At 45.3% G+C, this 141199-nt stretch overlaps 6 protein-coding genes across 13 annotated transcripts; 4 read left to right on the top strand and 2 right to left on the bottom strand.

The window, feature by feature from the left end:
- The first annotated feature begins 6236 nt into the window (after positions 1–6236).
- SMU1 (SMU1 DNA replication regulator and spliceosomal factor) lies at positions 6237–20428 on the top strand. The gene is made up of 12 exons (XM_083420183.1): positions 6237–6388; positions 7587–7797; positions 8981–9133; positions 11427–11537; positions 12248–12376; positions 14044–14163; positions 14885–15001; positions 16320–16447; positions 16527–16653; positions 17417–17584; positions 17957–18109; positions 19367–20428. Exons 1-12 carry the CDS (start codon positions 6363–6365, stop codon positions 19463–19465), a joined length of 1542 nt encoding a protein of 513 aa, XP_083276309.1. The 5' UTR covers positions 6237–6362; the 3' UTR covers positions 19466–20428.
- A 1232-nt stretch (positions 20429–21660) lies between these two features.
- On the bottom strand, positions 21661–30540 carry DNAJA1 (DnaJ heat shock protein family (Hsp40) member A1). Its single transcript, XM_083420407.1, has 9 exons — positions 30264–30540; positions 28912–29057; positions 28020–28197; positions 27126–27230; positions 26768–26995; positions 26004–26118; positions 24408–24523; positions 23551–23651; positions 21661–23296 (listed from the first exon to the last, which is right to left on the bottom strand). Exons 2-9 carry the CDS (start codon positions 29041–29043, stop codon positions 23078–23080), a joined length of 1194 nt encoding a protein of 397 aa, XP_083276533.1. The 5' UTR covers positions 29044–29057; positions 30264–30540; the 3' UTR covers positions 21661–23077.
- A 1390-nt stretch (positions 30541–31930) lies between these two features.
- On the top strand, positions 31931–47341 carry APTX (aprataxin). 5 transcript variants are annotated; one of them, XM_083420508.1, is made up of 8 exons: positions 31931–32030; positions 34885–35018; positions 37031–37077; positions 40104–40424; positions 41629–41688; positions 41794–42020; positions 44916–45019; positions 47043–47341. In XM_083420508.1, the coding sequence occupies exons 1-8, from the start codon at positions 32017–32019 to the stop codon at positions 47195–47197; spliced, it is 1062 nt and encodes a 353-aa protein (XP_083276634.1). In that variant the 5' UTR covers positions 31931–32016; the 3' UTR covers positions 47198–47341. The 5 variants fall into 5 exon arrangements, with proteins under 5 accessions (XP_083276634.1, XP_083276637.1, XP_083276636.1 ...); XM_083420510.1 differs by lacking the exon at positions 31931–32030 and adding an exon at positions 32045–32103; XM_083420509.1 differs by lacking the exon at positions 31931–32030 and adding an exon at positions 32045–32860.
- A 2759-nt stretch (positions 47342–50100) lies between these two features.
- ACTL7A (actin like 7A) lies at positions 50101–52232 on the top strand. Its single transcript, XM_083420453.1, has one exon. It carries the CDS (start codon positions 50516–50518, stop codon positions 51740–51742), a length of 1227 nt encoding a protein of 408 aa, XP_083276579.1. The 5' UTR covers positions 50101–50515; the 3' UTR covers positions 51743–52232.
- Positions 52233–53548: 1316 nt separating this feature from the next.
- Positions 53549–102858, bottom strand: ELP1 (elongator acetyltransferase complex subunit 1). The gene is made up of 38 exons (XM_083419491.1): positions 102752–102858; positions 101229–101464; positions 99904–100056; positions 98038–98119; positions 96543–96623; positions 95392–95477; positions 94587–94686; positions 93427–93517; positions 92356–92479; positions 91808–91901; positions 88791–89024; positions 86797–86967; positions 86530–86623; positions 84111–84281; positions 82541–82647; positions 80589–80692; positions 79802–79855; positions 79431–79536; positions 78251–78366; positions 77070–77143; positions 76900–76978; positions 75709–75788; positions 74254–74391; positions 73443–73528; positions 72911–73059; positions 71250–71373; positions 69549–69646; positions 67691–67892; positions 64902–64963; positions 63330–63392; positions 63144–63204; positions 61620–61733; positions 60378–60489; positions 58514–58641; positions 57003–57157; positions 55483–55561; positions 54233–54714; positions 53549–53842 (listed from the first exon to the last, which is right to left on the bottom strand). Exons 2-37 carry the CDS (start codon positions 101376–101378, stop codon positions 54647–54649), a joined length of 3990 nt encoding a protein of 1329 aa, XP_083275617.1. The 5' UTR covers positions 101379–101464; positions 102752–102858; the 3' UTR covers positions 53549–53842; positions 54233–54646.
- Positions 102859–103169: 311 nt separating this feature from the next.
- Positions 103170–133205, top strand: TBC1D2 (TBC1 domain family member 2). Of its 4 annotated transcripts, XM_083419643.1 has the most exons (14): positions 103170–104252; positions 109572–110010; positions 112621–112759; positions 114736–114877; positions 116367–116503; positions 118604–118776; positions 120794–121180; positions 122241–122351; positions 122829–123013; positions 123761–124237; positions 126119–126239; positions 127105–127290; positions 127501–127622; positions 129702–133205. In XM_083419643.1, the coding sequence occupies exons 2-14, from the start codon at positions 109600–109602 to the stop codon at positions 129901–129903; spliced, it is 2793 nt and encodes a 930-aa protein (XP_083275769.1). In that variant the 5' UTR covers positions 103170–104252; positions 109572–109599; the 3' UTR covers positions 129904–133205. The 4 variants fall into 4 exon arrangements, with proteins under 4 accessions (XP_083275769.1, XP_083275768.1, XP_083275770.1 ...); XM_083419642.1 differs by lacking the exon at positions 103170–104252 and having other exon boundaries at positions 109372–110010; positions 114739–114877; positions 129702–130274; XM_083419644.1 differs by lacking the exon at positions 103170–104252 and having other exon boundaries at positions 109373–110010.
- The last annotated feature ends 7994 nt before the right edge of the window (positions 133206–141199 follow it).

The following is a 141199-nucleotide window of genomic DNA, read 5'->3' as shown; positions in this document are numbered from 1 at the left end:
TCAGGCAATGGTCTCTCCCAGACATACCTGGAGATGCCATGGAGCATAGAGCATGTGAAACCGATGCTCTGTTGCTCAGTTCCAATATTGGAATAACTCATGAGCAAATTTGTCAGTAGCAGACAGTCTAATAAGATGGAAAACTGTTTATCTCACCTTTTTCTAGCTGGCAGTTAGGCTGACGGAATATTTTCCACAAGGCCTGCAAATCCAAACACACTGCTTGGATGCCACTCTAGTTGAAATAAATGGGACATTTCCAAGAAAATGGATTTGACATTGGATTGCAAATGGTTCCCAAAGGGACCTGTGAAATTCCTCCAGTCACAATTCACACACTGCATGCATTCTATAACAAAAAGAGCTATGTGGTGCAGCCAATCAGATTTCAATGTGCAGTGACACAACATGAGAAGGCAACTGAGAGTAAAGACAATTGAAAGAAATGAGAGGGGGGGGGAATGCAAGGAATGCCAAAAAAACAGTTGATGGAGATGATTTTCGGCAGTGCTGAAAAAATTGTGGGAAACGGCTCAGCTCTAATTCTAATACAAAATTAGGAAATGATTCTGGTTACTGTGCTTGATTCATTAAGTGCTACTAAATATACATTAGGGTTGCGATCCTATACACACTTTCCTATAATTAAAGCACACTGAATTCAGTGGAACCTCCTTTTGAGTTGACGTGCATCAGATTGCACGGCCAAAGAGCCCTTTTGCCAGCGCCCTCATGATCCGCCATCTCTGTAGACTCTCCTAAGTAGTACACAGTTTGTCTTGAAGAGGGAAAAGATGCCATTCACGCTTTCATATGGGCCAACACAGGCTTTGGGCCAACAGCTGTAAGACAAGTTTGCCAAGAACATCTGTAACCTCTTAGAATGAACATACTGGCAAATGCTTTCTCTTGATTAAATAGCCAAAGGGGTGCGGGAATTCCATGGCAATGAGGTTTGTTAATTTGAATCCTTTTCTAGTTATTGTTTTAGTGTGTTATTTTTCCCAACACAAATATGGTAATCTTTATTCACTTTAAAATTCAAAGACATTTCTCATAAGCAAGCATTAAAATGTATTCACTGGAGGTAGTGGGTTTTGGAAAACATTATATAATTATTTGCTGGAAGTGATTACACAAAATGTTGTTAAAAGCTGTCCTCTTGGAATGAGCTTTTTGAGCTGTATTACTATTATTTATATTGTTATTATTGTTGTTGTTAGTTGTAGTAGTATGATGGTGCAACATGAAGCTTTTCAGCTTCTTCTTATGCCGAACAAACGCATATCCAAGATGTCCCAAGTTTTGAAGGTCTATACACAATCACTGTCCTGTGCTTTCTGAACAGATCTTAGGAGTCAGCATGTTGAAAAACATAAGCCATTCAAGCAAATTCACTTCATACCTGGGAAGATCTCCCTGTGTACGGTATCTCTGAAAACAAAACAAGTCTAAAGACAGAAAACGTACAAAAGGGCAGGATACTAATGCAGTGTTTCAGTTCTTGTTAAACATTTCTGGTTCCTACAAGGCTGATTCCTTGCATAAAGCTGTGTAGCCTAACTCCAATATAGCAATAATTGTAATAATAATAATACATATACATATAGCTTTCTGATAAGAAGTAGGAAGTCTTGAGGCAGAACAAGATCAGCAGACCAGTATTTTCAAATCTGAGTGGTGCTGAAACGTTATGAACAGTGGTGTATGCTGCATTAGCCTGCATGGTTGAGGGTAAAACTACTTCTTTTCTGAAAAAAGTCCCTTTATTATAAGGAATTAAAATATTACAAAATAGCGGGCAAGCTTTTGAGTCCACAAGAACGGCTAATTAAGCTGGCTGCAAAGCAAAGCAGCTGGCTGGTGAGTAAGGTATAGAAGCCATCATATCTGCATTGATCAAAAGTTCATTTTGGTTGTCTAGTCTTGTAAGCGACATAACTATGGGTGTGTGGCTATGGGCGTTGTCACGAAGAGCACCTGCACTTCAGAACTGACAACTTCACCACTGGCTATAAAGGAAGCGAAACCATTTGAAGCAGAAAAGTGAGGGGCCGAAGAGCGTACTGAACCATTCTTGTTCTGATCACTTCCTCAACCCATCCAAAACCTCATCTCAGCAGTTTTTCTCCTGCCCAGTCTCCAAGACCAATCAGAAAAAAACATAGTTAGTAAACATAATTGCTGTGGTTACAGGGGAAGGGAGGTGTGTGGTTGTTTGCAGAAAAAAGCACCAGGCAGATCGATGGAATTATTTGGCGTTCTTACCCAGAAGCCATTTTTCTCCACTTGAAATCACTAGCCCTGGGCTTTATAGCTGTTATGTACAGAAGTTCTCACCCTGGGCCAACAGGGGGATACTGTAGATAGTTCAGGTCCACATATGCAAATAAGGGATCGAAAGTGACGTTCAGTGATTGGATGGTTACAGAAAGTTGTTACAGTTACATTGTACTGGAGCTCTATATAAGCAGGCGGGCTGAACACTTCAGTCAGTTCTGTTCTGGCCTGTGAATAAACAAAAGCTGTTTGAAGAATCGCTGTGTTGTCTGATATGTTCACCCACAACTTAACAATAGCAGTTCAGCAGCAACTTGTGTTGGAAGGACATGTGTATGCTGCCATCCCATCAAATTTCCCCTTTTTTATTTAATGACTCTCAGAGAACGGCTGCTGCTCCTTCAAGCCCTGTACTAGGGAACTCTATGGTTCCTTCTATTCTTATTAAGGTTCCAGAGTGAACACAAAGGTTCAAATAATAGGAAATCAGTGAAGCCAAACAGGACTGGCACCAGACTTCAACGTGCTCTTAGCACAGTGCATCTTATTTGATACCATTTTAATCTAAATATTCACATCATTTTACTAAAATGGCACCATGCTTGAGATTTTTGTCCATAATACATTTGCTTTATTGCAGTTGTTTTTATCAAATGCCTGACATTGGTGGGTTGCGTGAGGGGAAATATACCAAAGCTCATTCCAGGTAACATTTGGTTGCTGATGGTGAGGAAGGACCTGACAAATGAGGGACCTAAGAATCAGCTATTCATGTATCTGGAACAGCTGTTGCTAACCCAAGTGAGAACTCTAAAGGGCCTTTATCAGCAGTGATTGATTTGCCTGCTATGCCCTCTCCTGGAAAACAGAAACCTTACACCCATTAGACATGCATCAGTAAACTTCCAGATTATATAGTGGTGTTATGTACTGAGTTGAATACGATCCAAATTGCAGCAGTCTGATTGGTCCTAGAACAATAGGATTCAGAATGCAGCAGTCTGATTGGTCCTAGAACAATAGGATCCAGAATGCAGCAGTCTGATTGGTCCGCAGGAGCCACCCAATCCAACTCCAGGTGGAAGTGAATTCGCAACCTGATTGGCCTACAGGAGAATCCCGGAATTAGCCAATCACGTGGGGCCCATTGTGTAAATAATGTATATAAAGCAGACATTCCGGGAGAAATTCCATTCCTCACTACTATGAGCATGAAATCTAAGAGCATGAAATCCACACTCGACTCTGAGTATATTTCAAGTGGGGATGTGTATGTGAAGTTGCTCACTTCAAGAAAGTTCGGAAACTTTAGCTGGTCCAGAATGTAGCTGCCCAGTTAACTGTTGCCAGGCATATGGATTATGTTTTACACCAGTATTGAGAAATGTGCCTTGGCTGCCCACTCGCATACATGAATAAATTTCTACAGAGTTTGGGTAGTTCTGTTCCTATAATTCCCAAAAAGAAAGCTTCTGGGTTTTGTTTTGTTTTTACAAACGTTATTTAAAACATATTTTTTCAATTCAATTCTCAGAAGGCTTTCTGTACGTTCTGAAATCTGGTGGTTCCTCCTGCAGTTCCGTATGATTACGCCTGATTTGAGGGTCCATTAGATGACAGCCTTAAGAACCAAATTGCAAACATCCCATACATTGCTTAAAGTGCAATTTGGGTTGCCACCTCAGCCTGACAAATTCGTTTGCTGCATCAACTGGGCAGAAAAAGTAGGACAGAAAGCAGCACCCACATTTATGTCAAATTTGAGGTTGTCTTTTAGAATGTTGTTTCTTTAGGGAAATCACTCAGAAAGCTAATTTGCTGACAAATTATGGTAGGGTTTCTGAATAGGCAGGGATTTGCTTACAAGACCACACGGATTAGAATCTAATTTAGATTTGATGGGCGAGAAAGCAAAGCGCAGAGATGTTCTGTGACGTCACGAAGGGATGGTCCAATCGGGTGCAGCTGAAGTGGCTGTTGCCTAGAGAACTCGTGGCAACAGCAACTTTCGTCTCGTGACGTACAAGAACGCGGCGACTGCGGGAGAGCGTCGCATATAGGAACCGTCACGTGACCGCAAAAAAAGAGGCGCGTCGCATTGTTTGCGTCGATTCTAATCCGTAACGTAGAGATAGGAAAATGGAAGAGTCACAATTTTCAGAGGGAGAGAGGAGATGTAGTGGGTTTAACAAAAATAACGGTCTTGTGGCACCTGAAAGACTGGCCACGTTATTACAGCCTACGCTTTCCTGAATCAGAGTTCACTTAGAATAACAGAATCATAGAATTGTAGAGCTTGGAAGGGACCCCATCAGTAGCATGTAGTTACACATGGGTGAAAAAATAATAATAATGTTGGAGTCAAATGGCCATGGGATTCAAAAAGTACAGTCTGTAATATTTCAGTTATTAGACCTGGCTTGTTGTTGTTTAGTCATTCAGTCGTGTCCGACTCTTCGTGACCCCATGGACCAGAGCACGCCAGGCACGCCTGTCTTCCACTGCCACCCGCAGTTTGGTCAGATTCATGTTTGTAGCTTCGAGAACACTATCCAACCATCCCGTCCTCTGTCGTCCCCTTCTCCTTGTGCCCTCCATCTTTCCCAACATCAGGGTCTTTTCCAGTGAGTCTTCTCTTCTCATGAGGTGGCCAAAGTATTGGAGCCTCAGCTTCACGATCTGTCCTTCCAGTGAGCACTCAGGGCTGATTTCCTTCAGAATGGATGCGTTTGATCTTCTTGCAGTCCATGGGACTCTCAAGAGTCTCCTCCAGCACCATAATTCAAAAGCGTCAATTCTTCGGCGATCAGCCTTCTTTATGGTCCAGCTCTCACTTCCATACATCACTACTGGGAAAACCATAGCTTTTACTATACGGACCTTAGACCTGGCTTAAATGATTGCAAAACGAGCACAGGAATCCTTTAGAGAAGGCTGGTGAAAGCCAGCCAGATGGGCGGGGTATAAACAGTAAAACATTATAACATATTATTATTACTCTTCTACATTCCGACCCCCTCCACAGCTGTGCGTGTATATATTTCCTTGCAATATAGGATTTCACTTCATCTGATGAAACGGACTCTCTGGGGAAAGCTTTCTTCTTGTTTTCTTTAAGACACCACAAGGCTTACTTGTTTCCACAGCAGCAGCAGCAGCAGTTTGCGACAACATAATATCATAAGTAGGGAAGCAAGTAGATAAATAGGTACTGCTCCGGCGGGAAGGTAAACGGCATTTCCGTGTGCTCCTCTGGTTCGCCAGAAGCGGCTTAGTCATGCTGGCCACATGGCTGTACACCGGCTCCCTCGGCCAATAAAGCAAGATGAGCGCCACAACCCCAGAGTCGGCCACGACTGGACCTAATGGTCAGGGGTCCCTTTACCTTTAATATCATAAGTACTGATTAAGTTAACGTCTGTGATGAGAAAGGATGGAAACCGTTGCCTTTAATCTGAATCCAAGAATAACCGAGCAGTTCCATGTTGAAATTTCCCTTTATAGTCTGGAGAGGGGTTGCTATACATAAAATCTCGAAAGCAATTTCCATTGATTGAATTCAACGTGTATTTCTTATTTCCACTCTGGAGGTGTGTGGGGGTAGGTAGTGTGATGCCCCACATTGGTGTGGCAGGAGAGGATAGCAGGGAAGATTCAAGGGTAATCAAACAAATATCTAAAACATTTCACTGTAGAATAGTATCAGAAACATATTTTTTTTAATTGCAGAATTGGGATAGGCATCTTTTCAAAACGAGAGCAAGGGCATCGAGTGGTACTGGGAACAATCCTAGTTGCGTTTTCCAATGTATTTCTTACCGATGTGGGAGGGGGGGAATCGGCAAATTTTCATTCTGAAAGTGTCGCTCAGAGGGGGGGTGGGGAAAGTGTAAAGGAACCCGGAATTCCATAAACCTCGGCAGTCTACAGCCATAAGTCTATGAGGGTCGCGATAGGTCGCCTGAGGGGGAATGACCCCGGAAGCGGATGTGCGCAGCGGAAGTGGCTGGGCGGAAGTGGCGGCTTGTTGCTGTGCGCCTGGGTTTGGAGTTCTCCGGGTGGCGACGGGCCGTTAGTTCATCATGTCGATCGAAATCGAGTCGTCGGAGTGAGTTCCCTGACTGGGCTCGGGGAGCGGGCGGCGTTGCTGCGTTGCTTTCGTGCCTCGGCGCCAGGCTCCTTCCGCGCCCGCGCCTTTGTCCTCTTCCGGCAGACCCATTTCTTGCTCGTGCCCGTCGGGGCCAGCTTAAAACACCCCCGGGTTACCGAGGGACCTTTTTCATAGCTTGGTTGCAGTTGCTGGTACTCGGTGCGGGTGCATTTGCTCTGAGGCCACACACGCAGTCCTGCAGGGGGTTGGACTAGATGACCCTCGTGGTCTCTTAGGGCCGCGGGTGCCGCTGTGGTCAAAACCCAGTGCCGCATATACGTATAAGCTAAATAATAAAATACAGTGGTACCTCGGGTTAAGTACTTAATTCGTTCCGGAGGTCCATTCTTAACCTGAAACTGTTCTGAACCTGAAGACCACTTTAGCTAATGGGACCTCCTGCTGCTGCTGTGCCGCCGCCGTGCAATTTCTGTTCTTATCCTGAGGTAAAGTTCTTAACCTGAAGCACTATTTCTGGGTTAGCGGAGTCTGTAACCTGAAGTGAATGTAACCTGAAGCGTATGTAACCTGAGGTACCACTGTAATAATAATAATAGTAATAACAATAATAATAAATTTTATTTATATCCCGGGCAGCGGCGAGCTCAGGGCGGCTAACACCAATAAAATTACAGTAAAAACATACAGTGGTACCTCAGATTACAGACGCTTCAGGTTACAGACTCCGCTAATCCAGAAATAGTACCTCTGGTTAAGAACTTTGCTTCAGGCTGAGAACAGAAGTCGTGCCCCGGCGGCACGGCAGCAGCGGGAGGCCCCATTAGCTAAAGTGGTGCTTCAGGTTCAGAACAGTTTCAGGTTAAGAATGGACCTCCAGAACGAATTAAATACTTAACCCAAGGTACCACTGTATTTTGCTAGGTGTTATGTACCATCTGTAAAACATCTTTAGAAATTTTTCCTTTATGGCATTGCAAGCTGTAAATCACCAATTCTCATTCCATAATTTCCCCAATGATGATAATTGTGGGGTCTTCTAAGTCCTGAGTGCACCTCTTAGCTTTGAACCAGGATCTGATAAGTTTGAGGAAATGGACTGCTTATACATTGGCTGCTGTATTTCCCCCCTCATTGCTCTGTATATGTCCTGCATACACATACAAAATTAATTGCTGCTCCTGTTTATTTTGCTCAGTGTTATCCGACTGATTATGCAGTACCTGAAGGAGAACAGTCTGCATCGTGCCTTGGCCACTCTACAGGAAGAGACCACAGTGTCACTGAACACAGTGGACAGCATTGAGAGTTTTGTTGCAGATATTAACAGTGGCCATTGGGACACAGTACTGCAAGCAATACAGTCATTAAAACTACCAGACAAAACACTTATTGATCTGTATGAGCAGGTAAGCACGCTTTCTACAGTAATATTAGTTCATGTCTGATAGCACCTTTATCATTCACCAGAAAATAAATGGATTGTCTCTTTCTCCGTAGCTTTGCATTTATAGTTTTATCTCTGTGAAGATGTAATGGGTTCCAACTAAGACTAAAATATTAGGTTTGAGAACAGTTGAACCAACTTTTTTCTGATGTTTGCTGTTTTAATTTTTTTACACTAATATATTTTGCAAGGAAATACATTGCAAGTTCATTAAAAAGTTAAGCATTTAAAATACATGCATTGAAAAATAACAGTGGCATGTTACATTCTCAGTTTTTAAAAGGCTGTCAGAATAAATAATTATTCACCTGTCTTCTAGACGTATGGTGGCTCATAAGGGTACTATTTCTCAGCCTGCTCCTACTAAATACCAACCAAACCGTAGATGGAGATTATATCTATAATTGTTTCCCATCATCATGTGCTGACGAGAATATTATAGCCTCAAATTCTGTTGTTTCCACATCAGTGTCGTTGGTGTTTGTGGTGAAGGGAAGGCATCTGTTTGTACTCGTACCTGTAATTCAAAAAACTAGCCTCATATCATAAATGGAGTCATAGAATCATAGAGTTGGAAGAGACCACAAGGGCCATCGAGTCCAACCCCCTGCCAAGCAGGAAACACCATCAGAGCACTCCTGACATATGGTTGTCAAGCCTCTGCTTAAAGACCTCCAAAGAAGGAGACTCCACCACACTCCTTGGCAGCAAATTCCACTGTCGAACAGCTCTTACTGTCAGGAAGTCCTTCCTAATGTTTAGATGGAATCTTCTTTCTTGTAGTTTGGATCCATTGCTCCATGTCCACTTCTCTGGAGCAGCAGAAAACAACCTTTCTCCCTCCTCTATGTAAAGTGAGACTGGGTAGATGCTGGAAGCATATTAATCTGGTGCTTGATGCATTCAGGTGGGGTTCAGGTGTGACTCTCCTAGTATCAGTTGACTAATCCTTGTCATAATAAAGGCCAACGGAGCAAGATACGGATTTTGGTTATCTGAACCACTTTTCCATTTCTGAAACCTGCATACTTAAGCTGCCTGAAACTTTGATCTTCTGTTTGTGCACCTTGCTCTTCTACTGAATATGCATACCACGTTAAACATAAATGCTGCTTACTAATGCTGTTTTTCTTCTGATCTTTCAGGTAGTTTTGGAATTGATAGAGCTTCGTGAATTGGGTGCTGCCAGATCTCTCCTGAGACAAACTGACCCAATGATCATGCTAAAGCAAACTCAGCCAGAGCGTTACATCCACCTTGAAAACCTTTTGGCCAGGTCCTATTTTGATCCTCGTGAGGTATGCCTATTGTCAGGGAACTGCAGGCAGCAAGGGAGGAAAGAATCAGAGGGTCTCCACTGGTTAGCAGTGAGTCCTCAGAGGACAGAGAAGGGAGCAGTGAGTCTGGAGAGGAAGGGGTGCTTCAGAGAGAGGGGGATCCACGTCACAGGGAAAGACGGAAGGGGCTGGGCCGTTGGCTCTGCTGGTCTCGAGGGAGAGGGAAAAGAGAGTAGTTAGAGCAACGCCTCGTGAGAGACGGGTCACTTTGTTTATTCTGCATGTAATCTTGTCAGAAAGCAATAAATAAAGGAATTTATGGCGTCTGGCCTCGAGAGTGTTTCTGCTAAGTGCAGCAACAGAGGGAGGAGGCACGCTCACACCTATACTAATCAAAAATCTATTTTTATATACAGTGGTACCGTGGTTCTCAAACTTAATCCGTTCCCGAAGTCCGTTCCAAAACCAAGGTGCGCTTTCCCATAGAAAGTAATGCAAAATGGATTAATCCGTTCCAGACTTTTAAAAACGACTCCTAAAACAGCAGTTTAACATGAATTTTACTATCTAACGAGACCATTGATCCATAAAATGAAAGCAATAAACAATGTACTGCCATTCACAAAATCAATCAATCAATCAGTAGCTGAACTGGATTCCACACAGTCACAAAAAAAGAGCCGCAAAAATGCAAAATAGCAAAAACAGACCTCAGCGTAACACTCAAAATGGAAGTGTGGCACTCAAAACGGAGCACATTCGGCTTCCAAAAAAAGTTCGTGAACTGGAACACTTACTTCCGGGTTTGCAGTGTTTGGGTTCCAAGTTGTTTGAGTACCAAGGCGTTTGAGAACCAAGGTGCCACTGCATGTGTTACATAGCGTTTCAATTGATAATGTAAGTTACCTTGATGGATAATGGGCTCTCCCGGCTCTCCCTCACTGAAAGTCTTTGGACTGGACTGGACAGCCATCTGCTGCGAATGCTGTAGCTCTTGGTTGCCTACAGTGAGTAGGGCATTAGACTAGTTCGCCTCCAAGGTTGCTTTTTTGAGTAAGTGGCATGAGAGTGTTGGGTTGGTATCATCAGGCCTCATTTGGGGGGTTCTCTACCTCTCTTTTCAATGGGAACCAGTGAAGGCGGTGAAGGTCCTGTGTGAGTGTCTGGAGGTGGTTGGAGGATGGATGGCGGCTAACAGATTGAGGTTGAATCCTGACAAGACAGAAGTACTGTTTCTGGGGGACGGGGCAGGCGGTTGTGGGGGACTCCCTAGTCCTGAATGGGATAACTGTGCCCTTGAAGGACCAAGTGCACAGCCTGGGAGTCATTTTGGACTCACAGCTGTCCATGGAGGCACAGGTCAATTCTGTGTCCAGGGCAGCTGTCTACCAACTCCACCTGGTACGCAGGCTGAGACCCTATCTGCCCACAGACTGTCTTGCCAGAGTGGTGCATGCTCTGGTTATCTCTGGCTTGGACTATTGAAATACGTGGGACTGCCTTTGAAGGTGACCCGGAAACTGCAACTAATCCAGAATGCGGCAGCTAGACTGGTGACTGGGAGTGGCCCCCGAGACCACATAACACTGGTCTTGAAAAACCTACATTGGCTCCCAGTACGTTTCCAAGCACAATTCAAAGTGTTGGTGCTGACCTTTAAAGCCCTAAACGGCCTCGGTCCTGTGTACCTGAAGGAGCGTCTCCACCCCCATTGTTCTGCCCGGACACTGAGGTCCAGCGCCGAGCGCCTTCCTGCAATTCCCTCACTGCGAGAGGCCAAGTTACAGGGAACCAGGCAGAGGGCCATCTCAGTAGTGGCGCCCACCCTGTGAAACGCCCTCCCATCAGATGTCAAAGAAATAAACAACTATCGGACTTTTAGAAGGCAGCCCTGTTTAGGGAAGCTTTTAATACTGGATGAATCATTGTATTTTAATATTCTGCTGGAAGCCACCCAGAGTGGCTAGGGAAACCCAGCCAGATGGGTGGGGTATAAATAATAATAAATTATTATTATTATTATTATTATTATTATTATTAGGTTGTGGACTTGTGGAGACCTTCTTCCCTTGTGTTTGCTGTGCTCCAAATGATGCCTTCCACTCTTTGCCTTTCTGGTCTAAGTTTATGGGAGATGGAAACAGTACAAATCTCTGCTTTGCCTTAATGAGCAAAACAGATTGATAGCTATTGGATAAGTAGTTTTACTTCATTCAAACTGGGAAGGGTCTTGCCTTTTTTTAGAACAGTTGCTCCTGCCAAGTTCCTTCAAGCCCTGAAAACTAAACTGAGGTATTCCGTTGTTCTGTGTTAGGCATACCCAGATGGGAGCAGCAAAGAGAAGCGGAGAGCTGCTATTGCCCAAGCCTTGGCCGGTGAAGTCAGTGTTGTGCCTCCATCTCGTCTTATGGCGTTGCTGGGACAGGTATTCTCCCCCCCCCCCCCCCCGAGACTTACATTGTATGAAACTGAAAATAGAGATCCTTATTCATGAACTGCTGAAAGGTCCAGTATACCTGAAGGAGCATCTCCACTCCCATCGTTCTGCTCAGACACTGAGAGGGCCTTCTGGCGGTTCCCTCGCTGCGAGAAGTCAAGTTACAGGGCACCAGGCAGAGGGCCTTCTCGGCCTTCTCAGTAGTGGCACCCGCCCTGTGGAACACCCTTCCTTCAGATGTCAAGGAAAGAAACAACTATCTGACTTTTAGAAGACATCTGAAGGCAGCCCTGTTTAGGGAAGCTTTTATTGTTTAATAGGTGATTCTATTTTAATATTCTGTTGGAAGCCGCCCAGAGTGGCTGGGGAAACCCATCCAGATGGGCGGGGTATAAATAAATTATTATTATTATTATTATTATTATTATTATTCAGTTAAATACAATTTGTTTTAGTAAAACCACAGTCTTCCAGTTCACATTTCAAAAGATTCTTTTCCTGGGATGGATTTAATAAATTAGTCTCAAGAACAAATCTATGTTCACAGACCCTTCTGCAGTGCAGGTGGATGATCATATTCAAGTTTTTACCACTAAAGAAAGGTCACAGCTGATGTTTGAGATGCAACTTCCCAATGTAAGGAATGTCATTTAAAAAGTTACCAAGATCTGTGCTGCTTTAATCCTCTGATTTCTCAGGCACTGAAATGGCAGCAGCACCAGGGTCTCCTTCCGCCTGGTATGACAATTGATTTGTTCCGAGGCAAAGCAGCTGTCAAAGATGTTGAAGAGGAAAAGTTCCCCACACAACTGAGTCGGCATATTAAGGTGAGTCCCTAATTACCACTTGCGAGGAATGGGCCAGATTATTCTGGAATTGTTGGCGTCCATCTATCTCGAGAGACAATGATTAGATTAAGTTAAATTAAAGATGCATTTTTTGACTCACTTGCATACCAGACATGTACACAAGAATGCTAAGGGGGTTTGTTATGTTTCTTGCTCAAAATGGCATCCAGTGGTGATTCCTTCCATCCACCTGTAGAGGGAGAATATAAAATAGGATTTTTATGATGAAAGTAACTTTCTTTGGCTAGGTTGAAAGCCATGAACCAAAGCATATACATAGTAGTTGGGTTCAATCCAGATTTGCCCCTCTGCTAGCGCCGAATTTGCCCCTCTGCTACCGCCTGAGATCCAGCAGAGGCTTCCTGCTAGAGAAAGGGGGTCAGATGAGCTCCCCCAATTCTCTCGCAAGCACCACCTCTTACATGTTCCTACTCTCAGAGCAGCTTCTCAGGGCACTGCAGGGAGAAGAAGGAATTGGTGAAAATCACCTCTCTGCTCCATTTCTCCGGCGGGCGCTGTACGCTGTGCAATACAAATATGTATCTGTAATGGTTCTAGGGGTTGCTCGTGCGTAAATCGGCGCCACACCTGGGTGGGTTGCCTGAGTGAACCCTTTCTGTCTGGACAGCCACTCGCCCGTGGCTGTCTCAATCGCTGGCAGAATCCGTCAGTGGGCGTTTCTTGAACTTCTTCCAGCATAACAGTTCTTTGACGCCTAGTCTCTGCCTACTCTCCCTGCGCGGAAGCCTTCTGCGCAGGGAGGGTGTCGGCATCGGAGGACCCGTGCTCTCCCCCCTGGTCCCCAGCGAGGAGTCTTGGAGCCACCTTGCCGATTCCCCCATCTGCCCCCCTCCTCCACTGGTGCTACGCTGATTTCCTTCCCCAGAAGATGTGCTGCTTCTCTCCCTCCCGGGACGCTCTCCAGAATCCCTCTGGAGTCCTCCCTCTCCTTCTGGCTCCGATGGCAGTTCCCTGACAGTATCCAACCTATTTTAGTTCAATTTCTGGAAGTTATTCTGGAAGTCAATTTCTGGAAGCTTTATTGGCCGAGGGAACTGGTGTACAGCTTCCGGGTCATGTGGCCAGCATGACTAAGCCGCTTCTGGTGAACCAGAGCAGCGCACGGAAACACCGTTTACCTTCCCGCCGGAGCGGTACCTATTTATCTGCTTGCACTTTGACGTGCTTTCAAACTGCTAGGTTGGCAGGAGCAGGGACAGAGCAGTGGGAGTTCACTCCGTCGCGGGGATTCGAACCGCCGACCTTCTGATCGGCAAGTCCTAGGCTCTGTGGTTTAACCCACAGTGCTACCCGTGTCCCTAACACCAGTTAGGCTTTCATAAATACTTCATATTAAATTGGTACAAAATCTGTATGCTGCAAGCATTGTGGATACTTTTCCTCGTTCAGAAAGAAATGCACATTTTTAAAAAATATCCACAGAGTTTGAGCACTTAATGTGATGTGAGGGCTGTTTTATCATTATTTAGTCAAGGATAGTATCCTATTCCAGTGTCAGATGGTTATTTATGTGAGGGCTGTTTTATCATTATTTAGTCAAGGATAGTATCCTATTCCAGTGTCAGAGGGTTATTTATATGAAATTGGCATTGCGTGAAATCCTTCTTTTTGTTCCCTTAAAACAGTTTGGCCAGAAGTCTCATGTGGAGTGTGCTCGATTTTCCCCAGATGGTCAGTATCTGGTCACTGGCTCTGTTGATGGGTTCATTGAAGTATGGAACTTCACCACTGGCAAAATAAGGAAGGTAAAACACTCCATGGCCTTTCAAGTGGGTTGTTCAGTACATAGTTTGTGTTTTGACAGTAAAGCCCTTAGCTTGCACTCATTTAACTTGTGCGCATTCAGATTTAGACAATAAAATAAAACAAGGGAGGGGGGAACGAAGGGGGCAACATTATGGGGGAAATTACTTTGGCAATCCCACCCACCATTGAACCCAGTGGGCTTTGACTATCTACGATTTTGGCATTAGGAGTGAGCCCCAGAACATAACACCCACGTAAGTTGTGGGCTTACTGTACTAAATTCAGGTAAATAAGCAACGTTTATGATTTGTGTAGTTTCCCCAGTGGAACTGGAGTGTAAATGGGAACTCTGAATGCAGGTCATGTGGCCAGCATGACTGAACCGTTGTATGTCACAACGGGACATTCCAACAGAAGCCGTTTACCTTCCCGCCACAGCAGTACCTATTTATCTACTTGCACTGGTGTGCTTTCGAACTGCTAGGTTGGCAGGAGCTGGGACAGAGCAACGGGAGCTCACCCCATCGCAGGGATTTGAACTGCCGACCTTCTGATCAGCAAGCCCAAGAGGCTCAGTGGTTTGGGCCACAGTGCCATTAGGCAGTACTGTTTAGACATGAATAAGTCAGCTCCTTTGGTATGACTGTTGTGCGCATTGCTGTTCCCGGTGGCTCTTGTTTCTCCTTCAGTGACTGATCCTTTGTTCATTACTTCATCTAGGATCTGAAGTACCAAGCTCAGGATAACTTTATGATGATGGATGATGCGGTTCTATGCATGTGTTTCAGTAGGGATACAGAAATGCTGGCAACTGGAGCGCAGGATGGGAAGATCAAGGTATGCACTTTGGGGAATGAGAGGACAGAAAACCGATCCAGAGAGGTGATCTTAAGCTGTGTTTCCTAAACTTCTGAGAGCTGAGGCCTACTTATTTCTGAATGAAAACAAGATTCACTGTTATACCCAGAAAGGGTAAGATTGGTCTAGCGCAGGGATCAGCAAACTACGGCCCATGGGCTGAATCAGGCCCAATTGCCTTCAGGATCTGGCCCACGGACTGTCCGTGGATCAGTGTGGGGTTTCTGTTCGTTCGGGCTGCGCCATTCCACCCCACTCTCCTCACACACACTGCGGCGGCGCCACCTCCCTCCCTCCTCCTGGCTTCTCCCCGGCCTGCCTAGAGGAGGAAGGGGGCTGGCTGAGCGCCATTTTAAGCAGCCCCTCTCTGGAGCCAGCCCTTTCATGCCGCTCATCTTCCCGCCATTGCTCCCGCTCTGGTGCTCCTGTGGGCCAGAGAGCAGAGCAGACGAGCTCACTGCCTACCCACGAGAAGCAGCAGTGGTGGCGGTGGCGGCAGCCCCTGGGAAGGTAACAGCAGTGGCTGGGGGTGGGGAGAAGGACTACTTCCCCCCCTCGCCTCTTTTTCCAGCTCCACACACACACACACACCCCGGTGCTCCTTCTCTGGCCTGCTACAAGGTCTGAGGGACAGTGGACCGGCCCACAGCTAAACAAAATTGCCTTCTCCTGGTCTAGTGTCTCTGCAGTCTCTTTCCTGATTGGAAGGCTTGTAGGTAGGGAGCTGTGGCTCATGAAGGTACATTGCAGACAGCTCCCTTGGGGGAGGGTGTCATTCTGCTGCTTCTCTCCATCAAGAATCATCAAACAATTCTGTCACAACTGACGGAAAGACATAGCAGAATTACTTACCTTCTCACTCCACTGATGCTGATTTGAAAGGACGCAAGGCCTTGCATGAGTAACTCATGCAAAAATATCGGGCAGCTTCCTCTGTGGCCAAAAATTTGGGGTTCACAATAGTCTGTCTGTCTGATTGTGATTCTCTTGCAGACCACAGTTTCATTACGCAGTTACAGACCCAGTAAGAACAAATTAAAACATCCAAATCATGCAAGTTCTAACATACGATAAATTAAAATAGGTGGGATGTATATAAACTAGGGACAGAAACAATGATACAATGAAATTAAGAGAATTCCTTTACGAGTCTTGTTATAAGAAAAAGAGAAATCAGCAGGGTCTTCTCATGTTTTTATAACAGTCAATAACAAGAAATTCCAACTAGCCTGAAGTTGGTGGCTTTCCAAGCTTTCCAAATTGCACACAATTTTCTATTTCCCTCTCCTCTACCCAGGTTTGGAAGATTCAGAGTGGGCAGTGTTTGAGGCGATTCGAAAGAGCACACAGCAAAGGTGTCACCTGCCTGAGTTTTTCAAAGGACAGCAGTCAGATTCTTAGTGCCTCTTTTGACCAGACAATCAGGTACCTTTCATTTTGCTAAGTTTTGCTATTCAGCCTTACTTGGTTGGGCGACATTAATATAGCTTTTGTTCTGCGGCAGGATTCATGGCTTGAAGTCTGGCAAGACTCTCAAAGAATTTCGTGGTCATTCGTCATTTGTTAACGAAGCCACATTTACACAGGATGGGCATTACATTATCAGCGCATCTTCGGATGGCACTGTGAAGGTAAGATCAGCCTAGTGGCCTTTGGTAGTCGTTTATTTTGCTTGGTTAGCTGAAGTGTTTGCTCATTTCACTTTTGTAAAGAGAATTCTCACCAGCTTGGATTGCGGAAGTAAAACATACATTTAATACTTTCTATATCACAAGTCTTCTCTGCCTGTTGCAGCTTCTTAAAATATTATGAACTAGCATTTCTCTGAAGGGATGCCATAGTTGAAGCCAAGCTGTTTTCTAGAAGCAGTGTATATACTTATTTGATTAATCAGCTGTTTAATAGGTTGTATTTTTTTGCTTGTTTTAAATACCAGACTGGACCTTCAGTACCAGACCTTAACCACCAATTACGGACCGGCTTTTTAAAATAAAAAAGTAGACCATCATCGTTATTTTAAACTAGTAAAACAAAAAAATCAGTGCAATTCTGAAAAGTTTAATCTGCCACCATGATTCATAATGGCATCCAACTGTATCAAAACACAAACGAAAACCTGCTCCTTGATTACAGGAGCCACCATGAAAATTTGGTTGTATTTTAAGAAGTGTCGACATGCATAGCAAACAAGCAACTTTCCAAAATATATAGTACATTTATGTGTCTATGTTTTGAAGGGATGTGGTCCTCACCATATCGTGAAGCATTACTATCACTCTGCAGAACTGGGATTCCATTTCTTGGCATGCTGCTAAGGTGTGACAGAACTCTGGAGCTGGGCTTATATATGTTTCATGACTGTACTGATCTTTTCTCCTTTGTTCTGTTTTCTAGGTTTGGAATATGAAGACTACGGAGTGCTGTAACACTTTCAAATCACTCGGCAGCACAGCTGGGACAGACATCACCGTCAACAGTGTGGTTTTGCTGCCTAAGAATCCGGAACACTTTGTTGTCTGCAACAGATCAAACACAGTCGTCATTATGAACATGCAGGGGCAGGTATGTTACAGAGGATAATAGGTTTGAAATGACTGGGAACACATCCTCTTGGATTTGGGAAGATTCTGTTTCTTTTGTCCAGATTCCTTCACTTCTCCCTTTCCAAATGTGACTAAATAGGATTCTGGACTCAATAAGTCTGATATTCTGGACTCCAAAAGTAATAATTGGAAGCCCTGTTCTCATTAGCATTCTCAGCAGTGCTCAAGCAGAGAATATGGGATGGATCCCTGAGGGTTATGCTGCTTCTGTTTTCCCTTAGGTCTAATTATGTGTTGTTTGATCTATGGGATCCTTCGGTATATTTCAAGCAATTCACTCACCCAACAAATGTGCATCTGATTTAAATATCAATATATATTGACTTTGTAGATTGTGAGAAGCTTCAGCTCTGGTAAGAGGGAAGGTGGTGACTTTGTCTGCTGTGCCCTTTCTCCGCGAGGCGAGTGGATCTACTGTGTGGGTGAAGACTTTGTGCTGTACTGTTTCAGCACAGTGACTGGCAAACTGGAGAGAACATTGACGGTGAGTAGCAGAGACTGCAAGGGACGCGGGTGGCGCTGTGGGTAAAACCTCAGCGCCTAGGACTTGCCGATCGCATGGTCGGCGGTTCGAATCCCCGCGGCGGGGTGCGCTCCCGTCGTTCGGTCCCAGTGCCTGCCAACCTAGCAGTTCGAAAGCACCCCCGGGTGCAAGTAGATAAATAGGGACCGCTTACCAGCGGGAAGGTAAACGACGTTCCGTGTGCTGCGCTGGTTCGCCAAATGCAGCTTGTCACGCTGGCCACATGACCCGGAAGTGTCTGCGGACAGCGCTGGCTCCCGGCCTCTAGAGTGAGATGAGCGCACAACCCTAGAGTCTGGCAAGACTGGCCCGTACGGGCAGGGGTACCTTTACCTTTACTTTTTTAGCAGAGACTGCAGCATGTGGAACATAAGATGCGATGGTGCGTGCGCAGGTCGCGTTTTGCTGCTTATGCGCATGACGTCATTTTGAGTGTCTGCGCATGCGCGAGCAGGGAAACCTGGAAGTAACGCGCTCCATTACTTCCGGGTTGCCGTGGAGCGCAACCTGAAAGCACTCAACCTGAAGCACATTCAACCCGAGGTATGACTGTATTTGTCACCTCTGTATTGTCCTCTTCGATGGCAAGGATGGGGAATCCCAGGCCTGGAGGTGAAATGTGGCCCTTGAGGCCTCTCTTACGCGGCCCCAGAACTCTCCCCACGCCACACATCCTTCCTAGTCATTCCACTCACCAGCCCCGTTTTGCATCCTCCTTGAGGGCTTTTTCCTGGCTGGGATGCATCCTTGAACTCTGATGGTGCCTGCTGCTTGCCCAGGTAGAAGACAGAGAGAGGGATGTGTATGTAAATGTGTGTAGAAACTAGCTTACTGCACAAAGGTAAAATTCCATTCATTGCTCCACCTCTCCCTGCCTCTGGCCCCAACCACCTCCGGCATGTGGTTCCCACAAGATTGTACAGAAGGGATTGAGAAGCTCTTGCACTGGAAGTTTCCCCATGCCTGCCTTCTCTATGGCATCTTTGTTAGGCGGCTTATCCCCTATTTTCTTCTGCAAAGCTGTATAGACATGAATTACCTGGCAAATGACTTCCGATAAGCCTGCTTTAGAAGAACATTATCAGGCATATATATATTCCTCACTATGAACTGGGCAGGATGTACAAATTATTTCTGGGATGTTAATACTATGCCTTCACCCTTGCAGATTTCGAGTTAAATTCTACGAAAGATTAATTAACTTTCTTTTACACCCAGGTTCACGAAAAGGATGTTATTGGTATCGCTCACCATCCCCACCAGAACTTGATTGCTACCTATAGTGAAGATGGGCTGCTGAAACTCTGGAAACCATAAACTGATTTTTTAATTGCCTCCAGTGCATGGAGATCTTGAATGCAATGACACAGTGTGTTGCGGGGTGGTTTTGAGTTCCTAGGAGGTCCAAAAGTTATCTCAGCTGAATATTAATTTCATATTAAGATGTCCCAAAAAAATTGCAGTTTCTTTATTGCAAATAAATGCAATAAATCCAGTTAGTAGAATATTTGCTAGTTGCTTGCCCCGGTGTAGCACTTTGCTGCAAAGAAAAAAAAAACCTTTAAGATGTATTTCCTTTTTGCTGCTTATTAGGGACATTAACCATAATTCAGTTTGTTTTAATTGAATGAATGTTAAATGTAAATATTGTTCTGGCTAAGGCAAAGTGAAGAAAAGCAAACATTTGGTGTTTCTGTGAAATTGATTTCATCCAAGTTCTGTCCCAACTTCCTGTCTTTTACTTACAACATGGAAATAAGGTGTATTCTACTTAAAAGAGACAGATTTCTTGCCAAAGCTAAGCTTTTAAAAATTCCATCCGTTTTAATGGACATGTTAAGAAGATAATACGGTCCATTAACAGGCATGGGGCTTCAAAGCAATTAACTTTGGCTGGGTAGTGGATAAATCTTCTGAACTTCTCAAAATGAATACCCAGTAAAGTTCTTGTGGATTTTTCTGCTCTGGATAATAAATTTGACTTTATTCTCCTTTTAAAATGTAGCTTTGTCTGGATTAGCTTAGAAAATATAGTTTTATAGATTTCGTTTTGCAATGTCCCAAAATATGTGTGAGCTTTAGTCCATCTTGCTTATTGTCCTAGTAAATAAGCCTCATCTAGCTAGTGTCTGGTCTTGATCTGAAGCCTGATGATCAAACTTGTTCAGTGGTCATTTTCTGATTTCTAGACTTGTGTAGCTTTTATTTGTAGCCATTTGTTTGGTGGTACTTTATTTTTTAAGTGTGCCTATTCTACAATAAAGTATTACTACAAAAGCATCTGCCTTGCGTAGGGGTCTAGCTTTCCTTTTTGAACTTGAGATTCTACTGTAAAGGTTGTTTTCCAGCCCTGGGAATGGTCACTGTTTGTCAACACAGCTGCTGGCAGTTGCTTTTTTTGAGTTGGGTCTCTTTGTATTTCACTACAGTGCAAGCAGCCACTTAGCATTCAAAATGTGATTAGGATCCTCACCTGATAACCTCCAGTTATCTGTTGCATGAACTAATTATGCTTGCATATGTTGAGGCTGTTTAACACTGTTGCCGTATGTGTAGTTTTAACCAAGGGTTGTTCTTTATAAAGCAAATCATTGAGCATGTATCTGGTGCAATGGGACAGTGTGCCTGGCTGTTAGGTTGGTAATGTTAGGCCTTAAGATGTCTTCTGAATGTCAGGTAGTTGTTTATCGCTTTGACATCTGCTGGAAGGGCGTTCCACAGGGCGGGCGCCACTACCAAGAAGGCCCTCTGCCTGGTTCCCTGTAGCTTCGCTTCTCGCAATGAGGGAACTGCCAGAAGGCCCTCAGTGCTGGACCTCAGCATCCGGGCAGAACGATGGGGGTAGAGACGCTCCTTCAGGTATACTGGAGCAAGGCCGTTTAGGGCTTTAAAGGTCAGCACCAACACTTTGAATTGTGCTCGGAAACGTACTGGGAGCCAATGGGAGATATGCCTTTGATGTTAAATGTTTTACCAGTTAACTGTCTGGGCTTGCTGAGGATGTTCAGGTGGCTAAGAGTGACAAGCAGGAGCTATTCAGCGTTTTAATTGGGAACTGCCTGGGGCAGCAAGGTGCTGTGGATGAATCGTGACAGCATCAGGCTATATGATTCAGCTGATAAGCTGCTTAGAACAAGTAAAACAAAAATAGTTGGTTGAGGTGGGAGGCAGGCTAGTCAGTCCAAGACCAGTTCTACAATAGGCTTTACAAGTTACCATGCTGTCATTAGAAGAGCTGTCCCAATTACATTAATGCTTTAAAAATTACTTTGTCACTTCATTTGAAATAGCCTAACTTGTTTAAAGAACTAATGCATTTCATAATGACCCCTATAATGCTAAAGTAGATGAATTGTAACATTAAACAACATAATTGAGCATTCCCTACACATGGCCAGGGCCAAGAAATGGCTGTTTTAATAGGTACAAATTGCCACAAAGGCACAATTTTCCACTGCGTTAATATGTTTTGATTGGCGATTTAGGTAATAAAAAAGGAAGAGATGAAACTGTTAGAAGTAAGGACAGTATTTATTCCCCCTATAGGTTGAAACTCATGTTTGAAGTACAATATGCAAGCATTTTTTAGAAGTAACATACTCAATTAAACTAACTCATCCTTATCACAGGGACCATGATAATTTGCTATACAGCTTAATCAAACCCCAGGCTAGAGACTAGAAAGAAGTCATAGATCAAAACCTCAAATATAAGATCATGGATGTGAAAAACTAGACTGCTATTGTTAGCTCACTTGCTCTGTATGTACAGCATGATGCGCTATGTGCTGGGCTCATTCTTATAATAGGGATGTTTGCAATGGAATTCTTAAAAAAAAAAAATCAAGTGTCAGCTTAGGTACAGCTGAGTCTCAAGAGGCACTTGAATCTATTAAGCCCCTGGCTTAGTTATCAAGGCCCAGCTATGAACTGGAATATCAAGCCATTTTAGTAAGCTATATCCCATTTAGTTATAAAACCAGTTAACATGTTGAAATGGCTAATTGTAGAGGTAGCCCTTATAAGAAACTTCACACAAAACTATCGGAATTCTTTTGACACTAGTTCAGTGTCAGAGTTAGGGATTTTCTAGAAGTACTCATGCAGTCTAAGAACTTGAATATTGTTAATAGGCTCACTTAAAGATAAATATTAATAAGTTCAAATGGTCCACCTTTCCTATTTAAAGTTGTAGATACTATATATTTTTCTGCCTTTAGTCCAAGAATAATCATGCTGCTTTCAGTTGCATGGTTGCCATTGTTCAAGGTGCCAAGTATTTCCTGTTCACAGCAAGCCTGAACATTCTGATCTTCATCATACATAAGCACTAGGCAGGCTGAATTTTCAACACCTTTCACCCATTAGCCGTGTTAAGATCCTGTATAAAATTAACAGAGCATGTTTGCACAGCGTTCTAGCTAAAGCTGGGGGTGGAGCGGGGGCTTTTACTTTCCAGCACAGGACAGTGTCTTGTGAAGTCTCAACCAGCCACAATACATCCAAAACACACCAACTTATTCTAGGAGCAGATGAATACAAAACTTTAATTTCACATTTTAAACATGAATCATAAATACATGTGCATTACTTTAAAGGGAATATAATTTATAATACTAAACAGAAATCACTGAATACTAAGCCAGTGCGTTTGCACACAAGACACTTACAATGCACAAAATAAAAAAAGCCAGAGCAAAGTGGCTTCTAGTTTCCTTAAGAGGTCATACGGAAATATGAACATCATTCCAACTTGATTGAAGTGTAGCATTTTACTGATTTAAATTTGTTAACTTGATTTAAAAACAACTATGTTTTAAATATTACAGGGATGATGGCAAGTTTGAGAGAAAGTTTAGCAACTTTAGTCCTTCACTCATCCACAACTGACATACAGGGTAAGCAGCACAAGGGGAATCGTGAGGCCATTTTAAGAGGTCTGGCACTGAACACCACCTCTGGGATGATGCTCATCATCTTCATAGGCTTCCCCATTGTAATGTTGTCTTCTTTCCTGAGATGGGTCAAAGTCCACCAACTCTACCTGATCCGCATCTTCAGTTTCTTCCACTTCTTGCCTTGGAGGTAGCAGCTTTTCTAATAGACACAGCTTATCTGAGGAAAGGAAGCCACCCTCTGGAAAGATCACCTGAAATTAGGGCACACTATTAGCGCACCGCATGCATATTACATCTCTAGATAGGTGTGTGTATACAATACGGTTTGGCAGGCAGATATTCGCAAGCAGAAGGCACATTTGCGTAGCTATGTAAATTAATGTCAACTTTTTCTTTTAAAGCACAGTATATTAAACCTCACATGGCAGTATTTTCTAGCATGGGTAGAAGCTGCTTTACTGAATAAATTTCATTTAATCAGTGGCTTTTGACAACTGCATCTTACCTTGAACTCAATGATCAGACGGCCTTTTTCATATGGCCTGCGATAGATGGGCATTCCTTCATTCAGTACACACTTAATATCTCCATGTTTAACAATATGACCTAAGAATCAAAAGGATAAAGGGTTATCCTCCTCAATAAACCTGTTTTTATTGGCATTCTACTACTCTCTGTGCAGAGTAGTAAGACTATTCCCTGTGAAAAATGCTTAAAATTTAATAGATCTAGCAAGGCAAGAGAGAATGAAGATGCCCAAACAACCATGCAGAAGTAGTTATGTCATGCAGAAAAGTGTAGTGAAACTTCACTTTGCACAGATATCACCAAGTATTGGAAGTGGAAACCGGCGAACAGAAGAGATCTTTGCTTACAAATCAAACCAGGATTAATGTTCAGTATTGTATTAAGAGTACTTCCAACATCTATTTGCAAACTTTATTTCCATTTTATCATGTCAAAGAACAGCTGCAAGTGATGGTGACATTTCTCCAAGGCAATAGGAGTCTATCACTGAAATACTATTTGTACACCGCTACACTTTTCTAAGACATTAAGAGCCCTGCAGCATCAAGCCAAAGAACCACCAGAATCCTGATCTCACAGGGCCAACCAGATGGCAGGTGAAAGCTCGCACACAAGACTTGAGTGCAACACCACCCTCCTCACTTGTGGATCTCGGCAGCTGGTATTTCATACTAGGTTTGACATACAGTATTTGTTGTGTCACAAGTCTGTATTCCATAGATCTAAGCGCATTTTATTTTCATGTGATTATTAGCTCAAAATATTACTTGGAAGTTTTACCACCCAAAGTAAGCAATAGGAAAATATACCAAAATACCTGTTCTTAATACTTACCAGGATGAGAAGTAATGATTATGGTTCGATTATCCAGCATTGTAATTGGCTTCTGAAAACCACACAGTGCCTCAACTAGTTGGATATCCATGCTCATGACCAAGTCTTCACCTCGTCTGTAGAGACAAAGAACTATCTGCCACAGGATGCCTTCCAAGTGGTGCTGGGACTACAATTCCTATCAGCCCCCAGCTAGCATAGTCAACAGTGAGGTGTGAGGGGAGCTGTAGTTCAGCAACATCTGGAGGGCACAACACTGGCCGCTCCTGAGTTAAGTTCAAATCCTTAACACAGTTCTGAGAACTTCACTCAGACAGTCTTTACACATTTTGTTGTAGAAGCAACTCTTACTCCTGCAGGACTGGAAGTACCCCATAGTTTATTCTGATCCTAGGGCCTTTGAAGACCCCCAGTTTTAGGGGAGGAGGGGCGGGAAATGCTATTGCAGCTGTCTGTTCTATTTCTTTTTTAAAATGTTTTTTATTAAAGATTTCTTAAGTATACAAAAACAGTGTGGTGCCTTGTTCTTCAAGTTATGATTTCTACAATTCAGTTGCATTTGTTATGAGACATTAATGATACATACAATGTTAGGTTAGGAAGGAAAGGGGGGGGAGTAGTGGGTGGGGTGGTCATGTTTCTATGTCTGTTCTATTTCTAAGTGGTTATAGTTTAATACATTACGTTCACATCCATAGTATCCATTATAGCAAATAATTGCTATAATGGATACTATGGATGTGAACGTAATGTATTAAACTGAAAAGCAACTACATCCAGTCACCCCTGATTTTCAGAGCTTCACCACATCTCCCAAGCCTGCTTTAAAGCAAGTCAGTATCGCCCAGTACAGATGACTATTTTACCAACTAGCAAGGTTTTCTACCAGTTTTCTTATTCGCACCTGTGGTGACAAAAGCATGGCAAAACTGCACCCACCCACCACCATGGATACTAATGCACACTGAAGACTGAGGGTTTATCAAGCAATGCGGCTTCCCTACACTAACCACTTACTATCTCTGTCTTCTATATTAGCAGTCAGTGGGGAAGGTACTCCCAAGCTACAGAATCTTGTGGCTAGATTTGTATCAAGGAACAGCTTGTTTTCAGATTTTTTTCATCAGGCACATCACAGGTAAATCCACAGCTACAAAGGAACCACTGGGAATCAGCTTATGTTCCCAGCGGTTCCTTTGCAGATGTGTCGTGCGTTTGGCACCAAATTTAAACACGAGCCATGGCGGCAAAAGAACAATCAGGAGCACAGTAAACTGTACCTATCACTGTGGTTCATTGAAGGCCTGGTCACTTTTAGATCTGGTACTCCAGCCAAAAGTGATTCCCCACCGCCTCATTTACATCGGTTACTCCTGAAGACCTATAGTAGCTGCCCCATCTCTAAGAGTAATGATTGGATTTTTAACTTTGATCCTTTATGGCTATCCTCACTGAATTATTAAAACCTTATTCTCCAACTATAGCTTCCTCTGATCCAATAAACAAACCCTGAGACTGGCAACATACACATATAAAAACCAGCCCTTACATATTAACATAGTTAAAATTGCTATAGCCGTACGATCACAAATTTACCTTGTAAACAGAGTATGGTCTTTTTGATCCAGGACAATGATAATATCTCCTGGCTCCAGTCCTGGTTCTTGGTCGCCTTCACCATGAAAAGTTATCTTCTGACCATCTTTCATTCCTATTGCAAAAGCACCATGTTAAGATGGAAAAATAGCACAAAAATATCATGGCATTATAGACATTAACAGGTATTACTATTCCTCACAGGCTTTTTGGTTAGGCTTTTTGCATTATGGACTATATTCTACCTGAAGCTCTGCCTGGTTTTTATGCCTTTTAAATTTATTATTTACACACTCAAAGTATTCACTGGAGGTTGGAATCACAATATGACTAATGCTGTACAGCTTTAGTACAAAAGCTTTGGGAAACATATTTAAACTTTTATTAAGGTAGAATAAAAAATGTTTTAATATGTTTCCCAAAGCTTTTGTACTAAAGCTGTACAGAAACACTTATCTTGTCTGTAGGTTGGCTTATTTCACTGCCTTACTTGCAGGTCTGGGGCTTCCAACAGGGCTGCTAAAAGGAACAACTGCATTGTTTTCCATAGAACTATGTTTCTTGACTGTGGAGATTCTCATGCAATTCTTCAACTTATCCAGATCATATCAGGTGTTTGGCTAAATTACCTGCAGGCTACTTGTATTACCAAGTAGGCTGCAATAGCAGCAGCAATTCTTCTGTAACTTTTGTGAGCATTCTCCATACTTGCACCCTCAAAAATAATTGGGTTTAAAACTAGAGACCCAAAATGAGACACATACCTTTATCAATATGAACTTCCAGGATTTTCTTCTCTCTAACAATCTTCCTTCCAGTGCAGCTTTTACACCTGTCCTTGGGACTAATGCGCTCCCCGTGGCCCTGACATTCCATACAGACAGACTGGATCTGCTGAACCATTCCAGGCCCTATCTGATGAATTCTAATTTGCATGCCTGTTCCTCGGCAATTAAGGCAGCATTCCACAGCACCTTTCTTGCCGCCTCGGCCTAGAAAACAGCATCAAAGAAAATAAGCACAAGATCACTACATGCTTATTTCCCTCCCTTTACAACTGCACTGTCTCCAATATGACTTTTCACCTCCCCCATCCCAAAGAACAAAAGTTTATCAGTGTACCTTCACATTTGTCACAAATGACATTCTTCTGTAGAGCCAGTTTTCGCGTTGCTCCATTGTACAAGTCTTCTAGAGTAACTGACAACTGATGGACAACATTTTTACCTGTAAGGAAAGGCACTTTGTTGAGGACCAATATGATTGGCATCTGATTGTATTTCAGTTCAGGTTATGTTTTCCAATATCCATCAAATTCTTGCTTACCAATACATTTTAACTTTTCAAATTCATTTTCTCCAACCTGGGAAGCCATTCTACGGTAAGTTTCAACTATGATCACTGCTAATTGACATTAAGCAAGATCCCTGATCCCACTGTAAGGGAGGGAGTTCTGTGCTGCCTGAGCTAACCAGGGAAAGGTGGATTTCTTGAGAAATGGACAGAACAATCCAAATGGGCTGGGGAGAAGAAACATGGCAGATCTAGCACATCAGGCACATTTACGAAATAGTAATATATTGAACTTAGTGGAACATTTCCAACTAAACATGAATAGCTCACATCAAGTCAGAAAACTCTTTTGGGATGCTATGTAAGTAAGGTGTTTATTGTGTGTTTTTAACAAAACAACAACACTCTTTGTAGCTCAACTTTTATCATTTATATACCTGAAGTTCCACATTAGTAACTTTCAAATATCAGAAACTAGAATTTGAAGCACCTTATAAGTACTACAAATGGACATTTTAATAAAATTTAAGTCCTTAAGATTGGAATTTATTTTAACTGGAGTCACCAAAGCAACTCATGATATTAATAAGGTGCAGCTAAGTGAGTGGGCCACCTTCACTTTCAAATGGAAATCTCATCTGTTCTCTTTGTCCATGCAATCTGCTTTTATTGGTTGAACTACAATCACTTGCATGAACTAGTTCAAAAAAAGTTGGACATTACCTCTCCTTTCTCTTTGCATTCTTCCACCACCTCCAAAGAACATATCAAATATATCCATGGGTGACCCAAAGCTGCTTCCAGTACCACCCTCTTTTATAGCTTGTTCACCACCTTTATCATACAAATCTCTTTTCTTAGGATCAGAAAGTACTTCATAGGCTTGGGAAATCTGTTTGAACTACAAGATTAAAAAGAAAAGAAAAGTTTAACCTCTTTACAGAATATTCACAGATTACCTGTACTATTGTAACATTTCTTTAGCACCACTATCTGAACGTAATGCTCCACAGAAATCCAGCTGGCTATTCAAGACTAAAGTCAGGCCTTTTAAATCATATTTGGAGTCGATGTGAAATTTCTAAAGGTTAAGATGGTCAGCCTTTCCATTTGTGAACCTTCAGAATTTGCAAGGACAGCAGTCATGCTTTTGCATTTAAGCTTTTCAAAGCTTCTTAAAAGCAAGAGACAAAGGTGTTTAGTCTTAAAAAGCCTTGAACCAATCAATGTTCTGATAACCATTTCGCACTATAGAGGGGTTGTTTTGCACAAGAGGCAAAGTAAGTTATAAAATATGAGAAGGTGCACATGTACCAATAGCTTCTCATTTAGCAATATTAGCTCTCTGCTCACCACCTCCAAATTCTAAAGTATGTCACATGCTCAAACTAATAGTATGAAGCAATAGACCTAGATAAGATAAACATGTATCAGTATCAGACTGTTATGCCCATTCTGGGAAGAGGATATGTATTACTGCCTGGATACCAGAATCCAACCCACTCTAAATTCACAGCCATTAGGTACAATACAGACAGGTAGCCAGCAGATAAAGCATGTTTCACAAAACTAATTGGCATAATGTCTGTGGTAGGGAAGGGGCTTGCACACTTGCCTTCTCGCCCTCATTAGGATTCTTATCAGGATGATATTTCAGTGCCAATTTCCTATAAGCTTTCTTCAGCTCCTCTTGGGAGGCATTGGGCTTTACCCCAAGGACATCATAATATGTGGTCTCCTTCACCATGGTTCAGCTGATACCTGCAACATGGAGGGAAGGTTAACACTGACAAATAAGAACATGACAAATACATCAAACAAACACAGTAAGCTAGAGGTATTTCCAGTCTCTCTCATAATTTCAGCATTCCTGTCTCCCAAATGCTTATGAAAGCAAACTCTTTTAGGACTATCAGGCCAATAGCTTTGACCTTAAAAGGGAATTCCCTCACCCCAAGTTAACCAAACTTCTCTGCAAAATAGCAATATGGTACCCCTTGTATACTTCACACTTCCACATGACAATGTGGGCTTCTCAACCCCTCCCCCACCAAACCCCTCAAAAGCACCTTTATTGGCGGGGAAGTGGAAGTTCCACCCCACAACCTTGGCCTCCCCGGCCCCCCACAACCACCTCACAAATTCACACCCAACCTGAGACCACTACAAAAAAATGCCCATCTTTATACAGTGGTACCTCTGGTTACGTACTTAATTCATTCTGGAGGTCTGTTCTTAACCTGAAACTGTTCTTAACCTGAAGCTCCACTTTAGGTAATGGGGCCTCCAGCTGCTGCCATACTGCCGAAGCAAGAGTTCTGTTCTCATCCTGAAGCAAAGTTCTTAACTCGAGGTACTATTTATGGGTTGGCAAAGTCTGTAACCTGAAGCGTCTGTAACCCGAGGTACCACTGCATTTATTAAATCTGTACCCTTCCCTCTGTCTGACGACCACTCTGACGAGACTCTTCCTGCTTCCCCCCTCCCCCAACCCTTCCCCCCCTACAGACGGAAAGCGGGGCGAGCACCAACTCCATGTTTAGGAAGAGAAATCACCCCACAGCTGATCACACACCCCCACACCTCTTTTGTGCTTCGAGGGGCTCTCCTCCTGAGAAGTCCTACCTGGAAAACGGTCACGACCGGCTTCTAGGCAACCCCCCCCCCCCACACACCAACGGCCCAACCAGCCCCCCGTCCTCCCCACACCGCCTCACATTCCCTCCTTAGGGAAAGTTCAGTCACATTTCCGCCCCCCCCCCACGCCATGCCGGCGTCAGCTGACCAGGCGCGCGCCAGATCCCCTCCCCCTCCCCCCCTTTCCTCACACAAGCGGGGAGGGGAGGGGGGTTGGGAGCAGCCGCGCAACTGCCCGCCCGTTCTGTGTGGAAAAGCGGACGTCGGTGGGGTAATTTTTTTGGGGTGGGGAGAAGAGGCTGAAGCGGCCCCTTTCTGGCCCTCACTCACCATACGCTCGCGCCGCCGGCCGAGAATTAAAAAAAAAAAAAAAGATACCACACGAGGTCTAGCGCTTGAGGGAGCCGAGCAAGCAGCCTGCCGCTTCCTCTCACACAGAAGGCAAAAGGCAAGCCGCGACTTTTCTAGAAAGTTCCGAGCCGGTCTCAGCCTAGTCAGTATCCGGGGAGTTTTTTTTTTTTCCTTTCTCAAGAAAGCTCCGCCCATTCCCGGAAGCCCCGCCTCCGGCCTCCTATCACCAACGCTTCTCATTCGGTGGCTTTTCTGCCAAACGGCGACGCGGAAAGCCAGCTCCTCCCCCTCGCGGGCTATTACGTCACCGGAGGGAACTACAAATCCCGCCATGCACCGGAGGCGGCCCTTTATCAGGTCGTGCCCGGCGGTATAAAGGAAGACTACAAGTTCCAAAATGCAACGGGGCTCTCGCTGACAAAGAAACTCGGCGCTGGCAATGGCCGCTGTTCAGGGAACGGTTCCGTTAACTTGCAAGCGCTTGTCCAGGATATCTCATAGAACTGTAGAGTTGGAAGGGTCCCCCGAGGGTCATCTAGTCCCCCCCCCAATCCAATTTGAAACCATACTGGACCCTGCTTGGCTTTGCAAAACATGCTGGCGGTTTTATTGCTGCACAACTTGGTTGGCTTCTGCTACTAATCTTGTTCCTTCCTAGTATGTCGTGCCTGGAGAACATGAGGGTTTTATTTATTTAATAAAATTTATACACTACTTGATTGTAGTGTGTGTAAAAAGTAACTCACAAATGTAAATGGTAATACAGTACTGTACAGTAATTCTATGAGGGCAAACTAGGAGCTAACACAATGTGACAAACATCAGACACAACATAAACATTGTGGACCAGCAGAAGGTGGAGTTTTAAACGCCACTTTTACAGGAAGCTCACGGTATATCCGAAATAGTTACGTAGGAGGAAATTTCAGGAGTAACTTGTCAGGCAAGCTACACCTGCTCGAATACCGTCTCCCACACAAGGATGAAATGTCCCACTTTTACATCTTGCCACCCAACTTCCTAATAAATAGATTTTCCAGTGAAGGACTCTGTGACAAAGCAAAACGAAGTTCCAGCTGATTTCTGTAAACATTTATTACATTTAAATGCGCAGAGGTGTTTTGGAATAAAGAATGGTCTCTCTCTCTCTCTCTCTCTCTCTCTCTCTCTCTCTTTCCTGAGAAGTTACCAGTGTCTACTTGGACTGAACACAGAATTTCTGCCGCGATGTATTGCTTCATCTGCAATCACAATTGTAGGATCTCCTACAACAATTACAACACTAAATTATATCAACATATTTTGCTACTTATACTGCTAATACAGCATACGGAAGTTACGTTACATATAAAATAATAAAAAAGCTGGCTCTTTAAAATTAGCCTGGCAAACCTAAGCCTGCATTTTTTTATTAAGGCTTTGCATTCAACAAGTTAAGCAAAAACAAGGTGCAGAAGAATATTAGTGCAATGCAATCCGCACCATACCTAGGGTGGTCCCCAAACCCTAGGGAAATCCAGCCCCCCCCCCCAGCCCCCATACTGAAAGTTGCTCACGACCAGCTCCATCGAGCGAGCAACTTCCTCCTTGCACTTTGGAGGAGGCTGGGTCCGCCTCCCAGCCGGCGGGCGCAGCGCTGCTCACGCGGAATCGAAAGAGCGGGTTTGATTGGCTACTGGGCAGCAAAGGGAGCTGCTATTGGACAGCGGCGTCCGGGCGGAGGCGGGCGGCGATGGCAGCGTGGAGGTGAGCGGAAGCCCAGGCGCGGGCCGGGCTGGCGGCGGGCAGGAGGAGCCGGGGGCCGGGCGGTGTCGCTGGGGTGTGTTGTGGGAGGCGGGCGACGTACCGAAGGCCGGAAGGGAAGGGAGGGGAGTCTGGAAAAAGGACGAGCATCTCCAGATGGTCCCAATCTGTTGTCATTTTTCCTGCCTCACATTTTGCCCTGCTAGTATGGGGGTGGGGCGTGTCATTTTAGGGGCAGAAACTTAATTTTTGCATTTTTTTTCAGTGGGGGGGGTCTTAAAAATACATTTTCAGGTGTGAGGAATTAAAACCTGTTATTTCTGTGATCGGGCAACATTTCGCTTCCTAAGAGAGTACGCTTGGTGAAGCACATAAACTGCTTTGGGGAAACCCAAGAGTTTAAATGTGACCTTCTGAAGCTGTCAGGCAATGCTAAATAATAATAAAAATACATAATTTAAATGATATTAATATAACGGGCAAGTACTTGGTAATATGCTGCTTGCCAAGCAAAACTGAGTTGTATTAATTTAACCAATGCTTTTGAATTCCCGTGTCATGTTAAAACTTTATTTAGCACCCCTCATTTTGGGAATTGAAAGGTGGAAAATTCAGCACACCCTTTTGTGTGCACTCAGGCAGTGGCTCATTCTGCCCAGAGCCACCCACCCACAATTCCTGATCTGCAGTTGTTTATTTCATGCTGAAGTTCACTGCGCATTGAACTCCTTGGAATTTATTTCTTGGGGGATAGGAACAAAGCTGCAAAGCTTTTATTAGGCCAGCCAAAAAAGTAAGCAGGCCTTCTGAGTTCTTAAGAGCTCTAATATGGGGTAAGTGGTAAGCAGAAGAATAACCTGAAGGAAGGAAGTGGGATTTGAACATACCCACACTCCAAAACGCGGGTGGTGCTGTGGGTTAAACCAGAGAGCCTAGGGCTTGCTGATCAGAAGGCTAGTGGTTCGAATCCCCACGACGGGGTGAGCTCCCGTTCGGTCCCTGCTCCTGCCAACCTAGCAGTCCGAAAGCACATCAAAGTGCAAGTAGATAAATAGGTACCGCTCTGGCGGGAAGGTAAACGGTGTTTCCGTGCACTGCTCTGGTTCGCCAGAAGTGGCTTAGTCATGCTGGCCACATGACCCGGAAGCTGTACGCCAGCTCCCTCGGCCAATAAAGCGAGATGAGCGCTGCAACCCCAGAGTCGGCCACGACTGGACCTAATGGTCAGGGGTCCCTTTACTCTTTACTTTTTCCTTTACCTTACACTCCAAATATCACCCCAAATCATATGCCTATATCTCCAGGAAGCCTCTGTGTCCCCTATAAGTGGTTGTATGCCAATAATCTAGTTTAAAACAATTTTGTGTGCAATTCACTTTAAAGTGTGATGCCCTCCTCTTAACCTTCACATATTGAAAAGGAATGAGGTGCCTAGCTGTGCTCCCTCACCCTGACAATTACCATTTGACCACCCCAAATCATTTATTTTTAATCATACAAAGAAGCTGCTGCACACTGCTTCCCGTTCAAAATATCCACTTGTCCACAAGGCATTGTATTTACTTATTCAGGATTCATTTGCATTTCTGAACTGAGTAAGAAATTGGGAATTATAATGGAAAACCTAAGAATAATCTTTAATTTTGTTCTTGTCCCTTGCTCCCAATTTCTGACGGGCTTTGCAGGCTGAGCCCTGGCTAAAATGAAAGCAAATTAATAACTGTTTCACAATTGAATCTTGTTGAGGGGGAGAAACGATAGACAGTGCATTTGTAAACATGTTTACTTGGAAGTAGGACCCATTGAACCATGGTAGGCATGTTTAGGACTACAGTCACAATTTGTTTGTTTCTATTATCATAGCTGAATTTCTATGAACAGTTACTTCTGCTTAACTGTATTCATTTAGCATTTGCACGTGGCCCTGTGCCATGGTTAATAGTCGCAAGCGAAACTTAGAGCCTCATCAACCAAAAATCTTAAATATGCATGTCAGAGGCATGTTCTCAACCTTGTTCCTGAAGGAATTTCCTTCTGAAGCAATTATCCTGTGGGAGGCCAGAACTAATTTGTGGGTTGCTAGTTGGAAATTACAGGCATACTTCAAAGCTGAGGCTTAATAAATGTGTTAAAGTAGTAAATATTAAAAGTAATGAGATTGTTCTACAGGTTGTATTCAAGTGTATATGTATAAACAACACTGCTACAATGTGCTTGCTTGTCCTTTTAGGATATAAAACTCTGCCTTTTTGTTTATGCATACTTACTTGCAATTAAATCTTACCAGTTTTAATATGACATTTTTAGGTAAACAGTTGAGGTTTGATTGGCCTTGTGCATGTAATATTTGAAACTATTCTGTATCTTAATGCTATTTCTGCACTGTTGAAGTATTTGTGTTCTGTAAGTCTCGGTTTTCTTCTACCTGCAGAGAGATTGAATTCTAAATATTATTTCATTTTTGTTTTATTTTTGACATTTATATGCTGCTTAATGATTTGCATTTCTAAGCAGTGTGCATAAAAACAGTCCATAGAAAGTGGGGTGATAAAACAACAAGAATTCATAACAGAACAAAACACTACCTTAATATTCCCTCTGGGGCAAGAAAGTCTCAGTCATGTGCCTTAGTCAAATTCAGCAAGGAGGGTGCCTGTCTAATCTCAGTTAGACAGGGAGTTCCACAAGCTTGCACCCACTACGCTGAATGCAAGATTAAGACCTATCCAATGAGCACTGTAAAATAAAATATAGATTTTATGGAAAACGTGTGGCTCGCTTGTTCCCAAGCTGAATTTAAGATTCATTTAGTAAAACTGAGTATTTATTTTTTCCCTTCTTTCTTTTCTCCCTTGAGCACAATGCGTGTGTGCTGGCTTGTGAGCAAAGATAGAGCCTGTCAGCGAATTAAACTGCCACATTTAGAAATGGTGATGCTAGGGCGTGGGCCCGAAACGGAGATAACAGACAAGAAGTGTTCCCGAAGACAAGGTAAAGTGGAGATGAAGGTTGCAATCCTAAACATACTAGGGAGTAACTCCCGCTAAACTCAGTAGTCCTCACTCCTGAGTAAAAATGCTTAGGATTGATTTCTTTTGGTGAAGCGTCATAAGTCATTTGAAGCTAAATAGTTTGCAGGGGGTGCTGCTATAGGGCTAAAGGAGAGGCTAAAAGACTGAGAGCTTCCACTAAACTTCCTAGGGCTGTGGTCCTAACCCCCACGTGCAAAATGTTAAGACTTATTTCATAGTAGGCACAGTTAGGATTGTGCTGTTGGTAATACAGTCCTACCTTGGATCCTGATCCTGGAAGTGAGTGTTTGTGAACGTTCTTTGGAACCTGAACGTCCAACGGGGCTTCCGCGGCTTCCGATTGGCTGCAGGAACTTCCTGCAACCAATCAGAAGCCGCACTTTTGTTTCTGAATGTTTTGGAAGTCGAAAGGACTTCCGGAACGGATTCCTGCATTCCTACAACTGCATTAGGAAGGTGACACAGACCTCTGTTTGCCACATCAGAATGAGAAAACCAACATGGATCACCACAAGAAATACTTTGAACACTCTGAAGAACTAATGCTAAGTAACATTAAAACCTCCAAAATCCTCTACATTTCGCAGAACAAAATAGAAGCACGGGAAGTTGCTTTATATAAACAGACTAAGAGGCAGAGGTGCTGGACTTCCCCTTTCCACCAACGGCACCTGATTTGGCACACAGAGTTGGTGGAGAAGTCAATTCGTCACAACAAGCTTGTTTGTAGAGTCGCAGTGCCAGGCCAACTGATAAAAATATGGTTCCTGTACATGTCTTGCAGAAATAAAATATTAGCAGTGACTCCTGCAATGCAGGGGTTGGGCTAGATAACTCTTCCAACTGTGAAATTTTATGAATCAGACCATGAACCCATTTAGCTCAGTAATATCTACATAGACTAGCAGTGACTCCGGAATTTCACCGGTTTCTCCCAACCCTACGTGTAGACGTTGGGGATTGAACCTGGGAAATGAGGTGCCAGAACTCATATGTTGATAAAAGTGCCATGGGCAGAAAAACAAACAGACACAAAAAGAGAGAGATGCCAGTACTTTATACCAGTAAATAATGTCTTAAAAATGCACTGCTTATAATACACCTGTTCTCTATAAGTTTAGATTCCCACCTGCACGTTGCAAAAAGGTATTTCCTTTTTTGAACATCATATTCTGCAATTGTCTGCCTTGCATTGGATCTTCGCACAGGATGTATTAGCAAACCTGTGCTATAAAAAGCATGTAAGTCGGGAGAATGCTTGATCTGGTTGCCTTTGTTACAGAGCAACACAATCAGTTCACCAACATTTACTGTCTGGATTGATATGGGAAACAACACACTGACATTTTGCACCCATAACTTCTAGAGAGGGCGGGCTGGAGCTGAAATCTGAAGTGTGTGTACGCTGATAAAGTTTGGAAAAGGCATTTCCCCCCCTCCCTAAAAAAAGGCGTAGCAAGAATGGGTGTTTTGCTGCAACAGGCACTAGACTATAAGGGCCACCCCCAGTAAATAGGGAGAAGCGGAGAGATGGGTTGGATCCAGCGCCACATGCCCAGAGTTCCATGTGTTACAGTGGTGCTTCCACTTATCCCTGTGCGCCCATCAGAATCTCAAAGCAGGCAAATCTGCTCTGGAGGGTCCTTCAGTCCTCCGGAACAGATGTGAAACAGATGGAGTGAAAGACTGGGCATCAGTAAAGTGTGATCGCACTTCATGGAGTCATATACTCCTGAGCTTAATTTATTTTCCAGGCTAGTGGAGCAGGCCTTGATTTTCACGGCTCATGAATAAGTTGATGGACACCTGCCGCTTACTTTCTAAATTTAGGAAAATTAAATTAAGGTGTTTGCTCTTTGGGATCAACCTGTCCTCCGTCCCCGGTCCTTTCTGGTTAGTATACCCTTCAGCATAAAATGTTGGGGCATGGGGGGGAGGCCTAACGTCACTCTCTGTCACTTTTCTTTTCAGTACAGCTAAAAGCAGACTGCAACAAAGGGTATGTCCAGGTTAAACAGGTATGTCCTTTCCTTCGCACGCAGGAATGCTGAGAGCACTTTGTGAAGCTTAAGTGGAAGGGCAGAAATGCTTGTGTCCCACGGTTTATGCCAGTTTCATCTGCTTTGAAAGCATAACTTCGCTTTGCACCCAGAAATCCAAAAGAGCTTTGGGCGGCGCTTTCAGAGGTCAAGGGCTATCACTGTCCTCGCCAACCTATGTTTTTGGACTACAACTCCCATCATGCTGGCTGGGGCTGATGGGAATTGTAGTCCAAAACATCTGGAGGGGGCACCAGGTGGATGAAGGCTGGTCTAAACATTATATGTAATGAGCCCGTCACTGAGTTCTTAATTCCCCCTTTTCTGTCCGTTCCCTCTTTTGCCACAACCCATGTTGGTGCATGCCGCTCCGGCGGGAAGGTAAACGGCGTTTCCGTGTGCTGCTCTGGTTCGCCAGAAGTGGCTTAGTCATCCTGGCCACATGACCCGGAAGCTGTCTGCGGACAAACGCCGGCTCCCTCGGCCTATAGAGCGAGATGAGCGCGCAACCCTAGAGTCGGTCACGACTGGACCTAATGGTCAGGGGTCCCTTTACCCTTTACCTATGTTGGTGCATCCTTTGGAAAAAGAAATGGAAGTGAAATGAATAATGCAAAGCTTGCAAATATAGGCTCATTTCCTGGGTTTCCGTGGTACTGAAGATAGATGTGAGATATTTTCAGTTGCTACATATGGTCCTGCTGAGTGCGGAAAAGGCAGCGTATCTGCTGCTGATCAAAGACGTGGCGTTGTTTTCCCCTTTTCCCCCGTGGAAGGTTACTCTTTTGAATAAATGCAGCATTGCAGTGGCTGCAGCTGCGAGTGAATTAATTCAACCATCTTTTCCCAACAAAGTGTAGGAAAATAAGTGGGGGGGGGGGGACTTCCATTACTCATTGCCCTGTTTCGAAACAATTTTATGCCAGGTTTGGAGCAGATTGAACAACTTCACTCACATTCAACCCATGTCTTTTAAGTCCCACCTATTAGCTAAGTTATCTTTAGAAAACTCGGCTGTTTCCGCCTTCGGAAACTGACCTCTTTGTCAGCCTAGACTTCTCTGCCATTCTCACAACTCTGGCGGGTCATTGCCTAGGCAACCATAGTGGCAAGCAGCCATATGGTACTTGACCTGAAGGAAGGAGACCTGGGGAAAATGGAAGCTGCTTCTTTCTGGCTACAGGAAAAGGGTGGCCTGCGAGGGGCTGCTAGCAGAATTTTCCTTGTGTTTTGTTTGGGTCTGACTAAAGGTTGATGAGGCAATCTTTAGATGTTTCAGGGAGGGGCTTAGTTCTCTGACCAGGAGTTGACTTCAGTGAAGGAGGCAGAGTTTAAAAATAAAGCCAAAGATGTACCATTCTCCCCCCCCCCCCACCTCTCTTTTTTTTGGAAATAGTTTTGTTATTTTGTAAAAGTTCATATAAAGTGTACAGCCTGCAGACACAGAATGCATGAGGGAAATAACATGACTCAATCAAGAGCAGAGAAGGAGAAGAAAAGAAAAAGTACCCAGATTATTGGTCAGTTCCAACATAACCTTTCTACAATGGGAAATGAGTTGGGTGGCCCATCTCTGCGTTGTTATTAACATAAGAAATCAGTTGAAACCAAATCTCACCAATATGGTTTTTTTTTAGAAGCATTCCTAATCACCAGCAATGATGAGTACCGTATTTTTCGCTCTATAAGACGCACCAGACCACAAGACGCACCTAGTTTTTGGAGGAGGAAAACAAGAAAAAAAATATTCTGAATCTCAGAAGCCAGAGCAGCAAGAGGGATCGCTGCGCAGTGAAAGCAGCGATCCCTCTTGCTGTTCTGGCTTCTGGGATAGCTGCGCAGCCTGCATTCGCTCCATAAGACGCACACACATTTCCCCTTACTTTTTAGGAGGGGAAAAGTGAGTCTTATAGAGCAAAAAATACGGTAAGTCGTTCTGAAAGAGCGATATTCCGTACATTGCGAAACCAGGAACCTTGGGAAGGACATATCCCACCCCCACCCCCCTTTCATTCATTGTGAGCCTCTTTATTACCTTGGGCTGGCTTTGGATTTTATTGGCACTGAGATCCAGCAACACTGTCTCCAGTTGAGTGGAAATAACCCACATCACATGGAGCAAACATTTCACTATGTGCTAACGTTTCACTGACTTTATAGGTAACAAAAGTGATTTATTGCTTTGCCCAACCAGTTTCTAAGACCTACCCTGCTTGGCGGAAGTGTATTTCACTCTGCTTCCTTTTCATAAAGTGGCTTTCATCCAGAATTCATACCCGTCTGAGAGGAATAGCCAAAGTAAGCTGAATTTATCTGACCCCCCCCCCTTTGTTCCTTGTAAGAGGCGTACAGTACTATCCTATACAATCAACAGAGAACTAAGCCTCATTCCATGGGACTTACTCCCAGGTACATATGCATAGGACTGAAATCTTAGTCTAGACTGAAGTCGATAGAAGGAAGGTCGATGAAGGTCTATAGGCTGAGGAACCCCTCCTTCCCACTGCCGGCACCTATGCCCCGTCCCCTGCAAAAGCCTCTCCAGAGGGCTGCCCTGTGAACAATAGGGTGGGGCACAGGGGGCTGCTGCAGGGAGGGGAGGGGTCCCAAAATTGGGAAGAGCATGCTCCACTTCATATTGTTCAGGAGGAGCCCCATTTCTTTCCATAGAGGCTTTGGGGGGGTGGGGTTAGGCAGGTGAATGCATCAGGGAAGAGGGAACAGGCAAATTTATTTCCATGAACTGCTTTAAGTTAACATATCACAGGATCCAACACAATATTCCTTTCTAAAGTTTCATACTGTTGTAGCAAATGTGTTGGATCGCCTACGACAAAGTAGACTTGTTCATCCCACTTGTGGTCTACTGCTAAAATGGCCAGGTTGGCAGTCGTCCGGGTGTGTAAGAAATACTACGTGTCCTTCCATGGATGCCGTATTTAGGGGTGTGAAAGTTCTGGTTCAGTGGCAAAACACCAATTCGGGCATTTTCTTTTGCTCCATAGATAGGAGTCAACCCGACCAGCATTGACCTAGTGGATATTGGCAAGGACCAGGAAATTAAACTGAAGCCAGGACAAATTCTCCATATCGTCAACAATCTGTACCCGTACACCGTGCAGTTCGCGGAGGAAATGGGGGCTTGTGGTGGCAAGGAGACGGTGGAGCCTAAAGGGGGGAAACGACCACAGGATGAACTTGAGACGGGTGGCACAGAAAGCATGCCAGGCAAACACGCAAAAATGGAGCAAATGGCCCCTCAAGCCTGCGATTCCAGCTACAGCAGCAGTTCTGTTTCTTCAGGTGGAAGCTCTGTCAACAAAAAGGTGAGCCAGGAAATATTGGTGGTAACCCCTGTTGTAGCACAAGTGGGTGCGTGAAGCCGGTGAAGCTCTCCTTTCACTGCAGGACTCGAGCGGTAGGTGAGATAACATTAGGGCCTTATCTACATTACAGGCTTAAATTGGTGCAATGGTCATTTACTGCTCTGTCCTTGGAGTTGCACTTCAATGAAGTGGAATTAAAGGCTTCTCAGCATCCTCGCCCAAGCAGTCCCTAGAAATCTTTGAGGGGAGATATAACACTGTGACGGGTATAATGACCCTGTTGATGTGTCGGCAATGTAGATCTTAGTACACTCACGCCTCGGGTTACAGACGCTTCGGGTTGCGTGATTTCAGGTTGCACACCGCACCGAACCCGGAAGTACCGAAACGGGTTACTTCCGGGTTGCGGCGCATACACAGAAGCGCTAAGTCGTGCTTTGCACATGCGCAGAAGCGCTGAATCGCGACCCGCGCATGCGCAGACGCGGTGCTGTGGATTGCGGACGTGCATCCTGCACAGATCACGTTCGCAACCTGAGCATCCACTGTAGGGGCAAAGGCTGTGCAAGACCTTGATACTGGGGCTTGACTTTTGGGTTTGCAGGGCAGGTGTAGAACATTGAACAGTGCTGCCAGACCTCCCAGTTTGGGACCTCCCAGTTTGGTAATTGGTGTTCCCGACTAGATCAGGGATTGCCTGTCAGTCGCACATTCAAATAGGGCAAGGTGTGTGTGTGTGTGTGTGTGTGTGTGTGTGTGTGTACCTGTAGTCTTCCAAATGATATATATTGGACTGTAGCCTCCATCACCCATGACCACTGGCTATCCTGCCTGGGATTGATGGGAGCTGGAGTCCAGCAATGTGTGGAGGGCCATAGGTTCCACACCCAGGACCCTGACATCGTGAAACGGGGGCAGACAGAACGCACCGTCTGAGTTTCTGCTAATCTTCATCAAAGTACTGCTGCATTTTGGACTATTTGCCTACTACTGTTGCTCCCAGGAACGACCTGAGAGTTACAGATATGTTGGCATTCAGTGCTCTTTCAGAATGCAATCAGAACCACAAGTGTCTCCTACAGCTATTTTAGCTATGTGACTTGGCTCTTTTAGGCTGCAGTCTTAAGCATACTTAACTAGGAAGTGTGTCCCGTTGAACGTTTCCAGACTCATTTTATCAGAGTTCCTGTGTTTTGTCCTATAGCCATGTTTGGAGTACTGGGCTCAAGGTCTGAAGGTCTCCATGCAAAACCCAGATATGCAGGTAAGGATCTCATTCCTAACTTGGGTCACCGTGGTGCCTGAGGATATATGCTCCATGATAGCAAAATCAGTGCAAGACTGTAGGACTTCTGTGTCTCTCTGCTAGGTCTACAAGGATGAAAAGGCTGTAGTTATAAAGGACAAGTATCCGAAAGCTCGCTATCACTGGTTAGTGCTGCCGTGGCAATCCATCTCTACCTTGAGTAAAGTAAATCAGGAGCATCTCGAACTTCTGGAGCACATGCATGCCCTTGGAGAGAAGGTCATCCAGCAGTGCCCTGACAAAGACAGCTTGCACTTCAGACTGGGCTACCATGCCATTCCCAGCATGAGGTAATCCATAATTGTGTTCGGACTGGGTTGTGCCCTGTTGGTTCAGGGCGAAGGCCCATTGTCATGGACCGGCTGGATGCAGAGGAGTGGTGGGAGGAATCAGCCGGAGGGAAGAAGACTCGGAACCAGGGGATTGGTGGTGGGATGACAAGGAGTAGTCAGAGGGAGAAGAGGGAGCAGACTGAGAGGAGGAGGTGTCGGAAGCTGAAGAGGTAACAGGGTTTAGTGAGCAGGAAGAGGCTGTGCCAGAAAGCAGCCCAGAAGCAGAGGCTGGAGAGGGGTGAGGCTAAAAGACAGAGATAAGGCAGATAGCTGAAGAAGCCAGGGGGTCTCCCCCTCCTGCTGTGATCAGTTCCTCTCCTTCCTGGTCTCTCAGTACTAGGAGAGGTATGAAGAGAGTAGAGCAAAGAGAGACTTGGGGAAGGACCCAGGGGAGCAGGAGATTTAGGGAACTATGGTAAGGTTACCAGACTTTTTTCAATAAATCTGGGGACACTTTCAACTTCTTACTAGTTGAAGCAACACCCTAGTGGTCCTGGGCCCTAAGGAAGTTAGATTGGCTTCAACCAGAGCCAGGGCCTTTTCAACTCTGGCTCCGGCCTGGTGGAACGCTCTGTCTCATGAGACCAGGGCCCTGCAGGATCTGATTTCTTTCCGCAGGGCCTGTAAGACAGAGTTGTTCTGCCTGGCTTTTGGCTTGGAATTAACTTGATCCGCTCCCCCTCTTTCTTTTTCCTTTTCCTTCTGTGATGGAACTCCTACTAAGGGACTTCCCTGGCTTTTTTTCTGGCCCACGTAGGACCAGTCTGGATAGTTAGCCTTGGTGAAGACGTTTTCATCCCCCAAAAGGTTTTTGAGTTTCTGCTGAAATGAGGCTGCATTTTAATGTTGTATTTTAATCTTGTTTTTTAAGTTGTATTTCAATCAATAGTTTTATATTTGGTGTTAGCCTCCCTGAGCCCGGTCTTGGCTGGGGAGGGTGGGGTATAAATAAAAATTATTATTATTATTACTATTAATAGATGGATTTTGTCAGGGGACTGATTTGTAAATCTGGGGACTGTCCCCAGGGAACAGGGACATCTGGTAACCTTCAGGTATGGGAAAGTGGGGACCTTCAGTCCCCACAACCAGTGGCGTAGTGTGGGTTGTCAGCACCCAGGGCAAGGCAAGTAATTTGCGCCCCCTAACCCGTGGATTTGCGCCCCCTAACCCTAACCCCCAGATGTTGCACCCGGTGCGGCCGGCCCCCCCTGCACCCCCCCACGCTACGCCACTGCCCACAACTGCCTCATAGGGGCAAGATCTACTGGGACGAGTTGCTGGGCTCATTAGGCCTGGCTTACTGAGTTGGCCTTGTTTACCTTGAATAAAGAGTTAACTTCCCTGATGCCGTGTGAGTTATTGCTGGCCCTCCCCTGCTGCCCATCTGGTTCAGCATCCTGGTCTCACAGTGGCCAACTAGATGCCCTTGGGAAGCCTGAAAGCAGGACAGGAATGATAGAGCCTAGCAGCTTGTATTCACTGGAGGTAGTAAGGTAAAGGGACCCCTTACTGTTAGGCCCACTCGTGGCTGAGTCTGGGTTTGCGGCGCTCATCTTGCTTTATTGGCCGAGGGACCCGGCGTACAGCTTCCGGGTCATGTGGCCAGCATGACTAAGCCGCTTCTGGCGAACCAGAGCAGTGCACGGAAACGCCATTTACCTTCCCGCCAGAGTGGTACCTATTTATTTACTTGCACTTTGACGTGCTTTTGAACTGCTAGGTTGGCAGGAGCAGGGGCCGAGCAACAGGAGCTCACCCCGTCGCGGGGATTCGAACCGCCGACCTTCTGATCGGCAAGTCCACAGCACCACCCGCGTCCCATACTGGAGGTAGTACACAGCCACAAACACCAGGGCTGCCCAGGCACAGACCCTGGAGACAACTGGGGGTGGAATTCAGCGTAGTGGAGCCTGCAAGCGGTGAACAAGGTCCACTCTCACAAGATGACTTCTCCCTCTCCTCCCCTTGCGAGTCCCCCAGGGTTTCCCCCAACTCTCAAGAGCAGATTTAGAGGGTGCGAGGGGGGAGGTGAAGGAGGGGGGAATCCCATGGCAAGTGGACTTTGATCCTCTCACCCAGCAACTTGGTTAAATCCCATTCTGTAAATTTAATTCTGGCAACTGGCAGGTCCCCAACATGCTCTCCCAGGTGCCCACTGGAGAGAATGCCCGCCTGGGGACGCTTGCTCCCTCCTGCAGATTTGGTGCATAACAGAGGGGTTGTGTAGCACATGGCTGGTTTCTTACTTTGCCCCACACGTGTCCACAGTAAGGAAGCTGCAAACAATGAAAAATAATGGTTGGCTCCGGCGACACACCAGAGTTTGTCCACCCTTGAGAATGCTTGTGCAAAAGCTGTGTTTCTGCCACTGCTGCTATTTTGGATCCAGCACGTTCCACAAGTTTACAGGCCAGATTTAGCCCACTCACTGTTTCTCTTTTTCTGTTCTAAATTTGTGAAGTGGGAGTAGAAGGGACTTATTTCAGAAGGCCGCAGTGACAACACACAGCATAATTAAAGTATGCTTGCCGTAAGGCATTCTGCACATTACGGCAAGCTCTAAAAGTGCTTCATTGTAATCATTAGGTCTGTTGGTCAATTAAGGATTTGTTTATTTTTCAGTTGAGAAGTAATCTTGTTTTATAACCAGATTAACTTGCTTGTTAATTGACTAAATCAGTTTGTGGAGTACCAGAACCTCAGTTATAGGTGCTTTTTGAAATATGTAAGTATGAGATGCTGTAAACAAATTTCCTACCTTTTGTTAAAAGGAAAAGCCATCTTTAACAATTTGTTCATTACCTGTTACAGCAACATATAACACACATCCTTGTTGCGCTGTTTTCTCAGCCAGCTGCATCTTCATGTCATCAGCCAAGATTTTGATTCCCCGTGCTTCAAAACCAAGAAGCACTGGAACTCTTTTACAACAGAGTACTTCATAGACTCCAAAGGTAAAAAAAACAAACAACCCTGAGCCATCTCTTCTAAAATTACTCTTTATTTGTGAGTGTCTGTTTATTTGTCTGTCTTTGGACTTTGTTTTCTCCAAAAAACCTAGCCATGACCGCATCTTTCACATGCAGATTAAGCAGGTGGGAGGGTGTCTGATTTTAACATAAAAGCAGGCATGCAGGTGTCGTGAACTGAACCCTCCCCTCCAGGTACCGTATTTTTCGTTCTATAAGACGCACCTAGTTTTTGGAGAAGGAAAACAAGAAAAAAATATATTCTGAATCTCAGAAGGCAGAACAGCAAGAGGGATCGCTGCGCAGTGAAAGCAGCAATCCCTCTTGCTGTTCTGGCTTCTGGGATAGCTGCGCAGCCTGCATTCGCTCCATAAGACGCACACACATTTCCCCTTACTTTTTAGGAGGGGAAAAGTGAGTCTTACAGAGCAAAAAATACGGTACTGCTCTGCTCCGATACTACAACTGAACTGGCCTAGGACAAAAGGGAAGAGACCTCTCAAACACCTGCCTCTTAAGATAGCCACAACCTCCTCGTTTTATATGTGAATAGGCCAGGTGGGATTAAACAAATGTGGCTGCAGCTATCGTGTCAATTTAGCCTATATTGCAGGATTATTCTAAAACAAGTTTCCTGGATGATCCCTTCACATTTTCATATGCATGCAGCTGTAGTAATGACTCTAGGGTAAGCGTCGAGAACCTTTGACACTCCAGATGTTGCTGGACTACAACTCCCTTGACTGCTAGCTCAAGGTCATGCTTGCTAGGGCTGATGGGAGTTGTAGTTCAGCAATATCTGGAGGGCAAAAGTTCTCCACTCCTGTTCTAGGGGGGCATGTTGTTTAGTCAATTAGCCGTGTCCGACTCTTTGTGACCCCCTGGACCAGAGCACGCCAGGCACTCTCCTGTCCTCCACTGCCTCCCGCAGTTTGGTCAAACTCATGCTGGTAGCTTCGAGAACACTGCCCAACCATCTCGTCCTCTGTCGTCCCCTTCTCCTTGTGCCCTCCATCTGCTCCTTTTCCCTTATGGGGTATCCAAGCTTATAGAGTCCTTAAGTGGGTTCCCTATTGGTAGGAGAAAATAACAGAGGCCAACCAGAGAATACTGGGAAGCAAAGCAGCTAGTAAGCCTGATCTTTATTAAAACTGTTGCAGCACGGTTCTCACTCACCATATGCAGGAGGGAGGAGGAACCCAGAACAATGACATGCAAGCCCTTATCTAGACTTTTGAAATTGCCCACCCTGTAGTTCAAGACCACCCCCAAAACAACATACATACATCACTGAAGGAGGCGGTCTACAACAGAAATCCTGTCTGCCAGGATACCTGACAATGGCCAGTGATTGCTTACTTGGGCAGCCTGGCCATTCTTTCGTGATGGTAAATACTTTAATTCCTGAATCCAGGTCACAGGCTCACCCTATTAACACACAAAGATGCCCTACAGACAGGTAAGCAAAAGACAATGGAGAGGTTTCCCCATTTCCTACCTCCTTGCAGAGAAACATTTGAAATCAATTTGGGGGAGTCAAAATGGTTTCAGGATTGTTCTCCGGTACTATTTCAGACACGTGGTTTACATACTTATGTATGTGTTTGCCTTGTAAATTGATGAACATTTAATTTATACATTTGAGACCTTAAATTATTATAACAATCAAGCAGCTGTTTGCACCAGCGGAATGTCATAAGAGGGAATCAATTCCCAGTGGCGTAGCGTGGGTTCTCAGCACCCGGGGCAAGGCAAGTAATTTGCGCCCCCTAACCCATGGATTTTAGTAGGGGCAGAGAGCTGCGAGTGTGAGCGCGCCCCCCCCAGATGTTGCGCCCGGTGCGGCCGGGCCCCCCTGCACCCCCCCACGCTACGCCACTGTCAATTCCCTCCCATTCAGAGCTAAGTGTTGGCACATGTTTCCTAACTTTAACAAAACAGATGTGGCCGAACCTGTAATCTCAAATAAAACATTTCTGTCTCTCCTCTCCCCCACCCCAATTTCCAGATCTGATTGCGATGGTGAAGAAGAAAGGGAGAGTAACTGTAGACAAGGACGTTGCCAAACTCCTGAACCTGCCTCTAAAGTGTCACGTGTGCAAACGGCAGCAACCCAATATCCCCCAGTTAAAAGAGCACCTGAAGGAACATTGGCCAAAATAAGATGAAGAACTGCTCTTCTGATCCGCTTGCTACATTCTACTGATTGTTGGGTTAACCGAATCCCAAAGTTGACATGCTCATTTTAATTTAAAGTCCATACCAAGTTGCTTATTAAAATGCCCACTAAGGCGCAAGTATTTAGAATGGCCGAGCCTGCTTTAGTGTGAGAGATTGTGGAGCGGCCTGGGGGTGGCTTGTGATGTCTCTGGCAGCGCATGGTGTTCTTGGGTAGGTGGAACCAAAAGGAGTAGCCTCAAACCCTTTCTAAAGGGTATTTATCTTTTGGAGCGGGTGGGGTTGGATGGAAATCAAACTGGGTTTTATCTTGTGACCAAAATCTCTTCCCCTTCAGTAGGGCTGGGTGATAATCTGGTTTTCAACATTGTGATATATCACCATCTAAACGTCGCAATATATCAATAGATCACCATGTCTGAAAAAAAGGATGGAGCTATGTAGAGACACTGGCTGGCTTTCCCCTGCGTTGTGATTTTTGGCGGTGCCCGCTCTTGTGATTCACTGCTCACTGCATGAGGCAGAGAAGAGTTAACGAACTGCAGGAATCAAGAGAAACATTGGCTGGCTTCACGGTTTCCCCCACATTGTGATTTTTGCACAGCACACATAAACACATTATGATTCGCGATACATTGCCAGGTCAAAAATTATGAAAACGATATCACGATACGGATTTCAAACTGGTTTTCGACAGGGCTGCCTTAAGCACATGTGGCACCGGGGTGCAAAGATCTGCCCGGTGCCCCCCCCCCCCCGCCGGTTGCCCAGTCCCAGGCGCGAAGGAGGCTGGAGCCAACCGCCCGCCTCAGCTTCTCGCTGGCTCGGTCGCCTCTGAACTCACAGCGCAGAGCTGCCCGCAGCAGAAGAGCCTGCCGCAGCGCTCTAATGGACAGGTGGGCTCTTCCCCGGACTCAACCCTGACTCTGGACTCTCGGCCTGGTGCTCCTGAGAGCCCGGCGCCCGGGTGCCCTGCACCCCTAGCGCCTATCGGTAAGACGGCCCTGGTTTTGGATAATATATCTATATATCACCCAGACCTACCCTTCAGTACTTTGTAAGAAGATCTCAGAGATCAAATGACTGGCGGGGACACCTTTTAAACATCAAGAAGTCCCTTTTGAACCCTACCCTTCAGAAAGAGCCAGTGCCACCACCACACAGAGCTCCAAAGGCTCTTCCCAGATAGTCAATACAGGAGGATACCATACTTAATGGTATCAAAAGCTTTCAATGTGGGTGGGGAAACCCTACAGTCCTTTTGATGTTGGACTGCAACTCCTACCATCCTTGATCATTGGACATGCTGGCTGAGGCCCATGAGAGGTAGTCTATCAGGGTTCAGTAGCGCATGTATGCTATGTATGCCAGTTCCTGGGCACAGCTAATCAGGGCCAGAAAGCCAAAGGAGTTTCCATCTGAAAACATGGTGGCAAACCAGATGGGAAAGAGTACAGATAATCCGTTTCCTCCAGAACAACCTGGAGCTGGATCGCCACCACTCATTGAAGCAGCTTGCTCAAGTTAGTTCTGATTAGATCCCATTGAAAGCAATGGTCCTAACCACATCACAACTAACAACTTGGGCTGGGAGTCTGTAGAAGTGTAGAATTCTGAATAAACGCACGTAAGTTCAATCTGTTGGTTTAGTTTTCCAAAGAAGAGCCCAAAGGATAATTCCAAGTAACATAAACATTTTAAAATTACAAACTTGGACCAAATGAGTCCAACATAACTTACTCAAATACATTTAGGGTTGAAATTTGTGCTTTGATCATTCTGTTCGAAACAAGGTGTCTAAACAGTTTGAAAGGTGAAATTCCTCACCTGTTAACAACCACCCACATAGATATATTTTTTTACTAGGTTGTCAGTTCCAGCTACATTTTAGCTCAATGCTGGAAAGCTAGGTTGCTTTGCTTATAGCCCTGGCTATCCAAAAGATGTCTGTTTCCTAGTAAAAAATCAATTTTGTGAAGAATGGCAAACATGCTGTAGTCAAGGAGTGGGTATTAGGCCGGTGGTGATCCACTGGTACATCTTTTGAGAAATTTGCAGTAGATCACCAAGCGGTTGACTCCTAATTATCAAACAACTAAAAATAATTTCACCCAGCCTGCAAAATTAGGTGGCTAACAAAATGCTTGGTGGGGGGAGTAGATTTTTGTATGGAAGAACTTACAAACTCGCTTCTAGTACCCATCTCAGATTCCTGGACTCAGCATGTTCCCATTCCTGAATTATTAGTGTATTTCCATCTGGGACACACCTATGCCCTTGGCTCTGTTTGGTGGACCTCAGGATTCTAGTGTGACATGGGGGAACCAAGTAGATCCTGTAAGCCCGAACCCCTATTAAAGGCTATGTTGGTAACCCAAAAGGGCCTGATAAGGCCATCGGGTCTTTTTTCCAATATCCCTGTTATCCTAGAAGAGATCAAGATGCTTAAAGAGGGGGTCAACTGAGTATTCTGAGGTATACAGTTTCACATTGTATTCCTAAGGCTATTCCACAGATGTCAGCTGTAAGCCAGAACACTTAATAACTAATATACCAGACCTTTGCTCATTTTCATACTGAACCATCGACAAGGCATATCTACAACACGCCCAATAAATTACAAATCAAATAAGAGTACCAGCAATTGTTGATTTCTTTTGGCAAACCCCAAATCGACCTTAATTCTGCCAGGAGCTTGTCCTACACTTGAGTAGGACCCTGGTAGAGACACATGCCTGACTGGTATGTTCTCTCCCTTCTGGTTGTTCGGGAGCTTCAAAAGCTTCTGCCTAAACATCACAGCGACCGATGCTAACCGACATCGGCACACTTAGGGATCTGCAGAGTCTTCGCAGTTGCGTGACAGACCTCAGCAACTCAGCATTTTGGCTAATCTACTTTATTTACATATAAACACACACGGAGCACTGCAACATGGCTCCCTCTCTCTCTAGCATCAGACAGCAAAGAGAAAAAGAATAAAGGACAATAGTCCCACTTCACGGAACACGGTAACACAAACATCCTGTCTTCGTCACTTCCCACTCCATGGAGTCAAAACATAAACCATCATGTGATAGACAAAAATCCCATGACTGCAACCATGGAGCAGGAATTCTAACAAATTCCTCCAGTGCAGACGCATATTATGACCATTTCCTGCTTGCGTCTGCAAGGTGGATGATGTCATAATGCACAATGCCAGTGTCATCAGGGTTCTGAAACCCACTGTGGGCATCGCCGCTTGTTTGAAATGGAGCCCAGCACCTAGAGAATGAGCGTAAATGAGAAACGAGACAGAAAATGTCTAGCCGAGGAAGTGCAAGTTCTGGTTCCGTGCCGCTGAAGAGGGGGCCGCTTATGAAGCCTGGCTCAGCCAGGGCTAGAGATGAAGGGGAGGCAACTCCAAGGATGGTGGTGAAGGAGACCAGAGCTGTCGTCGTAGACATTGGTACTGGCTCCTGCAAGTGTGGCTTTGCTGGGGAACTCAAGCCAAGCCATGTGGTCTCCTCGACTGTGGGCAAGCATATCCAAGAGACGGCAAAAACGGGAGACAACAGGAAAGAGACTTTTGTCGGCAGAGAACTTCGAGATGCAGGAATGCGCCTGAAGCTTGTGAACCCTTTGAGACATGGGATCATAGTGGACTGGGATACTGTCCAAGACATGTGGGAATATCTTTTCCTGAAGGAGATGAAGATTCGGCCCGAGGAGCACGCGGTCCTAGTATCTGATCCGCCCCTGAGCCCTACCACCAACAGAGAAAAATACGCAGAAATGCTCTTTGAGAGCTTTTGCACACCTGCCATGCACATCGCTTACCAATCTAGATTGTCCATGTATTCCTATGGCAAGACGTCGGGTCTGGTCGTAGAGAGCGGTCACGGCGTTTCCTACGTGGTCCCCATTTATGAAGGCTACACCATGCCAAGCATCACTGAAAGGGTCGACTATGCTGGGTCCGATGTCACACAACACCTCATGAAGTTACTAAATGACTCCGTGAACATGTTCACAGAGAGAGACTGGCCCATTCTGGAAGATATCAAAGAGAACCATTGCTTCACTTCCGTGGACTTCCAACAGGAGACAACAGCACCTTCCAGGAAATATGAGATGGAATACGAACTTCCTGACGGGCAAACCATCATTATCGGCAAAGAGAGATTCCTGTGCTCCGAAATACTCTTCAAGCCGTCCTTGATCAACTCGCAGCAGCTGGGCCTGCCTCTCCTCACCATGACTTCCCTCAATAAGTGCGATGTCACGCTGAAAAAGAACCTGATGGGCAACATCTTGTTGTGTGGGGGCTGTACAATGCTTAAGGGCTTTGCTGACCGGTTCCAAAGAGAGCTGATTAAAATGTGCCCAAATGACAACCCCATTTCCTCAGCTGCTGCTGAGAGGAAAACGTCTGTGTGGACCGGAGGCTCCATCTTGGCCTCCCTGAAGGCTTTCCAACAGCTCTGGGTTTATAGGAAAGAATATGAAGAACGAGGTCCTTTTTACATCTACAGGAAATGTTTCTGAGCTCCCATCAGTGATTAAACTCTTACACATACACACACACACACACACACACACACACACCCCTCAAGCTAGATGCAGAGAGGCTAAAGAAGTCTCACACCCGCTTTTCTGTTAGTACCCATCGAAAAGTTACTTGATCTGTGAGCACTAATGGACTGCTTACTTTCCGTTCTCCCTGTATTAAAAGCCCATAGTAAACACTCTGCAGTTATAACAAAGTGGTTCTCCATTTCTTGACACAAAGCGGCACAGCAAATTTGCGCATAGGTAAGGCCTTCCTGCTGGATCCACGTTCTCAGGAAGCAAATGTAGCATCGGGCTGGATTTCTGTCTTATAGAAGAAACGGAAAACTGGAATTATTTTGCCTTGCGTTCCAAACGGTAATGGAGTTGAACATGAAAACACTGCCTGCTATGCCAACATCTTTCAAATATTTTTGCTTGGGAAAAGGGACGAGCTTTTTCACTTATAAAATGTGTTAAGTGTGAATTAGTCAAAAGTTGTGTTCCTTTCAGGGATGCCTTACTCCTTTTCTAGCTCGAGAATAGCAGTGCAGAGCGAAACAAACAAAAGTTGCTATATCAATATAGCATTTACACAACGCACACAATCAGGCATAATCCAGCACTGCAATCCTATACACACACTTAGGTAAAGGTACCCCTGACCGTAAGGTCCAGTCGCAGACAACTCTGGGGTTGCGACGCTCATCTCGCTTTACTGGCTGAGGGAGCCGACGACATTTGTACGCAGACAGCTTCCAGGTCATGTGGCCAGAATGACTAAGCCGCTTCTGGCAAACCAGAGCAGCACGCGGAAATGCCGTTTACCGTCCCGCCGGAGTGGTACCTATTTATCTACTTGCACTTTGACGTGCTTTCGAACTGCTAGGTTGGCAGGAGCAGGGACCGAGCAACGGGAGCTCACCCCGTCGCGGGGATTCAAACCGCTGACCTTCCGATCGGCAAGCCCTAGGCTCTGTGGTTTAGACCACAGCGCCACCCGCACACACTTAGCTGGGAGTAAATGCCATTGAACTAAATGGAATTTGGTTCTGAGTAGGCATGCGCAGAATTTATGTTGCTGAAAGCCTTACTCTTAACTAGAAACTTGAGGCATACTTTATTCTTTTTAGTAAGAGAGTTTTCTTTTTATTGTGGGCAGAGAGAATTTTCCACCTTCAGAGAGAAGTCCCTCTAATAATTCTGCCCCCCACCTCATGTTTTGATTTCATTGAATTACCGTATTGGCCCAAATATAAGCCGCAGCTTTAAAATTGGAGGGGGGGGGAGGGAAAAATACCCGAATATAAGCCTCACTTTTCATGGTCGGAAATTGGGGGGAAAGTGTGGCTTATATTCGGGCCACTACGGTATATGTTTTTCATTTATTACAGACCTGGAGACAAGGACTACCTTTAGGCACCAATCAAAACAGGTGTCCCCAGGTGTAGTCAGAGGGAACATAATGCAGCCACTTTGCTGAAGTTAAGCTGGCCTGGATTGAGGCAGTGCCTGGGTGAGAGAGCACAAGGGAATCCCACGAATGTCACCTGGAGTACCGTGAAGGCGATATAAAAATATTGGTATTATTTTAAAATTTAAAAAAACCCACACAAATAAATACATAGTGTAAGATTTTAGTTTTGCTACTAGGAAACATCTTTCCATAAAAGGATTACGTGCTCCATTGATTCACCAGCTTTTCCATGGAGATTCCCCCCCCCCCAAAAAAAGGAAATGCAGGTACTAAAGTTTGTTCACAAAGAACAGAAGAACCAAAAGATACAGAGACCCAGAATGGGAAAAGGTGGCAATGAAACTTTAATAGCCCCTCTTTCTCCTTGATTTTGAGAAAAAGGGGCAGCTCCTATAAATATTTTGTCAAAACATGGTATTTCAAGGTTAGCGTATGAAAATCCACCATCAGATACTCAGTTGATACAGCTGTGGTGTGTTTGTACCAGGAGTGCTGTGCTCTTGAGGGAATTACAAAGCGCATCTGGTTCGGTGGGAGCTTCACTTTTGCTATGCAGGGTAACTGATGTCCGTATTTGAGTTTGAGTTGTGTGTCCTTAAAAGATGCAGAGAAGCATGTGCCTTGACACGGAACACCAAGCCCAGTGGCGGCTGGTGCTCGTTGGATCTGGGAGGCCAACAGTAGGTGGCGCCAGAGATAATGGCAGGGAGAGCTAACAGAGTCTTGTTCCTCTCTGCCGAGTCCTACAAGGGCAACATGGAGAAGGAAACTTGGAGAGCCCCTGGGCTGGATGGAAGTAGGAAGGGGGACCAATGGGGACTGATGAAGGACAGGCTGAGGTTAGCTGGGCTGTGCCCCATTTGCCCCAACGGAGCAACCTTCGCTGTTCCAGCCCCATGTGTTTCTAATGGCAGGAGGGTGCTCAGAGACCATCCTCAAGGTTGCAATGGTGGGGCAAATTGCTTGGCTCTTAAAAAAAAGAAAAGAAAAAAAAGATGCAGAGAAGTTGCCATTCAGCCTAGAAAACCACAATGCAACTAAGGCGCAGTTCTGCTTTCAAATTTTAAAAGATTGTTTTGTGATATCCACTGCCAAAAAAGGGACCAAAGAGCCAAAAAAAAAATGTTGTTTTGAGTCAACAATTTTAAATAAACAGATGTTGCCTGATTGTTTTGCAGAGGCTTTTGTGTTTGGTTGTCCAGGTAATCCATCTGAACTCAGCAGCAGGAGAAAAGAGGAGGAAGGAAGGCAGCCCATAACTCAGGGCTATGTAACAAGGCTGGTCAGCACTGACTTTGGCCTGCCAATCGCTTGTCACTTCAGGATACATGATCAGCTGCAAGATCTGGAGAAGGCACATATTTCAGAATCCGAAGACACAGAAATACAGGCGCTCAGTCCATCTAACAGCTTCAGGGTCTAGATTATTGGAGAAGGTTCAGTTTCCACTGGATGCTTTTGTTGAGTTTGGGAGGTATAAAGAATTCAGGATCTGGGAGAGAGGGGGAAACAAAAAATAATACTAATAGTTATAAACAAAAATAAGCAGGCAAGCAATTGCATTTTACATGTAGTATGGGGATTGCAGAAACTGAAAGGAGATGCAAATGCCAAACCCCCACAATAACATTTTTTTAAAAAAGAAAAGGGGGGGGGGGAGAGAAGGAACTTTGTGAGAATGAAAATCATTCCTACAATTCCACCTGCTATTGGAGGCACACTTAAAATGAGTCAATGAAGAGTATAAAAATCTGGCATTCCTGTTTTTAATCTCATTTATTTGTGATCAGCACAGATGGTTTCTGGAACTTTACTGAATGGTAAGCATATTTAATCAAGATTAATCACCAAAAAACTCTGTGTGGTTTACATAATATCAAATATTCATTACAAACACCAATAAAACCAAGCAGTATAGATAATGAAATTACATGGTATGAATTGTTTTATTTACTTATCAGCATTTTTATAGAAACAGAACATAATCTGAGTCACAACTGAGTAGGGGATCAGCTCCGGAACCAGTTTTGAATGCTAGGAGCCAGCTCAGGAATATATGAAGAAATAAAGAAGAGTGCCTCTGAGCATGTGTAGAGTATGTTCCTTCAGCTCTCAAAATCAGAAGCAGCTTCCTCCATATCCTTTGGTATTAGAGGGTTTCCAGTCAAACAAGTTTTCACTTATATGTATACAGAAATTAAATGCTGAATTCAATCACAGTAAAAATTGATTTGTGCAGTGTATAGTTTCTCTCACCCACCTTGTGATGCTGGAGCCATTGTCTTTTGCTGATTGTAGGCAGCGCTTATGCTATTGGCAGTTGAACTGGGGCCCAGGATCTAAAATCGCAAGGATAGGCAAGTGGAGCAATTAGTCTGTGGCTCACTAAACATGCAATGCTAAGCCCAGCCACGGTTTAGTGAGCCCTACTGCTGCCATGCTACCCAGGGCTAAGCTGTGGTTTTGCTCCGCATTATGTCTGAACCCAGGTTCGTGGTTTGACTCCTCCAGACAGATCACGAGCTATAAACCCAAGAACAAGTCTGGGTTATAGCTCATAGTTTGTCTGGAGCTGAGCCCTGGTTCACACTATATGCTAAGCCAAGCCAAACCCTGGTTTAGCCCTGGGTAGCACAGCACAGCACAGCACAGCACAGCACAGCACAGCACAGCACAGCACAAAAATGACCAGGAAGAAGCAAATTGCTGGCAGACTCCTCTCTTCGAATCGGCATACAGTGGTGCCCCGCAAGACGAATGCCTCGCAAGACGGAAAACCCGCTAGACGAAAGGGTTTTCCGTTTTGGAGGTGCTTCGCAAAACGAATTTGCTGTGGGCTTGCTTCGCAAGACGAAAATGTCTTGCGAGTTCTGCGGGGGTTTTTTCCCTCCCCCCCTTTTCCCCCAGCCCCTAAGCCGCTTAACAGCTGTTCTCTAAGCCGCTTGACAGCTGATCTAAGCCGCTTATCAGCTGATCCACTAAGCCGCTAATAGCCTTTTAGCAGCTAATCCGCTAATCCCTTAATAGCCGCTAATCCCTTAATAGCCTCTAATCCCTTAATAGCCGCTAAACCGCTAATAGCGCTAATCCGCTAATGGGCTTGCTTCGCAAGACGAAAAAAACCGCAAGACGAAGAGACTCGCGGAACGGATTCTTTTCGTCTTGCGAGGCACCACTGTATTCATATAGTCATTCAAAGTCATCGTTTGGCTTAACGCTATGTCAATCAGGTCTATGTCTAACAATGAAATTACCCTAACAAGTGGGGGTCGTTTTATACATGGATAGTGCATGGGGTGGTCGTTTGATTGGTTGCTGCCACGGCTGTCAGCAGCTATCGGGCGTGTTATTGGTTGCTGTGTGCGTCAAGGGCTGGTCTTGATTGGTTGACGCTGTGGCAATACGGTGGGTGATTGGCAGCTTCTGCTGGCGAGGGAACAGACAAGAGGATGATTTTCCGCCGCATGCGGGTGAGCGATTTCCGGCAAACCCCCCCAAAAATGTTCAACAACTCTGAGCCATCTCCCCTCCATTTTCTTAAATCTGAGTCCCCCAAAATAAGGGGCGTCTTATACACAGAAAAATACGCTAATTGCTCCTTCTGGATAATCCTTGTCAGCACCGTGATAATTGAGAGAGCATGCCGGATCAGAGCCCTGTGACTACTTTTTTTCTTCAACATGAAAAGTGGTGAGCTGCGGTTTTAGTAACAAACCAACAAGGCTGCCAGCAGCATTTAGCCCCTTGTGCTAAGTAGTGATTACTCAGTTAAATTTGTACCGAGTTGGCTGGGATCTGCTGCAGATCTGGCGTCCAGATTTCAAGGAGGGATCGCTCCACCATGCGAAGGGTCTCCTCAAAGGCTCGCTGCAACTCCTGGGCTCGCCCGTCATAGCCAAAGAGGACGAGATGCTTTAAAAGGCTGTGTATCTCACCTTGGGAAGAAATTAAAGCCCCATGCCCCAATTATTATAAGTTAAAACTGAAATTCTTTAATTGTGGGGGATAATACACAAAGATGCCCTCCAAACCCAGCCTGGAAGGACCACAAGACTTAGAGAAGCTTTTAATGTTTAATAAACTATTGTATTTTAATATTCTGTTGGAAGCCGCCCAGAATGGCTGGGGAAACCCAGCCAGATGGGAGGGGTATAAATAATATATTCTTATTATTTATTCCACAGAATCCCCCTCTCTCTTGGGCCCGCACAAAATGAGCACCTATTCCTTTCCTCTGGAAAATAAAAGGGCCTGGGGGCCTCTGCAGAACCTATTCCCTTCAGGGGCATTCCAATCCCCATCCCTGAATATTCAGGTTTCCTTTTAAGAAACAACAATAGGAGCCTTTTGCTCAATGAGATGTAAAGGCAGGAAGTGCAAACTGCCTTGTACCCTATTGATCAGTAAGAAGCAAAAAACTTTTAATGTTCAGGCCAAATATGTCAATGGCTCTGGCACTTCAAACATTTGATATATTTTCCTAAGTCTACTTAATAAGTTAAATATGTTGAGAATGTATTCTAGTGATGAAGGCAAACCAAGAAAAAAAAGGGGGGAGGACATGGGTATCACTATTATTTTAACATACAGTGGTACCTCGGGTTAAGTACTTAATTTGTTCCGGAGGTCTGTTCTTAACCTGAAACTGTTCTTAACCTGAAGCACCACTTTAGCTAATGGGGCTTCCTGCTGCCGCTGTGCCACCGCTGCACATTTTCTGTTCTCATCCTGAAGCAAAGTTCTTAACCTGAAGCACTATTTCTGGGTTTGCGGAGTCTGTAACCTGAAGCGTATGTAACCTGAAGCATATGTAACCCGAGGTACCACTGTAAAGGACTACGTCCTACATGTCAGAAGCTAGGGGTGCTCATCCTCAGGGAATATTGAGAACAATAACAGAGAGAAAGTTCGACACCTCAAAATTCAGGCTTCTTCACTGAGTTAGCTACCCTGTGTCAGGTTTTCATTGTTAACCTCTTCAGAGTAGCTTTAAATCAGAATTATCCAGCAGCGACATGAACGTTGGCCTCAGTACTCCAGGATCCATGCATTTTTGTTTTACTCACTTTGTTATTGGTCATTCTGTCATTTAGGCTTATCCATTAATGAAGGCAGCCTATAATTCAGAGCCGCTGCATTTAGAAACACTCTCTGGAAATAATTGTTAATCCCTTGCTCTTTGTGGGGGTCCCGTTCCCCACTCCCCCCCCCGAACCCAGGCTTTTTCAGAATTGGTTCTGAGCCTCTTCCTTCAGACGGCATCCAAAGTTTGAAGAACCTTAGTGACTAACCTTTTAGATTGTCAATACTCCGGACTATTTCCCCTAAAACTTCCAGGAGCGCAACATCCTCTAAGGGGCTCCCTTCCTTTAGGCTGTGCTTCTTACGCTCTGCCTTGCGCCGGTTCTTTGACGAGCGTCTACAATAGATGAAATGCCATGAAACATCTATACACAACAGTGAAGTTGGAGTTCTTTGGGGGCAGTTTTTTTCTCCTCAAACTTGGGTCCCTAGCTGTTGTTGGGACTACAACTCCCATCATCCCTAGCTAGCAGGACCTGTGGACATGGGTGATGGGAGTTGTAGTCCAACAACAGCTATGGACCCAAATTTGAAAAAATCTGTTTTACGAGGAGGAAATAAGAGGGAAACCATAAATGGAAAGGCAGATTGAGAAGAGCTTGGTTTTGTTGTCAATACCTCCACATGTGCAGCGGAAAGCTAGCATTTTAGGAAGAAGCTAGACCCTGTTGTCTGGCTGTTCTAGTTTTTTTATGTGAAAGGATACTGGTTTTAGGAAATGGGTGGTAAGGAGAAATATTCCATTATGTGCACCTATAGGCAGGCTGAAGTGGTATAGCCTTGAGCAGAGTTTCCCAAACTTTGGTCTCCAGCTACCAAATTCCCATCATCCCTGTCCACTGGTCCTACTAGCTAGGGATAATGGGAGTTGTAGTCCAAAAACAACTGGAGACTCAATTTTGGGAAACCCTGGACAAGACGTTTTTACTGCTTAAGTGAGAACTAGCTTTTAGTTTCAACCTCTTGTTGCTATTTACCTGTCCCTCTATTTTCCCACCACCACTGAAGATTCAACGTCTGGGGTAAAAAGGCAGGATCAATCAGCTCTATTGAAATCTGTGCAAGAGAGAGCAATGATGACCCACCCATCTTATGTATTTATGTGGGGCTACCTTTGAACGTTACCCGGAAACTACAACTAATCCAGAATGCAGCAGCTAGACTGGTGACTGGGAGCAGCCACCGAGACCACATAATACCGGTCTTGAAAGACCTACATTGGCTCCCAGTATGTTTATGAGAAAAATTCAAAGTGTTGGTGCTGACCTTGAAAGCCCTAAACAGCCTCGGTCCAGTATATCTGAAGGAGCGTCTCCACCCCCATCGTTCTACCCAGACACTGAGGTCCAGCTCCGAGGGCCTTCTGGAGGTTCCCTCACTGTGAGAAGCTAAGTTACAGAGAACCAGGCAGAGGGCCTTCTCGGTAGTGGCACCCGCCCTGTGGAACACCCTCCCACCAGATGTCAAAGAGAACAACAAATACCAGACTTTTAGAAGACATCTGAAGGCAGCCCTGTTTAGGGAAGCTTTTAATTGTTTGATGCATTACTGTATTTTAATATTTTGTTGGAAGCTGCCCAGAGTGGCTGGGGAAGCCCAGCCAGATAGGCGGGGTATAAAAATTATTATTATTATTATTATTATTATTATTAAGGCACCACAGGTCTGCAAGTGGGGAGCATGTGTTTTACCATACAACCCAAGTATATAGTCAGACTCTATAATAAACTCAGTACCACCTAACAGCAATACTTTCACACTTACAGAGTGTGTGTGCTTGGTTGTTATCAGCACGACACAGCGAAGAGAGATGTAACATTGAAATTACACATACACTTCTGAAAACAATGTTCCTTACAGGTGAAATTAGGCAACCGTTCAGGTTAAAACGTTGCATGGATGAAGCAATGACTTTGTGGCCTGCTTGGTGATCAAAGCCCTAATGCAGATGATCAAATAAATGGGATCTGCAAAAGAGAACCAGGCGCAACCTCCATTTGTGCAAACATAATTCCCGACCTTCCCACTTGAACCAGGCCGTTGAAAAGCTGATGTGAGGGCAAAGTTACATACGCAGATATTCTTGAGTTACTGTGAGTGTATTTGGAACTCGCGTCGCTAGCTGTCACCATGCTGCTGGCGTCAGAAAAGAGATCCGATTCTGGGCAGTTTGGAAATTCGAGATCTGAAAAAGTCAGTCACCTGGATCAAGAGGAGAAAGAACAAAACATCCCCCATACCGCCTCCTAAATCCTCCCCACAACAGCAATGTATTTTTCGCTGTATAAGATGCACCAGACCACAAAACGCACCTAGTTTTTGGAGGAGGAAAACAAGAAAAAAAAATCTCAGAAGCCAGAACAGCAAGGGGGGGTCGCTGCGCAGCGAAAGCAGCAATCCCTCTTGCTGTTCTGGCTTCTGTGATAGCTGCACAGCCTGCATTCGCTCCATGAGACACACACACATTTCCCCTTACTTTTTAGGAGGGAAAAAGTGAGTCTTAGAGAGCAAAAAATACGGTATTTCTATGACACCTAGCAATGTCTGACGGGCCTTTTTCTCCAAAACAATTCTGCCAGACAGCTAGTTATTGCTGTTCCATCTCACAAACGGAAGCCCAAGCGGGGACAGAGTGACTTTGCAAAGGCGCTCCACAAGTGAGCCGTGATTTGAACGTGGGATGAAATTGATTTGATATAATCACAGACTTGCAATTCAAACTTTGACCTCCATGGTGCTAGTCCATAAGAGCATACACTGACTCCTTGCTGCTATATGGCTTATCCAGTTCAGCCTCCTCTTCCCAACAATGACCCCCCATATGCCTCTGGGAAGCTGATGAAGAAGAGGAAGAAGAAGAAGAGGAGGAGTTTGGATTTGATATCCCGCTTTATCACTACTGGAAGGAGTCTCAAAGCAGCTAACATTCTCCTTTCCCTTCCTCCCCCACAACAAACACTCTGTGAGGTGAGTGAGGCTGAGAGACTTCAGAGAAGTGTGACTGGCCCAAGGTCACCCAGCAGCTGCATGTGGAGGAGCGGAGACGAGAACCCGGTTCACCAGATTACGAGGGTACCGCTCTTAACCACTACACCACACTGGCTCCCTATGAACACGGCGCAGAGGCAACAGCGACCCTCTCCACCCAGTTGTTTATTCCTAGCACCAGGCATTCAGGAGATAATATTGCCTGTGAACCTGGAGGCAGCACGAGTAGTAGCCATTGATAGCCTTATCTTACATGACTAGGTCTATATCAAAATACAGCTTGATCCCAGGAGCTAATCTGTGGCAGGACACAAGACCATCGCATACCCAGCATCTCATTCCGGGCTTGCTGCTTCAACTCTCTGACCACAGAAAGGCGCTTCTGATGGCAAGAAAATGCTGCTTTCTGAGTCTCCAGGAAGGCCAAATGATTTTTCTGAACTATTGAGGGCGACAACAAGGGAAGAAGCATTTTGCAGTAAAACTGACGCAGGCACATTAAAAACTTTGTCTAAGCAAGGAAAAACCCCATATCAAGAAGACAGCACTGTACAAGCTTAAGGCAGGTTGTCAAGGTCAATCTTCTCTGGTGTACGCGCCCTATCCTGACACCCAGAAAGCTAGCATATCAGCACAATCACGGTCTTATTTTTTTATTACATTTATTCATTGCTTTTCAGAAAGGTGTCTCTCAAAGTGGCTTACACAAACCCATAAAATCATGTGAGAACCAAATACACTGAAAAAACAAGGGAATAGGCGGAACGGCAGATGAAACTACTTGACTATGCAGAGATGGTGAGATTGGCTGGGAAAATCAGAAATGAGGAGGATCAAAACTTCAGAAGAGAATGGGACAAATATCAACTATATTTAAAAGAACACTGTAAACACTTGAACACTTTGGCAGGCTTTGAATAACTCTTGCAACATTACAAAGGCTTTGGATATATTGGAGGACTAAAATGCGGATGAACTACAATACGCAGTTGATTAAGATATTTAAAGGCCCTCTACAAAGGTCATGTGGTGTGAAGAAACACAAAGTAATCAAGGAAGGGTTTAGGGGGAAGTCGACTCTTTAAATATTTGGAAATGAATATATATTGTTATTGTATAAGTTTGTTATTTTGGAAAATTAATAAAATAATATATATATATATATATATATATATATATATATATATATATATATATATATATATATATGAGAGATTATTATTATTATTATTATTATTATTATTATTATTATTATTAATTATTTATACCCCGCCCTCCCCAGCCAAGACTGGGCTCAGGGCGGCTATTCAAAGGACCCAGGGTGGGGAGGAGGGAAGTTCTAAGATTCCGAAGAATCTCGTTTTATTTTTAAAAAAAATGTTTTTAAATGTTAATTGTGTGATCTATTTTGTAAAACCAATAAAAACTATTTCCAAAAAAAAAAAGAAAGAAAAAACAAGGGGGTGAAATTACCTAAAAGTGCTTGTCTAACAATAAAAAGGCTGAATCCTACCCAACCCCACTAAAAGAGAAGGCAGAATTTCATCTTGAAACAGTTCTCTAGTCATCTCTGATGGGATAGCTTTCCATGCACAGGAAGGTTTGCTTTACACAAAGGAAACATTTGACCACACAATTCCCCGCCTACAGTCTGAAGTTGCACGATCCAGGGGGGAAAAAGTACTACAACATGCATAACAAGTCAACATTTATCAACATCCTTGCACAAGTGCTGATCTCAGACCAGTAGAGTCCCACATCCCAGTATCCCTGTCTTGCTACACCCCCTGGAATCCCCAGCAGCCCTGCAATTCTGAGAGCATCCCAGCAAAGATGAAGTAGGAGCTTTACCTTCCAGCAGAGATGGTTTGAAGTTGGTCTCCAGAATGTCAGTCCTGTTATATTTGTAAATCTGGGAGACAGAGGAAAAAAGAGAAGGGACATAAAAACCCACATCAAGGTTGTTGTTGAGTGACAAACACAAATTCTTTCAACAGGCAGGTAACGAAAATGGGTTCATGTTTTGAAGGATCTCACCAATCTTAGGGCTTCATCCCAAGTGGTCCCTTCCAGGAGAAGAAGAATGGCCTCTTCATAATCCTGGAAAAAGGGAAGCAAAGCATTTTCTGCCTTCTATTTTTATGTTTATTTGTCGCTTTACACATGCCTCAAAGCGATTTACAGGAAACAGGAAATTATGTTCACATGTGGTGGGGGTGTAAATATGTACAATTTTTATTTTTTTTTTTTGCAAAGTATGTTTAAGGAGACAACAGAAATCACTGGGCTAAAGCTGACCAAAAGTCCAGAGTTGGCATTATTATCAATTTACGATGGAGTGGAAGGTTCACAGGCTAGGAAGGGCTTGCTCACAAATTTATTGACAGCTGCACGCATTATGATAGCAAGGAAGTGGAAGGGGCAAGCAGAATATAAAATGGAAGAATGGTATAAAGAGGTGTGGGATTTCGCTAAGAATGATAAATTAACACGTACCATTAAGGTAAGACGGGGAATATGCAGGAGAAATGATTCTGAGGAGATATGGAGGAGATATGTTTGCAGAATTTTGACTGTTAAAACGGAGAGGGTGTTGAAATTTTGGGAGGTTGGATAGTTACAGTGGAATGGTCTCAGTGGTGGGAGGCACATTTTTATTCTTATTCATTTATGATTATTACTTTGTAAAAAAAAAAATTAAGCGATTTACAGATAGTAGTAAAATAAGAGAGCACAGCATATAAAAAGCAAAAGAAAAAAGAAAAAAAAGCGCAAAGTGGTTAAAAAACTTAAGAATTATGATGATGTGTGCACAGCAGTCAGGGCTTTACAAACACAATCCCAGAGGGAAAGTATAACAAACTACAGAATATAATTACACTGGAAGGTGAATGGGAGTAATGAGTATTTCTCGCACACATTGATTTTAATTTGCCGGGGGCAAGATCCAGCTCACTGGTTGTTAGTTGGCCAATTCTTGCACTATGTATTTCATTTATATGCCGCTTTTCCTCCAATAAGCTGAAGGCAGAACACACCATTCCCACCCCCTTTTTCATCCTCAAAACAACCCTGTAAGGTAGGTTAGTTGGAAATGCAGGGACTGTCCTGAGGTAAACCAGTGAGTTTCGTGGCTATGTATTTTTCGCTCTATAAGATGCACCAGACCACAAGACGCACCTAGTTTTTGGAGGAGGAAAACAAGAAAAAAAATATTCTGAATCTCAGAAGCCAGAACAGCAAGAGGGATCGCTGCGCAGTGAAAACAGCGATCCCTCTTGCTGTTCTGGCTTCTGGGATAGCTGCGCAGCCTGCATTCGCTCCATAAGGATGCACACACATTCCCCCTTACTTTTTAGGAGGGAAAAAGTGAGTCTTAGAGAGCAAAAAATACGGCATGTGGGGATTCAAACCCTGGTTTCCCAGGTCCTAGTCTGACACTCTGACCACTGTACCGTAATGGCTGTCTTTAGAACCCAGGCCAGACAGCACAAAGAGACACAGGGGTAGTAAGCTGGGAATCTGAGCAACAAGCAGGGGGTGGAAGAAGAGAAATTATTATTATTATTAAATTTGCATACTGCCCTTCGTCTGAAATTTAGGCGATACCTTGGCATATTGTTCCAGGAGTACTGCTGCATCTGCATACTTCCTTTTTTCAACAAATTTCCCTGAAAGAAGGAAGAGAATTTAATTTAATTTTTTTTTTGGGGGGGGGGGAGAAGAACAAAGAAACACTTCTTGGTAAAATAAACCCTGCCTGTGTTATTGCTTTAATATATTGCGGGTTCTGATTTCTTCCTTGTATGTGATCCCCATTAATTAAAGATGCCAGTCCTTAAATTAGATCAAGTCGTCAGCAGCAGGGGATTCTATTCATTCATATTGCCTGGTAAAATGATATAAACAACAGCATCCTGATACAAAGTGTAACTGGCGTATAAATTTCTGCACCATAGCAACCCCACTCTTTGCACAGACCTATGCAAGTCGAAACTGCCGCACGGATTTAATCTGCATTAATGAATACTTGGTCTCACTATTTGGGCTTCAAGGAATTCAGCAATGTGTGTGGGGGATATTTGGCAAAAATTAAGAATGGCAAAGAAGGGAAGAGAAGCAGATAACATGGACGGAAAGTTGGCTGTGCAGGGCATTTGAAGTGCTGTACTATTTCCAACTTCAGGGTTGTTGTTGTTTAGTCGTGTCCAACTCTTCATGACCCCATGGACCAGAGCACGCCAGGCACTTCTGTCGTCCACCACCTCCTGCAGTTTGGTCAAACTCATGCTGATAGCTTCGAGAACACGGTCTAACCATCTCGTCCTCTGTCGTCCCCTTCTCCTTGTGCCCTCCATCTTTCCCAGCATCAGGGTCTTTTCCAGGGAGTCTTCTCTTCTCATAAGGTGGCCAAAGTATTGGAGCCTCAGCTTCACAATCTGTCCTTCCAGTGAGCAATCAGGGCTGATTTCCTTCAGAATGGATCGGTTTGATCTTCTTGCAGTCCACGGGACTCTCAAGAGTCTCCTCCAGCAACATATTTCAAAAGCATCAATTCTTCAGCGATCAGCCTTCTTTATGGTCCAGCTCTCACTTCCATACATCACTACTGGGAAAACCATAGCTTTAACTATACGGACCTTTGTTGGCAAGGTGATGTCTCTGCTTTTTAAGATGCTGTCTTACTTGATCTAACTTCAGGGTGCTCTGTCTCAAAACTTCTTTTGGTTTCCAAGGGCTTCTTCTGTAATCTTCTGTCAGGATTAAATTCAGGGTAAGACTGAGAATGGCCCTCAGGCTATCATGCTCCCAACTCTCCCTTAAGAAAAAGTAGAAAACGAAGCAGGAGATCCCATACTTTGTGGAGGGAAGGAGGGCACCCAGGCCTGAGGCCTCCTCCCCATCTCTTCCCAACTACAAGCTCGGGCAGAATGCATAATCTGAACAGACCTTGAGTGTACAAGAGACATAGGCAGGGTGCCATGTTACGGATCTAACCTGCAGCCGGGATGTTGGGTTGCCATATTTTGAAGAGCGAAAAAGAGGACGCTATGACAACTCTCATTTTAAATACCCTGACTATATGTAGGCTATAGAAGCTGTGATATTTTGCTGAGGGGGGCAGGTGAAGAGAAGAGGAAAGCAAGTCTTCACACACACACACACACACACACACACACACACACACTTTTTCACAAAAAACAAAAACAAAACCATTGCATTAAAAACACACATAAGTTAAAACATTTAAAAGAACTATATAAACAATCAATTTTGAATCCACATTCTAGGATTACTTGAATCCCCCAACTTCCCTCCACTACCTCGCCTGGTTCCTTTGTATTATCTTCATTAATGCATGTCAATAAAATATTCATCTCTAATGACCTCCAAGTTTACACATTATATATAACATCACAAGTGGTTTTTTTTTTATAAAAAAAATCCTGCTAATATATTAACTTGCATACATTGCTTTTATAAATATGCAATAAACATTTCCCATTGTTTTTTATATTTGTTGTCATCTTGATTTCTAAGTTTCCCAGTTAATTGAGCCATTTCCGCGTACTCCATTAACTTAATTTGCCAATCTTCCTTAGTGGGAAAGCAAGACTTCAACCACCAGTTATGTCTATGTCTCATCCAGAAAGTACAGCGGTACCTTGGTTCTCAAACAACTTGGTACTCAAACAGCTTGGAACCCAAACACTGCAAACCCGGAAGTAAGTGTTCTGGTTTGTGAACGTTTTTTGGAAGCCGAATGTGCTCCATTTTGAATGTTAAGCTTCCGTTTTGAGTGCTACGCTTAGGTTTATTTGCTTTTGCTATTTATTTTGTGGTTTTGTTTTTGTGGCTCTTTTTTGTTTATTTTTATGACTGTCTGGAACCCAGTTCAGCTACTGATTGATCAATTCAGTGACTGCAGTACATTGTTTATTGCCTTCATTTTATGGATCAATGATCTCATAAGAAAAAAAATAAATTTTAATTTTTCTCATCTACAAGACTGTCTTATTTATTTTATAGTACAGTAAACTGATTATTGCTTTCATGTTATGGATCAGTGGCCTTGTTCAATAGTAAAATCCATGTTAAATTGCTGTTTTAGGGGTTGTTTTCCAAAGTCTGGAACGGATTAATCCATTTTGCATTACTTTCTATGGGAAAGCGTGCCTTGGTTTTGGAACGCTTTGGTATTGGAACGGACTTCCGGAACGGATTAAGTTGGTGAACCAAGGTACCACTGTATAGCCAGAGACATTTTGGCAAATTGAAAAAATCAACCCGGACAGAAATTTTACCGCTGAAAAGGAGGACGTGTCCTGGAAAAAGAGGGCAGGTGGCAACCCTGGAGCAACGCAAACAAGAGGCCGCATGCATTTCAGAATGCTCACCTGCCATGTTCCTTGCCAGGTTGGCCAGCTTGTCTTCGGTGTAACAAAGCTCGCCGGCTGCCGTCAGGGCCAGCTGCCAGTTACCGCTGATCAAAAAGGCATCCAGGGCTCTCTCGAATGCACCGCAGCGGAAGAAGATCAGCCCCGCTTGCTCAGGGAGATGCTTCTGGATCAAGTGTTCTCCATAAGCATAGCTAACAGTCTGCAAGGCAGAAACGTAAAGAAATTGGAGTTGGGGGAGGGATGGTTACTTTGCACTGGCAGTTCCGTCACCGCAAGAAGTGAGGTTACAGGGAAGCAGGCAGAGGGCCTTCTCAGTAGCGGCACCCACCCTGTGGAATGCCCTCCCACCAGATGTCAAAGAGAAAAACTACTACCAGACTTTTAGAAGACATCTGAAGGCAGCCCTGTTTAGGGAAGCTTTTAATTGTTTGATGTTTTATCGCATTAAGGTAAAGGTAAAGGTACCCCTGCCTGTACGGGCCAGTCTTGACAGACTCTAGGGTTGTGCGCCCATCTCACTCAAAGAGGCCTGGGGCCAGCGCTGTCCGAAGACACTTCCGGGTCACGTGGCCAGCGTGACATCGCTGCTCTGGCGAGCCAGAGCCGCACACGGAAACGCCGTTTACCTTCCCGCTAGTAAGCGGTCCCTATTTATCTACTTGCACCCGAGAGTGCTTTCGAACTGCTAGGTTGGCAGGCGCTGGGACCAAACAGCGGGAGCGCACCCCGCCGTGGGGATTTGAACCGCCGACCTTTCGATCGGCAAGCCCTAGGCGCTGAGGCTTTAACCCACAGCGCCACCCGCGTCCCCCTTTATCGCATTATTATTATTATTATTATTATTCTGCTGGGAGTCGCCCAGAGTGGCTAGGGAAACCCAGCCAGATGGGCGGGGCATAAATAATAAATTATTATTAATTATTTTTCTTCTTCTTCACTGACTGGACAAAACAGGTGAAATATCATAGTATGGCCCGCACATTCACTATTGTTTGGTTCCCTCTCATCTCCTATGTTTCTAAATCTTTACCATAGCTCTCCTAGCTCCAATCACCCATGTCTCCTTCTGGGGAGACTCAACAAAACAGACTAAGATACCTTATGTTCTCAATGATTTCATTTCTGCCTGCTAATTCTATCATGTGATACTTCTTTAGGATTCGTAATGAAACATGATGCTTACAGTCCTCCATTTTGTTGTTTCCTGTTTGGGTTTTTTGTACATGTTCTTTAAGCCAATGAAACACAATTACAAAACACACACACACACAGATTCCTGACTAAATGTTGAACCTTGTACATAACAGGCTATGATTGTGTGTGCAACTGTGATTTTATTTCTTGTTTTAGAAATAAAACTTTATTAAAATAATGAAGGAGAAGCCACTGAATTAACTGATATACAGGAAGAGCTGTTCAACCTTCAGGAAAAAGTGACTTGGCTTTTAAATTGATTAAGTGGTTTGGAGTAAGTTATTGGCCAACGTCCAGCCTGTAACCTGCCTTTTATCACTGCGGTAGAGCAGCCTAAACTCACAAGTAATAAAGTAGTAATAAGAAAAAGGTACAGTGGTGCCTCGCAAGACGAAATTAATTCGTTCTGCGAGTTTTTTCGTCTTGTGAATTTTTCATCTTGCGAAGCACGGTTTCCCATAGGAAATGCAATGACGGTTTCCCATAGGAAATGCATTGACGGTTTTAATAAAAAGGCGCAAGACGTTTTCGTCTTGCGAAGCAAGCCCATAGGGAAATTCGTCTTGCGAAGCAACTCAAAAAACAAAAAACTCTTTCGTCTTGTGAGTTTTTCGTCTTGCGAGGTACCACTGTACAACAACGGGGAAAGTATTTTACACACCTTGTACTCTTGGGAGTCTGGCAAGTATAGCTTCAGGGCTTCATTAAATAAGTTCTGATCCACCACCAAGTTCAGGAACTCTGAAAAATGCTCTGGCCCTGAGGGGAAAGCAAAATACACTTTCTTGGGAAGAAAGCAAGCAACGGGTTTCACATAACTGCACAAGCCAATCTGGGCTGACTAGAGTGGGGTTTGGCTAGACAAGTCCTAGCGTGAACGCAAAACTTTTGAGCTACCTGAGGACAAACATAAAAATCTTAGCTGGGGGCGGGGGGGGGGGCGGAGAGCAAGTTATAGTCCCAGTTATTCCAAAAGAAAAAAATTAAAATATACCGTATTTTTCGCTCCATAAGACGCACCTTTTCCCTCCTAAAAAGTAAGCGGAAATGTGTGTGCATCTTATGGAGCGAATGCAGGCGGGAAAAGTCCCCAAGAGCCGCACACATGCTCTGCGCGCTCTTTAAAGGGAGCGCGGCTCTTGCGGGCTTTTCCCCAAGGAGGAAGAAGGGCAGCCAGTCACTGATGGGCTATCCTTCTCCCACCTTGTAGAAAAGCCCACAAGAGCTGCAAGCTCTTTAAAGAGCGGCGCCTAGCGTGTGTGCGGCTCTTGGGGGCTTTTCCTGAGGAGGGAGAAGGGACTGATGTGGCCTGTCAGTCCCTTCTCCCTCCTCGGGGAAAAGCCCCCAAGAGCCGCAAACACGCTCCGCGTGCTCTTTAAAGGGAGTGTGGCTCTTGGCTGGCTTTTGCAGGAGGTGGCGGAATTCCCGCACCTCATAGAAAAGCCAGCAAGAGCCGCATACACGCTCCACACGGCTCGTGAAAGGGAGGACTGAGCACAGCCTGGGTTGCATACAGGCTCTGCTCAGTGCTCCCTTTAAAGAATATACCGTATTTTTCGCCCTATAGGACGCACTTTTCCCCCTCCAAAAATGAAGGGGAAATGTGTGTGCGTCCTATGGGGCGAATGCAGGCTTTCGCTGAAGCCTGGAGAGCGAGAGGGGTCGGTGCGCACCGACCCCTCTCGCTCTCCAGGCTTCAGGAGAGCCCCAGCGCCAGCCCCACAAGGTCGGGGGACAGAGGGAGGCGGAACGCCGCCATCCCACTGTCTCCCGAAGTGGCTTGGAGGCTGATGGCGGGGAGACCCCGCCGCCAGCCCCGCAAGCTCCGGGGACAGCTGGGAGGCGCAGCGCGTCTTCCCCCTGTCCCCGGACCTGATCTGAAGGCTGGTGGCAGGGAGAAGAGCGCTTCTCCCCGCTCCCGGCCCCACAAGCGCCTGGGGGGGAAATAATTTTTTTTTTCTTTATTTCCCCCCCAAAAAACATGGTGCATCCTATGGGCCGGTGCGTCCTATGGGGCGAAAAATACGGTACTTTTTTTTGCATTCCCCCTCTAAAAACTAGGTGCGTCTTATGTAGCGAAAAATACGGCAGATGCGTAGCCTCAGATCCATGGTCCATTTAGCCCAGCATTCAGTTTCTTGAGGGTGGGCAGGAAGAAAAAAATCCTGAAAATGTTGGCTGCATTCAGATAATCAGGTTATTAAGCCACTGTTGTTGAGTAAAAGGGAGGATAAACTTTGCTGCTCCCTTTACGAAGATTAGCAAAATGAGGGAGTCTCTAATCAGCTACAGTTAACAGAAAAGATAAGATGTGGCAAAAGGAATATTTGCCCCCAAGAGACCACACAGCCAGGGTACCTACCACATTTGCTGAGATGATGAAGAGCCTTTGAATACCTCTTCAAATATTTATCTATAGAGTATCTCTGGTAATTGTTTTCCATTTTCTTAAGTTTGTTCAAGAATGGGAGATATTCCTTAGGATCCTGCCAAAAAAGGAGGGTTGTAAAAAATAATTATTTTTGAAAAGCATGAGCTGCAGTTGCCTAGTTGTCAAAGGAACGGCAGCTTGAACAGTCTCCCCAGAATTCCAGTCTAGATCTGAGCAGAAACTATTTGCCTTGTTGTTGTGTCAAAGGGCACATTCTATTTTCAGAAATGTTGTGCTCTTGTTGTAAACTCATTCACTTTTTCTAATGAATATTGTTCTCTCCTCCCCCCCCTTCCTTCCCTTCTTTTTTTGGGGGGTTTGGGGCTCTCACTTTTCTCGGCCTCTTTTGTCCCCACTGTCATTTTATTCAATTCCTTGAGAAGACGCAGGTGGTTTTGTCCATGCCACGACTCAACTTCTGACAAAGCAAGATCATGAACACTCTTCAAAGACACCCCACTTGGGTCACCACAGACCAGCCTTAGATGTTGCCAGACTCTAGTTCCCAGCAGCCCCTGCCAGCATGGCCAATTGTTGGGGATTATGGGAGCTGCAGTCCAACAATAACTGGAGGGCACCAGCCTGGGGAGAGATTGCCACAGACAATTTAAACAGCAGTGTGGGAAAATGAGGCAAAGGATAATGAAGGCAAAGAAGCACTACCACTAAGAAACAGGTGTGATCTGTAGGAACTGCACAGAATGGACAACCCTGTATGCTTATGGCTGTGTAGCGTATTTTTCGCTCTATAGGACGCATCTTTTCCCCTCCAAAAATTAAGGGGAAATGTGTGTGTGTCCTATGGAGCGAATGCAGGCTCCTTGGCTTCAGCAATAGCAACGCGAAGCCTCTGAAGCGCAGAGGGAGCGCTCCCTCCGCACTCCCGAGGCTTCGAGTTCCTTTTGCTGAAGACGGGAGAGCAAGACTCTCCCGGCTTCAGCAGAGAGGGAGAGCTGTGCAGCGCCTCTTCAGCGAAGCAGGAGGAGAAATGGAAGGGGCTCCGTTTCTCCTGCCGCTTTGCTGAAGAGGCGCTGTGCAGAGAGGGGGAGATTTTTTTTCTTCTTGTTCTCCCCCTCTAAAACAAGGTGCGTCCTATGGTCGGGTGCGTCCTATAGAGTGAAAAATTCGGTATATGCTATACCTTTTAAAGCACATTTCCTCCCTCAAAGAATTCTGGATACTGTAGTTTCTTAAGTGCTGCTGGGAATTGTAATTATGTGATGGGTAAATCACAGTGCCCAGAATTCTTTGATGGAAGGAATGTGCTCCGGTCATACTTTAAAAGGTTTAGTGTCCATGCAGCCATCGACAGCGGAGGAGCTTGGGTGGCAGAAGCAATTCTTGGGAGTGTATTTTGCAGTTATATACCACTTATTTCTCCAACGGCTTAGGCCGAGAGGCACTGACTGGGTCAGAGGGGGAATTCAAACCTGGGTCTCCCAGGTCTTAGGTCCATTGCTCTAACCGTACACTACACAGACTCTCCCCTTGAGAGAGCATTTTGATAAAGCAGTGATAATTTTTGTTGTTTTTGTTCCGACATCTAGGACAGGGCAGTAAATGGGCTATGGGAAAACAAAACACAAAGTTACCTTCTGAGACTTCTCAGCAACCATGATGACTAAATCGAAATCGTATGTCCCCAGAGAATGATCATACAACTCATTGACATCTACCAAGTACAGGAGGTATTTGAGAGCTTCTTCTGCACTCACAGATCCAGCAGTTATCGAAGTTTGCTCTGCAGTTTAAAATTATTATTATTATTATTATTATTAAAAAGACTTTCAAAAGGCGACTGCTGAATCAGATGTCTAAGGAAGATGTTGCACAGAAATGTAGGAACTTGTTTAACAAGCAAGCACTATCATCACAGATTGATTGCATGAGAAACTGAGCTTTACTATACAGCAAGCAAGTTTCTTGCCCTCATTGTTCCTTAAAAAAAAAAAAATGGAAACATGAGTCCAACATGTGGTGAAACTCCAAAGGAGTGAGTAATGAGCCCAAACATCCCCCGGTAAATGTAGATACTACCTAACAGCCTTTACGAGGCCCCAACCCACCCACCCCAGTTTTAAACCCCATAACATGTGTTCAATCAATTCAACCCTAATAATGTACCTCGAAGTTTACGAATTCTCTGCAGAGCTGTTTCCAGTTCTGGGGGGCTCTTTTTCACATGAGAGGTCAGTATGGACAAACAGTATCTAAAGAGGACGGGGGGGGGGGGGGAAGACAAGTGTTAAAACCTCTGGACTTTAGCTAGTTGTTCATTTCTCCCATATTTTGCTTAAAAGTGGAAGAGAAGAGATTTAGATATCTAGCCCCTTTCTTCAGCTCCTATAACACCCCACAGCCCTTTTTAGCAAAGAAGCTGGTTTTAAAGGGATAGAGAGGAAGTCTGGGTTGAAAATTATTTCACCAACTCCCTGGCCTTTCTGTCCATGACTGAGGTAAATTAGAATGAAAAGAGCCAATGGAGAGAGCCAATTCTGCCTCTGCTTACTGGCACCATAAGGAGTCACAGTCTCTAACTAACCTGGGTCTCCATCTGTCTTTGAACTACAATTCCCATCATCCCTGGCCACTGGGATGATGGGAGTTGTAGTCCAACAACAGCTGGAGACCCAAGTTTGGGAAACCCTGCTCTAGACCTTGAGAAAGGAGAGAGGAAACACTCACCACTCCTTAAGCCAGAAGCTGCATTCCTTCCTCTTCCCACATACCCTGAACCCCAAGCTCCGAGGATTTTTGGTGGATGCGGGGGAAAATAAATTTCCTCCTTCCTCACAACTCTGGTGATCTGGTAGTCCTGTTATTAAGAGTCAAGCAGCTCCTTCCTTTCTGTATAGACCCAGCACTCCTATCCGAGTTCTATCAGGGTTCTATGGCTTTTATATAGAGAGGTATTCTAGAATGATATGTTGAATACTTGGTAGTATTGATGTTCTCCATGGCTGTTCTCATTGCATCACAGATGAGGTTAACCTTTTTCCCATCAGAATCGTGAAGCTCACAGACATTGGTAGGCTCTAGAGGTGGGTACATAGTCTTTGTGTAGTCTTCTTCTCTAGGAAGGAGCACATAAACAAAGAAACTAGGTCTCAGTGCCATCTACAATACAAAAATGTACACAGGATAAACACATCATTCAACAAGACTGACTAAAAAAATCGGTAGGGCTGTGTGTTTCTCAAAAGCACAAAATCCAGCTTCCTAAAGTCCTCAGCATTTTGGATTTTATTTTTCATACAAATTTCTAGCCCCTAGGTCTGCAAAAATATACTTGAAAATGTGTGGGAATGGCATAATGAAATCTTAGAAACCAGAAAAGTTCCAGTGATTGAGGTTGGAATTTCACTTGCTTTCTCCATACAGGCAAATCAGAATACATTTTGCATAAAATAATGACGACAATGGTGCAAAAATAAAAGAAAATATAACAAATTTAATCTGAACGATGTGCAGATTGCAAAATTCGCCTTTACTTGATGCAGAATCTGTTTTGCACAGAGTCCTCCATCTCAGTCAGCTGCCTGATTGTACATGTTTAAAGGAATAGGACCTCCCTCTCAACCAGTCCTCAAAAAATATACCCGTATTTTTCACTCTATAAGACACACCAGACCTCAAGATGCACCTAGTTTTTGGAGGAGGAAAACAAGAAAAAAAATATTCTGAATCTTAGAAGCCAGAACAGCAAGAGGGATCGCTGCGCAGTGAAAGCAGTAATCCCTCTTGCTGTTCTGGCTTCTGGGATAGCTGCGCAGCCTGCATTCACTCCATAAGATGCACACACATTTCCCCATACTTTTTAGGAGGGAAAAAGTGAGTCTTATAGAGCAAAAAATACGGTATGTAAACACATCAAGTTTCATCCAAAATATCTGATTCCTTCTCCTTTGTTACCTTAGCCCCTATAGACAGACTGAACGCTGTAAGGAAAGTGAAAAGGAAACAAGAGCAACCTAAAGACTTGTAGGACAAGAACTTCCTCAGGATCTAACTGTGTGCTACACCCTAATGCTGCCTTTGCCAACCTGTTGCCCTCCAGATGTTCTGGGCCTCAACTCCCATGCCATTCAAAACGTCTGGAGAGCACAAGGTTGACGAAGGCTGTGCCAATGCGTGCAACAGTGCCCTGCTTTTGGAAAAGCAGAACAGCTTCAGGATGGGGGAAATTAAGAGAAACAATTTTTTCTGCCCCAGGAGAGAAAATACTTTAGAGGGGCAGTTCTGAAATGGAAAAATAAGAGCTGGGGAGAAGGTGAAGCACTCCTTTGTTCAGCTTCCCCTCTCAAAGCTATTTTGCATTTTCAAATACAGCACCCAGGTATAAGGCGCTGTCAACCTCTTGGTCTTTACACATTAACCAGGCGATACTCACTTCAGCTCTGTGAGGAACAAGTTGATAAAACTCACTGAATCAATTTGTTTTATAAATGTTTCCACATTTTCCAGGAAAACCTGAAACGAAACCAAGTCCTGTTAACTTCACATCAACCTCTTAAATTTGTGGACCAATTATAAATAGGCAGAAGAAACTCAAAGCAAATTTCATGCTGAAACGGCCTTTCACAGCCCATCTAACAAAGCAGTCCAAATGGTTTATGACTGATAAACCTGGGAAATCCTCACTCAATGTGGGTAGGTATCAAAAAAGGCATTTGGAGGAGACCTTATCTAACTTTCCGTGTGCCTTGGTGCAGAAATAATATTTCCTAATCTCCTAACTTGGGTAAAGAGATACGGAACACCCCTATCATTATCGATGGAGGAAGTCTGATACAGTGGTGCCCCGCAAGACGAATGCCTCGCAAGACGGAAAACCCGCTAGACGAAAGGGTTTTCCGTTTTGGAGGTGCTTCGCAAAACGAATTTCCTATGGGCTTGCTTCGCAAGACGAAAATGTCTTGCGAGTTCCTGCAATTTTTTTCCGCTCCCCACCCCCTTTTTCTACGGCACTAAGCTGCTAATAGCCTTTTAGCAGCTAATCCGCTAATCCCTTAAGCCTTTAATAGCCGCTAATAGCCGCTAAACCGCTAATAGCGCTAATCCACTAATAGGGTTGCTTCGCAAGACGAAAAAACCGCTAGACGAAGAGACTTGCGGAACGGATTCTTTTCGTCTTGCGAGGCACCACTGTATTGTTACAGAACAACCGTTTTTAAATTTAAATTCATAAATTGTATCGTCAAAGTGCAAAAAGCGCAAGTAGATAAATAGGTACCGCTCCGGCGGGAAGGCAAACAGCGTTTCCATCTGCTGCTCTGTTCTGGTTCGCCAGAAGCAGCTTAGTCATGCTGGCCACATGACCCGGAAGCTGTATCCCAGCTCCCTCGGCCAATAAAGCGAGATGAGCGCCGCATCCCCAGAGTCGGTCACGACTGGACCTAATGGTCAGGGGTCCCTTTACCTTTACCTTTATAAGTTTTAGATGATTTATCAGTTAATATTTCTTTAGCTGGGTGACAGTGCTAACAGCCATCAGCTCGCTGCGAGGATTTGTGATGTTCAGGCCCTCTCCCCAAACAGATGGACTCTGAGCAACGTTGACAACAGGTTTATTCAAACTTGCCTTTGGATTGTGGTCATAAATGAGGTTGAGATTGATTCGCAGCTTCCTCATGCATTCAAAGGCTTCTTTAAACTGGAGGCTGGCAGGAGAGGCAGAATGATTGGTAAGTCATTCGAAAGAGGAAGACACATGTCCCAAATTGCGCCCAATGTCCCATCAACTTGACTCACCAGTCCAGCCACTTGCGGACTTGGGCCAAAACAAGAGCACGGTGATGAACAGTTTCCAAGTTTCCTCTCGGCATCTGCAGAAAGATCACAATATAAATTTACCGCCCTTGCTGCTAACCCCACGATAGCTTATTGCCAATAGCAGGGGGAGGAGTCATGAACAGCCCCCCCTTCCCTTTTGCAGCCACCCGACCCAACCTTCAGTAATCAAATAAATGGATATTGCAAAAGTGGACATATTCAAGGAAAGCTTGGTGAAAGATTTATATATATATATTTAGAAAGTGTCTAAATAGCTGGAGGAATGGGGACATTAACAAACAAGTGGGGGTGCAAAATGTCTCCCCATATTTTTATTTCTATAAAGGTAAAAACAAAGGACCCCTGGATGGTTAACTCCAGTCAAAGACGATTATGGCGTTGCGGTCCTCATCTCGCTTTCAGGCCAAGGGAGCCAGTCTTTGTCCACAGACAGCTTTCCGGGTCATGTGGCCAGCATGACTAAACTGCTTCTGGAGCAACAGGACACCGTGACAGAAACCAGAGAGCATGGAAATGCCATTTACTTTCCTGCCGCAGTGGTACCTATTTATCTACTTGCACTAGCGTGCTTTCGAACTGCTAGGTTGGCAGGAGCTGGGAAAGAGCAACGGGAGCTCACCCCGTCACGGGGATTCAAATTTCTGATCAGCAAGGGCGAGGCTCAGTGGTTTAGACCACAGCGCCACCTGCGTCCCATTTCTATACAGTGGTACCTCAGGTTAAGTACTTAATTCGTTCCGGAGGTCTGTTCTTAACCTGAAACTGTTCTTAACCTGAAGCACCACTTTAGCTAATGGGGCCTCCTGCTGCTGCCGCAGCACGATTTCTGTTCTTAACCCGAGGTACTACTTCTGGGTTAGCAGAGTCTGTAACCTGAAGCGTACGTAACCCGAGGTACCACTGTACTATAATACTGGCACATGAGGGAGAAGGGTCCAGCCTCAGCAATCTAGTTCGTTTTATGGGGAATCATTCAAATAATGATTTATCCAGCCTGATTTGTGAATGAGACACTCCAGGCAAGAGCTACATGGCATAATTATTCCATTTGTGTAGCCCAGTTATTTCTCTTTACCACGATCACCACCACGCAACAAATAAGGTGCTTTGAGCCATAAGCATAGATGGAGAGCACTCACCTGCAAAATGAGCTTTGTATCCTGCGGCACAATTGTGACTATCCGGGATCCTCTTTCAACCTTGCGCTGTGTCTCACTGTTGGGGACAGATGCGCTGCCCAAACCTGACTGCAAAGCTGAAGATGCCACAGTCAATATAAAAGCTCAGTCCCAAAGGAAGAACTATTTACTTTTTTTATGAGTGAGGAAAAGGTGCCTAATAAAATGGACACAAACCCCAAGTGCAGATATGCCAGGTTTTATCCAATAAAACTGTCCCAATAGTGCAAGGATTTCTGCCACTGTGCACATTTGATATAAGTTTGCTGATTGAGAGTAAGTGTGTGTGTGTGTGTGTGTGTGAGAGAGAGAGAGAGAGAGAGAGAGAGAGAGAGAGAGAGAGAGAGAGAAGGCCTTTACAATGCTAATGGCTTTATACAGTATGGACAATGTTACGCTCATCCTCTTTGTGCTGCTGTGGCATGAGAAAAGCGAGCTCCTATAAAAAGTAGGAACATTGGTGGCCATTTAGAAGAATCGAAAGCAAACATCCATCCATAGGTGGATGCTACGTATTTGAGGGAAGGGCTAACTGAGGAGATTTCACCCCTCCCATATCCAAGAATCTCCTGAGGAGTCTGCTGATTCTGCAGAGAGGAGGCGGGCGTATTCTGCTCTCTACTTATTCTGCTCCAGCACCACATCAAAGAATCGGTCGGTCAGTCAGTCAGTCAGTGTTAGAGAGAGATTGTGTGTTTAGATAAGGTTGCTGCTAAGAGCAGCTGCAGACACTCAGTGCGGTTTAGCATTCATTTATGCTTAGGCTCATTTAGCTCTGTATATACTTGTATAATAGTTGTAGATAGAATAAAGAAGATATTCTACAGAGCTGCTCTCCAAGTTGTTTATATACTCTGCTGTACTCTGCTGTGAGACGACTGTCTACTTGTGGAAGTGAATCCGGTGCTCACAACTCTAAGCTGTGAGTCCACAGCACTTTGACCTGTTCCTGTGAGAAGGTGGTCTCTGGAAGTGCTACCCAGCTCGCCTAGCCCAGTCGGGGCTGAAGTGGATGAGTCCAGTTAGTGGCACTGGCTCAAGGGCGATGCTGACACTAATAGCATCTCAAGGAAGAGGAAGTCCAAGAAAGGATCAGCTGACTAAGGCACCCTTTCTTGCTAGCCACGCTGGGCATATTCACCTTTCAGGGATGTGTTCCTCAGCGACAGGCACTGGCAGGTATGAGCATGTGTTGTCAACAGCAGAAACTCATCGTGGATGGCAAAGGACGTGACGTTTGAAGCAACCTGTGGGAAACAAAGAAGAATCCCTGCAGTAGGTCATTATGGGGGACATTACGTTGGGGAAGGGCTGAAGCTCAGTGGAAGAGCATATGCTCTCCAGGCAGAAGGTCCCAGGCTCAATGCCTGACATCGCCTGAAACCCAGGAGTGCCATAGCGGTCAATGCTGACAGGACTGAGCTACATGGACCAAGGGCCTGACTCATTACAAGGGAGCTTCCTATGGCAGAGGGGCAACAAAGGAGCGAGAGCTGGAAGAGAAGTTGGTACCTCAACGTCATTAATAAAAAAGCGGCATCTGTCAGTCAGACCAAAGATGGTTTCCTGAGGAGACAAAAGGCAGAGCACGGGGTTAGAAAGCAAACCTGCCATAGATTGGGTACCTATGAATTCTGTACAGAGAATCAAAAACCAGGCGCCGACTGAATCCAAAGCCTGCTAATGAAATAAACAACAAACAAACCATCTAAAATCTAGGTTTGTTGAAATCATCCGAATGAAACAAAATTCAAAATTATTTTGGATAATTTATTCTGCTTCCGCTCATTATAGAGATGGGAAGAACTATGCAGGGATCTGAAACTTCACCCTTACCACTGCCGGAATATTTATTTTATTTGTTACACACACACACACACACACACACACACACACACCATCCTTCATTATCGAATTCAAGGGTGATTTCCAAAATATATTGAAACTGCATATTCTAAAACAACAATAACTCCTCAAGTACAAGAATCAAAGTAGAAAAATATAAGCAGCATTACTAAGAGCAAGGTATTAAAAACCGCAAGTACTTGATGAAAGGAAAAAAGTCTTTCACAGAGACTGCTAGGCATTGTTTTCCAAAGTTTTCCAATGCATTTCTTATCAGCTACTAAGCAGTTTCTTTTTGGTTTCAAATGTATTTCTTATGAATAAAAAATTCGGTGCCACGCAAGCAAATTTTTACTCTGGAAGTATGGCTCAGGGAAAAAAGCTTGAGAACCACTGAGTAAGGTCACAACCAGGTGCTCAGTGCTCCTAGACTTCACACTTATTGTTTACTTACTTCACCACCAACCACAGCCAGTGCAGTCTGCATACATGGAGAGGGAAACTGGACAGCTGAACCGCTGCTGTTCAGCCAAGGGGTGACAACTGGTTTTTCAGCTCCTGAAGTGAGAGGGAAAAGACACAGCAGGTCTATGTGATAAAGCCAAGACTATTTATTTTACCGAATGCAGGAGGTTCAACATCTTGGAATGATGCGGAACAGGCCAAGCTTGCAACCTGGGTGGCATCCCTCACACCACTAGATGAGGGAATGCGCCAGAGCCAAGAACACTGGGGCTGCCTGAAGAGCGAAGGGAGAAGGTCCTCTAGAAAAGTTCAGCCCAGGAAAACACCATTCAGCTTTACATTCTCTCATTCTCACGCTCTCTCTCACCCGGGCTCTGAAAGGTCTGGTGACGTTATAGAACAGACTTCCCCGACCTGGTGCCCTTCCAGGTGTTTTCTGGACTACAACTTCCATCATATCCCTGGACATTGGCCACGCTGATGGGAGTAGTGGTTCAATACATTTGGCTAGCACCAGGTTAAGGAAGGCTATTCTAGAAAATAGGGACGTGGGTGGCGCTGTGGGTTAAACCACAGGGCCTAGGACTTGCTGATCAGAAGGTCGGCGGTTCGAATCCCCGCGACGGGGTGAGCTCCCGTTGCTTGGTCCCTGCTCCTGCCAACCTAGCAGTTTGAAAGCACGTCAAAGTGCAAGTAGATAAATAGGTACTGCTCCAGCGGGAAGGTAAACGGCATTTCCGTGCGCTGCTCTGGTTCGCCAGAAGTGGCTTAGTCATGCTGGCCACATGACCCGGAAGCTGTACGCCGGCTCCCTCGGCCAATAAAGCGAGATGAGTGCCGCAATCCCAGAGTCGGTCATGACTGGACCTAATGGTCAGGGGTCCCTTTACCTTTACCTTATTCTAGAAAATAGACACCCACACATAACTGTATGCATCATTCATGCACAGTGCATGGATTTTTGTGGCATTTGAGCCTATGAAGCTTTCTTATAGGAAAAGGCAAAGGACCCCTGGATGGTTAAGTCCAGTGAAAGGCGACTATAGGGTTGCAGCACTCATCTCGCTCTCAGGCCGAGGGAGCTAGAGTTTGTCCACAGACAGCTTTCCGGGTCATGTGGCCAGCATGACTAAACCACTTCTGGCACAACGGGACATTGTGACGGAAACCAGAGCACACGGAAACACCATTTACCTTCCCGCCACAGTGGTACCTATTTATCTGCTTGCACTGGTGTGCTTTCAAACTGCTAAGTTGGCAGGAACTGGGACAGAGCAACGGGAGCTTACTCCGTCTTGGGGATTCAAACAGCCAGCCTTCTGATCAGCAAGCCTAAGAGGCTCAGGGGTTTAGACCACAGTGCCACCCGTGTCCCTGGTTTGGCAGGCACCGGGTCAGGGAAGGCTATTCTAGAAAATAAGACACCTGCACAGAACTGAATGCATCATTCACACACAGCACCCTCTAGGACAGCTTTTCTCAACCTGTGGGTCCCCAGATGTTGTGGAACTACAACTCCCATCACCCCTAGCTTCAAGGCCAGAGCTCAGGGATGATGGGAGTTGTGGTCCAACAACATCTGGGGACCCACAGGTTGAGAACCGCTGCTCTAGGAGATGAAAACATTAAATGTGCTAGAGGCTAGACAAGGCAAAAAGTCAGCTTATGGATTTTTGTGACATTCGAGCCTACGAAGCTAATTTATTTGAAGACAGAGCACTGGCCCATCTAGACATGTACTGCCTGCTCTGGCGGGAAGCAGCTGCCCTGCAAAGTCTCAAGCAGGGGTGTCTCCCAGCCATTTGTATCACAGGTCCTTTTAACTGGAGATGGAGCCTGGGCCACTGTGCGGTCAAAACATGTGCTACAGCCCTTCCCTTCCCATGTTAGGACTTCCAAGACCAGCCTACCGGATAAGAGAATAACAGTGACCATACATACCCCAGAGGTACTTCATTATTCGTCCATCAGAAAGTTGCAGAGCCACAGCTTTGGTCTTCGGGTTGCAACACAGGCTGATGACATCGCCATCCACAGTCACAGGTGAGCTACGAAAGGTGCACAAAAGGGAGGAAGCTGACTGTGCTATGCTCAACCTGAGAGCAGACATTTTTGCATAAATGACTAAGGGACCAGAAGGGGAATGCAGGTTTCGGAAACCCAAACCACACTCTGAACTGTTCCTTCAAAGTGATCCCTAAGAAAGCAATAATTCCAGCCCTCCCCAATAATTTTTACTGGTTTTCATGCAAATACAAGAACAACATATAATTACAGTAACTGGTCCAAATATTATTTAACCAGATTTTAAATGGGGATTTCTATTATTTAACTAGCAAAGTCTCCAAAACTCTTATGATGATCCCAGTCTCTAGCCTTCAGCGCCATTTTAACATAGATGGCTAACATGAATCAGATGCATCAAGGCTTCAGTGTACAGTGGTACCTCAGGTTACATACGCTTCAGGTTACAGACTCTGCTAACCCAGAAATATTACCTCGGGTTAAGAACTTTGCTTCAGGATGAGAACAGAAATCGTGCAGCGGCAGCAGGAGGCCCCATTAGCTAAAGTGGTGCTTCAGGTTAAGAATAGTTTCAGGTTAAGTACAGACCTCCGGAACGAATTAAATACTTAACCTGAGGTACCCCTGTACATGTTTGTGGAGCTGGTGTGGCACAGTGGATTAGGAGGACCCCGGTTTAGCCACAAACCACAAAGGGTGGCCTGGGGTAAGCGACAATTCTTCTGTCTAGCCTATTTGACTAGAATAGAAATATATCAAGAAATATATACCATGGTCAAGAAAGGCAGCAAGCACAATGAACCATCTCACAAGGACTCTTACTCCCAGGGTTTTCTAACACCCACTAAAAATGCATATTAACTGGTTGTACGGCTGCAATACTGCTCTTTCTAGGCATCAGAACACACAGATGGGCGACTGGGAGAACAAGAAAATACACAAGGATTGGCTTTCCACAGGTAAAGGTAAAGGTACCCCTGCCCGTACGGGCCAGTCTTGACAGACTCTAGGGTTCTGCGCCCATCTCACTCAAAGAGGCCGGGGGCCAGCGCTGTCCGCAGACACTTCCGGGTCACGTGGCCAGCGTGACATCGCTGCTCTGGCGAGCCAGAGCTGCACACGGAAACGCTGTTTACCTTCCCGCTAGTAAGCGGTCCCTATTTATCTACTTGCACCCAGGGGTGCTTTCGAACTGCTAGGTTGGCAGGCGCTGGGACCGAACAACGGGAGCGCACCCTGCCGCGGGGATTCGAACCGCCGACCTTTCGATCGGCAAGCCCTAGGCGCTGAGGCTTTTACCCACAGCGCCACCCGCGTCCCACCTTTCCACAGGTACTGGGGTTTAAACAGCCAAAGCCTCTGCAACAGCTGAACCAGCCAGTCAGACCCAAAAGGGCACAAAGGAGGAGACCCTGCCTTAGCATTCCGGAACCAAGCAAAGGAATTTCTGAAATTAACACAGCACACATAATACCCTGTTCCATACCAGATATCAATGCTTCCCTCCTCTGCCGACGAGGACAGATTCAGATGGTGGATGGAGGTGTGAGCCGGGAGGTACGCCTGTCCAGCAGCCAGGAACAGGTCATCTTGCAACCAGGTGACAAGGCGAAGCCACAGTGGATTTTTCCCGTCTCTGTTGTCGCCAAGGTCAAATCTGTGACAGTTTTCAAAAAGAAGGAGAAGAAATTATTCATGTACTTCATTAATTAGGAGCATTAACCATCCCCACCTCTGCACAATTCAAACCCTTTCTAAAATACACCTAGGCGACGCTGCATAGAGAATGGACAATATTATTCTCAGTATTATTTGGAGGAATCGTCTATTAGCCCGAGGTAATACCAGTCAGAAGGCAAGTCAGAAGGCAAGCAGAGGAAGAGGGTTATCTACGGATTCTGCAAACACTTTTATTGCGTATGTGCATCCCAAGTTAGCTTTGGAGAGCTAAGGGCTGATTCACGTGTGTTCTGTTCCATCACATCATCAAAACAGCTCCATCTCCTCACTTCATTTAAAAGGTAAAAGGTAAAGGGACCCCAACCATTAGGTCCAGTCGTGGCCGACTCTGGGGTTGCGGCGCTCATCTCGCTTTATTGGCCGAGGGAGCCAGCGTACAGCTTCTAGGTCATGTGGCCAGCATGACTAAGCCGCTTCTGGCGAACCAGAGCAGCGCAAGGAAACGCCATTAACCTTCCCGCCGGAGTGGTACCTATTTATCTACTTGCACTTTGATGTGCTTTCAAACTGCTAGGTTGGCAGGAGCAGGGACCGAACAACGGGAGCTCACCCCGTGGCGGGGATTCGAACCGGCGGGGATTAATCGGCAAGTCCTAGGCTCTGTGGTTTAACTCACAGCACCACCCGGGTGCAGAGGACAAACAAACAGCTCCATCTCCTCACTTCATTTACCTTGCTTTAAAACTGAATCAGTTTACATGTTTACTTTACCAGCCACCAAGCGGGCAACTAATTGTTTGTTGAGAAATCAAGTGCTGATCTGCTGGTGGGAATCAGGTTTGAGGGCCGCTTTTTTACACGTTGTCGTATTCAAGTGCAGGCCTAGGTTGTTTCAACTGGTTTACAATCCTGGATAGTAGACAGACATGAAGCTATAGTTTTTCTGTCTCATACGTTAAAAGGAAACTATAGCTTGTTTGGCCAGGTTTGAAGTACTAAAACAAAGGGAAGAGAAGCATGCTCTCCTAATGCTCATGATTTATGAAGCTGGGGTTGTTATGGTCAAACTGGCTCGTAATGTGAAGAACCAGTGAGTTAGCCAAAAAAATAAAAGCAAAGAGCCTGAGGAACAACTTTGGGAATGAGACATTGGGAAGAGGTGAATGCAACCTCCCTGTCTTAGGAGAGCGCAAAATATGGTCTGAAGCTCAACATCAAAAAAACGAAGATCATCACCTCCTGGCAAATAGAAGGGGAAGAAATGGAGGCAGTGAGAGATTTTACTTTCTTGGGCTCCATGATCACTGCAGATGGTGACAGCAGCCACGAAATTAAAAGACGCCTGCTTCTTGGGAGAAAAGCAATGACAAACCTAGACAGCATTTTAAAAAGCAGAGACATCACCTTGCCGACAAAGGCCCTTATAGTTAAAGCTATGGTTTTCCCAGTAGTGATGTATGGAAGTGAGAGCTGGACCATAAAGAAGGCTGATCGCCGAAGAATGGATGCTTTTGAATTATGGTGCTGGAGGAGACTCTTGAGAGTCCCATGGACTGCAAGAAGATCAAACCTCTCCATTCTTAAGGAAATCAGCCCTGAGTGCTCACTGGAAGGACAGATCCTGAAGCTGAGGCTCCAATACTTTGGCCACCTCATGAGAAGAGAAGACTCCCTGGAAAAGACCCTGATGTTGGGAAAGATGGAGGGCAGAAGGAGAAGGGGACGACAGAGATGGTTAGACCGTGTTGTCAAAGCTACCAGCATGAGTTTGACCAAACTGCAGGAGGCAGTGGAAGACAGAAGTGCCTGGCGTGCTCTGGTCCAGGGGGTCACGAAGAGTCGGACACGACTACACAACTCAACAACAACAAATGGAAACAATACAGAAAGTCAAGGGAAGAGTTACCCTGCTCACCAGAGCTCACCCAGCCAGTACCCAGTACAGACGTACCTTGGTTTTCAAACAGCTTGGTTCATGAACAACTTGGAACTCGAACACCGCAAACCCGGAAGTAGATGTTCTGGTTTGCGAACTTTGTCTTGGAAGCCAAACGTCCGGCGTAGCTTCTGATTGGAAGCCGCACAATGGTTTCCGAACGTTTTGGAAGTCAAACGGACTTCCGGAACACATTTTGTTCGAAAACCAAGGTACCACTGTGGTTATATGTATTGGTTTCACATTCCTTCAGGAACAAATATTCTGCACCCAGTTTAACTCCCGGTACCTGTATGTCTTTTCCAGCCGAGGGACTGCAACTTTGCATCTTCTTCCACCAACTGCACCAGTTTTAACAGTGGCGTCTGTGTCCGTCTGGCCATCTGTCAAAAAGCAACAAAGAGAATAGGCGATGGACTTACTTCAGCATCAGCCTGGGAACTTACCTCTGTTCTGTTTTAAATGAAAAGCAGATTGAAAGCCACCATCCCCACCCGGCCTTTTAGAATGCAAGGAGTTGAAGCCATGTTTTTGGCGAAGCCACGGGTGTACCTACCAGCTCTATAAATGGAAATCCTGTTGCTAGCATCCAAGACAGCAAGATCCCCGCTTCTAGAAGGTTCCATAAGGAAGGCAACTTGATTGACAGAACAGGGGAGCTGGAGCTGATAGGTACAAAGAGGTGGAGGGGCAACAGCGTGACGGAAGGCTGTCAACAGCACCTTGTCTTTAAAGAGAAAAAGGAGAGGGGAAAATCGCTTTCATGAGCATCAATGCATAGCAGCAAAGGCCAGACTAAACATACAGACATCATCACAGATTTTTTCATATTAAAATTGAATGCTTCTTAGTGGAGTCTGATCACTTCTTCCAGCGGCCGATTGTTAAGTATAGCGCAATCACATGAGCTAAGGCTATGAACAGGCAGGTCACAGGTTCGAATCCTGCCTCTAATCTGAACTCACCAGGTGGATTTGAATAAGTCATTATATTCCTACAGCCTCAGCCCCATCTGCTGATCAAAATACCAAGCTACTTTACAGGGCAGGTCAATAACAACAACAACAATCTTTATTACGGTCCAGAGACCCAACAAATCGTTACAAAGCAAGACACAATTCATACAGCCTAAAAAGGTAAAGGTACCCCTGCCCGTACGGGCCAGTCTTGACAGACTCTAGGGTTGTGCGCTCATCTCACTCTAGAGGCCAGGAGCCAGCGCTGTCCGCAGACACTTCCGGGTCACGTGGCCAGCGTGGCAAGCTGCATCTGGCGAGCCAGCACCAGCGCAGCACACGGAACGCCGTTTACCTTCCCGCTAGTAAGTGGTCCCTATTTATCTACTTGCACCCGAGAGTGCTTTCGAACTGCTAGGTTGGCAGGCGCTGGGACCGAACAACGGGAGCGCACTCCGCCACGGGGATTCGAACTGCCAACCTTTCAATCAGCAAGCCCTAGGCACTGAGGCTTTAACCCACATCGCCACCCGCGTCCCTTCATACAGCCTACCTCCAGGTTAAACGAGCATTTTGTTCAGAATATAGGGATCACTGGTTCTTGCAACCACCGATAAAAACTTTGCCACTGCTAATGTTCTAGCATTTTCCGGTCTTCCAATAGGAACCTGACATAGTGAGCCTCTAATTTTCCTGGGAAAGGTACCAGCAAGGGTAGGATCAGTTCAGCCCTGGCTTGCTCATATTTTGCACAGTGCACAATAACAATACTGAACTTCCTTACAGGATTGTTGTAAAGATTACTGAAACACTCTATGACATGTGAAGGGCTCTGAACACATAGAAAATTCTTTATAAATATTAAGATGTACACTCATCATGCACGGGAGATGAGGACGAGAATTGTCTTTTTACTATCTTTATAGATGTTTTGTCAGTTTCGACTGAGTTTCTTTGGAGGATTTCTAGGTTCCTTCAAAACGGCCTTTCCCTCACGTTAACGAGCCCTTAATCAGGGCTGTGTATACCTGGCAGTTAAAATAATTGTTCTGCATCGAGAAAAAACTAAATATCATGACCTGTTTGTATTATGCAAAATTAAGCGAATTTCTATGTACAGTGGTACCTCAGGTTACATACGCTTCAGGATACAGACTCCGCTAACCCAGAAATAGTGCTTCAGGTTAAGTACTTTGCTTCAGAATGAGAACAGAAATCGTGCTCCGGTGGCGCGGCGGCAGCGGGAGGCCCCATTAGCTAAAGTGGTGCTTCAGGTTAAGAACAGTTTCAGGTTAAGTACGGACCTCCGGAACGAATTAAGTACTTAACCGGAGGTACCACTGTATTTGCCTATTTTGCATCATTTATTCTGCTTCTACTAGCTATGGGGAGGAGTCCTGCATAGGGCCTACTGTAAACCTGACAGAGTAGCTTCTCCATCTTGTGAAATGCTGGGTGAAGTGGGGGAGATAAGGGAATAAATTCAGATTTTAGACTTTGCAAAAGTGTGGCCTAATTCTTTTTGCGCGGACTTCTCAGCAGGCGCAGTCCACCTTAAAAAACAACGCAACAACCTCGCTCAGTAGAAACGTACCTCCATCAATGACTGCCACGCTAGCCAAGTCGCTTGCCCCTTCGCCGCTGCTGCGGTCCGTACTCCACTGCCAGTCATAGCAGAGGTAAAGCCACTGCTGGCAGAGGATGTGGAATCTGTACGGCATCTCTTGGTCCCATGCCAGGGACACAATGGACTGGCTGCCTTCCGAGCTATCAAAATGCAGGCTTTGCTTCAGGTACCAGTGGTAGTTTGCCGTTGTCCAGAGCTGAACTGTACACAGAACGCAGGACTGTACATTAGACACCCCCCAAGTTGTAGCAGAACAGACACTCCCCCCCCCCAATCTCTCTAGCCTTTGAGGTACAGTGGTGCCTCGCAAGACGAAAAGAATCTGTTCCGTGAGTCTCTTCGTCTTGCGGTTTTTTTCGTCTTGCGAAGCAACCCCATTAGCGGATTAGCGCTATTAGCGGCTATTTAGCGGCTATTAGCGGCTATTAAAGGCTTAGGGATTAGCGGATTAGCTGCTAAAAGGCAATTAGCGGCTTAGATCAGCTGATAAGCGGCTTAGATCAGTTGTTAAGCGGCTTAGCGAAAAGCTGTTAAGCGGTTTAGGGGCTTGGGGAAAAGGGGGGGAGGGGGAAAAAAACCCCAGGAATCACAAGACATTTTCGTCTTGCGAAGCAAGCCCATAGCAAATTCGTTTTGCAAAGCACCTCCAAAACAGAAAACCCTTTCGTCTAGCGGGTTTTCCGTCTTGCGAGGCATTCGTCTTGCGGGGCACCACTGTATTAGAATCTCTTCTCTGCCTAGTTGTGTAGCATTCAGCTTAGTTTGAAAATGAACATTTCCCAGGTGGTGGTAGTCACCTTGTTCTTTTGCCACAGATGCCTCTTTCTCCGCATCTCTTTTTAAAATTTATTTATACTTTTCAAATTTATACATTTCATTAGTTTTACAATCGATTTAACATTTCAAATTTTTATTTCCTTCCTGCCTTTCTGCGGTTCCTTAAATTTATTTTTAAATATCTTCTTCATATCCACATTCATTTAACTTGCTCATTTAATTATCTACTGCAAATATATACTCTTATAAAACTACAATAATCCTGCTAACGTTTTCATCTGTTTACAGTTTATCTGTAAACATTCAATAAACCACTTCCATTCCTTTATAAAAAGTCTGTTATCTTGATTTCTTATTCTTCCGGTACGTTTTGCCATTTCTGCATACTCCATAAGTTTTTGTATGCATTTTGTATGCATCTTCCTTCGCTGAGACTTCTGCTTCTTTCCACTTTTGGGCAAGTAACATTCTTGCTGCTGTAAAGGGTAAAGGGACCCCTGACCATTAGGTCCAGTCGTGGCCGACTCTGGGGTTGCGGCACTCATCTCGCTTTATTGGCCGAGGGAGCCGGCGTACAGCTTCCGGGTCATGTGGCCAGAATGACTAAGCCGCTTCTGGTGAACCAGAGCAGCGCACGGAAATGTGATTTACCTTCCCGCTGGAGCAGTATCTATTTATCTGCTTGCACTTTGACGTGCTTTCAAACTGCTAGGTTGGCAGGAGCAGGGACCGAGCAACGGGAGCTCACCCCGTCGCACGGATTCGAACCGCTGACCTTCTGATCGGCAAGTCCTAGGCTCTGTGGTTTAACCCGCAGCGCCACCCGCGTCCCCTTGCTGCTGTAGTAGCATACATAAATAAAATTCTATATAATTTAGGTAGTTCTGTCCTTCCCACATCTTTCTCCACATCTCTTTTGCCTGGAGGCTTGCAAGAAGGAGGTCAGCACACATGAGGGACTGGCCTAGGTGTTTCCAGTTACTGACCTCTACCCTATAGGATTTGGGTTGCATGAAAAGTCTCTCTAGTGCCCTCTCTCTTTCTCTCTCTGTGTCCTGAGAGTTTAAAATGTACAGTGGTGCCCCACAAGACGAAAGGGTTTTCCGTTTTCAGAGGTGCTTCGCAGGACGAATTTCTCTATGGGCTTGCTTCGCAAGACGAAAATGTCTTGCGATTCTTGAGGTTTTTTTCCGCTCCCCAACCCCTTTTTCTAAAGCGCTAAGCTGCTAATAGCCTTTTAGCAGCTAATCCGCTAATCCCTTAAGCCTTCAATACCCGTTAATAGCCCTTAAACTGCTAATAGCGCTAATAGCGCTAATCCGCTAATGGGCTTGCTTTGCAAGATGAAAAAACCGCAAGACGAAGAGACTCGCGGAACGGATTCTTTTCATCTTGCGAGGCACCACTGTATCTCCTCAGTGGCAGCCATCACACATATTGGTGCATGCACGTTTCTGCAGTCTAATCCTCCACACGACTGGAAGCATTCAAATGCAAGCAGACAGCCATGCACCAGGGTACTTGATGGAGGCCACACCTGACTGTGAGCCAGTCTGAGAAGTTCTGGTTCACCAAGAGTCAGATGATAATGCTATGTTCTTACTGTGGGGTGTGAAACACAGAGCAGACAAAATACAACATTCCTAGAGAGGGATGTTTGTTCAGCCAGTAGATAAACTTCCTGTTTCCTCCTGGGCTGGGACAAACTTCCTCTACATATGACCAGAGGTGGGCTTGACCTTACCTGTGCAGGTAACAAAAGCACAGGACTGGCCACAACATCTCTCTCTCCTCCATTTTGCAACTCAGCCTGAGATGCTCTCTTGGCTTCCAAGAGAGAGGACAAGGGCTTCTAGCCAAGAGAAGACAAAGGAACTATCTTCTTATGGGATAGATTCCAAGTGTATATATTTTGTAACGTAAGTCTGCCTTCTGGGATCCATTTGTGAACAGAATGTGTGAGTAAACTATTTTATACTTTTTATACAAAACTGTGCTGTGTCTATTTCTTTTTAGGAGGGAATAAAAGGGGAATTACCAGGAAACTTATTTTAGAAGCTTAAACAAGCCTGGTAAACCTATTTGCTGTGTAAGTTTTAAAATGGGAATGTTACTCTGCTAAATTATAGAACTTGTTAACGCAAGTTGGAAAGGATATTATTAAACAATATATCCTCTCCTGCCTCCCTGAACATTCCCACACTTACCATATGTCTTTGGTTGAGCTGTATCTTCCGTTTTCAGTTCTTCCAACCATACTGCCAATATCATGGAGTCCGAATTCCAGAGTAGCTCATTTACCTAAAGCAACATGGATTGGGGTGTCGTATGAAGGAGGAGCCATTTCCAACAGAATTTATTTTCCTTCAGTCAAGTAACATCTCCGTCACAATTTAAAACAATGATTTCTAAAGAATTCTAAATCCCTCCAAACAAGAGGAGGGCAAGAAATCTTCAGATTCAGTTAGCTGACTACTATAGTGGTACCTCAGTTTTTGAACGTCATCCGTTCCAGAAGTCTGTTCGAGTTCTGAAACATTCAAAAACCAAAAACTGAAAGCGGAAGCCTCAATACGGAAAACTCAAAATGGAAGCCGCATTTTCTGTTCGACTTCTGGTGTGCGTTCGAAAACTGAGGCATTTACTTCCAGGTTTTCGGCATTCGAGTTCCGAAATGTTCCAACCATGGAGGCGTTCAAAACCGAGGTACCACTTTATTCAGTTTACAAACCCTTCAGAAGGAGGGTCATCCTACCTTGACTTGGCCTTTGTAGAAGGGAAGTGTGAATTCACCATGAAGAAGTCCGTTTTTTTCAAAGAACACAACATCATGTTTGTTGGCTTTATCTTGTGTGGATGCAATTAAGCTTCCAGAGGGCCTCGACAAATAAAACGAAAGTGTAAGTTAGGACAACGTTTCGGACAATTCCTCAAACATGCATTTTTATTTTTTTAAAAAAGACGAAGTAGTGAAACGTCTGTCATAAGGAAAGGTGGAAGGTGGAGAAGGGAGACCCTATATATATTACAGAGAGCTTCTGAAGGTGGAGGTTCCTCCTGTGTGTTCTAGAGTACAGCCCCTCAGAACAAAATGGTCTCCACTGAGAATCAAGCTTTCCCCTCCAGTACAGCCCCCATCTACAATCACCTGCAGGAACTTTTCCAGGGAGAAGGGTGAAAGCCAATACTACAAATATATACATACAAACAAACATTGCTAGAGTCAGAGAAAAGGGCTACCGTTTCTCGTAGATCTGGGAACTCAACAACAGTGAATCCTGAGCATTAGATCTAAAGCCTTGGCCTCTGAGAAATTTATGTGCAAGGCCTACCCCTTCATTGCTCCTCAATGCCCTGCTGCCTGCGATGCAAACAAAACCGGTTCACCCACCACTGAAATTCTCACTTCATTCCCCATTTCCCTCCATCTCTTCCGGCGTTTAATTCAGGCTTCCTCAAACTCGGCCCTCCAGCTGTTTTTGGCCTACAACTCCCATGATCCTTAGCTAGCAGGACCAGTGGTCAGGGATGATGGGAACTGTAGTCTGAAAACACATGGAGAGCCGAGTTTGAGGAAGCCTGCTTTAATTAATGGCACTGCTGCTAAATTCAACTTCACAAAGGATTCCCAGGATCCTTTGGGGGGAACCACGACTGTTAAAGTGGTATGATACTGCTTTAAATGCATAGTGCAGATTGGGCCTAAGTGGGTTTCAACAGTGAAGTCACCACCTTTAAAATCCATGGCTGGTGAAGTTTCAGTGGGCATATGTGAACACAACACAAACTCATTGCGCACCACAAAACACAACTCTTCCCTACTCACTTCCATGCCAGTGCTTGTTCTAACCCTGGGACGGGCTCACTTGTAGTCTGCAGAACAAGCTCTCTGCTCCACACCCTGACTTTCCGAGCACCTGCATTTTCAGAGGGGGGGGGGGAGAGAAATATGCGCACAGTAGACTCATTATAATTGTTTTCTAAGCTTCAGGATCTGCAGACTATGTTTCACCCATAAAGTCTCCCAGGGAGCCTTATCAGACAACACAGGTTAATATTACATCTTGAGCAGCTGTACATTCATTGCTCAGTCTGTCTGATGGAGACTTTCCTCTTTTTAAGGAAACTGGCGCAACGCCTATCATCATGACTGTACATATTATGTGTGAACCCATGCGCAGGGATACCATAGGTGTGTTTGCATGCAATATACATGTATGTCCTCGGCACCCGGGTGGTGCTGTGGGTTAAACCACTGAGCCCAGGACTTGCCGATCAGAAGGTCAGTGGTTCGAATCCCCGCAGCGGGGTGAGCTCCCGTTGCTCGGTCCCTGCTCCTGCCAACCTAGCAGTTCGAAAGCACGTCAAAGTGCAAGTAGATAAATAGGTACCGCTTTGGCGGGAAGGTAAATGGCGTTTCCGTGCGCTGCTCTGGTTCGCCAGAAGCGGCTTGGTCATGCTGGCCACATGACCCGGAAGCTGTACTCCGGCTCCCTCAGCCAATAAAGCAAGATGAGTGCCGCAACCCCAGAGTCGGCCACGACTGGACCTAACCGTCAGGGGTCCCTTTACTTTTACCTTATCTACCCAGTATCCCAACTGCAACACTGTAGGCCATGAGTGAAAATAAAAAATGCACTCAAGGATACCACTGATTATCTCAGTGCCTGGGATGGGAATAGCTTTTGTGTTTCCTTAACTGTGTATCAGGCTCTGGCCCATTTATGTTAGCCCAATACTTTAACAGGAACCACATAGAACTGAGATAGCACATCTGCCTATGTCGTCTTGGAGTTCTGTCTCCTAAGGAGACATTAAGGGTGTGAACAGAGCCATGAGAAATACCTTAACAATGTATATTAATAACAGTTATGATGACAGAGTATTCTCACTTTTTAAAATACGATTTTTTTATCCTTTATTCAAGCAGGTGTTGTGTGTGTTTTTTGAGCAAAAAGCATTTTATTGTTTTGAACTTATACCAACCTGTCTCTGGGCAAACAGCACTCACTGCAAAGTACTGTCCATCTCCTCTCCAGGTGATTCGAGGTCTACGGTCATCCCATGGCAGAGCAGGCAGCACTTCCTGGGGAAATAAATGATGATGCACTTCCTGTTAACTGAGACGCAAGAGGCAGGTGGCCGTGTGCCATTTACTCCTAGTCCCCCCCCCACCTTGTTTGCTAGCTTAATTTCCCCATGGATGAGACTGAAAAACTGAGGGCCTGCTCTGATTGGCTGCAGTCGTACAACACAGTAAACCATAGTGAATGACAGCAACAAACCACAAGCTGTGGCTTTACAAACTGCTGTTTGCTTCAACCCCAAACAAACCACAATATACGATATGAAACCCTTCTTTGCTAAGCAATCATGGCTTATTGGATCAAAACAAGCCAAAATCCCCACTATGAACATATCACTAATTTAGGAACTGTGATTTGCCGTTCCTTCCTATGCCAGGAGCGTGGCAAAGTGGGACCAATCCTCACGTTCAGAGTAAACAAATAACTATGGGATGTGCAAACTGGCCTTATATTTCAATTCAGTGTGTGAATAGGCTTAGGGACCTTCACGATTAAGTGGACATTTCAAACTGGATCCTCTCAATCCAACGCTCTATCCACTCCACCACACTAGCTCTGTGATCCTATTTAATGCAGGTATTCCAATAAGAACAATTTATTCAAATAGGGGTGTGTGCCTTTCTTACACCCATCATTTTGCCACTGTATACATTTTATACTTATTTGTGTACACGCATAACCAATATTTATAATGAATACAGTACCACTGGCTTGGTGCGAGCTGCCTTCTTGCCTTCTGATCCATGAAACTGGGTTTCCTTTTTACCCCAACCAACAGTAATAAACTTTCCTAGAAGTTAACAAATTAGCAGCATTTGTGGTGTGACACTTTAACAATCGGACAAAAATGTATTGCCCACCCCATCAAACTTCACAAGACTTCATTCTTGTTCTCAAAATCTTTTGCAAGCTTTACAAGTCACCATGCCAACCACCTGATATCAACTTCATTGCTGGAGACCAGCTGGAGACCTTAAGAGTTTATGAAGTCTTGATTCAGACATAAACGTGATATCTTTGGAGGTCTTTAAGCAGAGGCTTGACAACCATATGTCAGGAGTGCTCTGATGGTGTTTCCTGCTTGGCAGGGGGTTGGACTCGATGGCCCTTGTGGTCTCTTCCAACTCTATGATTCTATGATCTCTTTCTATTATTCTTACAGGGGGTTATATCTCTCCATCCACAGATAAGCTAAAAGCATTTGTCACATTTCGGGGACACATTACAGCCAGGCAAAAATAAACACACAAAAAGGACATGGAGGAGGGCTACTGAAGGCTAAATAGTTATCTGGAGGGCCACATGTGGCCCCCAGGCCTGAAGTTCCCCGCACCCTGCATTGTAGAGTCTTGAACTAGGTGTCTTCTCAAGTCCCTTCCAACCTTGTAACATGCAAAATGAGCAGCTGGATCCAGTTGTCTGGTTTTCATTTGGTTCTGCCTATGCGGGTGGCGCTGTGGGTTAAACCACAGAGCCTAGGACTTGCCGATAAGGTCAGCGGTTCAAATCCCCGCGATGGGGTGAGCTCCCATTGCTCGGTCCCTGCTCCTGCCAACCTAGCAGCTCAAAAGCACGTCAAAGTGCAAGTAGATAAATAGGTACCGCTCCAGCGGGAAGGGAAACGGCGTTTCCGTGCGCTGCTCTGGTTTGCCAGAAGCAGCTTAGTCATGCTGGCCACATGACCCGGAAGCTGTACGCCTGCTCCCTCGGCCAATAAAGCGAGATGAGTGCCGCTACCCCAGAGTCGGTCACGACTGGACCTAATGGTCAGGGGTCCCTTTACCTTTATGCATTCAATTTTTAAAACTGCTGCCGTGCATTTTTTGAGCATCCCATATCTGCAGCACCAACTCACCTTCTCCAAAGTCATCTTGGTGGATTTGACTTTCTGTAATAGGTTCAAAGTCCCTCGTCATCAGGATGAGTGTCTGCTGACCTGTGTCACAGTGTGAACAGCAATGGCCTTTAAAATCGAGACTCTGCCAAGATGGACTAATATAGCTTACTTATCACACCACAAAATTCCAACCCTTCTTCTGTGGCTGCTGGGACAGCACTGCATTCTCTTTTCCTAGACCACTGTTTCACTTATATTACATAGTCTTCTCCAGCTCTTCTTGATATTTACCAAATATGGATGTACTCTTACATGGCATTGTCTGATACTGCTTTCTGCCCCATTGTTTCTTTGGATTTCGTACGTTTCATTCAACCTACCTAGACATTCTACCACATTAAGTGCAACATAAATTGTATAAATAAAACAAGAGATTTAGCCTACAATGTTGTCTTTCAACAAGCCTTCTAAATGCTTAAACCCAGTTGATAACTGTATTGGATTTGACTTGATTTTATGTATGTGTTTTTTTGTTTTGTTTTTAAATGTTTCAATATATGCAGTTTTAACTGTTTTTATATACGTAACTGTTTTATATATGTGATTAAACTTCAAATCGTTTTGGGATGCCTCATATGAAGCGATTTGTAAGTGAACTAGATAAACAAACAAACAAACAAACAAACATGTGATTCCCAATATTTTAAAGTCTTCTAAAAAATAATACAGTGGTACCTCTGATTACATACTTAATTCATTCCAGAGGTCTGTTTTTAACCTGAAATTGTTCTTAACCTGAAGCACCACTTTAGCTAATGGGGCCTCCTGCTGCCCCCACACCGCCAGAGCACGATTTCTGTTCTCATCTTCAAGCAAAGTTCTTAACCTGAGGTAATATTTCTAGGTTAGTGGAGTCTGCAACCTGAAGCGTATGTAACCCAAGGTACCACTGTATTCAGTTAGCACATGACAAAGGCATTTAAACTCGAAGAACAGTTGACAAAACAGTAGCAGAATATTAACTTAATAGTTATTACTTCTGTATTGCCGTTAAACGTAAAAAGTGACTGCTTTCAGTAGGAGCTTCTGGATCTCACAGACACAGAGACTTTGTGCAGATATGATGCTGGTTCAAAGAAAACCTCTGTCTGCCAATTGGTACAGAAACAGGTATGTGCTCCCCATCCCTCTTGCTCTCATCAAAAGTAATTCCCCCCGCCCTAAATCATACTGATTTAGTGTTACAGGTGCGCTGATGCCGACAACTGTTAAATGCTAACTAAGCAGGTTTTCTTGTCAAACCAAAGTCTGAAGCCAAGCTTGGAAGTTGGTTTGCTGACGAAGAGAACCGGATTCACAGCCAGCACTGGTGAACCTGTAACACTAACCCGGAAAGCGCGCAGTTCCCAAGGCTTATTACGGTTTTGCAATGGGTCAGCACTGTATCATCTTCAATAGACCAAAAGGTAAGGAACGAGGCTGACAGGATTGGCTTTGGAACGTTGCTCCACACCTGTGGCAAGGAGAACGAGCTCTTGGTCAGGACTCCAGCTCATCACAGTCAGACCGCTGTCCACACTCCCAACACACTCCAACTGCAAAAAGATTGAAGACGGTTAACTCATGCTGCTGCTCCTGTGCCTTTTAGCAGCAGCCTCACACAACCTCACAAGGGATTCGACAGTGTCAAATGGAGGATAAAGCCATTAAAGGGTACTAGCCAAGGTTGTGATGTACTCCCTCAGATTACAGAGGAAGCATGCCTCTGAATGTCAGCTGCAGGGAACCAGAAGAAGAAGAAGAAGAAGAAGAATTTGGATTTGATATCCCGCTTTCTCACTACCCTAAGGAGTCTCAAAGCGGATAACCATCTCCTTTCCCTTCCTCCCCCACAACAAACACTCTGTGAGCTGAGTGGGGCTGAGAGACTTCAGAGAAGTGTGACTAGCCCAAGGTCACCCAGCAGCTGCGTGTGGAGGAGCAGAGACACAAACCCGGTTCCCCAGATTACGTGACTACCGCTCTTAACCACTGCATTCAGGTTCTGTTTAGAGGCTTCCCATAGGGCACAGCGGTCCAACAGGTGGCCCAACGGCCACGTATGTCCCTTGAGGGCTTTTTTGTGGCCTTCAGCAACATTTGACGCTTCCACAACCCTTGCGCTGCCTTCCCAAAGTCGGTAAGCAAGGCACTGTGCTTTGGGAAGGTGGTGTGAGGGCTCTGACAGGATCCTAGTGTCTCCTTTTAACTTTCCCAAAGCCTAGTTAGTGCCTTCCCAGCTTTGGGAAGGAGGTGTAAGTTCTCTAGATGCGGCAGCTAGACTGGTGACTGGGAGTGGCCGCCGAGACCATATAACCCTGGTCCTGAAAGATCTACACTGGCTCCCAGTATGTTTCCGGGCACCATTCAAAGTGTTGGTGCCGACCTTTAAAGCCCTAAACAGCCTCGGCCCAGCATACCTGAAGGAGCGTCTCCTCCCCCAACGTTCAGCCCGGACACTGAGGTGGTACCTCAGGTGAAGAACTTAATTCGTTCCGGAGGTCCGTACTTAACCTGAAACTGTTCTTAACCTGAAGCACCACTTTAGCTAATGTGGCCTCCCGCTGCCAAAGCGCCACCGGAGCACAATTTCTTTTCTCATCCTGAAGCAAAGTTCTTAACCCGAGGTACTATTTTTGGGTTAGAGGAGTCTGTAACCTGAAGTGTATGTAACCCGAGTGTCAGGGAACTGCCATCGGAGCTGGAGGCGGAGAGAAGGCTCCAGAGGGATGCCGGAGAGGGTCCCAGCAGGGAGAGAGGCAGCCCATCCGCTGGGGAAGGAAATCAGCGTAACACCAGAGGAGAAGGGGGGCAGATGGGAGAATCGGAGAGGTGGCTCCAGGACTCCTCGCCGGAGACCAGCGGAGAGGGTACGGGTACTCCGCTGCCCACACCCTCTTTGCGCAGAAGACTTCCGCGCAGGCAGAGTAGGAGGAGACTGGGCGTCAAACAGCTTTTATGCTGGAAGAGGTTCAAGAAACGCCCACTGATGGATTCTGCCAGCGACTGGGGCAGCCACGAAACTTAAGGCTGACCAGACTGAAAGGGTTCAACCAGGTAACCTAGCCAGGAGTGGCGGCAACTTACGCACGAGCAGCCCCTAGAACCATTACACCGAGGTACCACTGTATGTGGTAAAATACACCTCAGTGACAATTTACATTTGGCAAACTTCCCCCGCCCCTTACGTGCAACAGATTTAAAGAAATCCATATACTGCATTAACAAAAAAGAGCAAAAGCTAAAAACTCTGTGGATGCTAATAAGATTAAGGCAAGAACATTTACAACATCCATATCACTGGCTAACCATCATGTTACTTTGGCCCCTCCTCTCATACCTGGTTTGTGTTCAGATTGCACAGTATGACATCTCCAGTCGCAGTAGCCACACAGACAAATTCCTGGTCAGGCAAATCCTCAATGCCCACAATGAACCCGCTTCCATCTTCAGGTAGGAAACCCTCAGCTAGCAAAGAAACTTCATTTGTGACCTTTAAAACAGAGACAAGCACCTGCTGTAACGCAAACATGTAGATTTGGCTCTTAGCGGAAGACCACAACCCACGTGTGCGTTAAACTGCAGTTATTTGCTGGTCCTGCTGCAAACTGCTGGAATCATCCTAGCAAAAATTGCATGTTCCTCTGGCATACACATCTAGAAAAATATGTGGATATATTTTGATAACCCTTTTACTAGGATTCTATGCAATGGCTTAGCATCCAACACACTGGGAAACTGTAGAGTGCCTCTTTACTGACTGTTTTGAGATGCTGGTGTTCATGGGTTAATTATTTTTATATTAATTGCTGTGATGAATTTAAATTCTGTTGAACTTGATGAAATGTATATTACCCTGTACACCTTGAGGTTGATGGGCACACTACACATCATCATCACCACCATCATCATCATCATAGAAAGCAGTGATTTGCAAACTTGTTTTCTTAGGAATCTTGGAGTCCTTTGGAAATCTGTCAGGGGTTCCTTGCTGAGAAGATCAGTAATAGCATAGAACATTTAGTGAAAAACACTATAACTGAACATTCCCTGCAAAGTGCAGTCGTGGGAGAAGAGTGAGCAAATTCTGGTGCACTTTTGGTTCATGAACATAGCAAAACCTAACAAGCCTGGTCAGCAACAACCAGCAAGACCTGGAAGTATGTTCTAGAATATATCCCAGAACCCTTTGCAATATGCAGAGGTTCTGTAGCAGAGGCAAAGGTTCTTCAGCAGACACACCAACATGGCAAGAATTTCCTGGGAGCAGGAAATCGAAAGACTGCCGCCCTGAACGTTTTAGTGTTAATCGACACACTTCTGCAAATACACACACTCACAATTTGAACAAAGTCATTAATAAAAGTTATCCGCATGCTTTCTGTCTTGCAAAATTAACTCAAGAATCTACCCAAACATTTTTTAACGCCAGAAATTATCTCTGTATGGAGCAGTAAATAAAATACATTGTTGAAAGCATACACAGGTTCAATTCCTTCCTTTGATTGAAAGTATTTTATGCCCAAATATTCACATCATTAGGCCTCACCTGATGAAAAGCCAAGGGCTCACTATGGAAAAGCAGCAAAAGTAGTTGGCAATGGACTGTTGCTAGGCAGGCAGCTCTTAGAATGCATAAACCAAAATTGACATGTGCTATCTCACCTCTTGTGTGGTAGGATCCACCTCCACAATTCCATACTCTGTACTGACTAATAACGTCCCCTTGTCTGCACGGAGACAGAAGCCTTGAGGAGTTCCAACAGTCCGGACTGGCTGGCATTCCCAGGTTCTCAGCAATTTTAGATTTCTCATGCTGTCTTCAGTGCATACAACTGAAAAGGGCTAAAAAGGAATTGCTCTTCTTGCCCTAAAGACCAAATCAAAGTAACGGACTGCACCTAAATGAAAAAGGAGAGAGAAGCAAGCGTTGGGAAATGTTAATTCTTGAACACAAATATTTGAAGCAGTGTCAGGAAACTAAAATTGGGAGTGCTTCCAGACAGGGGGCTTTATACGGTTGTAACCAGGGCCGGATTTAGGTTTGATGAGGCCCTAAGCTACTGAAGGTAATGGGGCCCTTTATATGTCCAGCTGTCCTTTGTCAACAACAAATTGTCACTGTTTTTTGTGTTGAATATATGCTATATGGTCATTTATGGACCTAACAGGCATCTAAAGCCATTTGCACATAACAAAATATGTATTTTATCGAAGTAATCGTTGAACTGAAATACAATTAAGAAGTATATTAATAGTGAAATATAATTAAGAAGTAGCATATTAATTGTGATATTTTAGAGAGCAGGCTAGCAGGCGGGGCCCATTACATACATCATAGGAGCCTACACAACACAAAACACTGTTGCTGTATGTAGGTTTTATTTTATTTGTTTTTTATCTTCTATTTTGGAAAAGTACATCCAGTTCCCCCCCCTTTAATTTTTTTGGGCCCCCCCCCCCAAGAGAGTCGGGCCCTTATAGCTTATATGTAAATCCGACACAGGGACGCGGGTGGCGCTGTGGGTTAAACCACTGCCGATCAGAAGGTCGGCGGTTCGAATCCCCGCGACGGGGTGAGCTCCCATTGCTTGGTCCCTGCTCCTGCCAACTTAACAGTTCAAAAGCACGTCAAGTGCAAGTAGATAAATAGGTACCACTCCGGCAGGAAGGTAAACGGCGTTTCCGTGCGCTGCTCTGGTTCGCCAGAAGCGGCTTAGTCATGCTGGCCACATGACCCGGAAGCTGTACGCCGGCTCCCTCAGCCAATAAAGCGAGATGAGCGCCGCAACCCCAGAGTCGGCCATGACTGGACCTAATGGTCAGGGGTCCCTTTACCTTTTAAAACCGACACTGTATGGTTGTAACAAACAGATCGGTGGCAGAAGGCTTGCATGCATGAGGAGTACAGATCCTAGAGTAAACACCCGTCTTGAAACACCCATTAGTAGAACTGTCACTGTACCATGATGGAGAGCTAGCTAGTTTTAAGCACATCCAAAGATTGTCCTGTTTAAGAAAATAAAATAAAATGGGGGGAGATGGAGGACTATTTTGCAACCAAGGGCCCGGTCATTCCGCCCTTCACCTGCTAGTAAGGCGATAATTCGCAAAAACCAGACTCCTCAGCTGTGGGGGAAGAGAGTGCACCCCCAACCCCCGGGGTGCAGGCGGCACCGCGCGCTCACCTTACAACAAGCGGCTCCCAACTGCCCGCGTGCAACTTCGCCAGAGACGCAGCGCGCCTGCCATAGTCAAGCCACTGTGCGGGCAGAGCGAGGGGTCGAGCATGCTCAGTGAAGATCGCGAAGCCGAACCAGAAGAGGGCGGCTCTGCGCATGCTCGGCGGCATTCTGAAGCCGAACCAAGTGAGGGCAGCGCTGCTGAGCAAGCCGTAGAAATCTCATCCTGGGCATTATATTTAAAGGGAGCGTGGTGGTTCCTTAAGGATCAGTTCAGCCTCAGAGTCTGAGACTTCAGCGACTTGCTTGCCCTTTCAGCAGCCTTTAGGGCCTGGGAGTGGGTTCTTTTCATTGAAGGAAAACTGCTTAGGGTATTAAGAGTGATCTTGCGTGGTTTGTTTTGTTTTTTTAAAGGGCATCGGAAAGTGGAATCATGAAATCAATAGCTCAGCTAATAACGCCTTATATAATAACAGCGCTGGATAGTTCGCCAGTATTAAATAACGGATAATTAGACGCAACTTTTGGCTGTGCTAGCTAAGTTGCTGAAAGAAACGAGCATGTCATTCGTTTTTTGCTCTTGCAAGAATAATAAATAAACGACGCATGAATCTGAGCTTCCAAGATTACGATAGCAATCTAGCTCGCGATGATTTATCGCTCAGGGGCGCTCGGGTCTTTATCTTGCAGGAGTTTGCGCCAGTCCTGTGCAACTTGCTGTAAACCTCAAAGCACTTCCGATCAGGCATTTGCGGACATTCGCTGGTCCCGGGCGACATCACGGGAATCAAGGCTGCAAACCCATTAAATCTGGGCGGGCTTGCAAAAAGGCGAATGCATGTAATTCAAGTTGCCCAGCGCAGCGGCTTCTAGCAGCTGTACTTGAAAGAGCCGGGCTTTACGCAGCATTTGATCTCGCATGACCATAGCTGTTTCCCTTTTTTTAAGGGAAATTCCCTTATTCCGAATAGTATTCCTCGCAAGAAAAGGGAAAAGTTAACAGCTATGCGCATGACATGTTCTTGGAATGCCGTTGCGCATTCTGTCCTTTCCCTATAAGTAAAAATAAAATAAAATAGGTGCAGGGAACTGGGTTGGTTTATTGGGGGTGGGTGGGAAACCTACAGCCAGCTATTATTAGGACCAGCTTTAAACGTCGCAAAATAAGCCGCAAACTTTCGAGCTCTCCAGAAAAAAAAACACTCGCCCTCGCCTCGGGCAAGAACGTGGAATATTTCTAGGCGAAAGACGCGGCAAGGCGCGCCTCCCCGCTTCCCCCGCCAAGCGCGCAGCGGCGGAATGCATTGTTGTCTTGCTTTCCGCTCCTTCGCGGCTTTCCATGCCGGGACTGCCTGGCACCGCCCCGCCCCAACCGACCAGGAAACAGCCGCTGCTCGCTGGCTCGATCCTTGCCCCATAACATTTGCGGCCGTTTGATCAGGAAGCGGATCGGGCCCTTTGCAGGCGCAGCTGCTTCTGGTGAAGTCCGCTCGGAGGGCGAGTGAAGGTAGGAGCTGAAAGAGTGACTTGCTTGCTTGGGCAAATTTGGGTATACTTTACGCACATGCGGTCCTCCTCTGTTGAGTGGGGTTTGTTTGTTTTCCCCCAACTCCCTTAGCGACGCCACTTTTCTTACTTGAAGGACTGAACTGGGTAGTTTTAAACAGCAGGAAAGAAAGCAGTTTAACAGGTGCAGCATGGAGGTACTGTCAGTGGCGTAGCGTGGGTTGTCAGCACCGGGGCAAGGCAAGTAATTTGCGCCCCCCCCCCCCGCTGCACTGTCCCTCCCCCAGATAGTCCCTCTCTCTCTCTCCGCTCCGCACCGCACCGCACGCCTGGCACCCCCCCCCCCTCCACAGTGGGCGGCGACCCGGCGGCTCGGATCGGATTCACACAGCCAGCACTGCAGCGAGAGAGAGTGAGTGAGCCAGGTAGGGGCAGAGAGTTGCGAGTGCGAGCACGCCCCCCCCCAGATGTTGCGCCCGGTGCGGCCGGCCCCCCCCCTGCACCCCCCACGCTACGCCACTGGGTACTGTGATAGGCAGGAGTGCCAGCCAGCTTGGCCCTGCGTCAGGTGACAGCAAAAAACTGCAAGGTTTTTAGCGGGGGCAATTAGAATAAGATCTACTATTTGATTATTAATGTAAACCTCCGAAATGTATTTTGTACAGTTAAGTTTTTACCTCTGTCTTCAGTACATCTTGTTTTATTTTATTGCTATGGCTGATAGAGATAAAGTTTCTTCCGATCTGATCTGATCTTGGCCCCATGACCGGGGGTGCCTAGGGCTATGGGTACCATGCAATGTGTGCATGGCCCTGGCTGGCACAGAACTTTGTGGGTGCCCGGTCCCTTCATGGGGAATTTTGTGGGTGCTCAGGCCCCCAGGGCCCCAGGAAGTTGGCACCTGAGGCAATGATAGGTGAGGGAAACTGCGCTGTTTATTTTTGTTAGCCAATGCAGTGGCCCGAGGGGGTAGGTGGTTGAGAGCTAATGTGGCTGAGCTGTTTGTTTGAGACACCTCACCCCACCCATCATCTATCCCATCACTCGTTTTGTGCAAGTGCTTTTGTTTCTTAGCTCCAGAAACCCCTCCTTTTTGCATTAAATGGATGGCACTGTGGGTTAAACCACAGAGCCTAGGACTTGCCGATAAGAAGATCAGCGGTTCAAATCCCCGCAATGGAGTGAGCTTCCGTTGCTCGGTCCCTGCTCCTTCCAACCTAGCAGTTCAAAAGCACGTCAAAGTGTAAGTAGATAAATAGGTACCCCTCCGGTAGGAAGGTAAACGGGTTTTCCGTGTACTGCTCTGGTTCGCCAGAAGCGGCTTAGTCATGCTGGCCACATGACCCGGAAGCTGTACTCCGGCTCCCTCGGCCAATAAAGCAAGATGAGCACCACAACCCCAGAGTCGGTCACGACTGGACCTAATGGTCAGGGGTCCCTTTACCTTTTATTATTGGACCAGGGGTGCCAACTTGAATAAAATATGGGCGGGCGGGCAGATAAGCTCCGCCCTGCATCATCAACCACATGATGCGACACACACACACACAACATTTGAATGGCAATGCCCATCAACTGGGGGAGGGGGCTCAAATATTTTATGGGAGTTCAAAGGGATCTTGGCCCCTAGGAGTTGGCTCCTATGTACTGGACATGTCATGCTCCTCCTGGAGTAGTTTGTCCACCTTTGGTCCCCATCCTGCACCCGGTGCTCACCTGTGGCTCCTAGAAGCTGTCAGGATGCAGCCACACCCCAGGAAATGGCTCTGGCTAGCCAACCAAACCAGGTGAGGGAAGCCGATGGGTCTCAAACTCTGAGACACTTAGGGACTTCTCCTGCATGTGAAGAAGGCTCTGGTGGATTGAGCGGACAAGACCAATAGTAGGTCCAAGGGTCAAGAAGACAGTCTCTGCAGGGGCAGTAGAGGGACATGAGGGCAGATGGGACTTGTCCACCTGGGAAGGGAGCCCATCTAGGAGAAGGAAAACTCCAATCCTAAACCTCTGCTGCCTTGTGGGATATTTTGGGGAGAAGAAAAGACTGAGCCAGCCCTACACAAATCTGGAGTGGAGTCCTTATGGGTAAAATTATGAACAGAAGGTTTGAGGTTCACGGCGTGCTCCACTCTAAAAGGAAATTTAATGAAAATGATGTACCGTAGGTATATCACCCTGGTAAAACTAGCAAAAATGTACAGAGTAAGTAATAAAATGTGTTGGAAATGTAAAACAAAAGACGGTGAATTTTTTCACATGTGGTGGACATGTGAAAAAATGAAAAAAAATATTGGGACATGATATATAACGAAATGAAAAAACTATTTAAATACACTTTCCCAAAGAAACCAGAAGCATTTTTGCTAGGGATAACAGGGGATGAATTTAAAAAGAAAGATTACAAACTATTCATGTATGCAACAACCGCGGCAAGAATCTTAGTGGCTCAGAAATGGAAATCCCAAGAAATCCCAACTTTAATGGAGTGGCAGATAAAAATGTTTGAATACATAGAATTGGCGAAATTGACTCATAAGATTCGGAAATTGACTTATAAGATTCGGAACCAAAAAGAAGCAAAGTTCGAAAAGGATTGGAGTAAAATTGTTGACTATATACGGAGTAATTGTAAGAATTTAAAAACTGTAGCAGGATTAATATAAATCTTGTGATGTGGATGGAGTGTAAATAAGAAACTGTAAGAAAAGATTTGAGATATGAAAACCGTTGAAGGGATGGAAGGAAGTCTGGGCGCAATAAGGCACAGGGTAGATAAGAAGACATGAATTTTTGAATGTAAGAGTATTTATTTTATTTATTGTTGTTTCAAAAAAGCAATAAAAAGTATTGGAGTGGAGTCCTTAAAATGGTTGGGTGGTCCCTTGTACGCCTCTGTAATGGTTCTAGGGGTTGCTCGTGCGTAAATCAGTGCCACACCTGGGTGGGTTGCCTGAGTGAACCCTTTCTGTCTGGACAGCCACTCGCCCGCGGCTGTCTCAATCGCTGGCGTTTCTTGAACTTCTTCCAGCATAAAAGTTCTTTGACGCCTAGTCTCTGCCTACTCTCCCTGCGTGGAAGCCTTCTGCGCAGGGAGGCTGTGGGCATCGGAGGACCCGTGCTCTCCCCGCTAGTCCCCGGCGAGGAGTCTTGGAACCACCTTGCCAATTCCCCCATCTGCCCCCCTCCTCCACTGGTGCTACGCTGATTTCCTTCCCCAGAAGATGTGCTGCTTCTCTCCCTCCCGGGACGCTCTCCGGAATCCCTCTGGAGCCCTCCCTCTCCCTCTGGCTCCGATGGCAGTTCCCTGACAGCCTCCTTCCAGCAACTCCTGCAGCCAAGCTGGTGCCAAAAGCATTGCTCTCCTTTCCTTTGGACCCCATCAGTGAAGTCGAGAAGGGGGTCTTGTCGTCTGGGCATCCCAGGACCTCCGTACAGACGACCCATGCTTGTGCACGTTGGTGCAGAAGAAGAAGAAGAAGAAGAGTTTGGATTTGATATCCCGCCTTTCACTCCCTTTAAGGAGTCTCAAAGCGGCTAACATTCTCCTTTCCCTTCCTCCCCCACAACAAACACTCTGTGAGGTGAGTGAGGCTGGGAGACTTCAAAGAAGCGTGACTGGCCCAAGGTCACCCAGCAGCTGCATCTGGAGGAGCGGAGACGCGAACCCGGTTCCCCAGATTACGTGACTACCGCTCTTAACCACTACACCACACTGGCTCTCAGTACTACTGATGCAGTAATTGTAATGTGCTAAGTGCTGCATGGTTTCAGTCATGGTTTTTATGGCTGCTTTTCTGTCTTGCATCTTATTTCATTGTACTGCAGCCTGCATTCCACAGGAAGCAAATTGAAAGACAAGAAAATACAATATAAGAAATGAAATAACAATACAGCTAGATATCATCGGGAATGTTGAAAGTGGCCAAGCCATGGATTGCCTGAATGAAGCTTGTGGTCCACAGACCACAGTCTGGAACCCCTGTACTAGGTGACTCAAGGCAGCTAGCAACATGTAAAATTTAAAGCTATCAAAAGAGGAACAATAAAATGCAACCAAAGCAGTAAAATAAAAGCAGCAGGAATATAATAAGAGCAGCAGCTGAGAAAACCTCAGCAAACCTGCAGCAAAATTAAGCAGCCTTCTTACTCAGCCAGCCACAACCCCTCCTGAAATAATCTTAATGTCCTTAGCTAGTTTGGTTTCTGTAGGGAGGACATTCCAAAGCAACTGGAAAAAACATTTCCTTGTTCCCACCTGCTGCACTTTGAGTTTAGGAACAGGATCTCTGATGCTGAACAAAGTTCACAGGAAGGCATATATATGGGATAAGGTGGTCCTTCAAGCATCAGTCATGGGCTGTTTAATGCTTAAGAATCAGTGCCTATAAGTGGCCCTGGAATTGAAGAGGAAGGCAATTGGGGGTGGGAGGGACAACAACAGAGTTACATGCATCAGCCCAGCCCCAGGCAACAGGCATTTTGAACCGGTTGAAGTTTCAGGATGCCTTTCAAGGGCTGCCCTTATCCCCACAGCTGACAGTATGTGGCTGAAAAGTGGCATTGCGCATTAATGGCATGATATACTGGTAAGCTACCCAAGCAACTCCGGGAACGGGAAATTCTGACCAGCAGTTATTGAACAGAGGTAGAAACCAACCCACCTGCAAGCAGGCTGATTTCCTGGACCTACTTGTATTTTTTTCACACACTCACTGCTTGTGGTTTTGTTATGTACTGAGTTGAATAGGATCCAAAAGGCAGCAGTCTGATTGGTCCTAGAACAATAGGATTCAGAATGCAGCAGTCTGATTGGTCCTAGAACAATAGGGTCCAGAATGCAGCAGTCTGGTTGGTATTAGAACAATGCAGCAATATGATTGGTCCGCAGGAGCCACCCAATCCAGCTCCAGGCGGAAGGGAATCCGCAACCTGATTGGCCTACAGGAGAATACCAGAATTAGCCAATCACATGTGGCCCATTGTGTAAATAATGTATATAAAGCAGATATTTGGGGGGAACTTTCATTCCTCACTACCATGAGCTGAATAAAGAGCATGAAATCCACACTCGACTCCGAGTATATTTCAGGTTTGTCTCCATTGCCATGTGAGTTGCATGATGACCTCCGTACATGCGAGGAAGCTGTTTGGAGAAGCAGAAGTGCTGCCAGATTTGGGCTATGGAAGGAAGTTTGCCAAGAGGCACGTCTTTCTATTAACCAGCAGATATCTTGAACTGTGGGACTTGCATGCACGTAGTATATGCTTATTTTCTCAGCAACTTTTTCTTGGGCTGTTTTGTCTTTTGCTGTTTGCATTCCAGCAACACAAGATCTGCCCTGCGGTGGAGTATGGAGCCGGATTCTGAGAGCAGAGATTGCCTTGTGGCCGGAACTTCCAGTAAGCCCGAAGAAGAAAAAGCAGAGGATACTGAGAGCGGCATCAGTTGCTCCCTAGACGGAGGTGGGCCTCCTTCCAGGGAAAAGTGGGAGAATGTGAATCTGAAACCTGGCAGAGAAACCCCCAAGAAACAACTCTGTGGCTATTTAAACAAATTTTCTGCAAAAGCCCCAATCAAGACCTGGAAGTCGCGTTGGTTCGTCTACGATGAAAACAAATGCAACTTACTTTACTACAGGACAGCACAGGACATGAACCCTCTGGGGAGCATAGAGCTATCTAGTGCTAGCTTTGATCTTAAGGTGGGAGCGGAAGAGGGCGTTTTTGAAATCAGGACACCCTTCAAAGCATTTATCCTTCAGGTATGTGGAACACATGGCTGGTTTGGGCTAGTGGTGGGGAAATGTGCATGTTGCGGCTAGGTAAAGGTAAAGGTACCCCTGCCCGTACGGGCCAGTCTTGACAGACTCTAGGGTTGTGCGCCCATCTCACTCAAAGAGGCCGAGGGCCAGCGCTGTCCGAAGACACTTCCGGGCCACATGGCCAGCGTGACATCGCTGCTCTGGCGAGACACAGCCGCACACGGAAACGCCGTTTACCTTCCCGCTAGTAAGCTGTCCCTATTTATCTACTTGCACCCGGGGGTGCTTTCGAACTGCTAGGTTGGCAGGCGCTGGGACCGAACAACGGGAGCGCACCCCGCCGCGGGGATTCGAACCGCCGACCTCTTGATCGGCAAGCCCTAGGCGCTGAGGCTTTAACCCACAGCGCCACCCGCGTCCCATGCATGTTGCGGCTGGTGGCATGCATTGGGACTTGAGCTCATAGGGTGACCTAAAAGGATCTCGCACAGGGATCTACCCTTTGTGCCCAACTGAAAGTATGGAAACAAAGGCAGACCAGCCATACTAGTGTTGGTGGATAAATTATGTGGATTCCTTGTCCTGGAGACTCGATGCGCTTGGGGGTTTCCACAGAGCTGAAGCTGTGAATTTCCTGAATTAGCCTAGGACTTGCTGATCAGAAGGTCGGCAGTTCGAATCCCCGCGACGGGGTGAGCTCCCGTTGCTCAGTCCCAGCTCCTGCCAACCTAGCAGTTTGAAAGCACGTCAAAGTGCAAGTAGATAAATAGGTACTGCTCCAGCGGGAAGGTAAACGGGGTTTCCGTGTGCTGCTCTGGTTCGCCAGAAGCGGCTTAGTCCTGCTGGCCACATGACCCGGAAGCTGCACGCCGGCTCCCTCGGCCAATAAAGTGAGATGAGCGCCGCAACCCCAGAGTCGGTCATGACTGGACCTAATGGTCAGGGGTCCCTTTACCTTTACCTTTAGGACATGTTATAACCAGTGTTTTACTATTGTGTCCAAAGAACCAGGAGCATTTATATACAGGAGAGATAAACATGTTTTGTTCCATTTAACACACATTTTGACATCTCAATCACCATTGAGAAGCCAGCATTATCTTGGTGTAGTTTCCACAGCTACATCCCATTGTAGCTGAATGTTCAGTTAACCAGAATCCCAGTCTTCTCCTGTTCTGACATTTAATGGTTCTTGGCTGCAGACTCTTGGAGGACAAAAAATAATAAAATTAGCATGCAGAGCCAAGTTTAAGTAATCCCTATTTTTTAAAATTGGCAGAAGATAAAGGAGTTGGAACCTTTGGGTTGAATGAACTTCACAATTTTCTCTTCCCTTTACAACATATCCTGATTCACAGTTTGAGAAGAAGAAAGCTCTTGTCTTCAGGAAATTGCCTTAAACATGATTTCCTAGTGATTTTTTTCTGAAAGCAGAAGACAACCCTAATAATTCATGGCAGTATCCTGAACTCCTGAGACCATTAGCATCCTCTGCCTCAAAGATTATTAAACCAATACAAGTATGTTACTTTTGCTGAGTGTTGGTGGGGAAGACTTTCTTGTACGTTATCATTTTAGGTGGCCCACTCAGTGTATATGGCATTTTACATTGGATGCATTTGTACATAACACTCAGCCATGGTTAGTTCAACAAATCACCAGTTGTCCTGCAGACAATTAAACAAGCCACAGTTTGTTTCCCAGCCACTTTTGCCTCATGCCTCTGTAGCCTGGCAAATGTCTGCGGTCAGGTGTCCTGATAAGCCATGGCTGAGCACGGCTGTTAAGTTTGCAGTTAAAACAAGCCATAGTTCACGAGCTGCCAACAAGCCATGGCTTCAAATTGTGGTTTGTTGCCAGAAAACAAACCATGGTTAGTCGGCTAGTCTGGGTTTGGATGTTCAGAAAAAAACACATGCCGAAACAAACCATGGATTACTGTTGTTCAGAGCAAGCCATTGTTTCATAAGTGAAAATCACACACACACACACAAGCAGACACGGTAGATTGACCCACCTGATCGCCCTCTTGCTAAAGGCTTGGGGGGCTAGATTTTTGTCAGTTCAGGGGGTTCCTCAGTTTAGGCACTAGTGGTTGATGATGGGAGATGGCACATCCACCGCACTGAATATTCATATTGAATTTTTAACTGTATTTTGATTGCTACTTTTATTTCTGTTCTTTTTTTATTGTATTACAATTTGGATTTAGTGAATGCAACAAAATAGAATATATAAGAAGCCAAAGAAGCAATCAAAACACAATTTAAAAATCATTCGGTGTCTAGCACAGAACATTACAATGGGTACACAACAGGCAAAAAATCATTAAGTAGCCTGCCAGAACTCAGCAATTTTCATGTGGTCCATGGGGCGGAAAGTTTGGAAACCACTGCACTAGGCCCTGTGCTTGCACAGGGAAGCCGAACTTACACTGCGTCAAAACCTCCCCAATTATACTGGATTTTGGTAAGTCCATGGTCTGTTGTGATGAGGTTGGGTTTGTCGCTGAAATCTATCTGTTGTGGAATTTAGCTGTATCTGTAGGCAACTCCTTGAGTTACACAGATCCTGTATTTAATAAATTTTTTTCCCCAAATTGAACTGTAGGCTGTCGACAAACAGACCATGATATACTGGTTGCAGCAGTTGCAGATAAAACGCTGGGAGTTCTGTAGTAACCAGACTAGAAGTCCGGCAGAGGATGACACAGATTTCCTCTGTGTGAATGACGCCACACTTAACAATAGTAAGTAGCAGCAGCAGTTCAAATGTGTTGCCCCCCAGGGGACAGGATTATTTTGCCAGTGCTGGTTTAGTCGGTGCGGCATAAATTCAGCCATTTAGCAGGGCTTGATCCTACAAATATTAATGCAAACAGAATTCTGACAGGGCTGAGACTTGTGAGAGAGTGTTTGTGTGTGAGGGAGAGCATGAAAGAATCTGCTTTCTCACTGCGCACAAATTGCACAACATCAGCCTAAGTGCTAAAGTAGGGTTTGCTAACTTCTTTTTAGTTTATGACCGCATTCACCCTAGGAAAACTCCCCAGTGGCGGCTGTAGCCCCAAGTGGTACATGCACAGCGCACACAAGACACAACTTCCTCTCCTCCGCTGATTCATGCAGATCAGCTGAGGAGCAGCTCATCTTATGATAAATGGGATGACCAGGGAGGAGCAGATTAGTATCCCTGTCAGGGTGCTGGACTGGCAAAGAGGTTTACTGTATTTTTTGCTCTATAAGACTCACTTTTTCCCTCCTAAAAAGTAAGGAGAAATGTGTGTTTGTTTTATGGAGCGAATGCAGGCTGCGCAGCTATCCCAGAAGCCAGAACAGCAAGAGGGATTGCTGCTTTCACTGCGCAGCGATCCCTCTTGCTGTTCTGGCTTCTGAGATTCAGAATATATTTTTTTCTTGTTTTCCTCCCCCAAAAACTAGGTGCGTCTTGTGGTCTGGTGCGTTTTATAGAGCGAAAAATACGGTATATCTCTTCACCCATGCTATATCCCCATCTCTATCCTCACTGTCACTGCCAAAAATTGGTGGTGTCTGGGAACAAGGGCACAGAAAAAAAATGCTTGGATGACTGGATCAGGCCCCTGGGCTAGAGCATATTAGTTGCCACGGGTGACTAAACACAGCAGGCCAACTCTCCAGCGAAGGGCAAAAAAAAAAAAAAAAATGCAGGCAGATGGTCCATGGGGGGGGGAATTCGGACAGTAGAACAATACCTTTTCCTGGAAGCCACAATCTAGGGAGCAAGCTTTAGAGTTCAGCAGAACCTTTCATCAAGCTGGATGTTAGGCGAAACAGCACAAAAAAACCAAAGGAGAATACTCTGGCATGCAGAGAAACCGAAGTCTGTAATTTTGATGGACGGCTTTCTGGAATGGAGACAATGCTATGCAGACTCCAGCCCAAATCTTTATGTATCTACTCTGGAGTAAGCGCCACAGAGTTTAATGCAACTGACATCTAGTTAAGCGTGTCTGCGCTCACATTGCTTCTGTGCTTACTCTGCATCCAGCACACTCTCTCTGCTATTTGAACCTGCAGTCGCATGCAGCAAACTATGATCCATATCGATCCTGTAGTTTCTTAACAAATACTGCTGTTTCGTGTGTGTGTGTGTGTGTGTGTGTGTTTTAAACCGGCTTTGCAGAAATGCTTCTTAAAAGTCAGCCAAAATGGGTATCTCATTTGCCCCAAATGAGTGGCAGTACTTGTGTAAGGGACGCAGGTGGCGCTGTGGGTTAAACCACAGAGCCTAGGACTTGCCGATCAGAAGGTTGGTGGTTCAAATCCCCGCGATGGGGTGAGCTCCCGTTGCTCGGTCCCTGCTCCTGCCAACCTAGCAGTTCAAAAGCACCTCAAAGTACAAGTAGATAAATAGGTACCACTCCAGCGGGAAGGTAAACGGCGTTTCCGTGCGCTGCTCTGGTTCGCCAGAAGCGGCTTAGTCATGCTGGCCACATGACCCGGAAGCTGTACGCCGGCTCCCTCGGCCAATAGAGCGAGATGAGCGCCGTAACCCCAGAGCCGGCCATGACTGGACCTAATGGTCAGGGGTCCCTTTACCTTTACCTTATTTGTGTAACAGACAACAGAGAATGCACTGGTAGCAGTTCTCTCTCCCTGCTGTGCTTGATGCACCTATAACTTTAGCTTGGGTGTGTCTGAATCCCATTGATTCTGCTGGTTTGTTTGTTTTTTCCCTCCATAGCAGAGGCAGAACATGATTTTTTGCCCCCTGTGAAAACCCCCACAGATGTCGTCGGCCCGAAGGCAGCCTCTCTCCCAGCGCCTCTACAGCCTTCTCACGCTCTTCAGAACATCTCCCTCAAGCATCCTTGGATTGAAATACAGTAACTGTTTTTATCTCTCTTTTTTGAATTTCTGGAAACTAGCTGTGTTAAGTCTGTTGCACCACTAAGAGCAGAGTCTTTTTGACATCTCACGAACTAGCAAATGCTCCTTTGTGTCCTGAGTTTTGAAAGGCGAGAGCCAACCAGATGGCATGAAAAAGGAACCCTGCTGTAGGCCTGGGTGTCGCTATAGAGGGGGAAGATGTTGTTATGGAAGGTGACGTTATACTTTTTTAAAAAAAGCAAAATTATTAAGATGCTTAAATGTGTATTTTAGCTTTATTGAATGAAAAAGGAAAAGGCTTGAAAGTGCACAACTTGCATTGATCAACTCTTGTAAGCATTTATGGCTCAATCACTATTTCAATAAACTCACAGATGTTGCATAAGAACTTGAGGAAAGCTGTGCTGCATCGGATCAAGGACTCCTCTAGCTAAACCATATTCCTGCGTTGCAGGGGGTTGCACTAGGTCAGGGTTTTCTAAATTTGGGTCTCCAGCTCTTTTTGGACTACAACTCCCATCATCCCTAGCTGGTGGTCAGGGATGATGGGAATTGTAGTCCAAAAAACAACCAACCAACCAGCAGGAGACCTGAGTTTGGGAAACTCTGGACTAGATGATCCTCAGGGTCCCTTCCAACACTACAAATCTCTGATTCTGTGTCCATGAAGGACTTGAAGAAGACATTGTGCTCCCCACCCAACAACTGTTTCTCCCTAGCAACCAGGGAGAAACAAGGTTAGTCAGAAGCAAAAATGTGGGGAAGTAAACATTGCGCAGGAGCAAAGAATTCCCCCATGAACCTTCCTCTTTGTTCATATTACATTCAAATAGAATTTTTAGGCGCAACTGTAATGTTTGAGTTTTGTACGATTTTGTGCAGATTTCTCTGTTGCGCATATGCTTGTACCTCACTTCATCTCTCTACATATGATCAATATACACTTGATGATGTACTGCTGAATGTGTGAACCAGGTCGAGGAAGTGACATTGTACGGTGGTACCTCGGGTTACATACGCTTCAGGTTACAGACTCCGCTAACCCAGAAATAGTGCTTCAGGTTATGCACTTCAGGATGAGAACAGAAATTGTGCTCCGGCGGCGCAGCAGCAGCAAGAGGCCCCATTAGCTAAAGTGGTGCTTCAGGTTAAGAACAGTTTCAGGTTAAGTACGGACCTCCGGAATGAATTAAGTACTTAACCTGAGGTACCACTGTATTTGAAGAATGATGATACAGTCATCAGATGACGAGCATTGCATGTATGAACCCGGCCCTAAGTGAGTCAAAGTCCTGTGAGTTTGCAACAGCTGGGAGCAATGGCTACTAAATGAAAAAACCGTCCGAAGTCACTAGGAAATGACTGGATGTTGTTGCAGGAAGATGTTGCATTGTGGCATGAGTGTACCAAAACAGCCAGCGGCATTTAAGCGTTATTAATTCACAGGTTCTGTCTAACCATTCCCATGCGCTTCTGTGCTTCTAGGAACACAGTGCATAATCTTTATGGTAGCTGGCAGAGCCGGAGGGACAATGGTGGCATGTCTTGTTTTGAGGGGATCCAAGATGACCTTGAAAACGCAGCCGATGAAGAGCAGGCAGAAACTGAAGCAGAAGATGCAGGTACTTATTTCTGCACGATGGTGAGGACATTTAAAAATAGCATTGCTTCCTTGTTATTCTCAGGGCCGGATTTAGATTTGATGAGGCCCTAAGCCACTGAAGAGGGACGTGGGTGGCGCTGTGGGTTAAACCACAGAGCCTAGGGCTTGCCGATCAGAAGGTCAGCAGTTCAAATCCCCGCGACAGGGTGAGCTCCCCTTGCTCGGTCCCTGCTCCTGCCAACCTAGCAGTTTGAAAGCACGTCAAAGTGCAAGTAGATAAATAGGTACAGCTCTGGCGGGAAGGTAAACGGCGTTTCCGTGCGCTACTCTGGTTCGCCAGAAGCGGTTTAGTCATGCTGGCCACATAACCCGGAAGCTGTAGGCCGGCTCCCTCGGCCAGTAAAGCGAGATGAGCGCCACAACCCCAGAGTCGGCCACTACTGGACCTAATGGTCAGGGGTCCCTTTACCTTTTAAGCCACTGAAGGTAATGGGGCCCTTTATATGTCCAGCTATCCTTTGTCAACAACAAATTGTCACTGGTTTTTTTGTGTTGAATATGTTGAATGGTAATTTATGGACCTAATAGGCACCTAAAGCCATTTGCACATGCAGAATGTAGGCACCCTGTATATAGAAATGAGCAAACCAGTGATATTTTAGGGAGCAGGCTAGCAGGCGGGGCCCATTACTTACATCATAGGACACTACACAACACAAAACACTGGTGCTGTATGTAGTTTTTATTTCATTTGTTTTTTATCTTATATTTTGGAAATGTACATCCAGTTTCCCCCCCTTTAATTTTTTTTTTGGGGGGGGGCAAAAAAGTGGGGCCACAAGCTATGGCTTGTTTAGCTTATGCATTAATCCGACACTGGCTATTCTGCACAGCTGTGAGGGAGAAACTGGGGAAAGTGAGCACAAAAGCCTTCATTGAAGCCTCTGGGATTTAGTCTGAGTAAATATCAGGGTTTAATTAAGCATTTCTAGGTAACCTGGGCATAGACCCATGATAGCACAAACTTGCAAAAACGTTTGCACATGCTAAGATACACCCATAGAATCAAATGTACAACTTTCAGATGTGTGTGGGGGGGGGACCTCCGACTCAAATTTATATAATACCTTGCTGTGTGAATTCTGGGCCCAGTATGGAGTACAGTGGTACCTCGGTACTCAAACGCCTTAGTTCCCAAATGCCGAAAACCTGGAAGTAAGTGTTCCAGTTTTCGAACATTTTTCATAAGCCAAACGGCCCATGCAGCTGTCGGCTATTGTTTCTGGGGTGCCTGCACCAATCAGAAGCTGCGCCTTGGTTTTCGAACATTCCAGAAGTCTAATGGGCTTCCAGAATGGATTAAGTTTGGCACTTTTGTTTTTGCTATTTTCCTTTTTTGTTTTTGAGGCTTTTTTGGTTAATTTGTTTTTGTGACTGTGTGGAATCCAGTTCAGCTACTGATTGGTTGTATGACTGCCGAAATGGATAAAAGCCCTCTATCCAAACAAAGACTATCATCAGTCTGGGTAAAATAATAATAATAATAATAAAATTCTCATCTACAATGTTGTCTTATTTATTTTATAGTACAGTACACTGATTATTGCTTTCATGTTATGGATCAGTGGCCTTGTTCGATAGTAAAATTCTTGCTAATTGCTGTTTTAGGGGTTGTTTTTAAAAGTCTGGAACGGATTAATCCGTTTTGCATTACTTTCTATGGGAAAGCGTGCCTTGGTTTTGGAACGCTTTGGTTTTGGAACGGACTTCCGGAACGGATTAAATTTGAGAACCAAGGTACCACTGTATTGGATTTTCTAGACCTAGAATGCATGGATCGGGCCCTTCTTCCTACCTCCAGTCTGCTGGCGAGAAGTGCTGCTTATATACTCATTAGAAGTAAAACAAGCCTTGTCTAATATCGAACCCTGCTTTCCCTTTCACTCAAATTTTGTCCATATAGCTGTTTCTCACTCACTCACCCACCTCACCTTGCTATTGCAAATACACACAAGTTGCCAGTCAATACCACCATTAGAATAAATGGTAATCACAGATCAAAACAATCTGTGCCACCACTTGAAAGCAGGAAAGTGTCCTATGTTCTTTTCTTCCTCAGGCGAAACAGAGACGCAGAAGGATCCAAAGTCAAGGCTAAAACCACCTTTGGTTAGAAAAGACAAAAAGGAAAGCAAGAGTTTGCGTTGTTTTGCTGAAGGGGCAAGAGATGGGAGAACAGCTTCTCTTCAGCACCAAATTCTGGTCCTTGAAGAGGATGTCAAAGCTCAGAAGGTAATTCCGCCCTTGGTATGGATGGAGTCACCATACCATTTTGATCTATGGGGAAATGTGCTTAATTGCCTTTTGATCTGGACACAATATTGTAGAAGAAGGTGCCTCATGTATTACTGTTGTTGGCAAGAGAAGAACGGGACCAAACATGTGCTGGCTGATGAGAGCTGTAGTCTGAAACATCTGGAGGGCACCATGTTGGCGAACGCTGCATTCTAGAAAGGTATTATGAAAGGAAACACACCCATCTTCTCTTTTCGCATCTAAATACTGTGTCCAAGTCCAGATTCTAATTTGCCTTTTTTTCTGGGCTCTGGTAGAAGGGTGTAATGGTTTTAGGGGTTGCTCGTGCGTAAGTTGCCGTTACTCCTGGCTAGGTTGCCTGGTTGAACCCTTCTTGTCTGGACAGCCTCAAGTTCTGTGGCTGCCTCAGTCGCTGGCAGAATCCGTCAGTGGGCGTTTCTTAAACCTCTTCCAGCATAGAAGCTGTTTGACGCCCAGTCTCCTCCTACTCTGCCTGCGCAGAAGTCTTCTGCGCAAAGTGGGTGTGGGCAGCGGAGTACCCGTGCCCTCTCCGCTGGTCTCCGGCGAGGAGTCCTGGAGCCACCTCTCCGATTCCCCCATCTGCCCCCCTTCTCCACTGGTGTTACGCTGATTTCCTTCCCCAGCGGATGGGCTACCTCTCTCCCTACTGGGACCCTCTCCGGCATCCCTCTGGAGCCTTCTCTCCGCCTCCAGCTCTGATGGCAGTTCCCTAACAAAGGGTCATTCTAGAGCTATAGTGTGTTTCCTCTTTACTAGGTTGTGGTAGAGGGATGGTTGTGGAACCAAGGTTGGGAAATGGTTGGAATACTTGTGTGGTTGTGCCCAGGTACTGGGGAGTTGTTCAGAGTTACACCTAAGAGGGATAACTGCCAGTATAGCTTTTGAAGAACCGATTTCTCTCTAGTAACTCACAGAGGCACCATCCTACACAAGCCTAACAGTGGGTCACAGACTGAGTGATTGCATCAGCCTGCGATAAAGACTCCCCGCTGAAAACTGCATTTCCTGTTCAACCGCTGAAGGACAACGTTGTTCCTGATATTTTGGGGGGAAACTGAAGTTAGAACATCTAAGCTATTATGAAATAAAATAGCTGATTCTCTAACGGTGCTCTTAGGTTTTTTTCATGGTGAGGCCGTCAAAAGGTTTCTAAAATAAGTTGAATTCTCGGAGGAACAAAAATCTGATTGTTTTATGGAAGGCTGGTGGCGGCCATATTTGGTATCTAAGTCTTGCCAATTTAAACATGATTATACACCTGAGGGTTGTTTTTTTAAAAAAAACACACTAAGAAAACACTTTTCTTATACATTTCATTTTTACTGGTAAATTATTCAACTTCTTAATTCAAAGATTATGATTTTTATCATTTTGTGCAGGATCAATGTAAATTTAACTAGCCTGTGGTTAACGCCTCATTTCTGCTTCTAGAATATCGGCACAGCATCAACTCTCTGAATCTTGGGAATTTCCTCCAGAACTGTATCTGAAGAATCATTGTGGCTTATTGTCCTCACTAATTATAGTTGGAATGGAAAATTAGCTCATCCTCATATGATAGAAATGCATCATTCTTTGTTCCTTTCCAGATACAGAAATGTACCGTATTTTTTGCTCTATAAGACTCACTTCCCCCCCCCTAAAAAGTAAGGGGAAATGTGTGTGCATCTTATGGAGCGAATGCAGGCTGCGCAACTATCCCAGAAGCCAGAACAGCAAGAGGGATTGCTGCTTTCGCTGTGCAGCGATCCCTCTTGCTGTTCTGGCTTCTGAGATTCAGAATATTTTTTTCCTTGTTTTCCTCCTCCAAAAACTAGGTGCTTCTTGTGGTCTGGTGCGTCTTATAGAGCGAAAAATACGGTATGTTGGATCACTCTGGAATCCTGCGCTTCCTCCAAGTTGTTCAGAGTATGACTTATAAAGCTGCCTTTAGAAAATTAAGGGTCCCCCCCCCCCATGTTTACTTTTACAGGAACTGGTTAAGCTTCTCCACAAAGCCCTGGAGGCAGCCCAACAGGAGAAGCGGGAGTCTTGCAGGTACCTGGTCACAGCAAAGGAGGAGGATAGGCTGGAGCTGGTGCGGCACAAAGTGAGGCAGATTGCCGAGCTGAATAAACAGGTTGAAGCGCTGGAGATGGAGAAAAAGGAGCTGGAGCAGGGCCTGGCTTTGAAGGACGAGCACATCGGGGAGCTGAAGGCCCACGTGCAGCTCCTGATGGACAAAAACCAGGCCAAGCAACAAGTCATCCTGAAGCTGACGGAACAACTTGCCCGAGACATGCCTGACTCTGTTGGGGAGGCAGACACCATTCCCATGGAGACCTTGTACAAGCAGCAGGAAGAGATCGAACATCTGAAGGTACTCTGAGGCAAATGGTGCAATGGCAGGGCCGGCCCTACCATTGGGCAGAGCCTTGGGGAGCAAATGTGTTGGGGATGGCACAACAGTAAACACAAGAGGTAAATGCCTCTTTAGTCCCCTTGTCTGTTGCTACACAAGCTGTCCTGAGGGCCCTTATCTGTCCTGATGATTCAGGTACTATCCCATCCCTGGTGTTGAAGGAAAATTTAACTGCTAGTCTCTTCAGTTTCCGTACCTGGGAAGGGGCACCATCTCTGGTGGCAAAATGCTTTGGCCAGGGTACAGTAGGAGGTGATGATTATGACCTCACTCCTTCCACAGTTGCACCTTGGTGATATGTTATCCCATCGTTCTATACCTCTTTTTTATTTTTGTGGCAAGTCTGTGTGCACCACGGTACCATAGGAGCTCCTTTAAGAAACAGCCCAGAATATGATATTGAGCAGAGGATTCAGTTTCCTTTAAAAAAATAAATCACTGTGCTCCTTCATCCCAAAGGAGCCCTCAACATCTGGAGCGCACCAGGTTCGAGATGACTACACTTAGAAGACAGTGTTCTGGTTATCTCTGTGAATGTGATGTTTCCTATCTGTCTACAAAATAGGACTTTCTGTTGCTTTTTGTCACCAATGCCCTTGGCCTGTTTGAGGAGCCATGGAAAGAGTCCAACAACAACACAGCTTGCCCCTATCTTTCTGTCAGACACCATTTGCCAATTCATAAATGTTAAGTTGTGGGTGAACATATCAGATGACACAGCGGTTCTTCAAACAGCTCTTGTTTATTCACAGGCCAGAACAGAACTGAACTGAAGTGTTCAGTCAGCCTCCTTATATAGAGCTCCAGTACAACGTAACTGTAACAACTTTCTAAAACTATCCAATCACTGAACGTCACTTTCGATCCCTTATTTGCATAACTATCTACAGTATCCCCCTGCTGGCCCAGGGTGAGAACTTCAGTACATAACAATAAACCCAACAAATTTCTTGGGTGTACAAATTACAGTTGTGCCGACAGGTTATTTTCTACGTATCTTCTCTTGTCTTTTTGCCAGGATGACTTAGAAGCATACAAGATTCAGAACCAATTTCTGAACTGCGAAATCCACCAGGTTACTAAAATCTGGAGCACGGTAGCGCAGAAAGAGAAGACCCTACTGATGAAGGTAAAAAGCAAAGTATTTTTAAAAGTCCAGCGTTTGTGCTTTAGGCCCCATCTGCACTATACATCTACTGTATAACAGTATTATACCACTTTAAAACAGCTATAGCTTTCCCCCAAAGAACTGTAGCTTGTTGAAAGTGCTGATAATTTTTAGGAGACCCCTATTCCTCTCCCTTCGCAGAGCTACAATTCCCAGAGTTCCCTGGGAAGAGGGATTGGCTCTTAAACCACTCTGAGAATTCCCAGAATTTGGGGGTGAGAGAGGAGTCAAGGTGCTTTAAATGTGTGTTGAATGTGAGGTGTGGATCTTTGTGTTGGTTCTCTGTGTGTTTGCCTGTGATGCTCTCCAGCTTTCTAGGAGCCAACCTCAGCTGTCCGACATTAGGTTGCTTGTGGCTACTTCTGAGCATAACACGACAACGGAAAGCCATGGTCATATTCTGACCGCAACACATTTTTATGCTTTTTAAAATTCCAGTGTGCCCGTCTGCAAGCCCACAACTGCCAGATTGAGAGCAAGTACCTGATGATTCTGCGGAAGCTACAAGGCCTACCGGACTTCGCCAGTGAACATGTGGAAATGCTGAAGGGCCTTATCCAGGAAGCACTTCAGTGGGGTGTGAAGGAGGAAGCAGTGATCCCTGTACATCTGAGCCCAATCAAGTAATGGCTGTGTGTGTGTGTTTAAAATAGATGCAGCGCTCTTTTATTTTCACCAGGCTTGCTGTTTCTGGGATATGATGCTGGTCTAGATTGGTCTGATTCATCAGACAATCCTTATATTCTTACTGTCAGTGAGCTGTCATTGGCAGATTATCAGATAAAGCTTTATTTGATAATCCTATTTTTAATCCACAAAGGCACATTTTCGCTTGTGGGGTTGCGAGGTGAGGGTAGACTCGCTTACATTAAGAGGTTACCTTTGATTTTGGTGTGCTACTGTAGTAGAGAAAGGCAAAAGAAAATATGAGCTGGTTTTTCCTTCAAACAGTCAGTGGTAGCATTTTATATTACCGTATTTTTCGCTCTATAAGACGCGCCAGACCACAAGACGCACCTAGTTTTTGGAGGAGGAAAACAAGAAAAAAAATATTCTGAATCTCAGAAGCCAGAACAGCAAGAGGGATCGCTGCGCAGTGAAAGCAGCAATCCCTCTTGCTGTTCTGGCTTCTGGGATAGCTGCGCAGCCTGACTTCGCTCCATAAGACGCACACACATTTCCCCTTACTTTTTAGGAGAGAAAAAGTGAGTCTTATAGAGCAAAAAATATGGTATTCTTAAACTGTACATTAGCTTACTTTTTTATTGTCAGAAAGGCACCTACATTAAGATCTTTGGCAAGATACATTTTTAATTGGACAGCTCTAGAACTTGATGTTTTTCCCATATTCTTCTCTTTTCCCCGTTCAGCCAGTATGATGACTATGGGTTTATGACAATCCCTGAGTACGAAGCTGCAGACTGGAAGCTTCTGGCAAAAATCCAAGCTCTGGAGATCAAATCCAGTAACCTCCTGAACCAGGATGCCATGGAGAAAACTCTCTCTGACCGGTGGAATAATCTTGGGGAACTAGCTCCCTCCTCGGAGCTGAAGAGCCTGCTGCGCTGTGGCGTCCCAATAGACCACCGCCAACGAGTGTGGAGATGGATTGTGAGCCGGCGGGTACAGCACGTTCGTTCTCCAGGCCATTACCAAAGCTTGCTCAAGAAGTGTGAAGCCTCTGAGCCCCCAGCTTCCCGACAGATTGAACTGGATCTGCCTCGCACGCTCACCAACAACAGGCACTTCAACTCACCCGCTTCCCAGCTTCTTCCCAAACTCCGAAGGATTTTGCTTGCATTCTCTCTGCAAAATCCCACCATAGGCTATTGCCAGGGACTGAACAGGTAAAGGGTGCTAGCTCATTGCTGACCTTCTTAAACTCTTTGTTTGCAACAAATATTAGGGTCAGTAATAATAATAATTTACAGTGGTATAATAATAATAATTTACAGTGGTACCTTGGTACTCGAACGGCGTGGCTCCTGAACAAATCGGCTCCTGAATGCCGCAAACCCGGAAGTGAGTGTTCCGGTTTGCGAACGTTTTTTGGAAGCCAAACGTCCAACATGGTTTCCAATTGGCTGCAGGAAGCCCCTGCAGCCAATTGGAAGCCACGCCTTGGCTTTTGAACCGTTTCGGGAGTCGAATGGACTCCCAGAACAGATTAAATTCGAGAACCAAGATAGCACTGTATTTTTAAAATATTATTATTTTTATTATTATTATTTAATTGAATTTATATACCGCCCTATACCCAGACACGGGTGGCGCTGTGGGTTAAACCACAGAGCCTAGGACTTGCTGATCAGAAGGTCGGCAGTTTGAATCCCCATGACGGGGTGAGCTCCCGTTGCTCGGTCCCTGCTCCTGCCAACCTAGCAGTTCAAAAGTACATCAAAGTGCAAGTAGATAAATAGGTACCGCTCTGGCGGGAAGGTAAAGGGTGTTTCCGTGCGCTGCTCTGGTTCACCAGAAGCAGCTTAGTCATGCTGGCCACATGACCCGGAAGCTGTACACTTGGTCCCTCGGCCAATAAAGCAAGATGAGCGCCACAACCGCAGAGTTGGCCTTAACTGGACCTAATGGTCAGGGGTCCCTTTACCTTTACCTATACCCAGAAGTCTCAGGGTAGTCCACAGAACAAGATCAACATACAAACCAAAATATATAGTATCAAAATAAAAACAACCCACTAACACCCCCTTCTGACCAGATTGCCCCAGCCACTCTGAGTAGCTCCCAACACAATATTAAAAACATGCTAAAACACCAAACATTAAAAACTTCCCTATAGAATCTAAGTATAATGTGAAAAATTTGTCATGAGATGCATTTGACAATGACTCCAGCTGGAACTGCTGTGTTCTGACAAAGCTATAGGCGTACATGAAACCATCCAAACAACCAAATGTTTTCTTGTGCCTATTTGCACCTGTGCTGCTGAAAAGATGGGCTGCTCTTACTCAAAGGTTGCCAACCTTTTTTTGGGCCCAGGGGCCATGGCCATATTGGGAATGTTGAGAGAGTATCATGGTCACCAGTGAGAAAATGGCTGCCTTGGAGCGTGTGGCATAACACAAAATGGCTGCTGCATCTGAAAGAGAGACTGAGACAGAAATGATGTGGGCACTGCCACCGCCACGCTGCCCCGCCAGCTACCCTCAGTCAATGGGGGGAAGGCACCTACCTCAGCTTACTCTGCACTCACTTGTTGAGAGAAGCTATTTGTATCTCTCCTCTGTTCAGAACCATAGCTGTCAACTTACAGATTTGAAAATAAGGGACCAGTAGCCTCGAAAAGAAGGGATCAGCAGCCAAAATAAGGGATTTTAGTCAACCATCAGCCAAACAAAGCCTCAAGTGGTGGTTCCCACAGCGCAGCAACCCGGCAAAGGGGATGCAGCAAGGAAAACCACCATCACCTCTCCGCTGGGAAGCGCTGAGCAAAGGCGAGTCCCCAGGCAACGTGGCTGATTTGATCGACACAAGGCATGCAAGCTCCATCCCCAGCTACTATGGCAGCTACTATGGCACCTCCTTTATAGTTACATTAACAAGTGGGCTGCCTATTTACCACATGTAGTGTTATGTTTCAGAATAAACTTCCTGCTTCTTCGCCATTTTCCTCTTGTGGGAATTTTCCAGCTTGACGGACCGTAGCTGTAAGAACTGCCTGCCAATGTTGCCTGCTTTCCTTAACAGTGATGTCTCTTTATTCATCCCAGATTGGCAGCCATTTCACTACTGGTTCTAGAGGAAGAGGAAATCGCTTTCTGGTGCCTAGTTCATATCACTGAAAACCTGATGCCTTCAGATTATTATAGCAACACACTAATAGGCTCACAAGTAAGTAGTCTGGGACCCCCCACCAAGCCATACAATAGGATAGTCATGGGTGAAAGGAAAATGGGTTGTTTTAAAAGGATTGCATATTCTTAAAATGGAAGTGGTGCTTCTAGAGGAAAAATTCCAACGCACTTCACATAGGTGCTGGCACAGGCCTGGCTTACATCGTTCTGCGATTCATGTTAAACTAGGCAGTTGATTACTTAACAAAATAATGGAACTTCACACCTAATCCAGTGGTTTGCATGATGTCCAGAATCAAATTGTCCTTAAAACTAATTAATTTCTTCTTCACTGTGGCCTAATTTGGACATAATGCAAAGCCAAACTAGTTTGGCATAAAGTTACACCCAAACCATTCAATTGTAGCTCATACCAATGTGATCATCAGTACCGTGGGATTACCTGTTTTTTAAAGGTTATTTTTTTAGGGGGGAGTGCAAAAAACCCCTTTTGGTATCACAGAAGAGACCTATGGGAGAGTCAGTAACACACACACACACACACACAGACACAGACACACTTAAGAAAAAAATGACCAAAGGGAGCGGGCTTTGGAGGGCCACACACACACACACACACAAATCATTTTGTAACCACAATATCAGAATGGGGAAGCTTTGGAAGCAGATTTTGTGCTCATTCTCTTGGTTCTGCCTCCACTGCAGAAAGTATAACCATAGCTTGTGTGTGTATCCCTATAACTGTATTGTGCTGCAAGTCGAAAGTTTTGATTTTGTTAGATCGGTCAGGTGTTTACGAGTGCAATTAACCCCTGTGGATTTTGGAGGAGTCTGAGAAGGTGCTGATAAAGCATCCTTTCAAATATGGTTATTGGTTCTTATTGATGTTTTGCTGAATCCAGGTGGATCAAAGAGTCTTTAAAGATTTCTTGTCAGAGAAGCTTCCCAGGCTGGCAGCTCATCTGGAGCAGCACCGAATCGACTTGGGCCTGGTGACCTTCAATTGGTTCTTGGTTGTATTTGTAGACAGTCTTGTTAGCGATATCCTCTTCAGGGTATGGGATGCCTTTCTCTATGAAGGGACAAAGGTAAGAGTATCCCTGCCTCCTATCTCTCCTATCCCTTCTCACTTCATATATCAGTCTCCGCAGAGATGTTTTAGCAAGCAGGCATTTAGGACAGGCTTCTATTGAACCTGTACCTTCCTGCCTCAGTGACATTACCTTTATCGTCTGTGTGGCTATGACTGCATCCCTCCTATGACTTCCCCCTGTCAGCCATGTTTTTCTTTATCCCAGGTGATATTCCGTTACGCTCTGGCAATATTTAAATACAACGAAGAAGCGATACTGAGGATCCAGGACAGCCTGGAAATTTACCAGTACATGCGTTTTTTTACCAAAACCATCTGTGATGGCAGGTAAGGATGATTTCAGGAAGTGTTTGGGATGGGGATTGGGGTTGTCAGGTGATAGTTTGTCATTCAGAGAACTGGTAAAATTCAAAAACTGGGATTGAGGCAGGCACAGATCAGGAATAAGCAATAGCAAGAGACAGATTTATAAAACTCCTGCTTACGAATGGAACACACTCAAACAGGGCGGAAAGGGTGAAATGGCTGCTGAGTGATACTGATGAGGAGAGATTAGGAGAAAAGAACTAGATAAAATAGCGGTCAATTGCAAAAGTGATTCGGACATTTAAGCTGGCACATTCTATCTGAGAATCCCCTGCTATTACATCATATACAACAAATAATTTCTAGGAGATGTGACCGTGGTTCATTGTATTCGCAGTCCCTGATGTTTTTATGGTGTTTATGGTTATTGTTGTCTTTTTGTTTCCTTTGTGAATGATGCCATGGCCTTTGGCTAGTGCAATAAAGTTGTTGTTGATGATGATGAATAGCATTGACGCCATGTTTATCTGAGGCAAACCAGAAGCTACGAACCAAGCCAAATACACCTAGATTAGGGCTAAAGTGAAACCTTTTTCTCTCACACACAGAGACATGCTGGAGACATTTCCCTCATACTGATGTGCAACACTGCATATGAGGTGCTGATCAGATGGGGAAATGTTCACACTCCAGTTGTGTGGGGCAGCACCACAGGGAAGTGGCTTCCACGTGATGCGGTGTGTGAAAATAATGGCTGAGGCAACACTGAAACTGAACAAATACTCCTTTAAAAGTATACCTGCTTATATATACCCTTGGGCTCTGAGGTGAATCCTGCCTCTTCTTGAACGTGTGTGCCATGTATTTGATAGTTTCATTGATCACCGTCAAATATAACCTGCACATCTAAAACATAGGTCCATGTTATTGTATATAATAATCCCTTATTCCAGGAAATCCTGGGGTTCTTCGGAAAGCTTATCAAGAGTGTTTAATGAGCAGATCAGTAATGGTTGACCAGTTTTCCTGAAGGACAGATGTCCTTCTAAAACTCATTTTCCCTCTGTAATGCTTAGCCTCTGGGTAGTTTTGGGTGTGTTCTAGATTGCATTCTCATTTCACAGAAGGTGGCAGCCCGGCTCGGCCCTACCATTAGGCATAGTAAGGCTGATACCTCAAGCTGAGGTTTCTGGGGGGTCAGGGCACCTGTGAAGTACTAGAAAACAGAGCTGTGTGAACCCCATGGCCGGATTTAGGTTTGATGAGGCCCTAAGCTACTGAAGGTAATGGGGCCCTTTATATGTGATAGTTTAGGGAGAGGGCTAGCAGGCGGGGCCCATTACTTACATCATAGGAGCCTACACAACACAACACACTGTTGCTGTATGTAGGTTTTATTTTATTTGTTTTTTATCTTATATTTTGGAAATGTACATCCAGGTTATTTTCCTTTAATTTTTTGGGGGGCCCCCAAGAGAGTGGGGCCCTAAGCTATAGCTTATTTAGCTTATACATAAATCCGGCACTGCCTATAGCCTGCCTTGTTCCCCTAAATGAGCCTTAGGAGTAGTGTAGGATGCTGTCCCATTGCCAGTGTTTAAGAATCCACTGCAAATCCAGTACATAAAAGGAGCAACATTTTGACCATGACTTCAGACAGCCAAATTACTTGGGGCAGCCCTGTAATTTAGTCCAGTAGACTTGGCTATGTGCTCACCCTAAAACATTCCCCAGAATCTTCTGTACTGAAGAGAGGTTCCTTCCTTAGCAGAAAAATAATTGTGGAAAGTACCAGTAGTAAATTTTGAAACACTGTTTTAGAACAGTAGTGCAGAGAACCAGTAAATTGGTCTGGCACAGAGCTGCATCTAAGGGTGTTTCTAATCTTATGTGGCCTGAAATATGAGGGCCTGGTGCAGAGAAGACCCAGAGCTTTGATCCCTGGGTGACAGTTTCTGTCTCTGGAAGACAAACCTCTTTCAGAAATCCTGTGTGCGGGAAGCCAAAAGAGCATGTAGAATTCCCACAAGTCTCTCTTCAATGTCTACTTAGTCCAAGCTACCTTTAAAAATTCTGGCTCATATGCTTGCCCTCTTCCAGGAAGCTGATGAACATCGCCTTCAGTGACATGAACCCATTTCCCATGAAAGTTTTACAAAATCGGCGCCGAGTGTACAGGTTAAAACTGGAGTCTGAGATGAAAGAACTGGAGCAGATAAAAGTCGAGTACATGAAGGAACAGGCAGAACATGATGCCAGCAACTCGAATGGAGCCGTGAGTGAGGATGAAGAAGATATGTAACTCCAGTTTCCTCCTCACAGCTGGCCTTCAAACATAAATTTTCACTACTTTGGAAACAAAAAAGTGTTAACACTAGCTACCCATGAGCAAAGATGCACTGGATTGTCTTCAAGTGAATTGGAAAGAAATCATGTACTTTGGAAGCCTTGTTTCTCACTAAGGCCTTTTCTTGACGTGGTGTGTGGTGTACAATATTTCCAATAAGTCACCGCACCAGAAAATCTCTACTGTTTGCTTCCCTTTTTGGATAACATCAGGTATTGTAGATCTCAATTTAGAGGTCTGTCCCCATTCCCCAACCCACAATCCATCACTCTGGGCCTATGTGGTTTCTGTACTCACAGATACAAATTAAATACCTGAGACAACAAGCTAGTGAAGTACCAGCACTTAACTACCTTCTGGTGGTCTCCTCATGAGGACCAGTCATATGTCTGTGCATACATACACACACTCAGATAAATGTCCCTGACTGGATGTGCTAATCAGCGGATTTGGAGTTGATTTCCATATACATTTCACACACTAAACTCTATGTGAAATTCTTTTCCTTCTGCTTTTCTGGTTTTGTAAGGAATTGGCGATGTGGTACATACATGCACGTACACAGAAACTACCAAAAATCACTTGCTGGACAGGATTCCTGATCAGCCCGCTTAGAGGGGATATTCTCATGTTTGCTTAGCACCCTGTCCATGAGTTTTCGGATATTTCACATCTTCTCTCAACCCCCACTCCCAAATGCATGTACTTAGTGTGGCTCTACATTAGGTGCTCACCAGTAGAAGTCAGTTTACAATAAATCTATGTAGGAGTGCCACACCAGCCAAAAAATGCCAAGAAGTGGAATTCCTTGTGTTGAAGCAACAGTGAAACTTGAGTGTGTACAGACTATTTCTTTACAGGTTAGTAAAAGGTAGATTATAGGGACGCGGGTGGCGCTCTGGGTTAAACCACAGAGCCTAGGGCTTGCTGATCAGAAGGTCGGCGGTTCGAATCCCCGCGACAGGGTGAGCTCCCGTTGCTTGGTCCCTGCTCCTGCCAACCTAGAAATTCAAAAGCACTTTAAAGTGCAAGTAGATAAAATGATAAATAGGTACCGCTCCGGCGGGAAGGTAAACGGCATTTCCGTGCGCTGCTCTGGTTCGCCAAAAGCGGCTTAGTCATGCTGGCCACATGACCCGGAAGATGTACGCCGGCTCCCTTGGCCAATAAAGCGAGATGAGCGCCGCAACCCCAGAGTCGGTCACGACTGGACCTAATGGTCAGGGGTCCCTTTACCTTTAAAAGGTAAATTAAGCATTCCAGGAAAGGGCATTCTCTTGACGTATTGCAAAAAAATTATCTTGCTGGTCTCAGGATTCTAACTGTTATGATAGATGGGGCAGGTCCATCTGCTATTCATTCCCCCCACTCCCTGTGAAAGCATACATTTAAAGCCCCCCCCCCCCCAAAGAAAGAATCCTGGAAATTGTAGTTTACCTCTCACAGAGCTAAAATTTATACAGCCCTTGACAAACTACAGTTTCTAGGATTCTTTGGAGAGAATGTGTTTTAAATGTTTGAACACCTCCCTCATTCTCTTAGAATGGCAATGGGGCCCACCTGAGAGGTGCCAAAACTGAGTTTCGGTGACTTTTGGCTGGAAAAAGAAAGCCCTGGTTATGTCCCTCATTTCCTTTTTCCTTTCACATTCATTTTGCACCTATTTACTCTTCCCCTGCGCCATTTTGAATGCACTGACTTTATGTATTTATTGTTGATGTGTTTCCTTTTGACTCCAAATGGGATTCCATGCCAATTCCCAGTGTTTCCTGGGGGCCTAGGCCTCCTGAAAGATTCAGGGTTCACAAATCGCTTTTATCTAGTGCATTTCCCAGTCAATCCTGCCAGTCTTTGCTGGGAAGCTGGTCATATGCAGTTCCAAATTGGCAGGTTGCGAGTTGAAACCAAGTTTCAAGGACCACATCTCAACACATGAGCCTACTTGGACCTTGAGATCATCACCTGAGGCCCTTCTTCATGTGTCTTCTCTGCAAGAGGTCTGGGGGCCTTTTCTGCAGTGGCTCCTCCCCAGGGTGGTTTGCCTGGCGCCTTCATTATACCCCTTTAGGGTCCAGCAAAAACATTCCTCTTCATCCAGGCTTTGGGTTGACTGACATCTAATGCCCATTTAAATGTGTTATGGGAGGAGTGATTATGGTTTGTTTTTGTTCCTGTTTTTATTTTGTGTTTTGTGTTTTTTATATTGTAATTTTATGTTGTGAACTGCCCTGAGATCTACGGATAAAGGGCAGTATACACATAATAATAATAATAATAATAATAATAATAATAATAATATAAAAGCTGAATTAGAGCAAGGTTGCTTTTGATTGAGGCCATTTTAGGCCAGTGCTAGAGCTCCTAGCCTCAAGGAATTCTTTATACAAGGGGTTGGGAAAACTGTTCCTGCTAGAGGGCCACATTGACTTGCGAGGCAACCTTTCAGGGGCCGCATGGCCGTGATAAAATGGGCGGAGCAACTAGTGTTAATTTGAACTTTGCACAGAAGAGATTGCTTCAGCACACACTTGCTCATCCTCTCTTATCCAGGTAAGCAAGAAGCATTATTGGAGTTCAGGGACACATTTTAGCCAGGTGAAAACTCTAGAGGGTACACAACAGGGGTGCTAAGGCCTGAGGTGATTCCTGAGGGTCAGACAGAGACCCAAAGGGCTGATTTCAGCCTCTGAATCCCAGGGCCGCCAACCCTGCTTTACACCAAAGCAGACCATAACCCAACTCTGCAGCTCAGGCCAATAGCAGGTATGTAAGGTCTTTCCCTGCTTTTAATTTCTTTCTTTGCTTTTAACTTCTTTTTAACTGTCAACTGAGGACTGGACTTCACCAGAAAGCTAGTCTCATGTTTCTCTCATCCTCTCAGGTTAGCCTTTATATACTCATGGATTTCCAGTGTGCTTTGACAACATTATCTAACGTGTTTTTAAAAAAAGAGGCGCAGGGAAGCTTTTGCTCCCTGTAAACATCCAGGGTTGTTGCCAAAGGTGCTAGCTAAAGAAGAGCTTTACATCTGTCTTAAAGTGAGTAATCTTTGCCTTAGTACTGTAATATTCCTGGAAGCATTTTTCCTTCGCACTGAATTGGCTGCTAACTTGTACTCGAACAACAGATTCCGCGGCCTCTACCTTTTATGTTACTGATGAAGAATATATATTGGTCGTTCTTATCTGCACTGTCACGTACATGCTGCTTCATGTAAGCTCCACAGGGGAGAAATAAAGGGAGATGATTGAGCAAGAGGGGATCTGCATTCTCTGTTTCTTTTTCTGCTTTCCACTCTGCCATCAGTGATATCAGGATATTGTCTGGAAAAAGAGCTGGGGTATGTGACTGGAAGCTGAATGTGCAAGCTGACTATCGAAAAGTATTTGTATCTGAGACATTCAGGCAAACAGATCTGTATAAAGAGACCAGATTTCAGACAGTTGCCCATCTTTCTTGTGTTTATGGAAGCAGAGATGTACCTAGGCTCTCTCGCGCCCTTGGCAAGGTGCTGTATTGGTGCCTCCAGAGCTGGGAGACACCATGGATTAGAAACGCTAAAAGTTTGCTTTTGTCGCCTTTCGTGCTCCGCCAATGACTTCCTTCGTGGTCATCGGGGTCTGCTCTGCTTCTCCTCCATTGGTCCATCTGTCTGCCTGTCTTGACCACTGGGTGTCGAACACACTTCCACCCGCAGACAAGCCTCAGCTGTCTGACCGCGTGACCTTTGGGTGTGGAGCACACTTCCACCCTCAGACAAGTGGTCTGCCATGCCCTGTCTGTGACCTTTGTCTCCTTCGTCATACATCGTGCAAGGGGAAAGTGACGTGGTGGAAACAGGTGCCAAAATAACTTTGTACCACCCCCACGATCTCGGGATTGGAAGATGTGTAAAGGTCACAGTCCAAAATGTATCTGACTGGTTTTGCATATTGAGCCAGTGTGGTGTAGTGGTTAAGAGCGGTAGTCTCGTAATTTGGGGAACCGGGTTCGCGTCTCCGCTCCTCCACATGCAGCTGCTGAGTGACCTTGGGCCAGTCACACTTCTTTGAAGTCTCTCAGCCCCACTCACCTCACAGAGTGTTTGTTGTGGGGGAGGAAGGGAATGTTAGCCGCTTTGAGACTCCTTAAAGGGAGTGAAAGGCGGGATATCAAATCCAAACTCTTCTTCTCTTCTTCTTCTGCTAATAAAAAGAGCCTCGGCAGAGCTAGCTGGCAGCTTGCTTATGCACAGCTCACCTGCATTACCAACTCCCGCCTCATGCCTTCCCTTCCCCTCCTTTTTCCTCCTACAACTCTTACCTGCTCCCTCTTTCGTCCCTCTCCAGGAGCCTGCATGCATCGCCCAGCCTCCTGGAGCACCCTTGGGAGCGTGCAGGCTCCTAGCCACTCCAAGCCCAAGTTGAGTAGTACAATTTTTCTGCCCCCCTGAGCCTGCACCCTTGGTGGGGGCCAACCTCTAGGGGCACCCCTGTATGGAAGGTCAACTCCTCATGTGCTGCCAGTTGAGTCGAGTCCTCTGCCCACTGTACAACTGGGGAAGGAGGTGGGGAGAGACTTTGCCTTCCAGTGTTGAAGTTTTAAAACATTTAGCCACCCTTCAGCTCTCAGTAAATCTCAAGGAGGTACTCAAAACCGTATTTATGCAGCTGATGACCTTTCACCAAAATAGTGACTCAAGCACAGGGCTCTGTCTTCTACAGTTTTGCAGCTGTAATACACACAACATCCTGGTCTCCTCCATATGCACTGACTGGGTGGAAGTTGCAGTCCATGAAATTTTATTTCTGCTATTTTTCTCAATGCCTGGATCTTTCCAGATTGCGTTCAGTCTCTGGTCTGGTATAGCGCTTCTTGTTGATCCTTATCTGTTGACCATGTTTAAGAGATTTGGAATGTCCCACAGACTTGCAGACTTCTGAGCACACCCAGATTCCTTTCTTTTTTAAAAAAAAGTTTTTAACCCCAGTGTAGACATTATGCTACAACGTGTTTCAGCACTAAGCTGCTCAGGAGGCTTATCAGAGTTGACTTGCACACCCTTCTCAACATTTTGGCTCTTCACAGGTATTATTCCTGAAGATGTGAAGACCCTTGGAAGAAAAAATGGTGGGGGTGTCGCAAGGCAAATCTTCTATCTCACTTGTACCATTAATTACTTGTGAGTCGGTTTGAAGAAAGAATCCAGAAAGTTTATTTAGTGCAGATAAGTGTTACAGCAGGATAACTCCACAAAGGCTGGAACATCACCCAAATGCTCAGATTATTTATGGCTTTCTTACACAAAGCACCGCAATATTTCCTCCAATCATATGCATTCTCATGATCTCATTCAAAGTGTTGTTAGCCAGAACTTATTTAGTTACATTTCATTTCAGTGCGCCTGCGCTTCTAGCAGAAGCAAATTATTGAGATCGGTTGATTTGCGGCCATAGTTCAACATCTACTGGGCATATGCATAGCCTCCACATGGATACATTTTGCCGCAAAAAGCTTTTGTGCTTTGTATTGTGTGTGCTGTGACCCTGCTTGCCATAAGCGTTTTAAAGTGAAATGCTTTCTTAGCATTTTCTTAAAGCACTAGGCTACTATGAGTTCCTTTTAACAGTCACACACATTATCACAATTTTGGGGCCCTCGGGGCCCCTCCTGCAGGGGGTCCCCAGGTCCCCTCCTTTTTCCATTGCCCCCAGGACGCCACATCCTTAATTACAGTGGTACCTCGGGTTAAGAACTTAATTCGTTCCGGAGGTCCGTTCTTAACCTGAAACTGTTCTTAACCTGAAGCACCACTTTAGCTAATGGGGCCTCTTGCTGCCGCCACGCCGCCAGATCACGATTTCTGTTCTTATCCTGAAGCAAAGTTCTTAACCCAAGGTACTATTTCTGGGTTAGCGGAGTCTGTAACCTGAAGCGTATGTAACCCGAGGTACCACTGTATTCCCCACTGACTCTCTCTGCACCCATCTCTGGCTCCCCCCCCCCCCCCCCCGTGTAATAAACCAGGTGTGAACAGACCTCCTGCTTGCCAGATCTACTTTCTTCTGTTTTTTACCAGAACCCAACAGCAGAGTACGCCTTCACAGCGATTGGGGTATGCACGCGTGTGCAGAGGGTGACAGATTTGAAGGGCGCATGTCTGTTGAGTCCTCCTCACATTGCCCTGCAAGCCCTACCCAGAAAAAGGCACCTGGGGCCATCGCCCTGCCATCCCCATTATGCCCCTGCTAGAACTCCCAAGAGCCAGGTTTCAAAAGTCATAATGGCCAGAATTAAAAAGCAAGGTGCTTCTGAGTGCTGGAATGTGTTTTCAGTATCAGTCCTTTTACACTCTGGGCCACACTAATCTTTATTACTTTCAGCAGCCTAATTTCAAGCAGGAGGCATTTTTGTTGTTCCCACTGCTAAAACAACTGAGAGTTAAAAAACAAAACAACCAACGTTGCTGATCTATTACAATCAGCTAGAGATCTACCAGCAGATCCCACTACCCCTGAAGTAAACAATGCAGAAGAGCCTGACTGCCTGCTTCGTAGATATTGCAGCAACCTCTAGTGTTTCCACCTGCAACTGCCTTCTTTTTCTAAAAAAACAAGTTGAAACAGTGCCTAGGAAAATGAGCAGTACCCTGCTGGCCCCAAAGCAACCATAATAGAAACAGAATGCCAGTTTGAACCTCGCAATCAAGTATGAAGGCACTAGCCTTCCATACTGTTTATATAAATTAATGGAGGCATTTATCCTCTTTCGCATAAGCTGCCAGAAAGGATGGGAGGAGCAGCTGACGGACAGGTGTGCAGCAAACCGTAACAGATAAGCCTCCAGATGTCTGAGCGAGGAGCACAGCTTCACCCCGTGCAGCTTCTAAAATCAAGAGCCATGCATTTCTTTCCAAGCCACAACATGTAATCCACTTCTGCCTTGCATTAGTAGATAGCTACACAAGAGATTAGCAGTTACAATGATCATATAGGACAGTCAAATCTAGTGAAACACTTGCTATAGCTCTTTTTATTGGAAGTCAGTTCATTAACTGGCCCAGGCTTGGGCAGGCCGCAGATTTAAGATGCTTACGTCTCAAACCCTCTGGCCTGTCACAAATATTTGCCATAGCTACTCTATGCAGCCATGAAATTAAGAGACGCCTGCTTCTTGGGAGGAAAGCAATGACAAACCTAGACAGCATTTTAAAAAGTAGAGACATCACCTTGCCAACAAAGGTCCGTATAGTAAAAGCTATGGTTTTCCCAGTACTGATGTATGGAAGTGAGAGCTGGACCATAAAGAAGGCTGATCGCCGAAGAATTGACGCTTTTGAATTCTGGTGCTGGAGGAGACTCTTGAGAGTCCCATGGACTGCAAGAAGATCAAACATGTCCATTCTGAAGGAAATTAGCCCTGAGTGCTCACTGGAAGGACAGATCGTGAAGCTGAGGCTCCAATACTTTGGCCACCTCATGAGAAGAGAAGCTACAAACATGAATCTGACCAAACTGCGGGTGGCAGTGGAAGACAGGAATGCCTGGCGTGCTCTGGTCAATGGGGTCACGAAGAGTCGGACACGACTGAACGACTAAACAACAACAACAACTCTATGCACCTTTGGCTAAGAAACACTAGCAACCTTGCAAGAAATGGATGATATATCCTAGGGACTATTGACATAAAGGATGCCACCACATTTATTTATTTTGTTAATGTCTCAGCTCATCTTTGGTCCTCAGACCCAGATATCCTTAATGCTGGAGTTATCACAGAGCTGCAGCTTTTCCTTGGCCATATAGGAATTGTTGACCCTTGGCCCTAATCATGTAAAAGCAGCAATCCTTTTCACACTCCCAGATTTTGGAGAAGGGCTCAGCCGATTATTATTATTTGTCAGATTTGTTAGTTGCTTTATCTTGCCCCAAGGCAACCCAAAGCCACTCACAACCAAACAAACATCACAACGAAAACCTCACACAGATACATTAAAGCCAGCGGGGAGATGTTGACGCCAATCGATACAGACAATGTAGAGCTAAATGAACCAGTGTTCTGATAAGGCAGCTTCCTGGGTAATAACTGTGTAACTTGCATCTGAGTAAACATGCATGGGGATTGCGTAATATCGTTTTGCTCTGCTGTCTGGAGTCAAGGCAGGCTGGAAATTGCAGGTGGCTACCTACGCTTTTGGGACGCAGGTGGCGCTGTGGGTTAAACCACAGAGCCTAGGGCTTGCCGAACGGAAGGTCGGCGGTTCGAATCCCCGCAACGGGGTGAGCTCCCGTTGCTCAGATCCTGCTCCTGCCAACCTAGCAGTTGAAAAGAACGTCAAAGTGCAAGTAGATGAATAGGTCTGCCAGGAAGGTAAATGGCGTTTCCGTGCACTGCTCTGGTTCGCCAGAAGCGGCTTAGTCATGCTGGCCACATGACTAGGAAGCTAGACGCCGGCTCCCTCGGCCAATAAAGCGAGATGAGCGCCGCAACCCCAGAGTCGGCCACGACTGGACATAATGGTCAGGGGTCCCTTTACCTTTAGCTTATCTATGCTTTGATTCGCTTTCACACGTAAGTAGGTGGGAGCGAAAAATCCATACAGACAACAAGAATGAGGCGGGAGCACTCACATGCAAAATCATTTGCAGCATACCAGACGCTCAGAGGGTACTCAGCTGAAAATTGGGCGGGGCAGGGTGGTCCTGGTAGGCACAGGAGGAGTGTTTGAGGGCACCCTGGTGCCTATGCATGCCATTTTGGGGGACCTCATGAGTGGGCAGAAGATAGAATTTAACATGGCTGGTCTGATCTGTGATGGTTCACACATTCTGCTGATGGCGGGTAGGGCGTTAGGCAGCCTGTCCTGGACTTTTATCTCTGTACAAAGTCTGTTGGTGATAAAGCAAGAATTCTGTACACACACACACCCACACCCTAACAGGCTTCTGGAAATCACGCCAAGCATTTTGTAACTTGATTTTTAATCAAAGATAATCTTTCCTCCACACTTTGTTTATATTATCTGGCTGCTGCGGCTTATCTAAAGCTTTTGACTGTGCAATAAAGGATCCCACCACAGAATGAGATCTGAGGATTTAGACAGGTTTTAATTCTGCCCTTTGTATTTGGAAGGAAATGGGGCACTGGGGCAGAGTGGTCCAACTGTGTACCTCCTTGGCTTCAAAGGCAGGCCAAGACAGTCTGTTGCCCTCAAGCAGCTGTGCTGGGTGAGAATTGAAGGGTCCTTTGCAGCACAGATCTTGCTCTCTTACTTACAAGCGAAACTCAGGTTATATAACTGAGGTTGGGGTTCTGCAACAGGCACACCTGCTTGACTCACCTGTACTGCCCCTGTAAACAAACAAACACAAAAACAGAAGTTAGTACAGTGGTACAGTCATACGTCGGGTTGAAGTAGCTTCGGGATGAATATTTTTGGGTTGCACTCCGCAGCGACCCAGAAGTAACAGAGCCCGTTACTTCCGGGTTTCGCCGCTCACGCATGTGCAGATGCTCAAAATGACGTCACGTGGAAGCGGCGAAACGCGACCTGCGTACATGCAATCGCGTGTTACGTTTGCTTCAGGATGCGAACAGGGCTCCGGAACGGATCCCGTTTGCATCCAGAGGTACCACTGTACCTTGGTTTACAAACAGTCTGGTTTGCAAACTTTTTTTGGATTACAACCCTTTTTGGGGGGATTACGAACAAAAATTTTTTTGAGGCTCCATTGGCGAAAGCGCGCCTTGGGTTACAACCTGTTTTGGTTTACAAACGGATCTCCGGAATGGATTATGGTTGTAAACCAAGGTACCACTGTACTGCAACATTTGTAGCAGGGAATAGGATCTAATGGCCCTTGCTACTGGTATAAACTTCCCTGATTTTTCTCTCAGTACAGTGGTACCTCGGGTTAAGAACTTAATTCATTCCGGAGGTCCGTTCTTAACCTGAAGCTGTTCTTAATCTGAGGTACCACTTTAGCTAATGGGGCCTCCTGCTGCCGCTGCACCATCGCTGCTCGATTTCTGTTCTCATCCTGAAGCAAAGTTCTTAACCTGAGGTACTATTTCTGGGTTAGCGGAGTCTGTAACCTGAACTGTCTGTAACCTGAAGCGTCTGCAACCTGAGGTACCACTGTGTTGTTTAGTTGTTTGGTCGTGTCCGACTCTTCCTGACCCCATGGACCAGAGCACGCCAGGCACTCCTATCTTCCACTGCCTCCCGCAGTTTGGTCAAACTCATGTTTGTAGCTTCGAGAACACTGTCCAACCATCTCGCCCTCTGTCGTCCTCTTCTCCATGTGCCCTCCATCTTTCCCAACATCAGGGTCTTTTCCAGGGAGTCTTCTCTTCTCATGAGGTGGCCAAAGTATTGGAGCCTCAGCTTCAGGATCTGTCCTTCCAGTGAGCACTCAGGGCTGATTAGCACATGCCTTTCAGGGGTGGATAGTATGTGGAGAATCTTCATTTTAAAACACACACATAAAAGTAACAGATTGGCAAATCAAATTACAGGAATTGGTGGAGATGGCTCAACTGACTATTAAACTCGAAGGAAACTCAAAGCAAAAATTTGCGGAAAAATGGGATGGTTATAGAAGATACATTCAAAAACATAATACAGTAATAGTTTTGACTCCGTACTAGCATTCGAGTGACAAATGAAGTAAAAGGAGGTGGATAACAATTAAGGATTTATTATGTTTTCTGAATGTATTTGAAAATTTATATAGAAAGGTCTATTGTTTTGTGTACATTTGATTGTAAGATAAAATATATGCGAAGGGACTTGACAGGAAGTCAAGTTGAAGAAAATATTTTGTAAGATAAAAGAGGAAAAGATATTTAGTTTCATTATTATCATATTTTTTTTGTGTGTGTGTATGCATGTGTGTTTTGTATGGAATGTTTGGGAGGAAATAAGATGGCAAATAACAAATAACAAACTAAATATTGATGTATGTAATTTTTATTTCTCAATTATATTTTGTGGTAGTATGGTTGTAATTTTTTTTTGTAACATAAAATCATTCAATAAAAATTATTTTAAACACACACACACACACACACACACACAGAGCTTTCTAGTTTTTGTGATTGTGAAAGGTTTTTAGTATGCAGACAATACCCAGAGTCCAAAAAGATAGTTGAGTAAGAGCTCAACAACTTTGTCCGGATGTTCACTTGACAACCTAGCTTCATCAGTGTGCCTTTTCTCCACCCACTGCTCACATCAGGGCCTTCTCTGCTGCAGCCCCGAAGTTGTGGA

This window comes from Podarcis tiliguerta, assembly GCF_965153285.1.
Source record: "Podarcis tiliguerta genome assembly, chromosome: 17".
NCBI lineage: Eukaryota > Metazoa > Chordata > Lepidosauria > Squamata > Lacertidae > Podarcis > Podarcis tiliguerta.
This window is presented reverse-complemented; position numbering and strand designations above follow the sequence as displayed.

What these genes read in the sequence shown, in the direction of transcription:
- TBC1D2 (XM_083419644.1), top strand. Translation starts at nt 109,498, where the DNA reads ATGCACGTAGTATATGCTTATTTTCTCAGCAACTTTTTCTTGGGCTGT. An exon ending in TGACGCCACACTTAACAATA is followed by an intron (nt 112,760 to 114,735) that starts GTAAGTAGCAGC and finishes TTCCCTCCATAG; the next exon opens with CAGAGGCAGAACATGATTTT. An exon ending in GTACATCTGAGCCCAATCAA is followed by an intron (nt 123,014 to 123,760) that starts GTAATGGCTGTG and finishes TTCCCCGTTCAG; the next exon opens with CCAGTATGATGACTATGGGT.
- ELP1 (XM_083419491.1), bottom strand. Translation starts at nt 101,378, where the DNA reads ATGAGAAATCTAAAATTGCTGAGAACCTGGGAATGCCAGCCAGTCCGG. An exon ending in TTTTTATTAATGACGTTGAG is followed by an intron (nt 79,537 to 79,801) that starts GTACCAACTTCT and finishes TGTTTCCCACAG; the next exon opens with GTTGCTTCAAACGTCACGTC. An exon ending in GAGAATTCGTAAACTTCGAG is followed by an intron (nt 73,060 to 73,442) that starts GTACATTATTAG and finishes TTTAAACTGCAG; the next exon opens with AGCAAACTTCGATAACTGCT.
- ACTL7A (XM_083420453.1), top strand. Translation starts at nt 50,516, where the DNA reads ATGTCTAGCCGAGGAAGTGCAAGTTCTGGTTCCGTGCCGCTGAAGAGG.
- DNAJA1 (XM_083420407.1), bottom strand. Translation starts at nt 29,043, where the DNA reads ATGGTGAAGGAGACCACATATTATGATGTCCTTGGGGTAAAGCCCAAT. An exon ending in AATGCAAAGAGAAAGGAGAG is followed by an intron (nt 27,231 to 28,019) that starts GTAATGTCCAAC and finishes CTTTCCTTACAG; the next exon opens with GTAAAAATGTTGTCCATCAG. An exon ending in GGAAGTTCATATTGATAAAG is followed by an intron (nt 26,119 to 26,767) that starts GTATGTGTCTCA and finishes CTTTTGCAATAG; the next exon opens with GAATGAAAGATGGTCAGAAG.
- SMU1 (XM_083420183.1), top strand. Translation starts at nt 6,363, where the DNA reads ATGTCGATCGAAATCGAGTCGTCGGA. An exon ending in ATCGAAATCGAGTCGTCGGA is followed by an intron (nt 6,389 to 7,586) that starts GTGAGTTCCCTG and finishes TATTTTGCTCAG; the next exon opens with TGTTATCCGACTGATTATGC. An exon ending in CCACTGGCAAAATAAGGAAG is followed by an intron (nt 14,164 to 14,884) that starts GTAAAACACTCC and finishes TACTTCATCTAG; the next exon opens with GATCTGAAGTACCAAGCTCA.
- APTX (XM_083420508.1), top strand. An exon ending in TGCAAAACCCAGATATGCAG is followed by an intron (nt 41,689 to 41,793) that starts GTAAGGATCTCA and finishes TCTCTCTGCTAG; the next exon opens with GTCTACAAGGATGAAAAGGC. An exon ending in GTACTTCATAGACTCCAAAG is followed by an intron (nt 45,020 to 47,042) that starts GTAAAAAAAACA and finishes CCCAATTTCCAG; the next exon opens with ATCTGATTGCGATGGTGAAG.